The sequence below is a fragment of the Nematolebias whitei genome, chromosome 4 (genome assembly GCF_014905685.2).
Source record: "Nematolebias whitei isolate Nwh7 chromosome 4, NemWhi1, whole genome shotgun sequence".
NCBI classification, from domain to species: Eukaryota; Metazoa; Chordata; class Actinopteri; order Cyprinodontiformes; family Rivulidae; genus Nematolebias; species Nematolebias whitei.
The window spans coordinates 16,308,656-16,425,429 of record NC_056501.1 but is presented as its reverse complement, the minus strand read 5'-3'; the positions used below and the strand labels follow the sequence as shown (position 1 = coordinate 16,425,429).

At 39.0% G+C, this 116,774-nt stretch overlaps 9 protein-coding genes and 2 long non-coding RNA genes across 11 annotated transcripts; 4 read left to right on the top strand and 7 right to left on the bottom strand.

Moving 5' to 3' along the window:
• The first annotated feature begins 15,059 nt into the window (after positions 1-15,059).
• On the top strand, positions 15,060-18,168 carry LOC119408917 (serine protease 23). Its single transcript, XM_037675775.1, has 2 exons — positions 15,060-15,294; positions 16,732-18,168. The coding sequence occupies exon 2, from the start codon at positions 16,745-16,747 to the stop codon at positions 17,879-17,881; it is 1,137 nt and encodes a 378-aa protein (XP_037531703.1). The 5' UTR covers positions 15,060-15,294; positions 16,732-16,744; the 3' UTR covers positions 17,882-18,168.
• A 1,014-nt stretch (positions 18,169-19,182) lies between these two features.
• Positions 19,183-25,194, bottom strand: cfl1 (cofilin 1). Its single transcript, XM_037675774.1, has 4 exons — positions 25,121-25,194; positions 21,806-22,116; positions 21,651-21,727; positions 19,183-20,096 (listed from the first exon to the last, which is right to left on the bottom strand). The coding sequence occupies exons 1-4, from the start codon at positions 25,121-25,123 to the stop codon at positions 19,990-19,992; spliced, it is 498 nt and encodes a 165-aa protein (XP_037531702.1). The 5' UTR covers positions 25,124-25,194; the 3' UTR covers positions 19,183-19,989.
• A 5,116-nt stretch (positions 25,195-30,310) lies between these two features.
• atl3 (atlastin 3) lies at positions 30,311-40,499 on the bottom strand. Its single transcript, XM_037675237.1, has 14 exons — positions 40,380-40,499; positions 38,643-38,859; positions 37,889-38,023; positions 35,760-35,864; positions 35,612-35,662; positions 34,180-34,236; positions 33,979-34,071; positions 33,735-33,873; positions 33,519-33,646; positions 33,390-33,446; positions 33,235-33,306; positions 32,890-33,081; positions 32,542-32,781; positions 30,311-30,691 (listed from the first exon to the last, which is right to left on the bottom strand). Exons 2-14 carry the CDS (start codon positions 38,844-38,846, stop codon positions 30,629-30,631), a joined length of 1,536 nt encoding a protein of 511 aa, XP_037531165.1. The 5' UTR covers positions 38,847-38,859; positions 40,380-40,499; the 3' UTR covers positions 30,311-30,628.
• Positions 40,500-42,315: 1,816 nt separating this feature from the next.
• si:ch211-145o7.3 (forkhead box protein N2) lies at positions 42,316-45,027 on the bottom strand. The gene is made up of 4 exons (XM_037675523.1): positions 44,413-45,027; positions 44,092-44,213; positions 43,076-43,131; positions 42,316-42,668 (listed from the first exon to the last, which is right to left on the bottom strand). The coding sequence occupies exons 1-4, from the start codon at positions 45,025-45,027 to the stop codon at positions 42,316-42,318; spliced, it is 1,146 nt and encodes a 381-aa protein (XP_037531451.1).
• Positions 45,028-48,598: 3,571 nt separating this feature from the next.
• On the bottom strand, positions 48,599-49,306 carry LOC119408915. Its single transcript, XR_005186753.1, has 3 exons — positions 49,191-49,306; positions 48,771-48,960; positions 48,599-48,677 (listed from the first exon to the last, which is right to left on the bottom strand). It is a non-coding gene; the product is annotated as an uncharacterized LOC119408915 (long non-coding RNA).
• Positions 49,307-50,098: 792 nt separating this feature from the next.
• LOC119408914 lies at positions 50,099-52,719 on the bottom strand. The gene is made up of 3 exons (XR_005186752.1): positions 52,615-52,719; positions 51,225-51,295; positions 50,099-50,186 (listed from the first exon to the last, which is right to left on the bottom strand). It is a non-coding gene; the product is annotated as an uncharacterized LOC119408914 (long non-coding RNA).
• Positions 52,720-55,104: 2,385 nt separating this feature from the next.
• yif1a (Yip1 interacting factor homolog A (S. cerevisiae)) lies at positions 55,105-60,962 on the bottom strand. The gene is made up of 9 exons (XM_037675773.1): positions 60,929-60,962; positions 60,570-60,605; positions 59,220-59,464; positions 58,756-58,860; positions 57,535-57,613; positions 57,380-57,437; positions 57,133-57,288; positions 56,636-56,729; positions 55,105-55,618 (listed from the first exon to the last, which is right to left on the bottom strand). Exons 2-9 carry the CDS (start codon positions 60,598-60,600, stop codon positions 55,460-55,462), a joined length of 927 nt encoding a protein of 308 aa, XP_037531701.1. The 5' UTR covers positions 60,601-60,605; positions 60,929-60,962; the 3' UTR covers positions 55,105-55,459.
• A 7,846-nt stretch (positions 60,963-68,808) lies between these two features.
• fosl1a (FOS like 1, AP-1 transcription factor subunit a) lies at positions 68,809-71,191 on the top strand. The gene is made up of 4 exons (XM_037675772.1): positions 68,809-68,913; positions 69,424-69,669; positions 70,452-70,559; positions 70,643-71,191. The coding sequence occupies exons 1-4, from the start codon at positions 68,809-68,811 to the stop codon at positions 71,189-71,191; spliced, it is 1,008 nt and encodes a 335-aa protein (XP_037531700.1).
• A 4,501-nt stretch (positions 71,192-75,692) lies between these two features.
• Positions 75,693-77,317, bottom strand: ccdc85b (coiled-coil domain containing 85B). The gene has a single exon (XM_037675771.1). The coding sequence runs from the start codon at positions 76,665-76,667 to the stop codon at positions 76,065-76,067; it is 603 nt and encodes a 200-aa protein (XP_037531699.1). The 5' UTR covers positions 76,668-77,317; the 3' UTR covers positions 75,693-76,064.
• A 4,749-nt stretch (positions 77,318-82,066) lies between these two features.
• Positions 82,067-86,624, top strand: fibpa (fibroblast growth factor (acidic) intracellular binding protein a). Its single transcript, XM_037675769.1, has 11 exons — positions 82,067-82,262; positions 82,354-82,438; positions 83,514-83,712; positions 83,926-84,052; positions 84,314-84,414; positions 84,792-84,925; positions 85,417-85,525; positions 85,612-85,675; positions 85,790-85,876; positions 85,974-86,071; positions 86,555-86,624. Exons 2-11 carry the CDS (start codon positions 82,354-82,356, stop codon positions 86,622-86,624), a joined length of 1,074 nt encoding a protein of 357 aa, XP_037531697.1. The 5' UTR covers positions 82,067-82,262.
• A 1,514-nt stretch (positions 86,625-88,138) lies between these two features.
• efemp2a (EGF containing fibulin extracellular matrix protein 2a) lies at positions 88,139-113,393 on the top strand (the record flags this gene model as incomplete). The annotated part of the gene is given in 10 exon segments (XM_037675768.1): positions 88,139-88,275; positions 103,543-103,779; positions 107,742-107,790; positions 107,871-108,050; positions 109,372-109,494; positions 109,602-109,718; positions 110,929-111,048; positions 111,156-111,275; positions 112,636-112,762; positions 113,198-113,393. Coding segments are annotated over 9 exon segments (1,134 nt in total), but the record flags the coding sequence as incomplete, so codon positions are not given.
• Positions 113,394-116,774: the final 3,381 nt, after the last annotated feature.

The window sequence follows — 116,774 nt, the reverse complement described above, 5'->3', positions numbered from 1 at the left end:
TAGATGTAGCAGCAGCTTGAAGCAATTACCTTTAGCTAGTAGTAGCTCACAACAATTTGCTGTAGGTGTCAATAGCAACAGCTTGAAGTTAAGCTTTAGCTCTAGCTATCAGCAGTTCACAGCTGTTAGCTGCTCTACTTTCATTGCAGCCTGGGGTCACTTCCAGCAATAGTACGGTATTTATTTCTGCTGCAACAACACTGTAATTAGAAACTAACGGCAGCATAGATGCTAATACAATAGTGTTTGCATGAAGCTCTGTGGAACTTGTTTTAGATTAAAACTTTTTTATTTTGACTGCAGTAATCCATTTGGTTTGGCCCAACTCAGATTACCCATTAAATAGTATTTAAATAATTAATATTTATTTAATATTTAAATTATTTAATTTATTTAAATTAATTAAACTTTATTTTCCCAAAAGGTCGTTCAAAGAGCTATCTACAATGTGATTTTTCATATCCTTTGCACAGTGCCCCTCTCTAAAAGATTTTATGATTCAAGTTACTTTGAGCAAAGCTTTTATCACAGAAGCTGCATGGTTAGTAACAGGCTGATGCAAACATGTTTATTTAAGACTGTTAGCTGTACATTTGTTGTTGTTGTTTAAAGTAAAGTCAAGATAGAAAATGAAAAGCAACAGTGAGTTTAATGTCAGCAGAGCTGATAGTACAACCTCTGTGGTTTTCCTTGTGTCCTCGGGGCGTTCATTGTGAGTTACTTGGCAGCTAAATTGAGCTGCTTTGCTTCTCGTGCGCTTTAATTTGACATTTATTCAGCAGCCTGCCAAGTAAGTGGCTCACAATCCAACAACACCCTGAGGCTCTACGAAAACCAATAAAAGAAATGAGGAGAGGGCTGACAACACAAAAACACCGTTTGAATCCATCTCTCCCAATGCTCCTGACAAATGTGACATCACAGTGAAACATTTAAATATGAATTATAATCACTTCATCTGGATAATCTGACACTTGTGTAACATTTGATCATAATTTGTGTAAATTCAGGAAATGCCACAGGGGGAAAAACAACCAAAAACAAGAAAATACAACGTTTCTGTTCCAACTTCTTATTTAGTGTTACATGAACACAAATTACTTTATATATATATATATATATATATATATATATATTTCCACACTTAGAGAATATTTTTTCTTCACTAAAGTGCCTTTTTTTCTGAGTTTGATTTGTATTTTTTTTTTATCAGCTACATCAAAACATTTCAAACCAGGTTCCCATCCTAATACTTCACTTGAAATTTACCAAGTGATGTAAAAAAAAAGCATTTAATATACTTAATTGTCATACAAATATTTTCTTCTTATATAATACAATAATTTTTTTTATAGTTAAACTTTTTAAGATTGATTATTTTTGGAGTTTTCTCCCTGAGGTTCGTCACAAGAAGACCTGAATAAAATCCACAGAAGGACGACAAAAACAAAACTTTTAGTTTTAAATTTAAAAGTGAATATTTAACTTCTTTTATCAAGTTTTTTTTGTATGCATGTTGCCTTTTTATAGCTTTTTTCTTCCATAAGTTTGAAAACCTGCTCTATAGTTTAGTATGATGTGCTATAATGATTATTCAGATTAAAACCCATGTGCTGCTTATAGTTTATTTATTTTTGACACATGTAATGGTGATTACTGTTTTATTAGCTGTCAGGATGTGTAATAAAATCTGCAAGTAATCTTGTTTAATTACATACAGAGCATGACTGCAATGTGCGTCTGCCATATTAAAGCTAAAACAGGATTAAAAAAAAAAAATCAACCCTTGTGATTAAAACCTCAGCAGAGGATGAACTGAATTCACAAACAGAGGTTGTAAATCTGAAGCGTCTGCAGGAGCAGATCTTGGTTGAGTTATGGTTTTGCTGATCTGGATCTAAGTGCGAGTTGAATTTCAGGACACAGCTGCAGCCCAGCTTTGTGTTTGCTGAGTCTAGGCCTCGGCCACCGTGCCTACCTCTTTAATTGTTTTCTGTTTCAGACGTGTGCCAGCAGTCCTGCTGCCTGGTATACGCTCTCAGACCTGTGAGCTGCCTGACAGGACTCGGTGAAGAGCAGAAACACCCACAGCAATGAGTCAAGATTTAAAGTGATCATAACAAGAGCTGTAGTTTGTTTCTGGTTTATGCTGCTTCCCCCTGTTCAGTGTGACGTAAACGCCGCTAAGTTAATCATTCTTTGTTACCGTTGCTGTTTTTTGGTCTCCTGTTAACATTCCTCTTCCTGGATTTCTGATCTTCCCTCCAAGATTTCTTGGCTTCGTAAATTTTTATTATTTTTTTCCCCTGCTGGTTATGATCAACAAACGTGCTCTGGCAAATCTTTAGCGATGATCACAAACTTAGACATTTGTTCATTTAGTTGTGGCTAACCTTTAGGTTAGTGTACAATGAAGCACTTGCCACTGGAATGCATCGTCATGGCTCTGATGTCTATTTGAAGCTATAAATCTTCGTTGCATCTCCTGTCTGTTGGATTTATAGACTTCAATCAGTTGTGGATTAGATGGTGATCAGAAACAATAAGCTCCAGCTGTACGCCGAGCATAAACGTGCCATGCTGGAATCTAATTATGAGCTTCATCAATCTGTCTGCAGCTGAACGCAGAACCAGTCGTGGGACAAAACCTCAAACTCAAGCCTTAGAGCATTTTTTATTTTCAGTCAAATGAGCTTCCAGAGCTTCGCAGAGATTCAGGGTTTTGTTTGGGTCTCTGTGATGTGCAGGTTTTAAAGGATTAAACTGTGGATGTGGAGCTGCCCTGAACACTTGGACAGCCGTGAAGCCAAATCCGTGGCTACTCCACGCTCAAAGCTCACAAACACAAGAAATGTACAACCTTTTATTTTTTTTATTCCCCTGGAGAACATGAAAAGGCTCCAGTAAAAAAGAAAAACACGGCCTAACCTCAGTGAATTCCTGATGAGGGAAAGAATGCAGAAAAAGAAGCCACGTTCTTGTCCTTTACGGGAGTTTTCCAGAGCACTGTTTTGGCTCGGTCTGCTCCACGTTCTCTTGCAGAGCTCTGAAACGAGGGGCCTGTGAGAGCTCTCAGACTGAGAGACGCAAGCAGAGGAAACATGCTTAAACACTCACACAGATTTATCTTCATTTCTTTATTGCAGAGGGTGCCTGTCGGGAGATAAAAGACGGCCTTGTTTGTCTGTACTCCTGAACAAGTTGTTTAGAAAATTGCCCCGGAAATGTCAGTTTACTCAGTCTGTCTGTGATTATGTGCGCTGACGATGTGTTTTGTAGGCAACAAAGTCACCAGATGAAAATGACATGATCGGAACAAAGTGAGCAGATCTGGCAGGTTCGTGGCTCGGTTCATTACAGCTGCATCTGGTTCGCAGAGCGCCGGGAACAGCAGCCACAAGCTTTGGGCTTGATTTGAGAAATAAAATGTGAAAACGAGAAACAAATGTGCACGTTAAAATTACACCCACCATAGAAACAAGTCACTTTGGTTGTTTGTGAGCTCATACTTTGTTGTGATAATGAGCATGACTTGCATGTTCATGAAATTTGATATGGTCAAAAAAGTTCAAGCAAAAACAAGGTTTTTAATATATGATATTATATATGATTAATGGTAATAAGACTTATATAATGCCTTTCTAGCCAACTAGGCTAGGGCTTTATAACACCGTTTGTGCCCTCACTTACCCGTCGGCGCTCACACAACACTCTACTGTATCTCTACAAACCTAATCTGCAAAAATACGGAGCTTTTAGAGTCTAATCAGTGCTTTAGATCCCATTCATACGCCGATGAGGCACACATCGGATGCAGTGAAGAGTTCAGTGTCGGGGGTCACTTCTACATGTGAACGCATGCTGATGGAATCAAACCTCCGAGTGTCTCGTTAGAGGACAACTGTTCCAACCGCTGATCCACAGCTACCCCCAAAAAGTATAATTTACCTAAATAAAATGCAAAAAACTGGAGCATTTGCAAATGTTTGGAGCATTTATTCTGTTTCAATATATTAAATGACAGTAAATTTGTTCAAGACATTGAACTGTCACAGTTTGAGAAGATTTGGACCCAAGACAGACTGACACAAGTAGCACAAATAATAACTAAAAGATTTTTAAAGAAACAAAACAATGAAACGCCCGGCGTGGCAAAAATAACTATAAAACAAACTCAAGGAGAAAAACACAATGTACAACAATGCCAGAGTGCAGATGGAAGAGAGCTGAGGGACTGTATGGACAGGAGCCGATGAGCGAAGTGAAGACACCTGGTGTAATGATAACTGGGAGCAGGTGAGAGTGGGCGGGGCATGTGAGAGTGGGCGGGGCAGGAGCTGAAGGAGCAGAAACAGACTGAGAAGTAAGGAACTGTTGACCAGGAAAAAACTGGAACATAAAAAAACAAGAAACTAATAACAAAAGAAAGTAAATCTATAAATAATTAACACAAAAAGTGACCTGAAACAATCTGAATCACAAATCCTGACATCAACTACACAAAACAACCTTTTAAATAAAAATAAAAAGTCTGCACAGTTATGAGATGGCAACGGGAATTTAAAAATGTGAAACTAAACAAACAAAACAGCAAACATCAGTCAGGAAGATAAACTATAAAACTGATTCAAGCCTTTAAAAAGACAGCTCTGACATTACTTGAAGAAATGCATATCACCCTTTCATTCTGTGCTTGTTAACCAAGTTCTTGCACAAGCTGTTGGAGCTCGGAGTACGTGAGGGGGGTGGCTCTCAGCTACTACCACACCAACTTTTACTTCAATATTTATTTAATTGATTATCTAAGAGCCTTTTTTGTGTTTGTTTAAACCCATATGGCTGAAATGTCCAAAACGTCTTGAAACGTTTGCAGATGTTCTCAGTTCATGAGTCAACGGGTCACGCTTTGGCTCATGATGGAGACAGTAGTTGGTTTAGTGCCTCACTTTATGAAAACTGGAGCTATTGGGACTTGAACCCAGCAAAGGTTTGAGACTGGGCTTGTGGCTGTTTGTCAAATGAATGTGCTGGCGTGAGTCTGGGATTCAAAAACGAGGATTTTTCATTTAATGGAAGAAATTTCATGAACTTCCAAAATGTCCAAGAGGCAGAACATCAGCAGGATGGCGGCTGAACTCCAAGACGTTCAGCGGCTCAAAATTTGCTTTAATTTGTGCTTTTAAATTTTTTTTAAAGATGCTTATTTAAGGGGTTTATTAAAAATAATGTCTGACTTCGTTAAAAAAAAAAACAACCGGCTTCTCTTTTTATATTTATATATATATATATATATTTTTTTTTTTACAGAAATTAGGCATATTGGAAAAACACTTTCTCCCAAAAGATGAATACTGAAACACATATAAATGAATCAATTGCATCTCTGTGATTTAGTTGCTGGTTGCTTGTTTTTACATCAGCTTTATCGTGCTGGTTAAACATTAGTTGAGGTCAGGAGTATTGTCTCAGAGCTGAACCTGTAACTCATGCTTCAGGGGTGACGTGAGGATAGAGACGCTCACACAGAGGAGTGTCATCAGGAATGTTCGTTCCCAGGTTGTAAATATTTGCTGAGATTTTACAACACGTTTGTTCCTCTGCTCTAAGGACCCCTGCACAGAAACATCATGCTCCGTTCTCATCACAGCCTCTTTTTGTCAGGATTTGTGTTTGGTCGTCTTTTGTGCTTATGGTTCGGTTATCATACTTTTTATGGATTTAATTCTGTTCCACTGTTGGCTTCTGCTCTGCTGTCCTTCTCCTCCCACTCACACCTGTTCACCATTTTTATCAGTCCCACCTTCAGCCACCTTGTTGGCTAGTTAGGAGGCTGAGATGTGGTAGAGGCAGGGCAGCTGACTCAGGACCCGAAAGTCCCAGGTTTGATCCCCAGCCATTCCCACATGTCTTGGTGTCTCTGAGCAAAACACCTAATCCCTAAATGCTCCCTGGGCAGTTTACATAGCTGCTCCACCTGGGTATATCCCAGGTGAGATGAGTTAAATGCAGGGAACCAATTTCGCCATTATGGGAACATGCGATGACAACACAAAGCACTTTGTGTTATTTAACTCCTGTTCCTTGTGTCAGTCTGCATTCCTTGATCCAACCTCTGCAAACCGTGAAACTTCTGGTGATTTTTCAACATTTTGAAGTACCAATCAAAGCTTTGCCGTGATTCAGATTGAACCGTTTGTATTTCTCCACCATATGTGGCAGCTGTCTCTAATCCAGACTTTTCCACTGTTGGTAACGTCTGCAGGGACATTTCTGAAGTGTTTCTGTCTCCTCACACGTCTCTTGAGATCCCAGCATTCCCTGAAGGATTTCTCCCTTCTGGTATCATTTATTCTCTCCCAAATATTCAGACCACATTCTGGTGCTTCTTCAGCTCTCAGCAAATATTTTGACATTTTCATCCTGCAGGGAGGTTGTGTGGAAAATAATTTTTATGAGAAACAGAATATATTGGTTCTACTATCCCCCGCTGCACAAAGGTGACGGTAGATGATAAGGATTTTGCTTATGTCTGTTAGCAAAACATCCCATGAGCCACTGGAAGAGTTTTCATAAATTAGTCATTGGATGTGCATCTACAACTGATTAACTTTTGCTATCAATCCAATTCAAGATGCATGCCACAGCTAATAGATATTAAGACACTGAAATAATTGAATGTTAGTAGCTGATATTAATTCAGAACATATTGAGACTGACATCTCACAATAGTTCATCAAATGTTGTCATCTCAACAGATAATCTTAGTCTAAAACTCCTGCATAAATGGCTTGGGGTGATGTGCATTCCTCACAAGAAATATTAAGTCTTTTATTATTAACGTTTTTGTTTGTTTTCAGGGTCGACATTTGTTCAGTCGGGATTAATAACACCAGCAATCAAAATATAAAGTTAAAGGGTTTTGCAGACAAAATGATCAGATAAAAATGAACCGTTTCGCCTAAAATCATGTCACTGTGCAACAGTATTGCTGTTATCTCGTCAAGACGTTGTTTCTGGTGAATATTTTTTCTGCTAAAATCTGACACCTTGAAGAATAATGTAACGGGCTTCTCTTTTCAAATCCAGGACAACAAAAGAGGCCCACCATTTGGGGTGATTTCCAGTTTCACTTCTTTCCAGACTGGTTGAAGATATGAGTCTTCACCTCCCTTCTGATGGATCTCATCGTAGTCGGTTTGCATTCCTTACATGTTTTTTACTGACTGCACTTGCAGCCAAACTTGCATGACGTCATGCTGAAGTTGTGCTGAATACGTACCCTCGAGGCCCTGCAGGAGAACCAGGGATCCACGGAGTACCAGGTAACCACTCACCAGAAGAAAGTGTTCGTTTTTAAAGAGTGGGGGTAAATTCCTGGCTTTGCCATGTGCTGCAGCAACACAAGAACTGAAATGTGGAAAATACTCTTCCTGTTTTGACTCGATGAGGAGAGATTGAGCACAGACAGATGGGAAAGGAGGGCTTTGAGGAGAAAGGCAATAAATACATCTCGATGGGAAAACGGGGACATAAAATACAGAGCTGGAGGAGAAAAGAGACATTCTGTCCTCAAAGAGCCGCTCTTTTAAAGGACTAGTGTCTGGAGTGACAAAGGGATTCCAGTCGAGAGCGGGTCAAGACCTACAGGGCTGTTGTTGGAGGCTCAGGCCTCTGTTTTGAAGCTCATACGGCTTGCTTGAATCTCAAGCCAATTATCAGATTAAAGAGTCCAGAGGAAGCGCTGCAATCCTGTGAATAAATCCCTAGATTGATCTGAGAAACTGTCGTGGGGCCCTCGCAGCAGGTCGGGTCAGAGCAGAGTTTATCCCTGATGTGGGCATGGAAATGACCAGTGAGGCCACATAGTTATTGTTTTTTATTCCAGTCTTTTATTTACATGTAGACACAGTCAGGTGAAATGCATATTCTATTTTATTATTAAAGATTTACCAAAACTAAAGTACAAATTGTGATTTGTTTTTATCAGCCTTACTGCTTTCATAGGATTAAGAGCTGATAATTAAATTGACCGATTATCTGATCATCTACAGGCGTGTTTTAATAAAAACTAGATTTCCTGCAGCGTTTTGTCTGGATTACTACGATACCAGGGAGGAAGGACATCAGCAATAAAGAAGCAATTGTTGCTGCTCAATCTGGGAAGGAGAAGTTGTAAAGAATGATGTGCTCCATCGTTCTTTAAGCGGGAAAGATTACTTAGGAGTGGAAAAGTTCACCCCGAGGTCAGGCTCAGAAAAAACGACAAGAACTTCACCACACACTCAGAAACTTTAAACTTCGGTTGGATCCAAGAATGCAGATGAGCACGAGGAGTTTGAATGAAATAAATCATAATTTTATTTTGTAAACAAAAAAGGCCGTTGTGGGAGCAAACACAACAAACAAGAATCAGACACGGGATGACGAGGAGGCCCAAGAGTACTGACGTAGTGTAGGAGCACACAGTGCTCATCTGGAGGTGAATGAGAATAACGGAGAATAAAAAGGCTGGGGCCACTGACTAACATCTGGTCCAGCTCCCACCTTGAAGGGGTTCGACTTACTTTGCCAACAATGCACACCAAACTCCTGAATTTTTAGAGCTGAACTAGAAGTGTTGTTTCATTTTGGCTGCAGGGGATGAACTGCGTTGGTAGAAATGATCTGTTTTAACTTGTTTTAACTTCACCCTCTGGGGGTAAACTTGCCCACAGAGCAAACTTGTCCCTCTGGAATCCAGTTAACCAGTAATGAGAGTCATTAAAAACAATTCAATCAAGCCCAGAAGAAGTTTAATGAAAGTCGAACACTTTGAGCTTCCTTAATTAGTCCCCCCCCCCCCCCCCCCCATCATCATCCGCTGACAGAATAATGGCTTCTCTGAGAAGTGGTCAGATGTTAATGAACATGGCAGCTTCTTCTCCAGAGGGAACAAAGTGGGTCTGTTGTTTTACGACATGAATCATCTTGGAAAGTGTGAGCGTGGGACAGAGAAGGTGTGGAGGAATGGGGGTGGTGGCCTTCAGGACTTTGTAGTGACGATGCAGAAACAGTCGTGACTCACTGTGCTCAGCTGTGGACGGCTGTTCACCACCAACGATGGTACTTTCTGTTTTTTCATACTGGTGGAAACTAATTTAACTGGCATTCCATTCATACCCTGCAATATGTGCTGATGTCATTTGTGTAAATAAAGCAGCAGCAGAAGACGATGGGATCCTTCTTGTGGTTGCACCGTCAACCTTTGGCCTTATTCCATCTTAAAGCACCGCCTGTTTGTGAGGATGGAAGGTTGGTGCAACGTTTGGTGAGAGTTGAACAGTAGCCGGGCTGTTTCTGCGAGCTTAGGTTTAGTTCTTGTGTCTGCGATGTGGACCTTTTCTGTTTCCCATTCACACAAATCAAATATAAATGAAAAAATGAAGAAAAAAAAAAACATTTTGTTTTATGGAGAGTTCGATAAGATGAAAACTAGCTAAATGAGCTGAAAGGTATCTACTGTAGATGAGCTGAAGGTTGGCTAGACAAGGTGATGGCTAGCTAGATGACAAAAGGGCTACTTCAATTACATGAGACTAGCTAGATCAGCTGAAGGCTCTCTAAATGAGCTGAAGGCTAGTTCTATAAACTAAAGGCTACTTTGATGTTAATCTAGCTAGCTAGATTATATGAAGGCTAGTTTTATGAGCTGCAGGCTATACAGATGAGATGAAGGTTATCTATTTGAACTGAAGGCTAGTTAGATTAGATTAATACTAACTATTTGAACTGAAGGCTTGATAGATGAGATAAAGACTACATAGATTAGCTAAAGGCAAGCTAGATGAGCTGAAGGCTATTCAAATGAACTGTAGTCTAACTAGAAGAGTATAAAACTAGATGAGCTAAAGACAAGCTGAATGTCAGAAAGATGAGCTGAAAACTAGTAAAAGTGTATGTTTAGATGCACTTGATCAACACAACAAAAAAGGTATTTCTGAGTTAGCGTTGTGCTAACCAAATTAACTATGAACGTAAAAATGTAAACAAACCGTGAAGTGGCAGAGAAATACTTGTACCATCATACAGTACATGTGAAAGGACCATTTTAATTTGTGCTAACGAGGCCAGGTCGCTGTGGGTCCTTCTCATTCCCACGTCCACACCGCTGAAGCATTCTGGGAGCTTGTTTTTGCTGCGACCCTTCACCTCACTGAGCAGGTAAAGCCTGAACTATTGAATTAATGCTGACAAGCAGAACAAATGGGTTCGAAAGTAAAAGATATATTACAACCTGATGTTTGTTTTACAGCCTCCAGCTGGTGGTTGATCCGAGAGTGAGCCCGTCAAACAGGAGACAGGTGGGATCAAAACCAGTTTAAGGATAACAATTTGAGAAATTGTGCCGGAAAGTTTTTGTCTTATGTCAGAAACTTAGTTTTTCTTTTATTAAACGGTTTTTAAAAATTCTTAAGGCAATTATTCATCGTCATAACTGCATTATGTTGCAATATTTTATCATAAATATTAGCGATTACTTCAGATTTCACCACAAGGTTTGACAAAAAGAAGGTTTAACTTGTTTCATTGCTTTAATTATGAAAGTAGCATTCCTTGAAGGAATACATGATGCTCACTGCTTTACATACTAAAGTTTTAAAAAGGACCTTTATCTGTGCGTTGGGATGACTCTCAGCTGTTACAGCACCAAAAACAGAGCCAAATATCTGTTGAAGCCATTGAGTTACAGCCATTTATGTGTTCTCGAAGTTAGATTATCTGTGGCGGCCATTTTAAATCAAGCAGACTCCAAACATTAATAGATGTAGTCGTACATCCAGTAATTATTCTCTGAAAGTTTCATCAAAATCCATCCATGTCTTCTTGAGATATTTTGCTAACAGACAGGGTTGATTCCAACAGGTAATAATCAAGTTCTAAGCATGAACTTTACAGGATTTGTCAGTGCTCAGGATATGATTTGGAGACGACTCTCAGCTACTACTGCGCCAAATATGAACTCAACATTTGTAAAACTGACTGAGTTCTACTCGTGTTTGCAAACACCGATTAGCTGTGGCAGCCATTTTGAGTCGGGTTAACTTCAGCAGCTGTAGACGTCCATCCTATGAACGTTTTCTGAGAGTTTCATTAAAGTCCATCTGGTTGAGATATTTTGCTAACAGGCACAAAGACAAATAACCACGCATGTGCTTACATCATCACCCGCCTGTTCTGAGAGCAGGTCATAAATATATGTGTGGATTATTATTATTATTTTTTTAAGATCCAGCTTGATATTCTGGATCACATTAATCTGCTTATCCATGGACAGAACTAAGCAACAACTTTTTATGTTTCCACTCTTTGTGTGTTTGACTCATCAGCTGTGCTTTTAAAAAAGTCTTGTAGTTCCAGTTGCTCATTTTGTGAAAAAAACACACACCGTAACCAAGGAAACTACTAATAGCGGAAATATTTAGATAATTTACTTTAAGTTAAACTCAACTGAAGCGTCTTTGGCTCGAGTTTTGTACTTTTTGTGCCAACTTAAGTGGGTGTAATTCCTCTTATCTCCCTCCCTGCAGGAGAACAAATATTTGTAAAAATGTCGAGGTGACTCTTATCACATGGGAACCTTCTGTCCTGTTTAACCTGATTCTAACCTTTCGTCAGGAAAATTGACAGTAAGTAATGGACGCATACTGGAGAGGACAGAGGAGCTCAGCTCACAGACAGGCAGCGATGGAGCAAAGACACATTTCTCCAGAACCCCACAGCATCTCCAGTGATTTTCCTCCTTATCTCGGGGAGAATATCCCTCACACTTAATCTGTCAGCTCCGCGGGGTTTTATTAGAGGCGGAGGAGCAGGTTGAGGAGGTGCTCCCTCTCCGCTGACAGTGCCCACATTGTGCCGACAGCCCGACTTGTCTTCTTGTTGGGACATTCCTGAAAGCTCTGTCGCTCTGACTGGGAGCTCTGTGTTTTTAAGCTCTCCCCTCTGCCCCAGCAGAGTGTCAACCCACACCTCCCCCCCAACCCCATGATCAGGTAAGACCTGAACCCCGCAGGTCGACAGATCTGAAAGACTTCAGCTGAATGGAGGTCAAAGGGCGAGGCCAAGGCGTGCTGCAGCACTCCTCTGCCTGCAGGCTTCAATCTGAGCTGTTAAAGGTGGGTTTTATTTTAATTTGAGATTTTTTTTTCTTGGCATAGATGATAATTGGAGAGCAGTTGTGCCAGAAACAAGATTTTTCTTGCTCAGGCGTAGCTGTTGGCTACCAAAGTAAATGCCAAAGGCCTGTTATCATACGAGCACGTGATCTGTTGGCGAGTCGTGAAGGTCTAACTGCTGCAGTGAAGCTGAAATAAACTTTAAACAGTAACGAACTGCACGTCTTTAATTCAGACTGGCAGAGATACATCGATAATGTGATCAAATCAGTGGGTTGTTGTTAAAAATGGGCGTTATCTTGTTTGGTTGCTTAAAGTTGAACCAAGTGGGTGAAAGTGTGACTGTGGCTTCAGTGAAGAACAATCTTGGTTTGAACTTAAAAGTAGAGGTTTTAATTTCTGTTTCACTCCAATAAAGTCATATTTAAATTTAAAAAACTAAATTAAACACTTATTATTTAGGTTGTTTTATTTTAAAAGTCAACCGTGAGCTTTTAAAAGTTGTGTAGACGAGTGGCTCCCAAACTTTTCAGCTTCTTCTCCACATAATTACAGTTGTGAAAGTTTGTGACACCAAATCTGGCTGGTTTAATTCTTCAACTTTGATAATAAGTTGTTCAAGAAGAGAATAGCAAACAGTCTGAACAAATTTGCTGTAATATTTATTTATTTATTTATTTATAATTTTTGAATTTGTTCTTCTTAATTAAAAAAAATTGTGATTTTCTGTAAAAGCATTTAGAGTTGAATGACTGATCTGTTTATGAAGTTTAGCCAAAGTGGAAAAAGTTAAAACAATCAGAACAAAAGCAGAACAGCAGCTAAAACATAAAGCTATCAGAAAAGTACCTAAAAGTTAAATTGAGCAAAACAGTAGCTAAACGCAGAGATCAGCCAAACAAAAGCTAAATCCTGAAAACTATAGCTAAAACCTTAAAGTAGATAAACAATGACTAAAAGCTAAATTTAGCTAAGCTATAGATAATAGCCAAAACTTGCAAACAATAGCTAAAAGCTTAAACTTTCAAAACTTTATCAAAAAGCTATACAAGTCAGCATATAAAAGCTAAAACTAGCAAATCAATAGTTACAAGATAAAACTACCAAAACAGTAGCTAAAAGCTAAAACTATTAAGGCCAAAGCTAAAACTAGCACAACAATATGTTAAAAGTTAAAACATCCAAAACAGTAGATAAAAGCTAAAACTTGCAAAACAGTATATTAAAGTTAAAACTAACAAATCAGTGACTAAGAGCTAAAACTGCCAAAACAGTAGCTAAAAACTACAACTGTCAAGGCTAAAGCTAAAAGGTAAAACTAGCAAAACAGTATATTAAAGCTAAAACTAACAAATCGATAACTAAGAGCTAAAACTGCCAAAACAGTAGCTAAAAGCTACAACTATCAAGGCCAAAGATAAAAGGTAAAACTATCAAAACAGTACATTAAAGCTAAAACTAGCAAATCAATAACTAAGAGCTAAAACTGCCAAAACAGTAGCTAAAAGCTACAGCTATCAAGGCCAAAGATAAAAGCTAAAACTAGAAAAACTGTATGGTAAAGCTAAAACTACCAAAACATTATATTAAAGCTAAAACTATCAAATTAATAACTAAGAGCTAAAACTGCCAAAATAGTAGCTAAAAGCTACAACCATCAATGCCAAAGCTAAAAGCTAAAACTAGCAAAACATTATATTAATGCTAAAACTAGCAAATCAATAACTAAGAGCTGAAACTGCCAAAACAGTAGCTAAAAGCTACAGCTATCAACGCCAAAACTAAAAGCTAAAACTACCAAAACATTATATTAAAGCTAAAACTATCAAATTAATTACCAAGAGCTAAAACTGCCAAAACAGTAGCTAAAAGCTACAACCATCAACGCCAAAGCTAAAACTAGCAAAACAGTATATTAAAGCTAAAACTAGGAAATCGATAACTAAGAGCTAAAACTGCCAAAACAGTAGCTAAAAGCTACAGCTATCAAGGCCAAAGCTAAAACTAGAAAAACTGTATATTAAAGCTAAAACTATCAAATTAATAACTAAGAGCTAAAACTGCCAAAAAAGTAGCTAAAAGCTACAACTATCCATCCATCCATTATCTTTTACCCGCTTCTTCCATTTTGGGTCACGGGGGTCGCCAGTGACTAGCAAAACAATAAGAGAAAAACTGCCAAAACAGTAGCTAAAAGCTAAAACTATCTAGGCCAAAGCCAAAAGATAAAACTAGCAAAACAATATATAAAGTAAAATGAACAAAACAAAACCTAAAACTAGCCAATTACTAAAAGCTTTTCAAATTTCTGAAGAAATCTCCATCCATTTATGAGAACATTTTAAATAAATTTGAATAATTTGAAAAATATAAACATTACAAATACAGAAAGTCATAGGTATTGTGGCCTGAATGATCTGAAGGTTTTATTTCCCGATCAGCCGAATCAACTGAGAGCACGCCGAAGTCCAAAAAGTGGAGGAAACCATAAACAACAAATGTTGCGAACGCATTTAGCTGAGGTAAAACCAATATTTTAATAATTTGATTACATTTAATTTGATTTTTGGAAATTATTTTGGGACCTCATTTGATATTTCATGACCTTCGGGGGAGTCCTGACCCTGACTTTGGGAATCACTGATCAATAACGTGAATTGTGATGTTTTAAAGTGTGAACATTAGTCTTGCTTTAGAAATAAATATTTTATGATCACACAATGAGCTACTGTACTTAGTCTTACAAAAATCAGCAGGAAAAGAGTTTTTATTCTGAACATAAAAAATGAAATGGTGTTTCCTCTCAGCAGGTGGACTGACAGAGGAACATGGCGGGCGCTAGGACCCAGAGGAGGAGCTCCACGTGAAGAGAAAAGTCCTCCTCTGAGCAGAACCTGGTTTATTTGAGTCTGTGTTTGAACTGGACAAGTTTACAGAGATCTGGATCTCACTCCACACCTGTCCTTTCATTTCAACAAAAAGAGAAAACAGAACCTCCACTCCAGAGAGAGAGAAACCCCAGAGATTAAAGGAGGAGGTAAAAATAAAATGTAAAAAACCTGTCAGCTGAGATCATGAGGGAAACCTGGAGGACTGACCCTGACTGGGATGTAAACACAGACTAACCTGCAACCACCAGGTAAGATGTTTACTTACATCAGTTTGTGTTGTATTTAACATGTTTACAGACTCAACAGTTTTTGTTGTGCTCACAAGTCTATGAAAAAGTGATGATAAATAAAACGTGCTTGTACATGATGTTATGTGTAATTTTAATGGACTCAGCTCCAAACAAAGTGAAGATCAGTTTCATGCAATTTTAGGGATAAAGAAAATAAATTTAAACATCTTGTTAATATAGTCTTTTGGGCCCCAAAGCTAAAACACCTCACCTCATTTTCTCCTGCGTCTTTAATGAGAATGAGCCTATTTTGTCTAAAACCTCAGCAGAACCCACTTTATTTTGTCGACTCAACATTAAACCAGGTTCCTAACAGAGCAATTTAATTTTAGACTTTTTTTCTTTACTCGTATCCCTAAAGACCTGCATTATCGGTTCAGCCTTTTTGCCACTTAAAGTGTAATTCTGTCTTCTTCTTGTTTCTAACATGAAGTCAAGTTATTGTGTTTGTTGCAGCCCATAGATGTGTGGACGTGCCCCACCCTGTGTTTTGTCAGGAATAATGATCTGTGTTCCTAATCTGCCTCAACTTGCTGCCTTTTCACTTTTCCACACACCTGCTCTGCTGAGCCACGAGAGCCTGGGGATCCACACTTCCACAAACATGAGTGGAATAAGGGGATCGGGGTCTGCATTTGATGGAAAGCCCCTTCTTACTGATGTTTGATCAGTCTCATTAATAAATATCCATAGCTCTTTGACTCGGAGCATCAGTTTGGATTTAAACACAACTTTTCCCAGGCTTTTTCCCTGTGATCGTTTTGTGCAGAACGACCATTAAAATGCTCGTTTTCCTGCATGGGGCTGAAATCTTATTATCCTGGTAATCTATAGCTCAGGAACAAAAGGGTCGTTGTTTCCTCGCCACACCGGTCGGAGTTCAGACCTGCACAGGAACGCTGGGGTTGGTAAGCTGAACCTGCTTCCAAAGGCGCTTCAGTTTCTTATAAAACTGTGAGAACGTTCAGGTTTACAAATTGTTTTCGCCCACTGCCATGAAAGACGGGTGATGATGTAATTGTGTATCAGTTAGTGAAATATCTCTAAGACCAACTCAGATGGTAATCACTGGAAATGTACGACCATAACTGATTAACATTTTGTTGTGTCCGATTCACCCACAGCTAAGAGGACTTCATCTCGGTCAACTTGACATATATTCAGCTAAAGTTTTGTGTGGTAGTAGCTGAGAGTCAGCCACAACACACATTATGAGTGCTAACTGATGCGTGCTGTTGAGGTCAACATTCTTTTGAAGATGTGTCTAAAACAACCATAACTCCATCATGTTGACATCAGGTGATCTTAGGTCAGAGTTCTGACATGAATGTGGGGCGTTAAACCGAAGTTTCACAGTTTTTACTCTTTTCCTGATCGTTTTCTGTTTTCTTTCAGTTTTGTTTCCGTGATGGCGCCGTGTGTCGTCTCCCTTCTCACTCACCTGCTCCTGCTCATACATCACTTCCTGCCCCTCACCCTGTCCTTACTCCACCCGCCCGTGCACGGGCCCACGCTGGTCCCCCGCACCCCGACGCCCCTCGGCCGCTCCCGCTTCAGCGCCCAGACTCAGCTGGACCTCACGACCCACTGCAACTCCAGCTGCTTCCACCGAGGAGGTCAGGAGGAGCTGAGGGAGCAGCTCACCGACAAACTGGCCTTCGAGACTCTCTACTCAAACGGTTTCCGCACTCTCACCACAGTGGATGTGGAGGACGATGAGGAGGTCGATGGTGATGTGGGTCACTTTGATCACCCGTCTCCATGGAGACTGAAGCCGAGGCGAGTGAAGCGGCAGATCTACGGTGCTGATGGGCGCTTTAACATCAAAGGTGACAACTTCCTGTTGGATTACCCTTTCTCCACAGCTGTCCGCATCTCCACCGGCTGCACCGGCGTTCTCGTGTCCCAGCAGCACGTCCTCACTGCCGCCCACTGCGTGCATGATGGGAAAGATTATGTGCATGGAGCGCGGAAGCTCAAGGTGGGGTTCTTGATCCCCCCATCCATCAACGGCACAAAACCCCGCTTGGTTTCCAACAAGAAGCCTCTGGTTCGTTGGGTGCGAGTGAAACGAACCCGCGTACCAAAAGGCTGGATCCAGGGCCCTCAGGAGGTCAGCATGGACTTTGACTATGCCCTGCTGGAGTTGCGCTGGCCCCACCGGCGGCCCTTCATGCGCCTTTCTGTGGCTCCCTCCTCAGATGACCTGGCAGGGAATCGCATCCACTTCTCTGGGTTTGACAGCGACCGGCCCGGGGAACTGGTGTACCGATTCTGTCCTGTGGAGGAAGAGTCCAGCGACCTGATCTACCAGCACTGTGATGCTCGGCCTGGGGCCAGTGGCTCCGGGGTCTATGGACGAGTGTGGGACAATGATCTGGAGCGCTGGGATAGGAAGGTTATTGGGATTTTCTCTGGCCACCAGTGGCTGGAGATCGATGGGGAGAACAGGGATTACAACGTGGCCGTGCGCATCACTCCTCTGAAGTTTGCTCAGATCTGTTATTGGGTCCATGGAAACCGAATGGACTGCACTCAGGACTAAGGAACATCATTAGCCTAAAGATACACAAGAGCTAGGGGTGTAACGAGATCTTGTGCCACAAGATCTCAAGTGTTCTCATTGGGTACAAGATGGACTTGGGACTCTTGAACACCTGCCTTACATTGTTTGTGTTTTTCCATCATTTTAATAAGTTTGTAGCTTCTTGAATTTTTATTGAGGCTTTTTTTTAAAACTGTTTTGCTGCGATAACACATCTTCACTAAAAATTAAGTTTAAAAAAATTAAATATAAGGAATACATAAACAAAAAATCCAATACATTCTGTTCTGACAGATATAAAAAAGGTACCTATACTGTTAAATTCACATTTGTTTTCTTACACTTGATTGGGTTTTTGATTCTGGCTCCTTATGAGTTGGGCCCTACAGAGTTCAAAGGTCAAGAGCTTTAAGTCAGAAGGTCGTTCATAAACAAAGCATTGTTCAGAAGTCTGAAGAGACTCGTGACAAATCAGACACGAGGAGCCAGTCAGCTGAGTCTGTGACAAAAGTCTAAATGTTATTAAACTCTCAGCTCGTTCCCAGGATCCTGTGAGACGAGTGTCTCGTTACACCCTAAGAGCAGCGTCTTGAACAAAACAGGCTTATTTCTGTGCAGATCTCTCACTAAAGCCACTAAAACATTTTTAGGTCAATTCAGTGATTGTTAAATAGGCACTACATATGAGACTATCACCACTGCATCTTCATTAACGTCAGCGTTTCCAAAATAACTAGTCACTTCTTGCAAGAACAATTTTACTCAAGTTAGAAACAGATCGTTCTGCACTGGGGATAAAAATAATCTATGGACATTTTCATGTCTCAAAACACAGAACTGTTTTAACATTTCAACAGAGAATCTATCCTTTTTCTGGTAAACCAGTAACAGAATTTATTTTTTGTAAAAATGCTTGATATATTTTAATAAAGAGATTTAAGCGCGTGTCGTGTTTTGTACAGTAGCATTAGGCTGCCCTCTTGTGGACTTCATGTTTATTACAGCTTTGTTAACGTATTCATGTTTTTGTTGCAAATTATTTTACAGGAAATAATGTAGAAACCTTTACCTTAGTAAGCATGTCTAAAGTTTCTAAATGATTATCTTTTTAGCATTTTAGAAACAACTGAAGCTGATCTTAAACTGGATGAAAATCTTAATTTTTTTTGTGATCCAGTGTACCATAATTCTTTTACACAATTAAAATCCCTTGTGGGTAAGTTTATTTCACATAAAAACAAATGGCCAAAAAGCTCAGAGCACTGAATTTAAGTGATAAAAAGGTCAAAGTAGAAGAAGTCAGTAGTTTAGCGCTTTTTATTAGAGATAAGGAGACGATACAAAACATCCATTCAGTTTTGAGTCACTGATTACTCATCCTTCACATCACATCGCTCCCCAACAAAACAACACCGGAGGCTTCAAAACGAGGAAATCTTGGTTTTAACGAGCACGAGGAATGTGTTTTATCTACATCAAATATGGTGTTCTGATGCAACCGGAAATAAAAAGGAATCACTCAAGTTTTTTTTAAATTGCATGTTTAAAAAAATAAAATAAAATTTGACCTCATTCCCCCAGAAGGTTTTGATACTTGTTTTGTGCAATCAAGAATGAATTGGTTCTACTACTAAACCCATTTTAAAATTACACACGCACACTATATAATGAGAAGTTTGGCAAAAAGAAAAAAAGAATAAAAGAAGCTGGAATAATTGTCAGGATTCAGTGATTGGAAAAGAAAAAGGTAAATTTCTGTCCCTTTCTCTGCAGTCTTTCAAGTGGAACCCGTAAAGAACAAAACCCTGTTGTTAAACATGAACAAGTGTATTTTAAACTTTTATCATCCTTCCTCAGTTGCATCTTAACAGTTTTCTTCATGCGTAATTTCTTCATAAACTTTTATGTTGCGAGAACTAGAGCCTGCCATATTTTTTTTAATCGAGTCCCTGAAACCCCAAACCCACCTGCTGCACCCCTCCCAGAGTCCCACAAATGATGCTAGTTCTGCTTATGCCCTTCTCCAAACCCAAACTGGAATGAACAGCTAAACCCGACAGATGTGTCTGAAAGGATTCGATCGAAGCCGGAGAAGAAGGGAGGAGTAATTATATAGGGCATCCTTCCAGGCTGACTACTGCGCCGAGCTTCTCTGCCAGAGCGTGCCGGTCCTTCAGGTCCTCCAAACCGTTCACCTGCCACTCGTGTTTGATACCTGTGGCACAGAAAGCACCAGTCAGAAACGCCATGACGGTCACCAGGTACTAAAACGTATCACGTCTTTTCACAGCAGTTTGACAAAACCATCTCATGTTGAGAAATGACAGTTTATGACCTTATGTCACCTGCACAGTGTGTGTTGCAAATGATTCTCAGCTACTACCACAAGTTTTCTCTGAAAATCTTTGAAACTGGCTGAATTACAGCTATTTTTGTTGGCTGATGGTGACTAGCCATGACATCCATCCTGAGATGGACTGACTCCTAAAACCAATCCAGTGATTTGTTAAGATATTTTACACACACAAGCAAAAACAAATCTCCCGCCTTCGCAGGCGTACAATAAATATTCAGTTATCCTTCAAATATCACCTGAAGAAAACATCACCTTCCTGATTCAAAACTCAATAATTTACCATTAAACCCTTTTTCTGACGCAGTTTAAAACCTAAAGTCACAATAAACAAATAGTTTCCAATTACTTACCTATAGTAACTAAATTATTTAATCAAAGTACCGGTGTGTTTTTATTCTAACAAACAAATCATCTGATTTTGAAAAAAGCAGGCAAAGCAAGAACTTGTTCACTGTATCGACTACAGGTCGACCTTTATTTATAACCGATGCCAGGGATGGACAGCATATTAAGGTCAATAGAAAAAACACATTTAACAAAAAGATTTACCAACAAAATAAGAACTTGTTCACCTTAAATAAGATGTAGAAGAGCATTGTAACTTAAAAACAACTTCATTGACCTTTTTAGTTAATATTTAGGCCCCACGTGGCCAAATACATTCATAAATACACAGGTGTGGCTGTTGTTGTTAAATGTGTCTTTAATGTAAACCACAATTTATTTATGGCTTTCTGCCCAAAAGTAACTAGTCTTTAGTGCTTCTTTTAAATGCTGATGACTCAGGAAAGTGAAAAGTGTTCAACAAGTCATTTATTTCCTGGTCGCACAGGAGTTCTTCCAACAGGTTCTTAGAGGAAGACTGATAGAAAACGTCTGCTGCATTTATACGTTATGAGCGATGAAAGGGATTTCCACAGAAAGTTGTTTATTGAAAAGCCCTAACAGCTTACTGAGAATGGTGTATCGAGTGAAAAGTGTCATGTAATCATTCTCTGTGGGTTTGATGCACACCATCTGACTCCATATGTGACCCAGCACATCAAACAGAGGATTATTTGTTCAAAATGAACGGTGCAAATGTTCAGACTCCTAACTTTTCAGGTTACATTTTGATACCTACCATAGATCATCCTATTATGACCTGTTCCAGACTTGATTTTGTCTTGATAATTTGGATAGTGGTGAGAAAATTGGTCTGAAATTATATTTTTGGGGGGATTCTAATGAGGATTTCTTGAATGCAGCACAGGGTAAGTAGCACAAATGTATCAATTTGTGCTTAAAATCCCTGTTAGTTGATGGCACAAAGCAAACTGCTTCAAAACATTCTTTAGGGTTATATCTTGGACACAAAGGAAACTATAGATAATTAAAAAAGTGAAATTGTTGTAAGTTTTTCAAGCTTTTTACCTTCAAATTTCCTCTTAATAGCATCTTTTGAGCTGGCATAGATCATCTTGCTCTTCAGTGGAGCACTGTCTGGAGCCCTGTGAAAGTAGGACAAATATCTCAGTCCGATGTAATTCAAACATCATACATCATCATGTGATAACTCCTGTCCTCACCAGAAGATAAAGACTAGGTCCTCCTTCTTTGTTTCTTTGGTCTCATACGTGGCGTCATACAGAGCGTAGCGGCAGTCGTTGGGAGGGAGCATCTTCACAAAATCTTGGTAAGGGTCCTGAACGGTGACCCCCAAGTCACCCTGCAGGATCTCATTGCCTTCATCCAGAACAATGTTCTTGAGATCTTTGCTCAGGCAGAACAGGACAGCCTTCTTCCTTTTCCTCTTCTCGTCCTCATTGGCCTGAGCTTTACGCACCTTCATGTCGTTGAAGATCGCGATAACTTCATCTGTGACTTTCACACCGGAGGCCTACACGGACAACAAATCATTCATGGATTGTTGAAATGCAAAAAAAAAAAAAAAATAGTAAATTATTTCTCACTTTATGCTAAATCTGTTTTTTTTTTGATAAAATGAAAATAAATTTAATAATTTGCACAAAAATTCTGCCTTCAGGAAATTTAGAAATTTGTTTAAGTTCTAACAAATGTCAGAATATTAGTTTAATCCTGAAGATAGTCTGCAGTTTTACAGTAATGATGTGGCCTTTAATTTTAACAGGGGCAACTTTTGTCAGAAACAAAACAAAAGACCTGTTCTTGAGCATTAACAAGCTACACACGACTGCTCCAGAACACTGAAACGATGGAGCCAAGGAGGAGCCAAGAGGATGTTGTGTGACTCAAGAACCCTCCTCCATAGTAGGAAGACTGATAAAAATGCACTGAAACACAAAAAAGTGCGGCCATTACACACTGGAAGTGTTCAGCTGTGTGAAGCAACGTTAAAATAATCTGCGATACAAATAAAACTGTGATAATTCAGTCAACTGAGCCATTTACTACATTTAAGGTGAAGCAGGGGGGCAGTGTAAAGAAAGATAGGTCCTCCTCATATAAAGTCCACTTTTATTATTAATACTAAATGAGTTAAGGCGTGTGCACACTTTGTAGTCAGTAGGTCTAAAACACAAGTTCCTTTTGGGAAACCGTTGTGCATCTCAGCGAGGACCATGTGGGCGAGACTCAGAAACAATGAAGCCTCTGTTTAAATACAGAATATAAATGAGTACTCCCTCAATCAGGTCTTCTGACTCTGTTTAGGCACTCTCACAAGAAAACCTAGTCTCTGGAAAATAAAACTGTTATCTACCATCAGTATGTCACTGGGGTAGAAAACAAACACAATGCAAAGGAAATCCCCAAACAGAAAACCAGCTTGAGTGGACACTGTTTGTTCAGGAGGTCGGTAGTAGATAAAGTTTCAGACTAATAATTAACCAGTAAACCATAGTCTCCCCCATCCATAAAGTAAACATGATGATTGAATATTTATTACAGGTTCTGATTGCAGTTACGCACTCCTCCCCACAAAATACTAACATTTATAATTTTCTGAACTGTCTATTAAAGCACTAGGCACATCCTGATTATGTTTAAAAAAAAACTGACTGAAGGCACACAAACTATATCAAGTTTAAAGGATTATTTTTATATTTTCATTTCCTGCTGTCCATCATGACAATGTCTGCCACAACACTGTTTGTATTTAGTTTGTTTTTGCAGCAGAAATCCTTCTGGTGAACTTCCCAAGCTACCACCTTATCTAATCTTAACCATTTATATTGTTCTTTATAGGATTCAAGGTTCAGCTGACATAAGAAGTCACAGTCCAAGTCTTTTAGAGCTCACACCTTCAACATGGAGGGAAGGTTCATCAGCAAACATCAGCTTAAAGGGCTCTTATTCACAATGAGTGAAAACTGTGCACTCGGCAAAGAGAGGCAAAAATACAATGAAAGGCCTCTCTCTCGTAAATGAGTCCTCCAGGCTCAATGGGATTTATCTGTCTAAATAAGGGTTGAATGCATGTCGCCTACTGCCTTTTTCACATCAGTTTAAACTAAGATCATCTTATGATGAAGAGCTGACAAAGTTGTAGCCTTGAAAATAACATTACGCACAATCGACTCTCAGCTACTACACCAAACTTTAGCTCAATATCCGTTAAACCAGCTTGTGTTGGCTATGTCCACTAGCTGTGGCAGCCATCTTGAGTTGGAGGTGGCTCAAAAAGAAATTAATGTATTGTAGAGGTACATCCATCCAGTGGGTTATGAGTTATTTTACTAACATTAGACAAACACAGAAACAAACAAAATATACATTTGCTTGTATTTGTTTCACGACTATGAATGAGTTTAGATTTAATTAATAGGTAATAATGTCTGTTCACTGGTTGTGACGGCCATCCTGCGCATAATAATGCGCAAATAGATGAAACAAAATGCGCAGCAGCAACCATGAGCTATTCTAGCCTCAGCTATTCACTCAAAGCTGCCAAACCGCAATTACATAATGCTACTAATGTTTGTTTACTGCACCACAAAATTTATCCATTTTAAGCCCCCCATTCCTATACAACTGGTTTTGGTGTCGTCGCCACACGACACAAAACAGTGTCCCTTGCACCAAATTCAGGGTGGGGTCGTGAATGCAGCAGAGCTGGAAAATCCGGTTCATTCGAGTCACTTGGTGTAAAAATAAATAAATAAAATAAAAACTGCACAAAATGAGACCGTCCGTCAAATCACGCGTTTAGTTTCACTGAGGTTTATATGAGAATCTGCTCATTTATTATAAAGTCCAAACGGGGAGTTTAAATCGAGCTGATCCGCAGTGGACGAAGGAAGCCAGGCAGGCAGACAAAGAGACGGGAGCTGCTAAATCTCCGCTAGCGCCAGTCGTAAAAAAAAAGGGAGTCATTCCGCTATTTCCTTCCCATTCAGGTACCGCTATCCGCAGCACCTGCTGCCGGCGACGTGCTCCCATAACACGGAGGTGAAATCAGAAACACGACGCAGTGAAACCGCAGGAGCGGCGTCATGGCAACGCAGAGCCCAAGAGACGAGAAGCGGTGCCTTTTTGTCCTCCCCCGACACGAAGACATGAACGAAATGGCGCCAGTTGTTTTGAATGATTCTGGTGCATCTCCTCTTATCACAAACTTGTAGGAAACACACAGCACGGCGTTGTTGACTGTACGCTACATTTCCATAAAACGATTACATTGTGTCATGTTACGGTGTTATTAGCTGCCTAGCTTCCCCGCCAGCAGAGCCATTCACTGCGGCTAGCCTCGGAGTTAGCCGTGGCTCCGCCTGCGGCATTCCAACCAGCTTGCTTTGATGTTTTAACAGAAATGTCCGCAAAATAAACGAAAAGTTGACTTGAATAAGCTCTACACGTCGAGGATTTAATAATAAAACGAGGATAATTAAATAAAAACGTGGTGTAAAATCCATTAAACCTACCATTGTTGGAGCTCTGAATAGTTCAACGTCTGCGAGGAATTGAATGAACGGATGACGGTTCTGCTCGCGCAGTCGCGCTCTACGGGAGCGCGCGTCCGTTATAACCCTATTGTACTGCTGCTTTTAACGATTGGCTGAGTGCGGCTGATGCCCCGCCCACGTCAAAAATTTCAGTAAATAACAATGAATGGTTAGTGCTGGTTTGGTTTCTGAGATATTAATAATTATTTTTAGGGTCATCCAGAGGTCACCATCCCCCCATCTTGCTCCAGAACAAACAAAACTGGTCGACTTTTTTAGTGCTTCGTTGGTGCCGTTAAAACCGTCATTTGGACATCCCACACCCACAGCTGAGTTTTGGTGTTTACTGCCAGACGGTCCCAAAATCGCGAGGGTGGGCCGTAAATTTGCCTGAGTTTTATTATTACTATTTTTTTTTTATCATGACGCAAATAAAACAAAATTATAAATAAACAAAACGTTAATTCACTGTTATTGATCTTCATATGTTCTTAAGCTCTTCTTTTTCATATATTAGCACTTTTCTTTACTTGGGCCACGAAGATAAGCGTGAATCCCTGCTAATAGAGTAATTAAACCTTAAACACATATTTGTATGATTTAAAATCTGTTAATCCCAGATGGCATAAGTTATTAAATTGCCACATATATTTTTGCTAGGTGTCCATTTTTAAAAGAAAGGGAGGAAATCGAAATTTTCCACCATCCATGCCTCCTTTCTCCTCCCCTCCATCCCGTTTTTGTTGAACTCACTTCCAAATATGGAAGTGAACTGCGAACAGCGGCGGTCAGTGCACGCGCCTCCTCGCTCCCGGCGCGATGAGGGTCGGACCAGGATGCTCGGACAGCTACGCTGATCACCATATAAGGACACGAGGGGACGCGACTGTTGAAAGATTATTCTGTTCAGACAGCGTCGCTTTGTGGGGAGAGAAGTGGGGCAGCCAGTGCAGAGGTGGGAGGCAGATGTCTTGGAGGAAGATGAGGGACAAGAATGACGAAACACGATATTTTTAAACACACACCTCTAGGACCAGGGTAAAGTGATGCAAACCTACGGTATGGCAGACCGTTGTAACCTATAAAAACACTTTTCACACACCAAAAACTGCTGAGTTAAAAAAAAAAAATACCCACTTTGAATTATGTTCTAAAACAGAGCTGGATCAAATTTGATCCAACTCAACCCTGGATTAATTTATGTCTACAGGGTTGACCTAAAATACTGGGATGTGTTTTCTACCCAATAAATGTGACCTGTTCAGGCAAAGTCATTGAATTTTTCCACCATCCAAGTTGTTATCTTCAAATCCTCCACCTCAGAAGATTCAAAATGATATGCAGTTTGTTGGATTTTAGTGGTTTATCACCTAGCATGGGAGCTAGTATTGCTTGAAAACTTAGTCTGGAACATGGGATGTCAGCCCTATATTTGAAAAGAAGGGAATCCCCAGTCTTCACAATAATGTCAAACGTTATAGGAAGGGCTTTTCCAGCTCTACTGTAGCCAGAAGAGAACAATGGATCATGTCTGATAATCCATTGCTTCAGCTTTTTCTTCGTTTTATTTTCCCTCTTCATGGGTTGCCACAGCAAGTCGTCTTTCTCCATCTCATTGTCCTCTGGATCCTTTGTTCTTGCTCCATCTACCTCCATATCCTCCCTAACTACATCTTTTTATCTCCTCTTTGGCCTTTCTCTTTTTTTTCTTCCTGGCAGCTGCATTTCTGACATCCTTCTACCAATATACCCACTCTCCCTTCTCTGGACATGTCCAAACCATCTCAGTCTGGTCTCTCAAACTTTATCTTCCAGTTGTTCAACCTGTGTTGTACCTCTGAAGACCTTGTTCCTAATCTTATCCATCCTTGTTACTCTTTGAGAACCTGGTCCCCAACATCTTCATTTCTGCCACTTCGTTTTCTCCTGTCTTTTTTGTCAGTGCCACTGTCTCCAGACCATACAACGTAGCTGGTCTCACCACTGTCTTGTAAACTTTTTCTTTGACCTTTGCTGACACCCTTTTGTCACAAATCTCTCCTGAAACTTTTTTCCATCCACTCCGTCCTGCCTGGACTCTCTTTTTCACCTCTTTACCACATTCCCCATTTTCCTGGACAGTGGACCCCAAGTACTTGAAATCCTGCACCTTTGTGACCCCTGCTCCTTGTAGCCTCACTGTTGACCTCCACCTCTCCAAGTTCTCTTCCACCTGTTCCGTTCTCACCACAGATCACAATGTCATCTGCAAACATCATAGTCCACAGGGATTCCTGCCTGACCTCATTTGTTAGTTGGTCCATCAGAGCAAACAAGAAGGGGCTAAGTGCTAATCCTTGATGCAGTGTCTCCACCTTAAAGCTAAGAAGAAATTGGTTATTCTGGTGAAAAATAAAGTTAAATTTTAAATATTCTGTGGCAATACAGCCACTTCAGATTCACACCTAATTGTTTTAGTGGTGGTAATTGATGCAGAGTTCCTGTGTTTTGGCCCCGCTTTCTACTGTTGTTGAGAATCGAAGCCAAGAAATCCCAGTTTCAGGGAGTTGCCACTTGTATTTTTGTAACCAGTCTGTGCCTGGGGTCCAGCTTACAACCAAGGTGTCACATGACCTTTCTTTTAGGAATAACTCATCACACACATATACATTAATGTTTGAACATACAACAGCAAGGTAAGAACCAAAAAAAAAAAAAAAAATCAACTTGCACCTAAAAATACACTTTTCCCCCCTAGGGCAACAATATATTAGTTTACATGGAGGCAGGGCTTAAAACTTGAACTGGAACCAGAATATAGAGTAATTGGTCTCATTTTGGTTTTTGATCGAAGATATATACATAACAATTTACTATCTGGATATAAAACTCCAATACATAAAAAAATGAAACAAATGACAAATTGTACTTGGAAGAATATAATAATATTTCAGATATCTGAAAAGTTAATTGCAGACCAGTATTTTCTGGATAACCAAAATGTTCATTTTGTTTGCCAAGGAAGACTTGAATTTGAATATCTGCTTTGAAGAAATTGTCCAAATATTAAGATGATACAGCTGAACTCATATTTAACACATTTGCTGACAGTATAAGATGTTCACGTGACTGAAAGCGACATTATCCTTCATTTTATACATTTTACTTAAGCAGAATATTCAACAGGTCTTGTATTCATTATCAAAGGGGGGAAAATGGGTCTCAGGCTCACAAGTCTTGTCCCAAAAGTTTATGTTCAACAATTAATACAAAAATGAAGTTACAAAACATGTGAACAAAGAGACAATTTTGACACAAACCATCTTTAAGACTTAACTAATTGCAATGAAATGTAAACGCCTGTCACTTAAATTTACTTGGGTTTTAACTTGCTGGATATACTGACTTTTGTGATGGTCAAACTGACAATTTCAAATACATAAAAAATAAGTAAATCAATTAAAAAAACAAAAAACAGACTGGAGCCGTACAGTAACTGTGTCAAGCTCCGTTTATTCTTAAAAAACAAACAAACAAAAAAAAAACCAACAGCATTTTGTCACATTGAGGCCATTGAACCACTGCAAGAGATGATTACACTGGTTATTACAATAATGCATGCATTTATTTTTAAATGTTTGGAACAAGCTGTGAGCAAAAAGCACCAAAGAGAAGAAGTGCAAAAGTAACTGCTCGTAAGACATCCTGGTCTCCTGCTCTGCTGGGAAAGGACAGACATACAAAAGTGCAGCATGGTGGTAAAAAAATATGATTCTTTCATGCTTTTAGTCACTTTTTACCCTGGATTCTCAAGATTTGCATATCTAGTTTACTATATACTATCAAGCTGCATTTATAAGCTTTTTTCAGTTGTTTTCATTGTATGTTGGGGTGCCATAAATTTAAAGTTGTTAAAGTGCACATTGAGGCAATATTACACCACAAGGAGCACACTTCTCTTATTTTCAAATTAAACTGTGGCTATTTTAAAAACATTTCCCATTTCACTTCTCCAAACAAAGAATGACTTTAAAATGCATTATCACATTCAGAGGGGGGATCGTTGCAAATAAGCACAGCGCTTTAATCCACAAACAAATTTATTGAGCTGGCCCAAGACGCTCCGCTTGACCCCCAAAACAGAAAGCGACATAAATCCTTTGTAAAACCTGAACACAACAGGAAAAATATGGCTAAATTTGAGCATTTTTACTTTTTCTTTTGTGTTGTGCAACTGTCATATGTAAGATATTTGGAATAAAATCTGGAATGAAAGCTTTATTTTGTATATTTGTCAACCAAGAAAGTAACAAATATTGAAAATGCTTAAATATCTTATTTACTTGCAGGCACGGAGCAGCAATATAAGCTTTTTATAACGGTGAAAAATCAGTGCTGCATCTGAGTAGCACTGATAGTTTGCTAATGTAACACTGGAAGTTAATATTTTGAGATGAGTGCACAAGTTAAATGACTACATTAGCATTATTTTTTACCCTGTCTTGTCCATTTTTTACACATGTTCAACATCACATGGGGCAGCTACAGTCGTCACTGCTGGTTCCTCAAGTTTTGTTTTTGGTCTGTTTGAACATCGTTGTGTGTTCGTTGCACGGGAATTAAGTGTTTTCTCGCTGACATCAGTGTCTTTTTAAAAGTTCAAGACTAAGTGTTTTTGTTTACTCCCTTGTGTGTATTTTTGCTAATATTCTCTTACACATGCAGATAATGGAGTAAAGAGTATAATTTAAACATTTAAAGCTATCTCTTTGGTTGACTGATCTTTATGTCATAAAATAGCCTTTCTGAAAGAGCTCAAAGCTTTTATAGACTATATTTCACAATAAAATGCATTCTCTAGCTTTGTGTCTATTGTTTAGCACTAAGAAGGTATAATATTGTTCCACCAAGGAGTGAATGGAAAACTATTGAAAGTACATGTAGCATTTTAAATCTGCAGCATTACTATGCATAGAAAGTGCATTTAATTTCTTCCTCCAAAAGAAAGAATGACCACCCTACAAGAAATGCTAATTTTTTTTTACTATTTTAAAGCAAATATACAAAAAGAATGGAATGTTTTAAGGTGGAGAGTAAAAACCAGAGCTGTAGAAAGACGTTTAAATGAATAAACTGTTTTATGAAGTATCTGAAAAGCTCAGAACTACCAATGTCTCAGATATATTCCGCCTAGTGAGACGCTGCAGGTAATAAAAACTGGATTGTAATGACATTTAAAGGTAAACAGAGACTTGTCTGTTAAGTTCAGCTTGTAAACTCGTTAAATACCGGCAGTGTTTTATGGAAATAAGACCGATCAGAGGGTATTGAAGTGGCTGCCTTTGAGCCTGGACTTTACCAGGCTGAGTGATCTGCAGGACAGAGATGCTGGTGAACCGACCCGGTGTGGTGACCCAGAGTCACTGTGGATGATAAGGCTTCAGAACGTGTGCTTGTGGTGTGTGGCATTCGCTTTCAATTGGGAGATTGTGAGGGTTCAGAGGTCCTTTAGCTGGATTTCTTCTGGTAATTGACGTCTGTCCCTCTTGACTTATTTAACATCACGGTGGCCTGAAAACAGAAGAAGAGCCGGTTAAATCGAGCGCATGCTGACTCAAGAACGTTACACAATATTCACTAACTTCACAGATTTTATTTTTAACTTTGACAACAAACGGAGTCTGAAATCTTGGCTTCTGAAGGCATTTTTAGACTCACTGTTGGTACTTTCACTTTTACAATTTGTCCTTGTTTATACCCAATCAGCTCATCATTTATTCATTTTGTAGTTTTATTTAATCAACATGTTAAATTATTTGTGTGACCGCTGAGTCTGCCATTCAGGCATCAAAACGTTCAGCTCGTTCAGGACTTTACAGCTATACAGTTTGTTTTCTTTGTAACTTTTGTACTTTTTAAAATATTTAACTTTACCGTATTTTTAGCTGTATGTGGTTTTTTGCATAATTTGCATACCCTGCAACTTAAGACGCCGAAGCAACATATTTATATTATTTTCCCCATATTTATAAACCAATTTTTGGCTGAGATATGACGGTTTTCATTCATTTTCACTGAAAATATTGAAGACATTTTTCAGTAGCTAGATGGCACCAGAGTGGTATAGCATGTCGTCAAGTCATGTAATAGGGAAACGTGGCTATTAATGACACAATTGGCTTACCACAGTTAGACTGAGACACACCTTTACTATAATGTTGAGCAAACAAATAATTGTTTTTAAGTGTTAATCTTGTTAAATTCTTGTTAAAGCCCTCCTGTGCACGCTCCCGCAGCCGCCATTTGGCAGCCCATCGATTTTTGGCACAACACCGGCCCACATTTCTGGGTTGTCAGCGGTGACGTGTAACAAACGCAACACGTCAGTGGTGATTTATAATAGATGCGACTTATACGGCGAAGCAATGTATTTATGGATTTTTCCACTTTATTAGACATATTTGGACTGATGCGACTTATAGAGCAGTGCGACATGTACAACGGAAAATACGGTACTTACATTTTTGTTTCTCATAGAAATGCATTGAAATCTTTCATAATCCAACTTGGTGCCCAAAATCTACTTCAGCACATTTGCTTTATTTGTGTTTCTGCTCCCTTTTAGCTCCTTATGGATTGTCTCCTTATGAGTTACTTTTGCTTTTTATATCTTTTAGGTGTTGTTCTTTTTCCATCTTTCTGTATTTTCTGTCTATCCAACTCTTGTGTCTCTTCTTCTTTAAATATTTTAACTAACATTGAACGTTCAATTATTATTCAGTTGACCTTTTCCCCCCACCCCTGTAAATTTCAGCTAAACCATTTAGCATTCACAGCACATTTTAGCAGAAAATGCTAATTTTCTTAGCTGCAGTTGTATTTATTTCAAAACTAGAATTTACCTAAAAGGGACTGAAACAACGCACAGAAAACTGCTCTTGAAATGACACCAAAAAGAGAAAGGAGAAACTTCAGCAATATTTACCATAATCTACAAAAAGTTAAGAGATAACAAACCTGTTCATTCAACCTTTATCTATACAGGTTAGTCTCATTTAGCCACGAGGACTCATTACAAGAGATCTGTTGCAAAATATATCAAATTTAAATCCTAATTACTCAAACTGTGTACATTTTTAGAAGGTCCTGACACAAAAAAGCTCTATTGATGTAATTTTCTTTACATAAACAACAGGTTACCAAAATATTATGCTTAATTCTAATATCTAATTCTAATATTAAAAGAGATTTTTAATCTCAATGGGACTTTCCTGGTGAAATAAAGGTCAAATAAAATATTGGTGCATCTCTTTATGTCCCCCATCAATTGCTCCCTCTAGTGGCAACAACAAGTACATCAGTTGGAAACAAATGTTCATAATGTGTGGCTTAAACAAAAACTGTTATTTCTTTCTTCTCACCTGCTCCAGGACGACACCTGCGGCCTGGTCGATGGTCCCGCCCACATTCTGGTAACGGCCAGTGTAGCGGATGAAGGCCCACGTCAGCATGGCCACCATGACCAAGCCCAGAGTGCAGTCGCTCACCACGGCGAAGGTGGACAGGCCGATAAAAAACAACAAGCCAGACAGAATGTAGAGGAAGCAGATCAGCACAAAGAGCACGGCGGGGGTTCGGAAGGCGCTGAAGAGGTTTTTAGCCTTTCAAAAAAAAAAAAAAAAGACAAACAGATGATTAACAGATCAACCAATGCGACCACGAGTTCCACAAATTCTAAACGAAAACAGTTAAAAGCAAACGAGCCACACCTCATTCTGTTTGCCATAAGACAGCCACATGTCCTCCAGCTCCTGCTCTAGCTGCCGCTGGTATCGGTCACAAAACTCCTGCCCGCCCATTTTCTTGGTGGACGCAAACGTGTGGATAGCTTCTCTGTAGAAAAAACGGTGTTTCTCCTCCAGCGAGTTGGGATCCATATAAGGCAGGTCTCCTCCACAAATCTAAATGGGAGGATACAAAAAGACAGAGCAGTTGAAAGTTATATCAGCTATTATTCTTTTTGACACAAATACACTGCATGTTTGCGTCAAACAGCTAGTAAAGGATTAGCATACGGCATAAAGACACGTGAGGTTGTGATTGAACAAACTCACCTTCTCCATATGCTTGTTATACTGATCTTTAGCTGTTGCCACAGCTGCCAGGTTGTTGGCCTCGGCTGTAGCCTGGTGAATCAAAGGCATACATCTTGATTATATCACACCTAAAACAATATTTTCATAATGAAGCGTAAAAATTCTGCACATACCATGAGCATAGTCTTTGGCTCTGGCAAATCTTCTCCTTGGTATATTTTAATATAGGCCTGAAAACAAAAATAAAGTTGTGACAAGCTGTTTTGGGTGCAGCAGAGGCACTAAGAGGATGTACATTTTACCTTAAAGAACTCAAGCAAGCCTCTGCATGTGACTTTGTTTCCGTTTATTTCTTTCTCAGCCAGGTAGTTGGGATGCAGCAGTTTAGGAATCAAAATCTCCAGCTGCTCTTTGAATTCTGGGGCCACGTCTGACAAGACACCAAAACTCAGTTAGCGATTAGCATTGTGCTGAATGGGATCCTTTAATGACTTAAACCTTAACCATCCAAGTCTTACCATGAAGTTGTCCTTTAAAAAAAGGACTGGTGGCAACCTTCAATCCAGGATGAGGCAGCAAGAAGCAGGAGATCTTGGTGAAGCAAGAACGGATGTGTTCCCTCACTGTCTGCAGCTCTTGATGCTGAGCTTCTTTCACCTTTAACCACAAAACCCCATTCAAGTTGGTCTTTAAAATCAGCTGCATGCATTGTAACTGTGGTGTGTTTATTATATTTGATCAAGCCAAAAGACAAACTGGTACCTGTAACCGTTTTTCCAGGAAAGCATTCCCGCCTTTAAACCCGTAGGAGTATTCGTAGGGAAAGCTCCAGTCCCGGACTAAAAACATCAAGGACTGCGGGATGAGAAAAAGTCTCAGTATTAAACAAAGAAAGAAATCTTTGGTGTAAACATAAATAAGCTTAAGATGAGAGACAAAAATCAGAAAATGGAGTTCTTGTACCTGAAAAGGCTTCTGAAAGATCTCATCCATGGCGAGACGACCATACTCTGTGAACAGCTGGACGGAAAAGGCACAAAATCATAAAAAAATTATTGCAGAAATGTAAAATCCATGAGTCTAACTAATAACAGGTAGTAAAATTATTAACAGAACCATCTGTAAACTGCAGAAAAGTTTATACTGTGTGCTTTATAACATATATAGATTCACAGTTAAACTCTTTATTTTTACTGATTTATTCACATTTAAAGTATAAAAACACAACTAGATGATGTAGCAAACAAAAAAACCCTCTGAGGTAGTTTTATTGCTACATTTAAACACGTTACAATTTTTGATGTTAATATTTAACGTGGTAAACTTTTAAAATGAGGAAAACCTAGTTATAAACCTGTTATAAGGCTTTTCTCTACGTTTTGAGACAAACTGACACGAGTTTGCCATTAATTTATTTACACCGTCAAGGGAATTAAGAGCAGAACGCCAAATGTAACCATGTATAATAAAACCTAGGAACTTCAATGCGCTCTAAAAATTCTAGGGGGCTAAAACAGGATGTGTCCTTTTCATTTTGCCCCCGTTTTCATCTAAATACAGTCAGCTGACAGGCGTGGTCTGGTTTTCTTATTTTCTGAACACAAAAATCAACGTTGAGTCATGAAAAGCGGCAAAATGGAGCTCGTCAGCAGTTTTTTTAGGAGTTAGACATTGACAGAGAGAATCAATGACTCCCACAGAGCTCATAGTTCTTTGTTATTTATTTAGGTTTACCCTCAAATGTTCAAATCTCAACAATCAAAGTCCAAATAAGAAAATAAATGTAACAATTAGAGCTTCAGTTTTACTAATAAAAGGTTGATGTTACAAACCCTACGTTGTCTTACGTCATCCTCTCATGTTTTTACTGACCACAGCCTGGATCTAACAGTAACGCATCATCGTAACTTGTGATGAAATGGTTTTAGCTGAGGGTACAGACTAAAGAAAGCTGGCTAGCGTGTTAACCTCTGTAGTAAATTCCTCAATAAAAAAAAAAGAAATGTCTTTGAATTTACACATGTACTGTTGTTTACATATATTCTGTTGATGAGCTCAGTTAATTTTTATTATTTCAACCAGTTTCTATAGAAAAATTAACAAAAATGCAAGTTTAATCAGACTGGTTTCAACATAATATGACAAAAAAAAATTAAAATGCTAAGTTTTATTTAATTGTCAGTTATGCAAACCTGTCTGGTGCAGGCCCACAATAAGACGAAGTGAGTGGAAATGACCAAGACAGACATTAATGAAAAGTTCTGGTTTTGTTTGAGGCATAAAAAATCATCTGGACTAACTCCTACAAGTTTAAAAATCATTCCTCTTTTAAATAACTTTAAAACACATTCTTAACTTCTTAACACAACAGGCCGTCGTTGCAACGCAAACAGACCTGCAGCTGCTGCAGATCATCCTCTTGAACGTTCTGCGAGATATTGTAGATCTGCAAAAGAGAAATCATGAAAACACTGCCAAAAAAAAAAAAAAAAAAAAAACGCAACGAGAAACTTTTAATCCAGAGGCAATCGGAGATGAGTCACCTGAACTGAACTGGTCATGGTGCTGAGGGCAAAGATGGTGGCACAGTCCTTCACTGTGGACTGGTCATCAAACGCTCCCTGAGTGTCCATCAGGACCACGGCCACCTACAAAGAGATGGACGGACAGTCAACAAGAAATCCATCGTAATAGGTTAATAACACACAGCCAAGTCACTGAGCACAGAGGTGGGCAAACACTTCTTGTTTTCTGATTTGCATCTAGAACATAGTCGAGTCGGGTCTGTCATCATTCTGTGTTCTGACTTCTGAGGTAAATGGAGCGCAGCATTAGACACAAACCGAGACTGTAAAAAACAAATTAAGAAAATATTCAGGGCTCAGCTTAAAAAGAACAGATTTCTATTACAGTAGCCCCTCGTTACTTTGTGGCTTGACTTTTGCGGACTCGCTCTTCCGCGGTTTTTCAAAGTAAGATTGTACATGAGAAAAAAAATAAAAAAAGATTGTACACGACACATGACTGTCAACTTTGACATTACTCACGTGACTGGGACAGTACGGGATACAGTAAAAGTTAACAAAAAAAAATAACACTTCGGACAGGCGTCGCCATTTTGTAGTTTTCTCTCAATAAGCCTACACCGTATCACCGCTCAAAAGGACTACATTTCCCAGAAGCCTACAGTGAAACACCCAGAATTCCCAACAGTGCTTCCAGCCATTGCTTTCTACTGAAATGGAGGGAAAGTTTTGATCCGATCCGAAAAAGTTCAGTGCTTATAGTGACTTCGGCACCCAGCGGATGCAGAGAGCTGTATGGAACCAACTGGGAATTGGATCAGAACTGGACTTCCAGCACAATCGAACAATCTGAGTGCTGCTTGCCAACCCAGGGAGCCTCTCTGGCTGGGAGGTGTCGCTTGTTTTCTCCAGCGCTCACCAGGACTTTTTTCATCCTGATTTGGACTCGACTGGGCCCATTGTGTGGTTTGGTTTGCAGTAAGTAGCTACTGTGCAGTACATATACGTATATTGTTAAAATTACTTGGGTTTAAGAGTTTAGATTGCAAGAGTGTGGGATGGGTTTATAAGGCCAAAAAATATATATAAATACTAAAATAAATATAGCGTTCCTACTTCGTGGTTTTTCACTTAATATGGGGGACTCCAGAACGTAACCCCTGCAATAAACGAGGGACTACTGTGCTAATCTGGGATGAACGGATGCAAAACAATCAGAAATCTTTCACTACATCTTTTGTTTCCAAGAAAACAAGCTCAGAGGAAAAACACAAGTACAGACCAACAACCAACTGGAGCAACAAGACTAAATAAAAAACTGCTGGAAGTTGAAGCAGCAAAAACAAGGGAAAACAATCTTCTACGTACATTTATCTATTTTCCAGATTACTTTTATAATAATCTGTTACATTTCTCAATGTTTGTGTCTTTATCCAAACATTGAGAACGTAAATCTACAATAAGTGCATGCAGAGGAAAAGCTGACCAATTTAGCTCTTCCTTCTGCACCCACTGAGGTCAATCTAATTTATTTATTTTTACAATAACCTACTCGGTGTCGGTCACTGTGGTCGCTCCCCTCTTTAAGCCGGGGACACACTACACAGCTTTCAGGGTTTACAAATTTAAATAGACTTGGGAGTACACACCAGCAGACTCGTTTTGATAGATGATTGCGAGACAAATGAAAGTCTGGGAATTACATTTAACATCTGCACCTTAAAAGTGATCAGACTACATGATTTATCAAACCAACTAAAACCAGCCGCGGTTTCTGTCATCCACATTTGCTTCGTCAACACTCTCCCCCTCTAGCTGTTCGTTACAAATACCAACTGTCCCTGAAGGAAGGCCAGCAGGAACTGTTTTACAGTCTATGGTTCACCACCATTGTTTTGATAGTTGCTTCTTCTCATCTTCTGACATTACATCCTGTGTCCCACCCTTTCTTTAACGCTGGCTGTTTGACCGACTGTGACTCAGTAAAAAAAAAAGTGTTTATCTTCAGCTTTAAGCATGTGGAGTAACTGTGAGCACCTCTCAAACCTCTTAGACGAAACGTTTCTACATTTTTTTGGTTGTTTTACTTTCTTTTTTTTTTTTTGAATGTCCAGAGGACCAGATTTAACTTTTTTAGATGCGAGCACCTCTGTTCCATCGCTTTTTTGGACAGAGAAAACTTCACTCCACAGCTGGATGCCTGTCGTCTCTGGCTCCGAACCGCCTCTCCAAGAAAACCCAGTCAGTTCCTCGTCGTCCTTACCCAGCCAGTTCTCATCACCCTGAAGAAACGTAAATTACACAATGAAAACACAAACCTCCGGCGAACTGAACACAGCTGGCTCAGGTTGTCTGACAGAACTTCAGCTTTGTTCAAGAAATGAAAGAGGTCTTGTTGCGTCATGTAAATGGACTCTTTTGCCATTTTGCATAATTTAAAACACAAGCAGTTGTCTAAGAGTGCAAAGCTTTCAGGTCATGGCTACCATCTCGCTTCTAGTTTTACTCGACTGAGCAAAAGATTTAATGGAAGTCGTAATTTAAGACTTGATGTTGGAGCAACAGGAAATGTTTTAATGGAGATAAGAAAAATCTATAAAGATCATCAGTGAGTACAGCAAGTGTAATCTCTGACATGATGTAAAAACCATTAAACAGATGGAACCTTCTTAAGAAAGACAAGAGCTAAACTCTTCATTTGTAGTTTTCACTAAACAAGTTTGTTCACATGTTACAACAGGGACAGGCATGCATGTTGCATGACTGGATGCTTGTTTTCATTTTGGACCAAGCTTTAAATGCGTTCCCATGGTTGATACCATCAGAACTAGCATTCATTTCTACAAAAGGGGCTCTGATACAGAGGGAAATAAAGTGAGATACTGTCACTTTGCTTCTTACCTTTCTGTGCATGTAACGAATCATGAAATCAAGGAGGAAGCTTTTCCCCTTCCTAAACGCCCCGGCCACCGACAGCACCACCACATTTTTTTCCCGCACCTCTGGAGCTAACAAAATTTGAGCCAAAGCCTCCGTGTTCAACGTAAAGGAGTGGTTATCCTTGGACACCTCGACGATCTGAACTGGGCCCGGCTCACTCCCCATTCTGCAGAAGTCCCTGTGAAAGTCAAAGTAACAGAAAAGTTATACCACGTGGGTTCAAAAACCGAGACACTCGCAACACTGCAACCAGGAATTTACTACCTCAACTTATTTATTCTCAATTTCTACAATTTTATAGGTGTTCGTCCATTCTGTTGTCTTTACTCTCTTTACTCTCCTTGCAGTTATTGCTGCCAAATTGTGTTTCTTATCCCTCGGAACCACACCTGGACTAGTTGCCGTTAGTCTCTTTCCTGTCTTCCTGTTTGAACAGGGTGTAGGATTGACAGATGGATCAGTTCAGCTTCTGCAGACTCTGTACCAGTTTGTTATGGTGAAGCAGTAGCTGAGCTGCAAGGCAAAGCTCTCAGTTTACTGGCTGATCTATGTTCCTACCCTCACCTACGATTGCAGACTTTGTGTAGTGACCAAAAGCAACAACATCGCAGACACAAGCGATCAAATTAGTTTTCTCCACAGGGTAGCTGGATTCGGACAGGGTGAGAAGTTGTTGTCCAGGAGTGACGTGGACTAGAGCCACTGCTCCTCCTCATCGAAAGGAGCTAACTGAGGTGGTTTGGGCATCTGGTAAGGATGCCACCTGGATGCCTCCCTAGGTTGGAGATGCTGAAGAGACTATCTCTCTACTGGCCTGGGCATGCCTTGGAATTGTCCCAGAAGAGCTGGAAGAGGCTGTAAAAAGAGATATCTGGGTCTCCTTGCACAAGCTGCTGTCCCCGCCACCTGACAAAGCGGAAGATGATGTATGGGGCAACAATTCTTCAGAAGGCTAACAGTTTATATGAAAAGGTACAGAGAAACGTATCTGCATTGCACAAGGTCCTCTGGCGTCACATAGACATAAAATATGAATGATAATAACACGTTTAATTGGTGGAAAACAGTTTTGCCTGCAGGATCCTTCCATCAGAGACAATGTTTATCTCTGTGTGAGGCTGCTCTTATCGGGTGTCATGCTGCTCTGCCTGCAGCTTATGGATTCAACATGCACTCCAATAACTTGACCATTTTAGCTGCTTGAATGGATCTCATTGTGGATCATTTCTCAGGATTATGTATTTGGTGTCCAGCACGACGAGGACAAGACGATGAGTCATTCCATCAAAAGAGCTCACGCTTTGTTTTCTCTAAAACTCACCACCTCAAGGTGTGGCATCGAGGAGCCGCATGCCTGCATTTCTCTGCTGTGAATGTGCTGAAGTGTTCACGGGACAGCTGATACACATCATTATTATCCCTTTGCACAGAAACACTAAAGCCCGAGAGAAACTCGACTGCGAAAGTCCCAAACAACTCAACAACTGTGAATAGCAGTTTGCGACGGTAAAATTGAACATAATCTTAAAGCGGAGGTCCTAATAACCGAGCTAGCGTACAGGCAGTTGTTTTTAACGGCCCGTGGCAACGTGTGATTAAACTAAAACGCGTTCGTAACTCGTTGTTGTGAACTAGGGAGTGGGAAAAACGAACAAAAATGCAACACGTAATTCTAAACCGCTTCTAAAACTAACTTACCTGCTAGCTTTAGCTGCGGTTTCACGACGTAGTTTTGTTTTTGGGTCCTTTAAAAAGCTACACTAGTCTCATATGTGCCGAGAAACGAGCAACTTTCCACACGGACACGAAAAAAAAAATCACGAGAACTTTTTTCCACAACCAATCGAGGCACTTCCGCCTTCACCTTAAGAAAAGCCTCATGGCAAATGTAGTTTTTAAGCGTTCATTTTCCATTGCCTAAGCTCGTCAGCAAACTACATGCCCCATCGAGCCAATCATCAGATGTGGGAAATGTAGTTTTTAACAGCTATGACGAGGGCGGAACTATCAGATGTGATGTAAAACAGGAGTTTGAAGTTTTGCGTTTATACAAATCACATTTGTAAAAAAAAATAATAATAATAATATCACATGGATGCAATTTGTTTCACTATTTCTTAGCAACTGGGCTGTGTTTGAAGTAAATCAGTGTAGATCCTGTTGCCTGTTTACTGTGGATAGTCCCTCTAACTGTGTTTGTCAACATTTCTGGAAATGCTAAAAAGAAAAGACAGACGAAAACTATGTCAAAAGAAAAGTATTTTAATTCGCAAGAACAGCATCATAGTTTTTAATTTGTCACATTACAAAACCTAAAACTTGGAGGAAAAAAAATACATAAAATTTACAAAGTTAGTGTAACCTGAAAAGTAAGACTGTTAATGGCAGTAAGTTAAATTTACAATCTTAACTTTTTTTTAAATTTAAGACTTAAGAATATTATATCAAAGGTGTCACATACACAGAAAACCAAGAAATTTTGAATTACAAAACACACAATAATACAATAAATATATAAAATCAGCTCTACCTTACATAATCTGAAAAAAAGATATGTAAAATAAATACAGAAATTAAAGAGATTACCAGCAAAAAACAAAAACCAACAACAACTGGAAGTGATGGTATACTACTTTTTGACTAGTGCTGCTATGTCCTACCTACAATTCTAACAACACAATAATTTAAACATCTTCTAATTAGGCAGCACGGTGATGCAGTTAATAGAGGTGCTGCCTCTCAGCGAGCAGGTCACCCCAGTTCAAATCCCGGCCGGGGGTCTTTCTGGGAGTTTGCATGTTATCTCTGTGCATGCGTGGGTTTTCCCCAGGTACCCCAGTTTCCTCCCACAGACCAAAAACATGCATGTTAGGCTGATTGGTAACTAAATTGTCCCGAGGTGCGAGTGAGAGTGAATGGTTGTTTGCCTCTGTGTGTCCCTGTGATGGACTGGAGACCTGTCCAGGGTGTCCCCTGCCTCTCGCACAGTGATGGCTGGACCTGGGCACCTGTGACCCCTGCGACCCGAAAAGCAAAAACTGGGTATAATGGATGGATGGATAATTACACAGATGAATGACTTTAAGAAAAGGCCACATAAACTGTTTCATAAAACAAAACAAAACTGTGGGTTCTATATTTAAATCTAATAACACTTCAGATGTGAGTCTATTTGCTAATAATTTTCCACATTATTTATGCTGGTTTCAAAAGTATATAAATAACTTTCACCTGATTTTGAGATACTTAATCCAGAAACAGAATTTCTACTTGAACTGGAAGCACTCCGTCCGCCCCTGAGTATGAGTTTAATCTGATAGACACCATAAGAATAAAGTGAATTAATACTTTTTCCTCAGTTTTAAATATAATTGTTCTGATATTGTTCTGTGAGGTAAAAGGACCAGTTCAATCTGTGCATTCAAAGAGCATTAATACAAGTGGCGTAATGTGATCCACAGTCCATCTATGGATTTATACTGACATCTAACAACACATTAATACATATTTTATAGGGCAGTGTCAACATCTGAACGAGAAGCATCATGAATCTGTTTGTGTCGGTTTGTTGAACTATTTCTTTAACAATGATTGAAGAACTGTCTTTGCTTTGGGACTTAAATTAGGATATGAGTTAATATCCACCTCCTGCCAGGTCCAGCAGTGACCCGGCAGCCTCCTGAGCCTCGACATCGAGCTGCAGGATCTCCACAGTCTCCAGGTCCAGCTCGGTGTCGCTCGGCAGCACCAGGTACTGATACTGATCGGACTGATAATAGTGTAACTCAATGTACCCACTGTCTGACAGCGGGTCTTTCTCCATGTCTTCACTGACCCCGTCCTGCAGGTATTCAGTCGATTCCATGGTGACCAGTTCCTCGTGGTCTGGCGTCAAAGGGCACAGTGCATTTTCAGAGAAAGCTGGATTATCAGTGGTCAGGATTTCGGGATAGGAAGTGGAGAGGAGCATGGTGTGAGAAAGAGGATCTGCAGAAGGGCAAGAAGCATAAACAGAAAAACAAATAAATTAATAACAAGCACATTAATATTAATATCTGCTTTACAGACGGGGTGATTAAACAAACAAAATACAGAATCTTAAACAAGCATGTGGGAGTGTAGAGTGCAGGTTTGGTTCTAAAACGAAGGGATGTTTGACAGAGTCCAAGCTGGGCTATTGCTGTGTTACCACGGTAACGGAGGTCAGTTGCCATGCCAACAGAACACAAACACAGGAACAATGCTGGAAGAAAAGGCTCGAGCAGAGAAAGCCTGCAGGTGATAAAATTGTCTCAGAGAGCTGCTTTTCACTGACGAGGGAAGAGACTCACGCCGGGTCAAACATCCAGGTTTATGTCCTGTTTAGGAGACATGAGTCCGGTTTGTGGACTAACCTGAAAAGTCCATGGAATCGCACACTGTAGGCGCCTCGTAGCCAGTTCCTTCTAACCTGCATGCAACACAAGACAGACGACTTCTTCAATATACTGTATTGTTTTAATAAATGTTCATGCAGAGTTACTCAGAAACTTCACAGCCATTACAGGTAATTGATGCTTTACAGGTATAACTCAGTACAGTTAACGTATTGATGTATTACCATAAATATTCATCTAGTGTAGACGTTTTAGACCTAGCAAACAACAGTTTTCAGTAAATCCATCCTTTTGGTAATAACTTGTTTTCTAAACAAACAAATGTAGGATTTATTGATTCTAATTGGCAGCTTCACAGTTTACCTTTGTATTTTCCCGTCCTGTTTCTTTATTAGTTTAACATTTGAATTGCTGTCAGCTGCTCACACTTGTGCAGAGAAAAATAATAATAAATCATGATGTTTTATCGTATTGTGGCAAAGTCTGAATGATGTAGACTTTTGCACAGCACTGAACACTTTAATAGTTTACTAAAGCTGAGTGGCTAATACTCGGCATATGGAGTTTATCCTAAAGCATCAGCTATTTTTATACTCTTAAATGACTTTTTTTTCGTGAATACTAACTCCATTATTAACCATGCTCCGAGGACTGGTGTAAAATGCTTTTACTGGGCTTAAAACCACTGTCACCTGCAACTTTGAATAACTTTCCATTTAGGTAAAAGCTTTATTTATAATGGAATGTTTACTGAAATTTTTAATTATTATTATTTTTACTTCATATCCAGCAGTTCTTGCTTTATTTTCCTTATCTGCTTTTAAATTAAATTATCAAACCCAATTTGAGTTTTGCTTGAATTAATTCAGATATTTCATATGTTTGAATCAGTGCGTCTATGGGCTTGGTGTTAAACGTGGGCTCAACTCTAATATATTCCCAGTTTAAATAAACATTTATTAACTCATTCAAACTACAGACAATAAAACTGGCTGATATATTTTGATGCAGCGTTAATATGTTACTTTACTCACAGTGCAGGCTTGTCGATCAGATTACTGTTGGTGCTGTGATAACTATGAGTCTTTCTCAGCACCTCCAGGAGCGCCGGTCGATACTCTGGACACACACACCACAGCGACCCCTTCCCCACTGACTGCAACAAACACACAAATCCACCCGTTACTATGAAATAACACTGACACATCAGAAAAACTGACCTGAAACATGAAAAGCAGATAATAGCTGAGGTCTAACTGCTGTTCTCAATACAAATCATCTGGATTTATTGTGTTAAGGATAACTCATTAGTGCAGATTCTGTGCTATTATTTACACACATTGTGTGAAAACCACAAGTTGTGTGCCCACCTGGCTCTTATCCCTCTGAATGCGGCGGAAGCTCTTGCTCAGGGACAGGTTGTGTCTCACAGAGTTCCTCCAGCCCCCTGTAGCTGTCCTGTAATAGGAGAAATTATTCACAATCCAGTTGTAGATCTCCTTCACTGGAAGCCTTTTGTGTGGAGAATCTTCTATTGCCATGAAAATCAAACTGCTGAAGGAGTATGGAGGTTTGGAGGACGCAGGAGGGTGAAGAACCTGTGCAGGTGTGCAGGGCTCCTGCTGTGGCAGTGAAGTCATTTTGGCAAGAGGCTGCAGAGGAAGAAGGTTGCCTCTCTGGTGCAGCCAGCTGAGACAGGTCAGGTCATTCTGGTCAGGTATACTTTCCTGCCCAACGCTTTGTCCTTCAGTGAGACAATGAGATGCAGCCCAGTGTGAAAGGGGAGAGGACGAGTGAAGAGACTCCGCTGTTGCTGGAGAAAGTGAGATGGGGGACAGGGGGAAGGAGATGGGTGATAGAGGGAGTGAGACATTTGAGGAGGTCTGCTGAGGTGAGGAGGAGAATGGCAGGGACCCTCCGAGAGTAGTGGGTTGTGAGAAGGGTGGCAGTGATTGACAGCTGTTCTCCATCTCTGTCAGGAGGAAAACGTCGAGCTCATCCAGGTGTGTCGCTCCTTAAAGATATAAAATGGAAAGAATCACAGTTGGAGAAAATTCTTTATGTATTTTTGTTTTATTGCTAATTTATTTGAAACAGTGGTATATTATCTACATAAAAACAAGCGGGTCAAACAAATATTCTTTACCGTTTCCCCACCGTTGAGGGTAAAAGCACATGCGACCTTACAAAACACAAAAATGTAGTTTTTAAAGATAAGGAGCTAAAAATTTGTTGAAGCAGCTGAAAAATTAGCTCCAACTTATCACACGAGATTTGTGTTTAAAACGTTGCCTTTTTTAAATTGGACTCATTCAACTCTGTTAGCAAAATATTTCACGAGCCACTGGATGTAGTACTCAACACATTGATGTTCTCATAAAATAACATGACATCATCAGGAAGAAACTCTTTTAAGGAGTTTGCTAAAATGCATTAGCAGTTGTGGATTAACACAGAATAAATTTAAAATTTAACAAGTTTAACATCTAACATTTAGCCAAAGGAAAAATAATCCTGTTTGCCAGTCGTTCCACTCTGATGAGCATCTTTTCTGTTCAAAGTCCAACTCTCATTTCTCCATCTCCTGGCTTGAATGTATTCAGTGCACAGGTGTTAGTCCATTTTGTAAAAGATAAAAACTTTAATCAAAAGTGATTGTGAGACCAAATGCAGGCTTTTGATAAACCACGGCTAAAGTAAAAACCACATTTTTAATGTCCCTAAAGTTTGAACGAGTTGTCACATGGCTCTACAAAACAATACAGCAGGAAAATGGCGGAACAATATAAAGTTTCATAAGCCACCTTTCTTCCCTCCTCACAGGTAACCAGCTAACAGCAGACGGCTTTAGCTTTTAGCTTAATTAACTTGCTACTCACCGGTTTCCCAAAAAGGTAACTCCAGAGGAAACTAGCTTAACTTAAATGTCCGGAACGGCTCGTCGAAGAAGGAAAGGTGCAATCCTTGCGTTCAAAAAGTAAAGTCTCAGTCGGACAGTTCTCCCTCCGCGCTCGTTACGGTCCACGGTTTCCATGGAAACCAAAAGGACGCTTCGGAAGGGTGCGCGCTCCCGGGCTCGCTCCCGACAGACAAACGTCTCGATCACAGAGCTATGGTAGCTGAGTGAAGCTGACACCCCACCCACTTCCAAAATTAAAGCAAATAGTCTGAATGGTTAGTGCTCCGTTAGTGCTGGTTTGTGCCGTTAAAATTTTCGTTAGTGCTGCTTTGCTTTCTGAGATATTAAAGATTAATTTTTAGGTCATCCAAAGGTCACCATCCCCCCATGTTGCTCCAAAACAGACGGGAGTGGTCTATTTTTTTAGTGCTTCGTTAGTGCTCGTTTGTTCCGGTGAAAGTAGCGTTTGTGCAGCTTTAGTTTATGAGATATTAAGCATTATAATTTTGCCCGATGACGTCACCATCCCCCCATGTTGCTCCAAAACAGACGGGAGTGGTCTACTTTTTTAGTGCTTCGTTAGTGCTCGTTTGTTCCGGTGAAACTAGCGGAAACTTTATTTTTACAAGGTAAGTAAACTACTAATGTTGAGGTTTTAGATAAAACACTGAATAACTGTTGGGACTGCAATCCAGCCCCCGATTAGCAGAGAAGGACGCATGGTTGTGTCCCTTACATATATATTTCTGTATATCCACAATTTCATTACGTTTTAAGTCCAGAGTTTTTAAACAGATTTAAACAAAGATTCTTCAAGGCTTAATCTTGCAGCTTTTACATTCATATTCAGTCATGGATGTTAAGGAACATCAATAGCCCAGACAGGACAATTTTTAGAACAGATACTTCAATTGAAATTAATTGAAATTTCACATCAGTGATTTAAAAAAAAAATGCAATGTTGAACAGAAAAAAAATGTGTAATCACAATTCAGCATAAATGTCACACAGATGTAAGAGAGAATACTAATTTAAACATAAATTGAGTTGTGAAAGAATGCTGGAATAAAGCTTGTGCAATTATACAGGCCAGAATACTTTTGTTAATGCTAACCAAAGCCTTTTTATTCTTTAACTAGATGCCTCGACAGCCAGCAATACACAGGGATTCCCTTTTTTGCATTTCTCTGCAAATCAAAACAGGCTATCTTTCAAAATAGCAAAATAGCCACTCCATCTTCCACTATTTGGACAGAATTAAGTCAGCAGCTGGAAAACAAGATGTCTCCAAAAGCTCTGTACACTTTTGTAAAAACAAACAGACACAACATCTGGTCATGTTTAGAGATCAATGAGCAGGGAAGTGATTCTGACAGCAGTGTGGACACAGAGTGTGACTCAGGCTCTATTTCTCCTGGACAAGACGACTGCTCAGTGTTTCAGCTTGAAGTTCCTTTTGAGGAATGGATCAAATTTGTACCTGAAAAAGTGGCATATAATGACAAGTTTTCATCTTCTGGTAAAAGGGAATATATGATTTTGAAGGCTCGTACTTGGACTCATGTCATTAATCATCTGATCTGGAAAAAGATCAAAAGCACATGCACATTTGTATTCCAGAGAGCAAAGGTTTATCCAACTGTCACAAGCAACTACATGGATATCAAAGGCTTCTGTAAAGAGTGTCAAGGCCATGTTAAATTGACATGTGACAGAGAGCCAACAGTCAACAGCCCAATGGTGCTCCAGTGTTCCATCGAGGACACCAATATCTCCCTGCACACTAGGCAGTCCAAGAGGTTCATGTCTGGAAACCTTCGTGCACAGATTTCAAAAGACCTGTGTGAGGGCAGGATGGAGCCAGCCGTATGGAGGTCAGCGAAGGCATCCGATTTGATGGATATTGGAGATCCTGAGCCAAGTCACCTGCCAAATTTGGCCACCCTACGAAAAGCTAAGCAGGAGAGAAGAGATCAGGAATTAGGTGACAAAGATCCCATTTTGTCTTTGCAGTTATTAAAACATAGCACACCTCACAGTGGTAGTATAAGAGACATTGGTCTGGACAAGTTCTTCTGCCACTATTGGAGTCCAACACAGCTACATGTATATAACACATTGTCCAAAAAATGTCCCTCTGTAGTTTGCTTTGATGCAACAGGCTCAGTTGTGAGAAGACTGGTGAGACCAAATGGAACATCTGGCCACATCTTCTTATATCAAGGTGTTCTGACAGGGGACAACTGCTCGGTCCCAGTTGTGCAAATGCTGTCAGAGAGACACGACATAAATGCAATTGCAACATGGCTTACAGAATGGCTTCGTACAGGTGCTGCTGTACCAAAGGAAGCCGTGAGTGACTTCTCCCTGGCTATTCTCGGTGCTCTGGTGAGGGCCTTCACTCCTTACCCTGATCTGAAGGCATACATTAACGAATGTTTCCGTCTGCTACTTGGAAACAAGTCAGCAAACTGTCCTCCATGTTTTATCAGAGTTGATGTGGCACACTGCATAAAGATGATCTGCCAGTGGGACTGCCTGAAAAACAAGTCACACCGTGTCAAAGACTTCTTTGTCAGAGCAATAGCCAAGCTTCTACAATCACAGTGTTTGGACCATGCAAAACAGCTGATACATGCGATCACTGTTGTGGCCCTCAGTGAGGCAGAGGGTGATGATAGCTCTGGAGTTCCTCTGGAATCAGAGAGGTGCAAAAAATATCTAAAAACACAGATAACAGAAGACTCCATCATTCCAGCCGAAGACACGAAGGAAGTGCATCAAATGGAACCTTTAGACGAGATCCAGACTGACCTTCGAGACTGGGTATCAAACATATGCGAGAAGAGCAGGTCACTCGCTGCAGCCAATGGGGACGGGGATAACATCCATTTCCTCCCTGAGATTGTTCCACACATTATAAGACTTGCAAGTTACTTGCCACTTTGGACAGGAGTAATGGTCCCCCTCTTCAGAAGCACTAGCCTCACTGCAAGCTCAGCCACTGTGGAAGCAGAATTCAAAAATGTAAAACATGGCCTTTTTAAACATGAGAACTTGCCCATTAGACTTGATCGATTTATTTCTCGTCATCTTTCCTTCATCGAAGGAAAAATGAGGATTTGTTCTGGAAAAGTAAAACATGAAATAGCTGGATTAACAAAAGTTTCAGAAACAAACTCTGCTTCCATGAGCACCCACAGTGCTGAAGCCAAGAGAAGAATAGATTCTCACCATTCTCCAGAACTTGATGAAACAAACACTCCGCCAACAGATGAAGATGTGGTAGAAAACTGGAGGGGACTAATTCTTCCACCCAAAAAAAGGAAGAGGACTTCATATCTTGCTTCCTGCACTGAATGGCTCCATGCAGATCCATCTGTTTGGGGAAAAAAAGAGTGAAAGTGGGACTATTAAAAAATGGAAACCTGCATCAACCTATTAAAGTTGGAAAATTAACAATATCTGTCCAGAACACATGTGCATTTGATGCTTTCTGTCAGTGCTTATGCTGTGCTTTCTGTGACAGCTCAGCATTTCAAAATGTTGTCAGGAATGACAGTGACAACCCCATCTTGCAGCTTGTGAAAGCCATTACTGCAGATAGTGTGACCCCAAAGATATACTCACAGAGGGCAGAGCTGCTTAGTGCAATGTTTCAAAAAAATCGAGTTGAAGTCTGGAGCCCACCAAATCGATGCCCAGTGCAATATCTCCACTGTCATTGGTAAAACAATGAGAAATGTATCAAACATTTACCTGTCTAAACACTGCTCTTCTCAGTACTGCCAGCTAAACAAAGGAACAACTAGGGAAGTACCATTCGTTTCTCCTGACATTTCTGTCCTGATGAAGTCTGGCTTGGCTCAGCTTGGTACTTCAGTCGAAAATGGACTCTTACTTCCAGAGTCTACCTGCCTTCGCCAACTACAGAAAGAATCAGAATGTCCAGTTGCATTCAAAACAGGAGACAGCACGTCAGGGAAAATACTCTGTGCAGGAACTCTAACTCACAGCTACCAAAATGGAGAAATAGCATGGATTGTCACTGACCTCTTACAAACTACTCAGTTTACTTTGAGTGAATTTCCCTCCGTTGTGGCTCTCCAAGGAAAGACATTCACTTTGAGAGGAGTCATCGTTTTCAAGGGAAGCTTGACCAAAGATGTTATGGGACATTACACTGCATACTGCCGTAGAGCTCCATGTGTGTGGGAGCTTTATGATGACCTGGCAAAAGCAGTGAAGACGGTGTCAGAGAAGGAAAAAATTCAACCACATGCAGCATTATACACAGCAGACTGAATGCTGTGAATGAACACATTCCACTTGGAAGTTTTCAGAAGCCCAGGTCAAAAGCAAATAGTTTGTTATTGTTTGATATTATAATTTATTTACAGTCAGACCATAAACAGGTTGTGTTTTATGTTTTTTGTGACCAATTATTACATGGCAAAGTATGTTTAAGTGTACCAATGGTGGTTTATTGAAATGTTTTAGTTTGTAATTCTTTTCCTATTACATCTCTCAAAAATATTTTTTTTTCAAAGAGTTTGTATACCTGTTATATACAAAAGATATTAATTTACAATTATCAACAAGTCCCTTTTTCGTTTTGTTGTGACCATGTCTCAGTGTGAAAAAAAGATGTTCAATCTTTAAACATCAGAATGTTCAATTGTTAAAAAAAAAATCATTTTCCAAAAGAAAAGTGTTTGTTATTCTTTGAAAGTATAATGTATATTACATTTTCAAACATTACATTGGATATATGTGATCTTAGAAGTCATGGTTCATTACTTTTTTCAATTAATTATAATCGAAAACCTTTACTGCTCCACAATAAGGAAATTTTGGTGTCTGCAACAAACCATAAAGAAATGAAAGTATACAGGTTCATGTCATTAAAAAGGTAGAAGATGTTCCAGGCTAAAAGTTATAACGAACAAAATGCAAAAACAAAAAGGCTGAATATGAGTTACAGTGAAGGACTGGAGAAATACAATACTGAGCGGGTAACAGAACGTTATTAATGTGCCCACCTAATGTGGATTTACCTTATTGTAAAACCCAAGTATGAAATGTTAAAGATTCCAATAAGGACACAGGTAAGTTTTGCTTGAAATGAGACAAGATTCAGAAAATTCTACATAATTTATTAAGCTTCAATAACGTCTTTAATTGCTGATAACCTGAATTTCATTAGTGAATACATTTAACGAAAATTTTTAGAAAAATAGCTACATTTCAAATGAAAATGAGACTTACCAATGGGGTAAGTACTGTAGTGAGGGAAGGGACAACATCCAGCGCAGAGAAGAAAGGGATCACCCTGGACTCTTCAACAACAAAACAAAAAATAAAAAAAGGTAAAAAGAAAATGGTGCTTGCACAAAACACACAAGCCCGGACAGTACCACGAGGTGTCACCACTGCCACCACAGAAGCATTAGTCTCTAAAAGAAATGAAAGAAACAATATGCGTAAACAATGGTGCAATGGCACTACAATGTTACACTTTATCCCCTTAGTATCTTCCCTGAAAGAGATGACGTCTAGATGGGAACATATGTTGTTCTAGAACCTGAACATAGTTCTCTGCATTAATGGTGCCTTTCCAGACATGCAAGCTGCCCATGCCACAAGCGCTCATGCAACCCCATACCATCAGTGATGCAGGCTTCTGAACGGAGCGTTGATAACAACTTGGGCTATCCTTGTCCTCTCTGGTCCGGATGACATGGCGTCCCAGTGTTCCATAAAGAACTTCAAATCGTGACTCATCTGACCACAGAACAGTCTTCCATTTTGCCACACTCCATTTTAAATGACCCCTGGCCCAGTGCAAACGTCTGAGCTTGTGGAGCTTGCTTAGAAATGGCTTCCTCTTTGCACTGTAGAGTTTCAGCTGGCAACGGCGGATGGCACGGTGGATTGTGTTCACTGACAATGCTTTCTGGAAGTATTCCTGAGCCCATTCTGTTATTTCCTTGACAGTGGCATTCCTGTTTGAGGTGCAGTGACGTTTAAGGGCCTGGAGATCACGAGCATCCAGTAGAGTTTTACGGCCTTGACCCTTACGCACAGCGATTGTTCCAGATTCTCTGAATCTTTTGATGATGTTATGCACGGTTGATGATGATAACTTAAAAGTCTTTGCTATTTTACACTGGGTAACACCATTCTGGTATTGCTGCACTATCTTTCTGTGCAACAATGGTGGAATTGGTGATCCTCTTACCATCTTGGCTTCTGAGAGACACTGACACTCTGGGAAGCTCTTTTTATACCCAATCATGTCGTCAATTGACCTAATTAGTGCTAATTAGTCTTCCAGCTGTTCGTTATATGCTCAATTTACGTTTTCCTGCCACTTAGTGCTACTTGTCCCAACTGTTGTGGGATTTGTTGACACTGAAATTTTGAATCAACACATTTTTCCTTTAAAATGTTACATTTACTCAGATTAAACTTTTGATCTGTCATCGATGTGCTATTCCAAATAAAATATTGACATTTGTTATCTCCACATCATCGCATTCAGTTTTAATTCACAATTTGTTTAGTGTCCCAACTTTTTTGGAATCCGGTTTGTAAAAATAAAACAAATTATTAATACAACTGCTGACGAGAAATACAATTTACAGCAACTGCTTACCTGAGACATGGTCAGTTACCCCACTGACAAGCAAACGGATCCCAAATTCCACCTATGCAGTACAGCTGTAACAAAAACCTATTTGAAGGCTTTGTTTACATGGGGCGAACCTGGCCACAATAGCCCTTCACTTCCTGTCAGTAAACAAACAAACGGACAGATCGGTCTATACGTTGGAGATGCAGCAGAGGAGGCTGAACAAATAGACCAGTTAACATTAATATCTGGTATTAAAGCCGACAAACATTGAAACAGCCACGCTTACCCAGCACGGTGAAAAGAAAGCAAATGGAGTTGATGTCACGACGCAAGAAGCCTCACAACAGGTGAGGGCTTGCTTATATGCAGCAGCCAAAATTGGCCTTAAAGTGGCAACGTCATCGGGCGAAATTATAATTCTTAATATCTCATAAACTAAAGCTGCACAAACGCTAGTTTCACCGGAACAAACGAGCACTAACGAAGCACTAAAAAAGTAGACCACTCCCGTCTGTTTTGGAGCAACATGGGGGGATGGTGACGTCATCGGGCGAAATTATAATTCTTAATATCTCATAAACTAAAGCTGCACAAACGCTAGTTTCACCGGAACAAACGAGCACTAACGAAGCACTAAAAAAGTAGATCACTCCCGTCTGTTTTGGAGCAACATGGGGGGATGGTGACGTCATCGGGGCGAAATTATAATGCTTAATATCTCATAAACTAAAGCTGCACAAACGCTAGTTTCACCGGAACAAACGAGCACTAACGAAGCACTAAAAAAGTAGACCACTCCCGTCTGTTTTGGAGCAACATGGGGGGATGGTGACGTCATCGGGGCGAAATTATAATGCTTAATATCTCATAAACTAAAGCTGCACAAACGCTAGTTTCACCGGAACAAACGAGCACTAACGAAGCACTAAAAAAATAGACCACTCCCGTCTGTTTTGGAGCAACATGGGGGGATGGTGACCTTTGGATGACCTAAAAATTAATCTTTAATATCTCATAAAGCAAAGCAGCACTAACGAAAATTTTAACGGCACAAACCAGCACTAACGGAGCACTAACCATTCAGACTATTTGCTTTAATTTTGGAAGTGGGTGGGGTGTCGAAGCTTCTACTGTGTGTGTATTCATGTATGATCAAACAAAGTAGAAAATCATCAGTTTCTGTGAAAACGTGACGCTAATTAGCTGAAAAAAACTTTTGAACTGAAAACTAAAACTGGCAGAATATTAGCAACAAACAACAGAACTATAGCTAAAAGATGCAGCTTGAACTGAATGTAGCAAAAAATAAAACGCTACACGTTTAAACAAGAATAAAACACCAGAAAAGCCAAAAGATGCCGAATGCTAGCTAAAAAGGTTCAGAACGCCAATAAAAACAAAACTAGCTAAAAGCTACAGAATGTTAGCTCAAACATCCATAACGCTTCCCAAGAGGTGCAAAACATTACTTAAAAAATGAAAGTAGCCAAAAACTGAACACTAACTAAAAGCTAAATGGAAGAAAATATTTAGGAAAGTCAAAAGAAGCAGAACACTAGCTAAAAAACAAAACCAGAAAAACTAGTAAACCAGCAGCTATAAAGTAGCCAAAGTAGCAAAAGGCTAGCTATAAGCTAAAAGCAGAAAAGTAGCTGAAAACTAAAAGTACCAAGACATAATTGGAGCAAGATGCTGAAGCTGATTTCAAAGAAAATGTTTTCAAAGAAACTGAAGAATACATTTCTATTACCCAAATGAGCTGAACGTTTTGATACATGAATAGCTAAAACAGCACAAAGTAAAGTTGAATGCAAAAATGTTTATAATAAAAGTATTATCATTTAAACAATAATTACTTTATTACCTAAATATATTTAAACTTAAACATATTTAAAAGTTTGATGGCACTTTAAGCAAAAGAAAAAAGTTAACATTCTTGTTTTGACATTTTAAGCTGAATTGAGCTAATATGTAACAACAGGTGGAGAGAGAGGCACTTCAAGATTTGCAGCATTTGAATTTTAAATACTGTGATAGACCGGCGATATGTCCAGGGTCTGTCAGCTTTCGCTAATGACTGCTGGAGGTAGAGGCACCAGCTTTCTGCACCTCTGAATAGAAGCAACAGGAAAATTGACAGAGGGATGGATTTTAAATACACCTATAGTAATATATGTCATGCACACACACACAAGTAAAAAAAATAAATGTATTGGGTTTGACTTACAAGTTTGAGTTAATGTATGTGTAACTTGATAAATCATAACATACATCTTTAAAATTTATTGTCACTAAAGGCAACTATACAGAAACAGTACACATAGGAAAAAGTGAAAACACGTTTTTTTTCCTACAAAAGTTCAAACATTGTCATGCTTTGTCAAACATCCTGTAGATAAATAAAATTCAGATCGAAAACAGACAGGGAGAAGACCCAGCAACACTTTCATTCCACAAAAACAAAACTAGAAACTTGAGTGTAATTTAATGTGGATTTCTGTCCTTGTGGGGTGTACTTTGTGGGTTAATACTTCAAAACACATCCAATAATTGAAGACTGTTTTACACAGAACCAGTTCTGAATATGCAAAACTGTCAATAAAAGCCATTTTTTAGGTGTTTAAGCTTAGACAGCAATAAAGCATTGATTAGTTATAATTTAGTCACAACAAACAAAATAATGTTTAGTTTCACACCTTTTGGTTATAATAATAAAACTTTTTCATGAAAACACGTGCTGCAGCTCAACACTTCCCACTAACGTTATGAGAAAACTGAGAGAAGAGGGCGAGTGTACAAACTCTCAGAAAACACCACATTTTTTGGGTCCAGTCCTTTTTGGACTTTAGATTGTTGAATGCCTCAGTCACCTGACCAAGTGAGACGTTAACCAGTAAATAATGATGGGCTGAAAGACTGCAGTTGCCACGGTGATATAAAGGCGGAGTTGGGGTTTGGCACTTGATCCCATTCCCATCGAGTCCGGGGAGAGAGAGGGGAGAATCTTCATTTTCAGAGATCGAACCTGTGAAGGGAGCAGCAGCTTTAATCTGACAATCGTCCAGACAAAATAAGTAACAAGAAGCAAAACTGAGAAACTCGAAGCCTGAAAGGTGGAGGGGTCAACTGTTGACCCGGTTTTCTGTAGATAAACTGTTACAGAGTGCAGTTTTTGCTTTCAGCAAGCCTTTTTTTTGTTTTTCAGTAGACAGGATTAGGGCATGCACCATCATGAGAGACAGCAGTGGCAGGGCAAACATGCGGCCATTGAGCAACATAAAGGTAGTATCTCACTGAGCTGCGACTGCTGGAGATCAGTTGACAACTCAACTTTGTGAGAAAATCACAAAAAATAGACTATTTTTTTCCGTTGCAGTCTCATTGATTTCAGTGTTTGTGACCAAGAGACCAGGCAGTCACACGGCTGTGTTTTGAGCGGCTAATCTTTGAAAATCACAGCCTAGTTTTATGTTCGTGGCTTGCACACCTGTTCCAGATTGTGTAAATAATTCATGATTTTGTTGCCCACCACCTCTCACTCTGCCCAATATATACCCACCTTGGCAGTGCCCACTCAGTTATGATTTATTGTACCGAAGTACACTTTTGAAATAAAAATCAGCAGATTTGGACAAGATTTTAAATAATTATTATTTATCATCAATGTGTTTATTTTAATGTGGATATTAGCCTCAGATGATTTTTTTTGGTTTCAAAATACATCTCCAGCACTCTTGAGACCAACTGAGATGTCCCAAGTTTGAGATGCCTGCAATAAATCTGTGACTTTGTTGGAAGAAATTTTGTGGCACCAATGTTTTAAACAGCTTTTATATTTAGGCGACACGAATGCAAGCTTCTCCGAAACAGTGAACCTCCCTCAAACATTTCAAGGCTTCTGGAGACTCTTTCACAAAAAACATTCACCAACTAGTGTCCAACATTGAGACACATTACAACATTATAATAGTGTACACAATCCTGAGTAAGTCTTATCAATAATTGTAGTAAATGGTGTGAATAAAAGACATAAAATACTTACAATAAAGAACATAACGGCGCAGGAGGACCAGGCGAGGGCCACAAAATAACCATCACTGCCAAACAGCAAGCCGCACAACACCGTGAAGATCATTCTAAATGAAAATAAAAATGTACACAATCATTCTATAAATCTTAACCAAACCACATTTTTAAATAAAGCTGGCATTCCTTGAAGAAATGCATATCACCCGCCCATCGCATTGCATGCCAAAGTTAAAAGCTATCATTTTAATGTTGCTCGGAGTATGTGTTAAGACGCCTCTCTGCTACTATTTATACAAACTTTTTCATCATGCCTGTATCAATTATTAAATAAAAAGAGGTCCGACAAAAGAGCTGAAAATAAAATATAACAGTTGAAGTCTTGAAAATATTAATAAATTAACATTTTAAGCACTTACAGTAGTTATAATAATTGGTAGATCACATTTATAAGTCTTTGAGTGATAATTGATTCATTAACTGAAAAGATAAACATAAAAAATATCAGTTTACCCAACATATTTGTATCCGCTGTAAGCGATAAGATCAAACGTAGAGAGGTCGGTGTGTACCGTCAGCAGATACAAACTCAGCAACAGGACCAGGACCTCGATGATGATCCACACGATGGCAGTGCTGGCACACAGTCCAAGGACCTCTGGGCTGAATCTGCACACAAAGATCAACACACTCTTAAATAAGCTTTTCTGATACACTATTGTGAATCATAAAAAGTAATAAATGAGGAATAATTGCCCACCTTTTTTGAATGCCAAGAGCCATTCCAGCAAGTAAAATGTAGGTAATGAATGCCATGGCTAAAATAAGAAGAAAAATATATTATTATGCATCCAACAAGAGTCCAAAATCACACTGCTAGTAAAAAAAAAAGTGTTTCCCCAACGTGCAACCTACTTGGTATGTAAAGATCAGGTGCATTCACATCCTGTCTGGGAGTCAGTGGAGTGTCTCGATGGTAACGGACCTCCCAGTCCTACACAGATCACACAGGAAATTTTCAAAATTGTAGAAGATAAGTTTGCAAGGAGAAATTTAACCTGTGTGCTACAGCATCAATACATTCAACTCAGTAAATATAATAAAAATTGACTTTAAAATCAACTGTTAATATACTTTTATAGTAAAAAACAAACAACAAAAGACCACGAGTGCATTTTTTTTGCATCATTATTAACGCTACTATAATCAGGTCTTTTTTTTCTTCTTCTTTCGGCTGCTCCTTTCTTCAGGGGTCGCCACAGTGAACTAAGTCGCACAAAGACTTGGCAATTGTTTTTACAACAGATGCCATTCCTGACACAACCACAGACCACCGAGCTACCACAGCCCTCTGTGTGGAGCAGAGAGCTGCTATCCAGGGCACCTGGGGGAGCAGATGGTGGGGGTTAAGGGCCTTGCTCAAGGACCCAGAGTGGGGCAAATGAGGGTGGAGGCAGGTGTGAGTGTTTCACATTTCCCACCCACATTTTGATATTGTCGGTAAAGGGAGTTGAACCGACAACCTTCCGATCACAGGCCCACCTTCTCTAACCTCTGCGCCACCACTCTCAGACCAATAATGTATTTTTTAGACTATTATCAAAGCTAATATAAACAGGTCTAGTCATGGAAAAATAGGCAATCCTTTTGTAAAGGTGTCAGTAATGTTTTTATATTAATTTATAAGAAGAGGGGGTTTATTGCACAAAAATAGGTTATATTTTATAAAACAGACCATTTTGTTTCAGTTCACAGTAGACTGGATATGACTTTGTAGACAATTTAACAATCAACGAAAGACCAGACTCAGTCTTAACTAAATGAAATAGTCATGTTTGTAATAACTTTGTACAAGTCACAGTAACTACTGTATGATACTCATCTTGTAAACAGAATTTATGAAACAACTGAGCTCAGATGGTTGTTTTAAATATTGTACATGCTGGCAATCACAGCCGAGGACTGTTCAGAAACAAAACCGGAGAGCTGATAGAAAGGCTGATTATCTCGTGTGCAGTTTCAATGTAATAAATGTTCAAATATGAGATAACAGATAAATTCACACAGTAATTAGGTCCTAAATGTTTTGTGTCGTCACATACTGACTGGGAACAAAGTCTGATGGACTCAGATTACCTGATGTGTATACGGGAACATGAGGATCATGAGTTTCTTCAGTACATATCTAGTGTCGACTGCAAAGAAGTATTTCAGCTTGTTCACAGACATGAATCTGTTAATCTGAAAAATAAAGCGTAAACATCAGGTTTACCAGATGGGAAGGGAGAGTTTGACAAAATAACACATACAGTTGACCGATTATGCTGCTTTTCAAAATAATCAATCCAGTAAAACTTTATTTTTTTCACTAGTCAATGGCAGAGAGATGTCTTTTTCTAATGTTCCGGTTTTCTTTTCCAAGTAAAAATTCATATAAAAAAAGGAAACATTTTTACTTTAATTAAATACCTTTCATATGAAATTGACATAAATCAAAGGCATTTTAAAGTCTGCTGTCAGAAGTTATGCAGGAAGCAGACCACTATAGTGCTCTATTTTATATTAAGAGGAGAAGAATGTGCAGCGCTGTTACTCCTCACCTCTTTGTTTACCATATCTTTCCCTTGGTTGGCTAAAGATGAGCCGTACATCATGGCAGCACTAGCCATTGGATCAGTGAACAGGTTGTTTACCCCTACACCTCCTTGCATGTCATTTGAGGGTCCACCCATGTTATAACCAGGTGTGTAAAAGTCCTGGTTGTTCACTCCAGTTGCTGCTGAGCTGGTGTCTTCAAACAAGACCGGGTCTCCTGCGGGGGGAGCTCCACGAGCTCTCTGTTTAGCTGTGAATAAAAAGGACACAACACTTTATGTATTGTGTCTTGTTAGCTATTTATCACAAGTGTTAATGCTTGTCTAACAATAAAAGTTTTTACAAAAACAAGAGAAATGCTCACTTAAAACAAGGTATCATCATAAGCTCTAAACAAAACATATTTAAGTTATTTCTGTAGAAAATTCAATTTCACTATTTACTACAGTTACTTAGAATTTCAGCCCAATTTAGTTTTAAAAAGTATTGCATCCAAAATAGCCTAAAACATTCCAAATGCTGTATGAACTGCAAATTAAAACCCGCTGCAGTGATTTATAATCATTTAAAACACTACATGCATTTGTAAAGATTTCAAACAAATTTAAAAATATTTACTTTAAAATTTTGTATTTAAAAACTTATTTTATTGTTTTGGACTTTTTAAGCATTTCTTTTTAAGTGAGACATCTGTGGGGATCATAGAGATTGGACTAACATGTTTTAGCCCACGTGTAATAGATAATCTGCACACTTTCAAAGGCACCATTAACGTTCAATATTGGTAAACATTCCTAAACAACAAAACAAAGAAGGCCTAATTACCTGGCTTTTATATACAAAAGGTAATCTGTTTATTTCTTCATTTAGTCCCGCATCAACTGACTGCAGTGGATTCAGGCTTTTATTACAACACAACACCTGGGTGCACACACTAATTTTTGATAAGGTTGATGCTCTCTGGGCTGCAAAAGTGGGCACAGTTTATATTTTCTTTAGACAAATGCACTTCTACAGACTGTAATATTCAGCCTTATCCCAAAATCTTTGGGACAAAATATTCACAGTAACCGGATTTAACTGCAGTTGTATCCCTTAAGCCCTTAAACCATAAGCATGCTGATAGTGGGTGTACTTGAATTTGGATTTCTATTTGAAATAAGACAATAAAAGCAATGTGAACCTGCTGGAGGCGATTTAAATTATACAATATTGCATCGTTTATGGGTAAATTTACGCAAGAACCTGACCAACTTTGTCATGTCATCACATAAAAAAGGAAGTAGGCTATGAGTTTACGTTCTGCACATTTTTGCAAATAGAACAAATCCCTGGTGATTCAGTTTTCCACTTACTTGCTCGGTACCCATGATGTGGCAAGTCCATTGTAGCTGGAAAAAATAAAAAAACGTGTTAGCTTCAACGTCTAACTTTGTGAGTTTTAGGGGGAGCCTTTGCATCAGTCTAATCACACCCCTGTACATTTTAAGACGGTTTGTAGCGTAAAGCTACGAACTTGTTGTTCAACGTTGTTGTTAATGCTAACCAACAAATAAGCTAAGTTATCAACAATATATTTTAGCTTCTTGTCGGAGAACCTGTCCAAGTGACAGGGCGAAACATTATCGGCAGCGTTATAAATATCTTCATTGTTTCTCTCGAGAATAAATTATGTTTAATGAAGAAAATACAGGTGACAGATACGAGCACTTACCTACACGGCTAACGTTAGAAGCTAGCTACGTGGCTAACTCCTTGGGGTTGCCAAATAATAAATTACGAACTGTCGTACTGTCGCTTAAAAACTATGACCAAAATGATCGTATAAATACGAAAACTGCAATAAATTTGGCAACACAGCTCGGGTTGATCCCACCCATCCACGGCTGTTGGTTCTCTTCTGTGTGCCTGCGTGGCAGATAAACAGTGTGGTAAGTCAAAATACTTCACAGCAGGCCCTTTCAGCACTATTTTGTGAGTTTGCAGTGAAAAGTCACTTTCCTATACCAGGTCTTTGCACTAGTTTGTGCATTTAGTTATACTAGTTGGACATTTTGGTTAAATCGTTGAACAGACTTACAAATACATTTTTTTAGGTTAGTGTTATTTTTGTCTAACTATACTTTAGAAGCCATATTTAGCTAAAGTGACAAATTAGTCGACCAAAAGACATATTTTTATTGCACTAGTGCACTTCAGGACCAAACTAGTAGTAAACTGCTGTGTCAGATTAGGTATGCACTCCATATTAAAACTCAGCTTTGCTTATTCAGCTTACTCAGACTACAAATACTAGTTACCAGTAATTAGTGCAGTAACAGTAAAGTCCCAAATACTTACCATTTGAATACCCAATTTGCCTACTATTTAACTAATACTGCTAAAAGGTTAACTAGTTGGCATGAATTATTTACTAGTTGACTACTGGCTAACTTTTATGGTCCAAGAAATCCATCACTAAGACAAACTTTACTCACTGTTTCCAGCATTTTCAACGTTTGTCTTATTATTACCTATTTGACCCTGTTAATTAACTAGTGCAGCTAAAATGTTTACTATATAATAAGTTAATTAATGCTTGACTATACTAGTTAATTAGTGCAGCTAGAATAATGTACTAGTTAACTAGTAAGTAGTAACTAGTAAAGTAGATTTAGTCATTAGTGGCTCCATCATGCTCACTACTTGGCACGATAAAGCCTTTTTTGACCTTACCATTTTTATTTTCTCTCCATTGACTTCCACTTAATTTTAGAATTGATTTTAAACTTTTATTATTCAGTTTTAGCGCTCTGGTCTCACCTCATCTGATTTAGCTCTTAACTTTTTTGTGAGTATAAGGGAACCTGAAGATCAAATAATACTTCTTTACTGTTTGTCCCAAAGTCCAAATAAAATGTTGGTGTAACGGAGCTTTTTTTGGTCGCTGCATCCAGACTGTGGATCCAACTCTATCACTGATCTGGGTCTTTTTAAATCTAATATTAAAACTTTTTTTTTTTCAGGTAGGTTTTTAATACCTGTGGCATTCTGACATTTTGTTTTATTATTTTAGTATTATTTGTTTATACTTTTTGTATTGTAAAGCACCATGTGCACCTTTTGTCTCTATAAATAAATAATTATTGATTGATTGCTTACTAGTTGACATATCTTACAGGTTAACCAAAATTATTTTCTAATAAACTACTTGCTAACTTGTAGGGTCCACAATACATACCATAGAATAGTGGGACATATTTTGACTCTACTTGTTAACTAATTTGATCCAACATGCTCAGTCCATTTTGACCATTATGCATCTGAAAGTGGTGTACTTCTTAACTAGTAAATCCTGAAAAGTTACTAACCAGTAAGGACCAATATATTTACTTGAATACTACTCAGATGAATGTGAAATTTACTAGTTTAATAACAGAGTCCATTATGCTCACAAAATGACTAGTTGGATCCTATTTGATTTTACTAATTAACTGGTCATTCTAAAAATGTTAACTAATTTATTAGTGTGTCTAAATTTTTTGCTAACTAGAAATGTCCAAAATATTTACCGAAATGCTAAATCATACCAGTATGAACATTACAAGTTAATGGGGTTCAAGATGCTCAGGTAATGGCTAATTAAACCCCTGATCTTACTAGTTAACAGTAAAATGTTTTACTGCACTAGGTTATTGGTGCACCTTACATATTTACTACCTAAAAAATTACTGGAACATTAGTCATACCAATGTTAATATTACACATTAGTGGGGCCTAACACGCTCATTAAATCTCTAGTTAAACATTTGCTCTAACTAGTGAACTAGTGCAGCTAAAACATTTTTAGGTAACCACTAAAGTCCAAAATATTTTCCAGTAACTAGTATAGCAAACTTCACATTTCTGACTGACTTATTGGGTCCAACATGATTACTGGTTGGCAAGATAAAGCCTGTTTTCACTGTACTGGTTAAATGGTGAATGTAGAATATGCTTACCTGTTATGTAGTGTGTTTAAAATGTTTACTAAGAATATTAGTGAGAACATTTTAAACAGTAGTGAAGTAGTGGGGTCTCCTGCTTACTAGTTGGCTAACTAAAGCATAAATCTTACCAGTCATTAATGTGTACAGTTTTACAATCTTTAGTGTAAGTTTGTGTTACTGTGAGCGGCCAAATGTCCAACTAGGGTGAAGCCAGAAAGAAAATAATATTTGGTGTTGCTGTTGTTGCCTTAATGCTCAAGCGGCTTGCCATACACTGCTAATACTTCCTGTCCCATCTTTGTGTTCATGCTGTGGGGATCTCGTATCTGCTAACCTGGACTCGTTGGTCATTTTGGATTAAGGTAAATGACAAACACCTTAAAGCAGAGGAGGGACACATGCACGTGTGAGCAATTGGATTTATCTCACTCAAAATCTTGGAACTAAGTGTAGAAATTCTGTTTGAAAGGAACAAGAATGAAAGGCCATAGCGGACATGTGTAACTCGCTTCACACGAGCATGCAATCAGAATAATTTCCACTTTTTCAACGGGACTTTTCCATCAAAACACATAATAAAAATGAAGCCATTTGTTTAACCTGGTTGTTTATAATTTATTCACTTTCAACAGCTGTAAAAGTTGCAATGTGAGGTAATTATGCACACTTTGTTTTCACTGTGCACAGTTTTACTTAGACTCCAACACATTTTAATGGGGGGAATGTTTTTTAAATAGTATTGAAATCTGCCAAATTAAGACTTTGCACAAATAAAATTTCTGTGGTAAGTTTATAAAAATTAAACATTTGGCATTGCTTACTTTTGTGATAGCTACTAGTACATTTGGTTTCTGCACAAAACATTTAATTCACAACTCCTTGGGCTGCTTTGATGTCATTTTGTACTTTTACTGCTATTATCTATGTTTATATTACCAAATACAGAAGGCCAAGCTTGCTTATAAAACAAATATTTTGAAAAAAACTTATGAATCATTAGAGTAATATTTAAAATAACTTAAAACTACTTTATTTCAAACATTTTTATTTTTTAAAGCTCTAGACATGGTGGTTGATCATAATTTGGACAATCAGTACCATCACTGTACAGTGACTGATTGTTTTTGTTCACTGTGTGTAGGCATAAATTGACAAGGCGTGACTTTCAACAAGTACCAAGCCAAATAAGTTCAAGTGTGTGTATGCCTGGGTGAGGAATGTGTGTGTGTGGGATGGATGTGTGGGTGTGTGGTGGGTGAATACATGCTGAGATTTCTAGGATGAGTAAATGACACAGGAATCCAAACTTCCTTCATTCCACGCACCTCAGAAAATGTGGCATTTTCTTTTACCCTGCTCGCACTTTGACAATAAAACACGGCAAAATATTGTATGAAAGTAATCTGAGCTGAGGTTTCCTCAAAGAAAAGAGCCAGCTGGTGTCATACAGGTGTAATCAGAGAAACATGTTGTGGCTTGTCCTCTTTTGAGACATGTCTCATCTTTGAATACCTGAAAGTTTACTCACCTTACACTAAACTTTACCCCAATATATATTTTTTTCATTTGAAGCTATCAAATGCAGGAAAACAAAGTGTGTGTGTCATCCTCATCATAGGGTGTTATAACCCTAACCCTAGCCTGAAACATTTAACTCGAGGCCACATGTTTCAGTGAGTCACATGTACTGACCTTGGAATTTGTCTAAGCACTCGCTTTTTCTTTTACGTTTTGTTCATGGTATATATTGCAACATTTGAAGAAACTCAAGTTTAGTGTCCAGGTTTGTAGGCAAGATAATTACTTGGTTTCTTTAATTTATTGACAACCCAGGAGAGGAGAGGGATTAGTAATTCAAGACATGGGTGCAACAGTCGGCTCTATCAGCCGATGCCGGGAACTCTGTCCTCGGCAGAGTGGGGGTACTGCAAGGTCAGCAGCTGTTGTGACACACTAAGCTTACCAAATCTGCTTGGGCATTTTTTTTTAACCTTCACTAGATAGTAAAATGTGGTCGCAAAAAAAAAATTGAGTAAAATGGGTGACATAACTGAGCATCTTGGTGCCATTTGGCTGACTCATTTCCACAAGCGCGTGTGTTCAGTGAAGTGGTTTACAGAGTGAAAGTGCTGCCAGCGAATCTTCACGTGCTGCCATCTTTGCCATATTTTTTACGTCACGGATCGCTTGTTAGTCAAACAAATTAATTTTATACTGTAGATCAATGTTTGTTGGAGGTGATTGTAGGAGAATAAACAACTTATAGCACCGAAATATATGAACTAATGAGTTGTAGGGTGTCTTTTTTTATGTTAAAATTGTTGTTCATGAAGTATAAATGGGGCAGCACGGTGGCGCAACTGGTAGAGCTGCTGCCTCTCAGCGAGCAGGTCCCTGGTTCAAACCCCGGTCCAGGGGCCCTCTGGGTGGAGTTTGCATGTTCTCTCCGTGCATGCGTGGGTTTTCTCCGGGTGCTCCGGTTTCCTCCCACAGACCAAAAACATGCATGTTAGGCTGATTGGTAACTCTAAATTGTCCCTAGGTGTGAGTGAATGGTTGTTTGTCTCGTTTGTCTCTATGTGTCCCTGTGATGGACTTGCGACCCGTCCAGGGTGTACCCCGCCCCCCGCACAGTGATTGTTGGACATGGGCACCAGCGACCCCCGTGACCCAAAATGGAATAAGCGGGTAAAGATAATGGATGGATGGAAGTATAAATGATCTGAGACCATTGTTCTCAAGATACTGTAAAAGTACCACGAATGGTTTTCAGAATCTGTTTATCAAAGGAAGTTTTGGGAAGGAAATTTGATTCAAGATTTCTCTAAATTTTGTTCAGTTGTGGCACATAGGAAGAGATGAAATGACGTGCGATCTCTGCAGTGACTGCTGAACCTCCACATCTTAAACTGCACCGTTCAACCACGCTCATGGTTAGGGGTTTGGTCAGATTGCTTGTTTTTATGAATATGAACATATACTGCTATTTTTTATGTCTGCAATAAATGTTGGAGAACTTGGTACTTTAATGTGGGGCTCACTATAAGAAATTAAGAAATATTGGACTAAGATATTGTAATTAAAGTAGGAATACTGTATCGTACTGATTATACATTGTTAAGCGAAGGTGGACAGTTTTTTTATGTTTTTTTTCTCAAGTGTGCATGAGTTTGTGAGTCTGTTGCAGAAATATTTCATGAACTGGATGAATTTTAAAGAAACGTGCAGAAACCAATCATTGATTGATCCTCTACGACTGAGTAAACCCAGTTTGAGATTGCCGTCACAGCCAGCTGACCACTAAAAAGGCTTTAATTTTCATATAGATTGTTGTGGTAGTAGCTGAGTGTCATCTCCAACACTCATTCTGAGCAATAACTCAAGATTTATTTTAAATTTTTCCATTACCTATTCAGACACAACTGTTTGTTAGCAAAATACCATATGAGTAATTGAACGTATTTTAATGAAACTTTCACGAAATAATTATTGGATGTATATCTAAATCTGATTATCTTTCGGCGCCAACATCATTTCAGATGGCCACTGCAACTAACTGACCTTAGAAAACATAGTAATGAATACAACTCAGTCAATTTTACAAATGTTGTACTAAAATTCATTCAACCTTTATTTAGACAGGTTTTGTGTGGAAATAGCTAAATGTCATTTACAACACATATTTTAAATTCTGCTTACTGCACAAGACATTTGCCTTAATCTATAACATTAGCTAGAGGAGTCAGCCATGTTTGTCTGTTAGCAAAATATCTTATAAACCACCAGACAGATTTTATTGAAACTTTCAGAATGCAATCATTGGATGTACATCTACAATCGATCAGCGCAATTCAAGACGGCTGCCACAGCTAATCAACATTAGCCAACACAAAATTGCTATAACTAAGGCGATTGTATAGATTTTAACCTACAATTAAATGTGGTAGTAGCTGAGAGTTGTTCACAACACTCCAAGCGGGACATCTTGGGATATTGTACGTTGTTTTCAAGGTTTGACTAAAACATTTACAGCTTTCTCAACACAAGATAATCTTTGTCTAAAACGATGTTATGAAAGGTAGAAGGCGGTATAAATTTCTTAAAGAAATGCTAAGTAATAAAAACTATACACTTGAATACATTTTTAATTTTAATACAACATTAAGTGGAACTTGAAATAATATATTGAGTATATTACACTCACTGATTGAACGGTTACCCTAATGCAGGACTTATTCAATTCAATTTCAATTTCACTTCAGTTTATTTATATAGTGCCAAGTCACAACAAAAGTCATCTCAGGGCAGTGAAAAGAAACGGTCATATATATAAATAAGTTAACACTATTTATCTGAGGAGCAGCCTGCTTTGAACTGCTTTTAAAGACTCTCATCTTGAGCAAGCACAAAGGTGACAGTGGAAAGGAAAAACTCCCTCATGAGGAAGAAACCTTTAGCAGAACCAGGCGCAGGACAAGTGGTCATCTGCTTCGACCGGCTGGGTTTGAGAGGAACAGATACACAATGGCAGGATCACATGTTAAGATAGAAATAGTTTCAAATTAAAACTATTTAATTTTAGCAGTTCATTTAAGGAAATTAGGTCAATTTGTCCTCCAGTAGTCTAATTATTTAATTATTATTTAATTATTCAACTTATATCTAGATTTATTTTAAATGAACTCAGTGGGCCGGATTGAGCTCAACTGAGGGCCAAATATGGCCCCTGGACCACCACTTGAACAGCTCTGCTCTAATGTTAAATTATTCAGATTCAGAGATTCAGCGAGATTTATTTGTCATTCGCATCTCATGTGGTACACGTGGTGGAACGAGATTATGTACGCAGGGTCCCAGTTACATCCAACAATAAAATGTAAAAGAAAAACAGTAATAAGATCTAAGATATGTCTGACAAAGTGAAAGTAGCTCTTCAGAAGTCATTTGGACACAGCTTTTTATTTAAAAGTTCAAGATTAAATCTAATATACCACTAAACCACTTTTGCAAACTCTTAAAAAAATTAGAAATATTAGTTTGTAGATTTCACTTTAACTGCAATAACCAATTCGTATCTTAGCTGGGTCGTGTTCGATATAAAGTTGTAAAATGGAGTAATAATATTTCTTTCTCAGCGTTAGAAAGAAAAAAAAAATGTTTTCACTGAGGAATCCCGGGTGTGACTCTTGGAAGGAAACTCTCACCAAATATGGACAATGACGTCACCACCACGTGCTCTCCTTCGTGAGAGATTCCAGACAACAGCATTTCCCGTAAACACGGAGGGGCGTGGCGAACCGACTGTCTCTTTAAGCGTCTACAACCTGAAAATTACTTCCAGACTTCCGAGCTCAAGTGAGTGAGTACGAAGGACGAGGTGAAGCGGACACATTTTTCTGGGGACTGAGGTTGATTCGAGGAGAAAGTGAAGCGGGTTTTCCTTCCTCGCTCCCCCTTCGAACCCGATTGGACTCTTCGACTTACGGCATCACGGGTGGGTTTGGCCCGGAGTTTGAACGGAGACACGCGACTCATCCCGAAAGCTAAGATCCGAAAGAGGGGTGGTTTTATTTAAAATAAATATAACCAGCGGCCGGATTCAGTTTACTTTCACTCGACTGAAAGGATGTATCGAAACTTTGGGAGTCATGGAAGAGGCAACCCTCCGTACACCGGGTCCAACTCTGGATCTCTGGGAAACACCGGCACTCCAACAACGCAGCAGGAGCAGGTAGGTGTGCTCTCATCCGACCAGGTAACCGGTTCAAAAATTACTCAAACCCACGAGGTAATGGTAAAATATTCTGTTAAAAACATAATAAACGCCGTGTTTTTGTTTTGATAAACTGCATGGAGTATTTTACTATAATTAAACATAATTTCTATCAAGCTTAATATTATAATTACAGTGTTTTCTCATATTATCAGTAAATAATATGTTACAATGACTTTTTTTTTTTTTAATCATTGCACTTTTTAAATTTCTGATACTTTCAAGGATTCGAGGTTCTTTATTGTCATTCACATCACATGTGGTACATGAAGTGGAACGAAACAGGGTCCCAGTGACATCTAACAAAAATATAAATTGTAAAGAAAAACAGTAATAAGATCCAAGACATGAACTAAAAAAATACGCTAAACTATTGGAATAAGAATTACACTATTATACACTACATACTTGTGTTTTGTTGTGCCGATCTTTTTGATCTTTCTGATAATTTTGTTTTGTATTTACTAGAAATTCACAATGGCGGGCAGCAGTCAGTTTGTTCCGAGCCTTAATGCCATCACAACAAACCAGGACCTCCAGTGGTTGGTTCAGCCGGCTCTCATGAACCCTCCAGGCCCTGTACCTCCTTACCCGGCCCTCCTGGGGACACGGCCGGTGGACCCGTCGCCTTCCCAGTCCCATCTCCTCAGACCAGGGGTGATCAGAGCAGCTGCAAATACTCCACCATCCGCAAGGCACAGGAATGAAGAACAGGTGAGGGAAGCATTCTTTTGAAAGGTGATATTCAAAAACCGATGTTTTTATACCTTTTAAAGACTGAAGCTGATGAATAAGAGACTTGGTCCTTTCTGTAGTGTGTAAATATCCTGTAATTCTCAGGGAGATGAGTACAGTACATCTCCTTTTGACAGCCAAACAAGATCAGGGTCTTCTTTATATATAGACACTAATACACAGTTTTATACAAGTTATTTTTTTATTTCAGGCTCTTAGAACAGGGTTGTTTACTCTCAGGAGACATATTTTAGTTATTACTCTGTGATGTTTTTGACAGTAAAGTTACCAAATGTGACACAAAAAAAAAAAATCAAAGCGGTGCTACAAGCAAAAGTGAGTTCTTTTTGAAGCCAAAATAGCCAAGTGTTTGTTCCCGGTGGAGCGTGATTACTTGTTTTTGGGTGCACGTACCCTCGTCAGAGTTGTAATTGCATGGCACAGGAAGTACATTGTCATGTGACTCACAGGGGCAAGTCATGTTCTGTGACTCACACCTGAGTCAGCCCTGGGGTCTGAGGCTGAGTCATCAGCCTAAAAGAGCGGGAACGATTGGTTTTGCAGTAATTATTCAGCAGGGTGGTGGATATAAAATGTCCAACGAGTCATGTTACAAATACACAAAAGATTCAGATGTTGCTAAATAATTCAGCCGTCATGTCATGAATCATTGTGCACACACGGTGGTGGTAATTTTCCTGTTGCATGCTGTGTTGGACTAATGAAAAGTCTCATGCACGATGATCCTTTTCTCGTTAAAGTTATCTCCAGAAGAGCTGGAGAGACGCAGATTAAGAAGGGAGAGGAACAAACTGGCAGCAGCAAAGTGTCGCAATCGTCGCCGAGAGCTGACAGACTCGTTACAAAACGTGAGTGAACGTTGCACAAAGGGTTTATTCTTGAAAAGGAGGCCTTAGTCAGGCTTGAATGAATTTTGATTTTGTCTTTGTAGGAGACTGATGATCTGGAGGATGAGAAGTCACGTTTGCAGAAGGAAATAGCCGAATTAGAAAAGGAGAAAGAGAAGCTCGAGCTGGTCCTGGAAGCCCACCGCCCCATTTGTAAAATAGAGGACTCGGATTCAGATTCTGACCCACATCTATCAATTTCCTCCTTGGGGGCCATCAAATTGGAACCGGAGGAATCCAGCCTGCCTGGACCCTCAACCAGACCACCAGCGAAGATGCAGAAACCCAAACCGAAGATAACGATCCCCACCAGGCCTGTTACAATGTCCGCTTCTCTGGCTGTCTCTGAATCTGAGTCGCTCCACACCCCGGTGCTCACCTCTACACCGTCCCTCCTGTCCTTCGCCACAGCTGGAATGGTTTTCACCTACCCATCTGCATCCTCAGACCCCAGCTCCTCCGTCACGCCTCACGGCACATCCCATCAGCAGGCTCAGGCCCTGCAGCCTTGTGGGATTGCTCACCGCCGCAGCAGCAGCAGCGGTGACCAGTCCGATCACTCCTTGCACTCCCCGACCATCCTCACGCTGTGATCGCCGCACAAAACACAAACACTCATTTCAGGCAAATCAGGGCGACAATAAGGATCTCTGGGAAAAGGGAAAAACAAAGTAGGCATTTCAAGATGATCAGCTGCTTCATTTAAAGCAACTCATTGCAAAGTATGAAATCTACCATGAAAAAGATTCTCCTGAACCGAATCAGGTGGTGCAGTTTGAAACAATTAACTTTATATATATATATATATATATATACATATATATATAATATGTGTGGTACTGTGTATATATGTGGTACTGTATATATCCCGGACGAGCCCCCAATTTGTTATCGCCTGGTTCTAGGACCATAACAAACAAAGGGGAAGCAATGCATGGGATCACTTAAAATTATATTTATTTAACAAAAATCATGGCTGGCTGGAGAAAAGAGGTCAAGAAGAGAGAGAGGGAAGAAATGAGAGCAAGTGGTAAATCTAAAGCTGGATCTGAAGCTCTTCTGGAGACCAGCTGCCTCCACTTCCGATCAACACCAGTTAGGAGCTCTGAAACACAGACATGTTAGAGAGGCCAAGAGGAAAGCCTTGGGCCATAACAATATATTGATATTTGATGTGAAACGCTGGTACGCACTCAGTGTAAACAAAACACTTGGCATGTGGCTGACCTACAGGCTGACTGTGTAGGTGAACAAATATGGCGGAATCTGACAAAACGGCTCTTCCGTGGACACCGCCATTGTTGAGCTATTTTCATTCCCGTCGGCTGCGTTTGCAGGTAAACAAACACACATGGTGGCTGGCAGCAGCCCGCAAATTTTGCTAACAAATTTAAAATGCGAGGACACGTAAATTATTGCTACGAGAAAGTATGTTTAGGTTTTGTTTCTTGCTTTATTTGTGGTATTTTGTCTTCGTGACATTGCAAAGAGTGCCTTTAATCTCTGGAGACAGTTGATTCTCTTCTTAGATGACAGGAACATTTGTGGCATTATCAGGATGTTACACTCTTTAGATTGTTTTTATATAAAGTCTATATATTTCTAGTTTTGAAAGCTATAAGATGACATGAATGTATTAAGAGTTGTTTTGATCACTGCATGCAGAAAATATACGCTAAATAATTAAATAAATACTCTGTTTTTCTAAGAAGTAACTGAATTTTATCAAACTGTTTTTGCTATTGATGCTCCTTTAACACTTAGCAAACGTCCTCAATAAGGAAAACTAAAATATCTTTATTGTTTTGTTTAAATTTATAACGACTAAGGCTGGACCATACAAGTTGATAGAGATTTTATAATCACCTATTTATTTTAACAGAGAGTGTAATATATATTTTTGGTAATGTTTGAATTTCCTGCTTATGTGGGCAGTGCCTTATTATTTTTTTTTTTTTGTGAAATAAATGTACTAGTTCACAAGAAATAAATTAATTTTAAAAAAACATATCTGAGTGGAAACCATCATGGTGTGATTTATTTTTTTTAATTTTTCTTGGAACAAAACAACCAGCAGGAGGAAGTGATTAAAACAAGAGGAATCTGATGATTGTACATGAATCATTTTTAGCGTGCCTTCAAGGATTTTAAAGTTGGAGCACTGAGATATCAGATGAACTAAACTAAACGGTACAATCTGGACTTTAAAAGATAGATAATGTTAATCAGCTGACTCATTCATCAGCAAACATTTTATTTTTAATTGAAACAGAACTTATTCCCGGGCTACAGCTTCTCTAATGTGAGATTGTATTTATTTGTGTTTAGGTTCATTTGTAAACTTTACTTTTTAGGATTTTTGGTTCAGAAAATAATTTTTTTTTTTAAATATATATTGTGCAAAAATCATGTTTCCCCCAATTTCTTTATATTATCTGACTTTTAACCTTTTAAAAGTGATCTTTCTCATTAATATTTAGCCCAGTACATTTTTTTCTATGTCCTACTAACATGCACGGACAGTATTTTAGTATTAAACATGTCACTTTCTGATATTGTTCAACTTCTATAGAGAGTTTTTAAACCTGACACTTTGTCTTTTGTCTTCCACTTTCTTCATTTATTTCTAATAAGCTGTCATGGCTAAGCACAAATATTAAACAGAAAATAAGTGAGTTAAAGGTGTAGCGTTAATTAAGGGAGTGCGTATCGCTTAGCAACCTTTACATTAAAATCATCTAATGTTGACAAATGACAGACTTGTAACTGTTTTAGTCAAACCAATAATATAACGTGAAATATCACAAGATGATTCAGAGTACACGTTGTGAATGACTCTCAGCTGCCACCTTTTTTTTTTTAGATTATAAAATTGCCTGAGTTACAGCCATTTTTTGTGATAGCTAATGCTGATTAGCTGTAGCAGCCATTTTAAATTGGTCTGACTTCAAAAATTAATCAGTTGTAGATTAATGATTATTGAAAACTTTCTGAATGATTCATTAAACTATGTCTGGTATTTCATGAGGTGTTCTGTTATGACTCCAGCAGTTAATGCTAAAATATAAGGCGACTGAAGAAGGCTTTCGGGTGAAAGACGAAACGTTTCTACAATTTTTTTGTTTTGTTTATTGAATGTCCAGAGGACCAGACTTAACTTTTTTTAGATAAGGCGACAATCTTGAGCAATGAGGAGCACTTGGAGTTTGTGTTGGGAATCACCCTCAGCTACTACCGCACCAAATTTTAGCACAATTTCTCTATGACTGACGGAGCTAAAGGTCAGTTGGCTGTCGAAGCTTGAATCAGGTTGACGCCAAAAGTTAATCACAGTTGTAAACCCATTGATCACTTTCTGCACGTTTCATCAAAATGCGTTCAATGGCTCATGAAATAGAGACGGGGGGAAAAACATTATCAATTGCCTTTGCCTTTTGGCAGCATGCAAAAGTGAGGGGTGGTTTAAAACTGTCGCACAGAGCTGTACTTCATGATCTTTGACAGACAATTAGTTAGCCAAGAAAATAAGTGCCAGAATAATCAATAACGCCAATGATCCCTCGTGGCAGTCGGTAAAAGTGTTTGATGACTGCAGCGTTTGTTGGAAAACTCTATTGACTGCTCCCTGCTCTCAACTGGAGAAAAAAAAAGCAAATCTCATGCTAGTTCATCCACAGCTCCGAGGAAGTGTAAAATGGGGCGACAGAGCCATGAGAGCTTTAGAGGAAGGAAAAAAATAGAAAAATCTGCTGCTGTTACATGACGTCTGTGCATCATTAAAAACCATCAGCCCCAAAAATAAAACTGGTGAAAATCTGAAAAGCGAGACGGTGCAGGCGTCGTTACTCAAGTGAGGCTGCTTCAGACATTCGGAGCCAAACGGCAAAAATCCATGTGTCATTTCATACATGTAAAATTGTTTCTGAAACACATGAAGAAAGGTCAGAACAGCGCAGGGTGTCGTAAACTCACTGTATTTAAAGCTCCTCCAATAAACAACTGACCACAAAATAAATCTCCTCTAATCCAGATTTAAACAGAAAAGAGTTAGCAATGCTATATAACACAAATCAAGATAAAGAAGAGCCAAATAAAGTCACAGAATAAATACAAAGTGTGAGTTACAGAAGGAAATGAAAATCAGATTTGGAGACTTAAACATCAAGAACATCATCAAAAGGTCAAAGGAGTGAGTGTGATCAATTGGCTTCAAGAGTGTAAAATGTTTAAGACCAAAAACACTTAAAAAGTGACTGATCTTTTTTGTTTTCAGCTCGGAGTACGGTTTAACAATATCTGTCGCTAAAAATCTCCACTCAGGCTCTGGTTCTGTCAGAACTTTCCAAACCAACAAGCTGTAAAAACGGCAACAATCGCCGTGCATGTATGCCACTCCAATCCCGTCCTGAGGAAGTGAGTGCATAAAATGTTTAACAGTAGGGCATCTTTTGCAAAAACTCTACATCGAATAATCTCATGTTTATCACAACCCCCTTCCAGTGCTGTTTGGAGTTCAGTGGACTAAGTATGGCTCAAAACTGGATTCAAATTCATCTTTGGATCTTTGATTTGAAGGTACTCATTGCAAATCATGGAATAAAATATGAAAAGTTCATCATGATTTTTTTTTTAAATCAAACTGTGCTGTTTGAAAGCGTTTACTCCAGTAGTTTTACTGATATATTAGTGTGCAATTCTGAAATGCGGGTACGCACTCAGTGTAAACAAAGACTGAATTTGCTGAAAGTAACGTGAAAGCTTGAGTCATAGGGTTAGCCTACCTTAGGGCGGGTCACACAAACAAATCTGGTGGAATCCAGCAAGTGTAGAACCGAGAAGACGTTTATGAGAGACAAATAAAACAGCTGTCAAGAATAAACGAAAGGGATCAAACAGGGCAGTGCAGCACCATAAAGACAGCATTCAAAGACCTCAACCTGCAAACTTTACTCAACAAATCTGAGCGTAAATATGTACCAATACATCAAATGTTTTGATCTATTTGAATTTGGCTGTTTCTAAGCAGACGGTTAGAATTTTTGTTTTCACGTTCTTTATTTAAGGACTAAAAAAAGCATAGATTTTTTTTTTTTATTTCTTATTTTTTACTGGCCTTTAGGACTTTGCAGTGAGTACCTTTTAAGATCCAAGACAATGCTCTCCAGTGCAATGTACAAAAGGCTTCAGTGTTGGCTAGTCCAGTGCATGAGATAAATTTATGTGACCCACTTATTGGTCCCCCAGCAGAGCACTGAAAAAGGAGAAAAAGAGTCATCATAGAAAACACTGTAAAATTAAGACTTTCTTCTGGCAACATCGATTTAATGTGTGTAAGGTCCTGAAATGTTTTGTTTTAGTCAAAAACCTAATGTGGCACACATATTTTGCAGCATTCAGAAAGCCCTAATGCGTTTAGTTTCCATCACTAGTCCACGTCCTTCTTCAGGCCTTTCTGCAGACCTGCCGTCAGTCATCAGGTGAGCACACCAGGTGCAGCTGGTCCGGACTCCCCACGCTGCCGGTGCTGGAGCTCCCATCCCCCAGATCCCGGGCCACCATGCAGGGCAGATTGAGCTCCGTGGACCCGCCGGGGCTGGAGTCGCTCCTGCTCACGCACTCCTCCTCTAGGACCAGGCACAGCTCCTTCAGGTCCAGGTTCTCCTTCACCAGCCCGTCCTGCATGCGCTCCAGGTCGGCCAGCTTCTTCAGGTAGCCGCCCAGGTCCTCGCGCATCACCTTGGCCGCGTGGTGCCCGAACAGCTGCCACTCCCGGGCCAGCTTCTTCACTTTGAGCCGGTCGTCGTCCAGGAAGCAGCACAGGTCCCGCAGCTCCACGTTCTCCTCCTGCAGGCGCTGATTGATGACTTTCAGCTCCCTGATTTCCAGGAGGTGCCCCTGCAGCTGTTTGTTCACCTCCTTGATCAGACGGCCGCGCTGGATGAGAGCTGCGATTTTCTCCGACTCCTCTTTGCGCAGCCGGGTCACCAGCTCCTCCTTGGTGCACGCCAGCAGATCCTCGTCAGACACCTTCGACAGCTCTCTGCTGATCATCTCCCCCTCGCTGCCCATTTTAGAGCAGACCAACGCCAAAACTACGAGTCCCTGAGAATGTATAAACCCGTTGAAGCAGAGCTCTCACATCCCCATCTTCGTCCGCCGCGGTCCAGATGTCACGAGCTCCGGGGGAAACAGAAAGGCAGAAACATGTGGAAATCTTTACAATATGCCCTTTAGTGTTTAATGCCCTGCTGAGGTCGTGCGTGAAGATGCAGCGTTAATGTGCGCCTGTCATCCTGTTTTCCAGAGGCCTCCTCCAGCGCATCAGTCCGTCTTTCCCCTCGTCTCCACGAGGCTCATTGTCCATGAAAGCTGCCTCCTGCGCTCCTGTTTCTTTCACAAACTTCGTGGACCCACCGAGCTTTATTCCAGCAGCTTGCAGATGTTTCCTTTTTCTTTTCACGTCGGTGGCGTCGTCTCATCGGGCTGTTCCGCTCGGCTGAGGCTGAATGAAATCAGATCTCCGCTGTGCAGCGCTTTACTCCTGCAGTCGACGCGGCGTGTTATTGTTATTATTGCTATTATTATTTTGGAAACGGGGCCAGACGAACCCGATCCGACCCGTCATCCGATCATCGGTGCCTGGTCTGTGCTCATCCTCCGGAGCTGAACTGTTAACCACAACAATGTCTGCCTCCACCACTTTCACCCCTCCGAGCTGCGCGTCAAGCTGAGAGATGGAGCTCTACCGGAAGTTGTTGGCCTTCAAAATAAAAGCACGGACTTGTGTTTTCAACACGTCTGAACCTAGAATGGTGAACAAAGAGCAACTGGATTTTTTGTTATAACACAAATTGTTACAAAGGGAAACCAGCATGCTTCTCAGCAACGCAGGCCCAACTCCAGTCTGAAGTAAAAATGTCAGATCTCATTTCTTTGAAATTATTTCAAAGACATTAACAATAATCATCGTGAATCTATTAATCAGTGTCGGTGTTTTTGAATAGTGTTACTTTTATTATAGTTTTTGCCTTTTGTGACTGTTTAAATTGTTCACATGTTTGTCTTTTTATTATGTTTGTGACTTGTGTAATCCGTTATGATTCATTCAACCTTTATTTAGACAGGTAACTCCCATTGAGCCTCGAGGACTCATTTACAAGAGAGACCTGATTTCGACAAAGAATGATGACAACAATGGACAACAGCAACAACAATAGACAAATATAAAAAGGCATACAGATTTTTAATTTTTTTTTGTACAAATAAGATGGCAAAAAAGTAACAAAAACAGCTAGATTATAAGGTGAATGTAGAAAACTGAAAACAGGATGATGTGCGCTCTTTGCTTTTGCGCAGGTCCCACTTGCAAATGAGATCTTGATTTCAATGGGGTTTAAAATCTAGTTAGATAAAGGAAATTAAATGTTATAAAACATTTGTCTCAACTTTGACTCCAGCATGTAATGTATATCTTGCAGTGGGGATTATGCAATTCTGTGAACTTTTTCAGACGAGTGAATGTTCCTGAAATAAGACACAAAACATTTTCTAAAACTAAAGGAATGCTTATTGCCCACCACAATTCTTGTCAGGGTGATTATGCTAAGATCTCTTTTTGATGAGAAAGCACAGAGTTGTAGTTGTTTTAGTCGAACTTTGTAAATGACATGCTTGATTTCATGTGATCTTGTGAGATCCAACGTGATTTGTTAGTGCTCAAAGAATGTGGTGAGGATGACTTCCAGCTGCTACCAAATTTACCTTAACATCTGTTGACTCAACAGTTAATGTTGCAGATTTTTGCAGAGATGTTGCACAGTGTGTAGTCATGCTGAGAGTATGTATTGCAACTGACTCTTAGCTACCACCAAACCAAATTTTAACTCACTTGTTGGCTAATGACAGTTAGTTAGGCTGGCTATCCTAAACTGAGGTAATTCCAATTGTGTCAGGAAGTAATAAAACAGCGTAAAACACTTTTGTCGAAACAAACATGCAAGTTTGTCCAAGCGACACCATCCTGGATTGGTTGAGGCCCGGGCTAACAACAACCTCCACCACTGCTGTTGACAAATGGTAATAGATAGTCATTAGTTAGTTGTTAGTGTTAGTCAAAGACAACGAGGAGGGAAACATGCCAGGAGACTGAAAGAGAAAAGGAAAGTCAAGAGCACAACGATAAACGTAGGGACAATGACAGGCAAACGTAGAGAGCTGGCTGATGTATTAATAGGAGCTAAAACTAAAGAGGCCAGACTGAGATGGTTTGGACATGTCCAGAGGAGGGACAGTAGGTATATTGGTAGAAGGATGTTAGAAATGCAGCTGCCAGGAAAAAGACAAAGAGGAGATATATGGATGCAGTTAGAGAGGACATGGAGGTAGTTGGAGTGAGAACAAAGGATGCAGAGGACAGAGTGAGGTGGAGGACCATGACTTCCTGTGGAGACCCCTGAAGAGGAAAATGCGGAAAGAAAAAGAAGCTGTATACCCAGTGATTAAGTTCAAAAACTCTTATTAAAATCCATCCTGTGTTTCTTGGAACATTTTGCTAACAGACTGGCAGAGTTGACAGTAATAGTATTGGCACAGATTTAAAAACAGATCTGTGTAAGATGCTCAGAGGATGTGCTGGTTACTGGGACAGAATTATTTCATACAATGCTTTATTGTATCACATCTCTCATTACCACATTTGTATTGTATCATGCTACATTGTGTCAGCACTTTGAAGTCCTAACTTGTGATCAAATTCCTCAGATTACGCATTGGTATTAAGATGAAAATGAGTTTTCACTCTTCAGCATCTCGAATGAAGTAGCAGACTGTTTTATTTTGACAGATTTTTTCACAGGAAGTTGAGTTTTTGTTGGTGACTGCTACATGACAAATCTCAGAGTGGTAATCTGTAATGTTTGTGGTTTCCTCTAATCTTTTCGATATCTATTTGACATATGTACAAACCTTTAGGGCCTTTAGCGTGGTTGTAAATAGCAACATAAAATAGGTTATTTTTGAGAAGCAAAGACTCGATCTGTCCTCCAGCTGAGCTGAAAAACATTAAGATTAGCACTAGGTGGTTTTGTTCCACATTTGAATTTAAACATGTTTTTTTTAATGCTGTGAAACTTAAATGTGGTAGATAAGCACAATTTACAAAGGAAATAAAAGGGAACAGTATGTGTAACATGACTTCCTCTGAGTCCTTTTGTTCATTTCTATGATCTCATTCTCTGAAATTCAACACTAAAATGTCCTACAGGTTTCTGGACTTCACTACGCGTGTACAGGACATTGAGAGACTACTTGTTTCTTTTCAAAGACCACTGTTGGAAAGTGTGACTCTTTCCCCCTGTCAGTTTATGCTGAGGCATTCGACCACATCCTTCCGCCCTCTGTCCCACCTCCATTGTTTCACTGAGGCCATAACAATGCAGGGTGTTAACCGTGCTGAGGGGACTCAGTGGTTGAAACCAGGGTGTCATATGGAGTTAGAAATGAGAGTGTTGACGTGCACCAAGAGCTCGGACAAAATGACGTACCGACTGGGACGCGTTTCCTCCCCTCGTGTTGTGAATTTGAAGGACACATGCAGAAACACAGAACGGGAGGGTGAGGAGAGGGATTTACTGGGATTTATTTGGATTAATCTCTGTAGGAAAAGAGCAGATTGTGTACAAGCAGGCAGCGAGCAAAGTGGATTCTGCAGGAGGCCCGTGGGGACAGAAGCCTATCTTTGATCTGACTCTTTTCCTAACAACTAATAGCCCAAATAGAAGAACAAAGGTCAACAAGAGGGTGCCACCTAACACTCTGTTGTAATTTTTTTGTAATTTGTGTTTTCATTTATTGTCATGCAGTGTCAGACCTGACCTATACTGAAATCAATTTTTGTGTTGAGTTTAGGTATTGCGCTGTGAATTGATGCCATTTATGAATTTAAAGATTCTGCAAGAATTTAATTTAAAAAAGAATATGCCTAAAGATGAATTTGTTCTGTTACCTCTCATGGATTCTGCAAATGTGATGACATATAAAATATGTTATCAAGTTTTCTATTATAAAGGTTCTCACACATTCTCTGCCTAATATCAGAAAACGCAAGACTAATTATTTCAGCAATTTTGTCTTCACCACCATTTAACATTAACTTTCATTCACAATAAAACCCCATTATGACAGAGACCATTATAAAGGCTGTACTTAAAAGCCAGAGGACAATAGCTGGAATATCTATTGCTATGGCCTATTGTTATTACTGCAGCTAATTTAGGAACATTAATTGAGACAAATCCTACCCACAATAATGGCCTATTTATTCCTGCTTTAACAATTAACAGCAAAGAAAGATACGTTTTATACAAAAGAAAGTCAAATGTTTTACTCATTATTTTGAATAGAATAGAATATAATCTTACTGTCATTGTTGCAGGAAATAAAAAAACACATTTTAGCAGTTGGCAGTGCAAATGTATAACAACAAGGAGTAAAACATGCTCTAAAGCAAAATAAAATAAAAAATAACAAAGTAAAACAGAACAAAGGAAACACATTTAGCAACCAGATAATTGTTCAATTTATGTCTGTTTCTTATTCTTTATACGTTTATAAATATACTTGCAATTTGTGTTTTCATTGTCTGTAATACAAGCTTTGTAAATATTAAACTCATTCAGTATCATAATACAATTTTAATTTTAAAAGTTACTTAAAAATAAGCAAACATAGAGCGTAATTGAAATTCCACAAAGTATTTAAAGTTTTAAAATGTAGATTTTTTTAAACCTGTTGTGCCACACACACTTGTCAAGCTATTTTTAAAAAATAAAGTGTAAGAACAGATGTCAATTATCTGTTTATGTGCCTCTTGAAGCCCATATACCTACACTATTTTATTCTAGAGATAAAATAAAAATTAAAAAAACACCCCGTGCTTCAACACAAATGAAAACCAGACATGTTCCAATATCTATAGTGCAGACAGTTTCAACAGATGTTAATGTTTTTACTTTTTTATTATTGTCACGTGGCGCTGTTCTACCTACTGTCACCATGGCAACCACACTTGCTGCTGCTAGACGCAGTTAGCTCATTAGCCGCTAGTTTTAGCTGCAGTTTCTCCACAAACAAGACGGTGCGCACATTTCAACACGCTGAACACATTATAGTGAATAAAATCACAATTCTGCATATTGCTAGAATGTATATATTGTATTAACGGTTCGTCGTGTCGTCGCTTCTTGTGATTTTTTTTTAAAACTACCCTTCGATTTTGGTGTGTGACGTCACTTCCCCGGAAGTGCTCCTTTCTCCGGGACTGCTGTTGTTGACAGGACCCACACCAACATGAACGCTGCTTTTTGACCAAAAGAAATGTGCTTTAAAGACGAAAGTGTGGATTTGCTTTGATTATTCTTATATTATCGCCATATTTTTTTGTATCTAATTTACGGTTTCGTGGTCTGTTAGTCCTTCTGTCCGCGAACGGCTGCTAACTTTACGACATTGCTAACACAGAGGCTAACCTAATTAAGCTAATGATTAAAGCAACAGAGAAAATGTTCAAACACAGTTAATTGTTTGAACAACTCTCCTTGAAGGCACGTGTTGATTGAAACTAGAAAACTGTTTTGAACAACCCTAAAATCAAGATATATAATAAAGGTAAATATGAGCTCAATGTTGATGGCTTATGGTAATGTTGGCAGTGTTGTTTGAGCCAAACTGAACATTAAACATCTTTTATTTCACACAGATGGCAGTAGAGCTGGATGTGTTTGTAGGTAATACCACTATCATGGACGAGGAGGTGTACCAGCTCTGGTTGGATGGTTACACAGGTAGGAGTAAATCTTGATATGTTCACTGTATTAAAGTGGATATTTGAGAAAACCAGTGTCAGAGCACATTAAAAACCCAACAGAGGCTCACTGTTGTGCTTTACAGTTGAGGCAAACAACACAAGAATAAAATATAAAAAGTACAATATGCAAGGATTAAAAATATATAATGAAAATACACACATGCTATTCTAGTCTAATCCTTTGCTTAAATATACAGGACGAGTCTTGAGCAGAAACTTAAATGTTTCTACAGTTTGAGCTGTGTAAGACTGCTTTAAAGTAAGCAATAAAACCTTAAAATCAACCTGTAAATGGGCATGAAGTCTGTGGAGAGATGCCAAACCTGGAGTTATGTGTTCACATCTCTTTAGTACTAGTTATTGATGAGTGTTGCGTTCTAGACAATTTGTTGTTAATGCAAAGATGGCTGCAAGTAAAAAGATTGACTTCGCTTGGTGACTGGAGACAGCAGAGCTTCCTGTTTTAGCAGACATAGGTGTAATTAAGAGTTAATAGATGAACAATAACATCACAGTGGCACTCAGACTGTACTCTAAAACATATAAATGGGCATATTTATGTAACATCGTACATACAACTTGTATAAATTACATAATTCTAATAGTCTTCAGTGTTTCCCCTAGCTTAGGTGCCTTGGCAGGGTGCTCATCTCTTCCATTTTTATTGACAGGGGGTGGGGGGGTGGTGGTTCTGTTTGGTAGGTATGGCACTTGGTTCTGTTGACTGGGCAGGGCGGCCTTCTTGTATAATGGGAAACACTGATCTTATTTAGAATAAGGTTGGTAATTTGAGGATTACTGTGTTACCGGGAGGAGACCCAGAGAAAGACCCATGACACGCTGGAGGGACTATGTTTCTCGGCTGGCCTGGGAGCGCTTCAGGATTCCCCCGGAGGAACTGGCCCAAGTGGCTGGGGAGAGGGAAGTCTGGGCCTCCCTACTTAAGCTGCTACCCCCGCGACCCGACCCCGGATAAACGGAAGAAAATGGATGGATGTGTATGTGAACTTAGTTATTGATGTTATAAATTAAGCTTGATATTTATCCAACAGTGAATGATGCAGTAAAGGTCCGAATGGAGGGAGGAGTGCTGGATGAGATTGAAGCAACTGCAGATGTTCTGCTCAGTGACACCATGGACCAGTACAGGACATTCCAGATGTGTGAACGTCTGCTGCACACTCCAACCAAACTCGCGAACCAGTTGCTTTTCCAGATCCCCCCTCATCGACAAATCATGCTTATAGAGAGGTGACGCTCTCAAGTAGTTATCTACTTTCTCAAAAGCAGATCAAATACGGATGAAAGTTGATGTGATGTATTTTTTGTATTATTTTTCAACAAGTCTAGTTGTACTTAAACTATTTGCTGTGTTTATTAAGTCCTTATACAATATTTATATGGTATGTGTTGCAAACTTTTTATTTGGTATTTTTCTGATAAATCTATTGTGTTCTTGTTTAGATATTATGCCTTTGATGATGCATTTGTGCGAGAAGTGTTGGGAAAGAAACTCTCCAAAGGAACAAAGAAAGACTTGGATGATATAAGTGCCAAGACAGGTGTGACGCTCAAAAGCTGCAGACGACAAGTAAGAATACCCTAAATTTAAAAAGTAATGTTCAGCTCTGTGCGACTTTATTTTTAATTTTGTGTTGCGATTGTATTAAACTCACCATACTGCAGGTTTTTTATTTTATTTTATTTTGTAAAGCTATTTCAGTTTTTTCACAAGCTGACATTTCAGCTGCTGTTACAGTTTATTAGTTGTTTGAACAACAAATTACTCTCCAGTTTTTGCACAAGTCATATTGTTGCAATTTAGTTAATAAATTGCTTCACTGTGTTGCAGTTTGACAACTTCAAACGCGTTTTCAAAGTTGTGGAAGAGCTAAAGGGACCCCTGGTGGAGAACATACGTCAGCATTTTCTACTCTCCGACAAGCTTGCAAGGTCAGGAGAAAAAAAGCATGCAGCGAGAAGAGATTAAATTTTCATAGTTCTTTTAATTAAAATTTGACAAAATACTGCATGAAAAAAAATCTATTATATGCATATCTGTTCCTGTTTTTAGTATTTTATATCACAATGTATGTTTTTTAACATCATTTTCTTCCATTTATTATTTTTTTCAATTGATATGCTTCTTTTAAGCTTGTCTACTGTTGTCATCATTCTTTGATAAAAACAGGTCTCTCTTATAAATGGGTCCTCGAGGCTCAATGAGACTAATTTGTATGAATAAAGGCTGAATTGAATATCTAAATCCATGAAAAAGACCGTCAAATTGTCCTGTTCTATTTTGTTGCATTCTTTTGTGCTTGTTTCAGGGACTATGCTGCCATTGTTTTCTTTGCCAACAATCGCTTTGAGACGGGGAAAAAAAAGCTGCAGTATCTCAATTTCCAGGACTTTGCTTTTTGTGCTGGGCAGCTTATCAACAACTGGACAGTTGGAGCCATTGGTGAGGGAGTCTGGTTGTTTCCTTTGGCCAATTTACTGACATCAGATATAAGCACCATATTTATCATTTTTAACACTGGTGTAGCTCATTAATCATTTGTCTTAACTTGTCGAGGTTGGCAGTTTACAATGTAGTGCAGCCTTAAATATATATTTTCAAGAAAAACTATAAAATAAACGTTAGAAACTGTGAAAATAATGTCAATAATATGGGTTAAAATAAATATAATATTTGAGAACAAGTGGTATACTGTGTCTATGACATTTTGAGCTGTGATTTTTCAGTGAGGCTCACTGACCACCAGAGGTCCTTCAGGTTTTACACATTGAATATAATTTAAATGTTACTGTTCAGGGAACTGGAAAGCTTGATGCAGTTAGGTAGTATCTGAGAAAAAACTTGATCACAAAACCAATGCAATTTAAAAAAAATGTTTAATGTTAAATAAACAATATCCTCATTTATCTGTTTGCTTTGTTTTGTTGTTGTAGATAACATGGTAGAAGACATGGATGTTGATCTTGATAAAGAGTTTTTACAAGAACTAAAGGAATTAAAAGTTTTAATTACTGACAAAGATCTGCTAGATCAGCACAAAAGGTAATAAAAATACACTCTAAATGCTTTGAATCTGCATATGACACTTGCAAACTCGTATCTAATTTCCTCTTTCATTTTCTCTTCAGTTTGGTTTGTACAGCTCTTAGAGGCAAAACTAAAGCTTTTAATGAGATGGAAGCTAATTTCAAGGTGAGAGAAACAACATCTACTGGTTCAGCATAAACCTCATTTATTATTAATTTATGGGCTGAAAGGAAATAAAAATATTACTAATTACTGGTAATCCTTTTGTTTTTATTGCAGAATCTTTCCAGAAGTCTTGTCAACATTGCCACAAAGTTAACCAACACTAAAGACGTCCGAGATTTCTTTATTGATCTGGTGGAAAAGGTGAGTGCGTCTTTAAAATGTTCAACTTGCAGTCCATAAGTAAAAATATGCATGTTTGCGCCAGCTTCAGTGTGCTGTCCTTCATTTTCTCCTCTAGTTTATTGAGCCGTGCCGTTCAGACCGATGGACAGCCGCCGACGTAAAACTCTACCTTACTCACTACACCAACTCTGCACACATTCTCGACACATTCAAGTAAGTTTATTTTACATTCTGCAAAGCTTATCACATAGACTGCGGCGCCAGGCCTGCCAGACTTATCTGCTATTTGATACATTCTAAAAGAAAATACAACAATAAGTTTAGTTTGTTTTTTTTTACGCTAAAGGATAACCCTAAAAGGGAAAAGACCCTCCTCAGGCATTATGTTCCAAAACTGACATCTATGTTCTGCCAGTGGGTGTCTCCCTATCTTGCCCATAATTTCTAAAACTGTAGTTACCTTGTTTCTCATGAATTCTTAGGAATGTAGTTAAGGGTTTACACAGCCCTCCACCACTACAGGATTAACAAAGAGATATTCATAAAAAGAAGCAAAGACCACATAAACCCAGAGACCAAGATTGCCTCATTTACTTTCTTCACCCAGATTTCACAACCTCAGTGGGTCTAACGTCTTACCGTGCGTCATTTACTCATTGTTTACTCAATTTTCTGTCTTTCCCCTCTGCTCTTCAGACATCAGGTTGTGTGGGACAGATACATGGGCGTCATCAAAAGCTGTATCTTCAAAATGTATCACGACTGAGGCGTTTCCTTGGCTGCCCGCCCCTCTCCTCTCCCTGCTATTTTTTTTTTTTTTTGGTTCGTTTTCCTCTTCATTGAAGTTGTACTTCTCTGCTGTATGTTTTGCTGTTAGAAGGTGATATTGTTTAACTTTTTATGTCCCATTATTGCTCGTATGCACCTTGAGCACCCTTCAGTGTCTGTAAATTTATACGAATAAAAGAAATGTTTTAACGTTGGAACGTCATTCTGTTTTATATTTCCATTTAACACCTCTTTGTGTTTTATGTGCAGTGTTAGATGGAGGAGATGTTCTTGTTAACCCCACACGGAAGCAGGATTTATGATCTCGTGGGCGTTGGGTGGAGATAAGGGACCAGAAGAAAAAGGAGATTTGAATCCGATTTGGCAAAAGAGAGCTTCAAGAAGCGTTTGAGGTTTTAAATAGAATCAGCACATCACATGTGTGATGAACTCAGACTCCAGCCAGTGTGTGGGATGTCTGTGTGTGGCCGTGAAGGACCAACCAGGAGGGGCACAGTTGGTCCTGCTTGGTTGGTGGGGGGTGTCAGCGTGATTTTTAACAACATCCCCCGTAATGACAGCTGCCATTTGTGCCACCACACGTAAACACAAGACAGATGACACTCTGAGAAAACCTAAAACGCTGGAGGTTTATTTAGTGAAAATAAATCAGTCTAAATATTTAGAGTGGCTGAATTGGAATATTTTTGTTTATTTCTTTATGGAAGCCCCCAATTATTCAAATGTTGCTTCTTTATTTAAAAATTGGTTTCTATAACAAAGATAACTTTGCTGCTTTACCTAAAGTTGGTTCAGACTCATACCAGTAAGGACTACCTTGGGTTAAGCAACATTTGGACTTGTTTGCATCAGATCACACCACAGATTTTCTAAAGCAGAAATCTTTCCAAGACTAAATGCTTTTATGCACAAACGAGAAAGCCACATATATATTTAGTTTAGTCAACAAATAACAAAATTTTCAAGCGTGTCTTTTTCATAAAGTCATCCTTTTCCCTTCTACAGTTTTGTTCACATTCTAGTAACTTTTCTTTTTCCCCTGTGCTAAAAATATCCTGCCTGTCAGACTGGACAAGAGCAATAGCTGAAGTTGCTTTATGGTGGTTTGGGGAGGGGGGGGGGGGGGGGGGGGGGGGAGTAGATTGAGGGGGGGTAAATGGGAAAAGAGTGGGAGAGCTCGGGGCTTTTGCGGGGGGCTTAGTTTAAATGAAACCAGGTGTGCTGTGGGACCAGTGAGGTTCTGTGAGCTGTTGTGCCTGCGATTTGGACAGATTTGGAATTTGGGCCGCAGACCAGGAATTTGCGCCCTGGGGGGTCAGGGAGAAGGGGTTTGTAGGGTGGAGGATGGCAGCGCAGGGGGCCAGAGGGGGTGGGGGTGGGGGGGGTGTAAGAATGGGCTGTCCCACTCTCCTCCCTCCCTCTGTCGTCTCCTCTCTCCCTCCCTTTGCATGTGTTCATCTGCTCCAGCTGTCGGTCTCCCCGCTCACTCTCTCAGGGTCACACAGGCAGCAGTTTAAGGGATCACTTGTGAACGCCAGCTCATCCCGGGACGATTTCAGAACCTCAGACGAGCGCACCGGTCCAGTTGGAGGCTTACAGATCCGAGACGCAACGGAAAAGATTCACCTGTGAGTTTTCCTGTTTTGTTAACGTCTTGCACACAAATAAGATGAGGGTCAGGTGACACAGAGACCTTCTGGATGACTTCTGCAGTTTGAAAGCGGGATGTTATAATGGAAGTGAGATGTACCTCTTTCCCCAAACTTAGTCTTTGTTAGAGCAGCTGTCCTCCACTGTGAGAGTTAGGGGTTCGATTCCACCAGCAGTCACATGCTGAAGTGTCTCTGGGCAAGACACTGAACCCCTCATTGCCTCCAATGTGTGTCCCATCGGTTTATGAATGTGATTTAAAGCACTGATTAGTCTTTATACAGATATGGTAGAGTGCTGTATGAATGGGTAAATGAGGGCACAGATTGTGTTGTAAAGTGCTTTGAGTATCTTGATGTGATAGAAAAGCACTATACAAGTACAGTTTACCATTTACAGGCCATACACGTCAGAGCTGCACCACTGCCCTGCTGTCTGCTCTGCTCTCCCAGCTGCACTTGGCTTCCCTCTGGAGCCAAGATAACGTGGCTGTGTAGTTTGGCTCTGACTGTAACAGGGGGTTAGACAGGAAAAGAGGCGGTGAGTCACAAGGCATGTATTATGCTTCTGTAAATTACAAAATCGTTCCATCTCATCCCTGCAGTAAAAAAATAAAGACTCAAAAGTCAGTGTCACAATCTGAAGAATGTTAGGTTGAACTTCTGCCCACAGAAGGTTGAACAACAGACTCACTGCTCATGTAATGAATGTTAATGTGAGACACATCAAAATGAATGTCATGAATCAACAGGGATTTAAAATAACCAGCCTGAGGACAGCTCATCTTTCACATTGTTCTCAAGCAGTGATCTGTGACAGAGCAGCAGCATCACCCTGAGCTCAGATTGTTTGGTGCTCAGTGTGAGTTTTCCTGAACTCCATCCAGCAAGAACACATGAAAGATGGAGAACTCATCGCATTTGTAACTGAGCTGGATCGAACTGGGCCGCCATGTTCTCGAGCTGCTCCTTGCACAGCTGAGCACATCCACACTAAGTAACAAATGATCATCCTGCAGTTTACATGTTCTGTTTGTGTGTGTGTGTGGTCTAGCTGTGTGTTTTACAGGTTGTCCATGTGGTCACTTTGACATATTTGGCTGCAAAGGCAGACTAACTGTGTGCTTCTTATTTAAAGGCTCCAAATGTTTCAAATAACTGATTAAATATACATTTTATTATGATTATTATGTTTATGGACAGCAAAGTTTTACCTGTAATGATCACGTGTCTGAACATCCATCTCTGATGACCCCAAAGGATAAAGCTGGTGTAGAAAATGGATGGTTGGGGTGATATTAAAATATTTCAACACAAATTGCACAAGCCATCCGTTGATTTTATTATTGGCTGATTTTATTCATCACAAGTTTCCTTATTTTGCCTCACCAACCGTTCAAAACGAAAATGTACATAATAGCCTACATTAAAAAAGAAGTGCGGAAAATCTACATCCAAAACAAAATACAACCACAATTCCAAAAATGCTGCAACACTGTAAAATGTAAATAAAAACAAAACAACGATTTGTAAATCTTGTATTTTTCTTCACAATGAAACATTAGATGTGTAAACCTAAAGTTTTTAGTGAGGAAAGTGTTGTTTTTTGCATTTGATGATAGCAACACATTTCAGAAAAGTTTTAAACATGGACAATAAAAGGCTGTACAAGTAAGTGGTATAAATAAGAAACAGCTGGAGGAGCATTTTGTAACTACACTGGTTAGTTGGCAACAAGTCGGTAAGAGATCTGGATATAAAGAGAACCTTTTAGAGGCTTACTCTATCAGCAGTAAAGCTGGGCAGAGGTTCACCAGTCACTGAAAACTTAATCTAAAATAGCAATAACAATTTTCTAAAGACTTTAAATATACCCTCATTTACTGATATTAATATAATGAATAAAAAAAAAAATCAAGAATCTGGAGAAATCTCTGAGCTCAAAGGACAAGACAGAGATCTTCTGGCCCTCAGGGGGCCACTGCATTAAAAACAGGTCCGATTCTGTTCTGCACATCACTTCTTGGGCTCAGGAGCTCTTCTACAAACCATTGTCTGTAAACACAGTTCACTGTGTCATCCACAAATGCAGGTTAAAGCTCTCATCATGCAAAGAAGCCATATGTGAACATCCAGAAACGCTGCTGCCTTCTTTGGGCCAAAACTAATTTAAAATGGACTGAGGCAAAGTGACAGACTGTGGGCAGACTAATTTAAATTTCAAGTTGTTTGTTTTAAATTACGAACAAAGAGGAGAGGGACTATTCACTTTGTTATCAATGCACGGTTGAAAAGTGGTTCTTTGTTAGTATGCCGGTGCACCTTCTTCCACCTGCGTAATATCACTAAAATTAGAAACATCTAAAAATGATGCAGAAAAACTGGTTCATGCATTTGTCACATCTAGACTGGACTATTGCAATTGTTTGTTATCTGGGTGTTCAAATACGTCTTTAAAAAGTCTTCAATTAATCCAAAATTCTGCTGCCAGAGTCTTAACTGGAGTTAATGGGAGAGATCATATCTCCAGTTTTAGCTTCTCTCCTGTGGCTCCCTGTCAAATTCAGAATAGAATTCAAAATCTTACTTCTAACCTACAAAGCTCTCCACAACCTAGCTCCATCTTATATTTGAGATCTTATTGTTCCATATTTTCCCAAGAGAGCACTTTGCTCTCAGACTGCAGGTTTACTCGCAGTTCCTAGGGTTTCCAAAAGCAGAACGGGAGGAAGATCTTTCAGTTATCAGGCTCCTCTCTTGTGGAACCAACTTCCAGTTTCTGACCATGAGGCTGACACATTGTCCAGTTTTAAGACTGGGATTAAGACTTTCCTTTTTGATAAATCCTATAGTTAGGGTTGGCTTGTTATGCTGCTATAGGCTACTGGAGAACAAATTGACCTAATTTCCTTAAAGGATTTCTTAAAATTGTATAGTTTTCATTTGATATTATTTCTATCTTAACGTGATTCTTGACCTGCCATTGTGTATCTGTTCCTCCTTCCTGTTCCTACCAAATCCGGCTGGTTGAAGCAGATGGACACTTGTCCTGAGCCTGGTTCTGCCAAAGGTTTCTTCCTCACAAGGAAGTTTTTCCTTTCCACTGCCGCCTTCATGCTTGCTCAAGATGAGAGTCTGCGATGGAGCAGTCTGCTCCTCACACAAATAATGTTATTAACTTACTTTTTACATATGAGTGTTTCTGTTCAGCGCCCTGAGATGACTTCTGTTGTGACTTGGTGCTATAGAAATAAACTGGATTGAATTGAATTAGTGCCTCTGGCATGGGCAGCCTGTATGTCTGGAAAGGCACCATCAATGCTGTAAAGTGGTTTTAGAACAACGTATGCTCCCATCCAGACAATGTTTAGAGAAGGCCTTGCATATTTCAGCAAGACAATGCTAAATCCCATTAGCATGGCTTTGCAGTAGAAGAGTCTGGGTGTTGAACTGGCCTGCAGTCCAGACGTCTCACCAATTAAAAACATTTGAGTCAGCGTGAAGCGAAAAACCAGACAAAGCAGAGTTTAAGCCAGGAGTGTGGAACAGCTACAATCAGACAAGAACGAGACAACATTCTCCTCCAAAACCTCCAGCAGCTGCCCTCAGTTCTTAGACATTCATAGATTGTTGTCAAAAGAAAAGAGAGTGTTTCACAGTGGGAAACATTTCCCTGTTTTGGCTATTTGAGATGTGTTGCTGCATAAAATTTGTTTGAAATGTTTATGCTCCGTTATGAATAAATATGGGTTTATGTTAATGTTTCGGAGTGATTCAATGTGAGAACTGTTTCATCTCTGGTAAACCTGCGCTTCTTGTCGTCAGAAGTGGGAGCATCCAGACAATGAACTCCCGGGTCAGAGCCACATCCTCTGACATCCTCCTACACATCCTGCAGTGGGATGAGAGTTTAGGGGAACGGTGGGTGGAGGTTTGGCTCCATCTGTCCTCTTTGAACCATGCGGGGAAGGGGGTATTTCCCAGAACCCTATACTCTGGGAACCACTGCAGTAGTAGGACATCCCAGCTAAGAATCGGTGCCCACATCCTTGTCAAGGGCATTCCATTGGTCCACCACCACTTGGATCTCCAGCAGCATCAGGGCGACACCCAAACATCCCTGCTGCCCACAGTCAGTGGTCAGGGAATGTGTGGACCCCGAACTGAGGGTCAGTTTGTTTCTTGGGCGGTTTGAGTTACATTCTTGCTGGTCGTATGTGGCTGTCGGACCCATTCTGTAAAAGCCACGTACTGCGGTTGGATGATGTGTTTCACCATCTGCGTTTTGTGTGTTATCTTTTTTTTTTCACATGAAAATTCAATGGTCAGAAAGGGCCCGTGATGTCATCGCTCGAGCATTTGTGGGTGTCCGAGTCACCCTGTTTGTCTGAACCAGAAATTCAGCAACAAGTAGGGCCTGCAAACGTGGCCACTGGAATTCATGTGCGAGCGTGACTCCATGCATGTAGACAGGCAGTGATTATAACTTTCCTGTCATGCATTTTAGCTGGAGCTCACTCTCTTTGTAAACAGCACTCCAGGAGACTTTTTTTTTTTCAACTTAAATTGGCCTGTTTCTTTTTTTGGTGGTCTGCCAGGGTTGGAAGGGCTGATTTAGTTTATTTTTAGATTCAGTTTAAAAAGCTTCTGTTCAGGAACATTAACTGAGGAGCGCTTGTGTCTCTTCTGCAAGGGAAGCCCAGTTCATCAGAATATTCTACAAATGATATAGACCCAGCAAAATATAAAAGAGTATAAACAAATTGTATAAATAGAAGAAATACAGCCAGAATGAACATTAAAACTTCAACGCTGCAGTTTCAGAATTAATCGTTACAGGTAAAAGTCTTTAACGTGTTTCTAAAGATTTTATTTTATTTTTTACTATAAACTGTCTTTTTCAGTCTTAGAGCAAAATAATAAGAATCATATTGTGTTGAAAAGCACAAAATTAGTTTATAGTATTTTCCAGATATGGAAATGTTTCTGAACATGCAGAATCCAAGCTGCTGTCTGCAGTTTGCCATAAAGGTGATGGGGGTAGTGCAAAAAAACAAACAAAAAAAACACCTTTCCTCCAGGACATTTATGAGCACTCAAACAGGCATGGAACGTTTTGTTGGACCCGTCACACATCTGTCATTCAGAGTATGTGCTCCTGCCTACAGGAGGTAGATATAAAATCTCTACATGCAGGGAAAAAAAACATTTGTTTCCACTAAAATCAAAATGTTAATGTGCTGAATGAGTTATGGTATGAGTTTTCTTTTCATCTTTACATAAATTATTCATATATTTGTATTTTACATCTTATCATTATCACATTGTATTTAAAATAATTGGCCGAAAAGCAGAGTGCTTTTCAGATAGAAGATGGTCACATCTCTATTCTGTCACCTGTTTGTGAAATAAAGCTTAATATGTGCACACACACACACACACACACACACGCACGCACGCACGCACGCACGCACACACACACACACACACAGGTTTGTTTTGATATCTTTATGGGGCCTTTGCATTGACTTCCATTCATTTTTCATTCATTTCTATAGCCTAACCATGACCTTTATCCTTAACCTAACCATTACCAGTACATACCTAACCCTAAACCTAACACATCCTCAATTCACACCTTAGTCCTAAACCTAGCCCCTAACCCACCAACGGGACTTCTTCTTATGGGGCCCGAGCTTTGGGCTCCATAAGGAGCAGTTGGTCCTCACAATGCAGTATAAGTTGGGAAAATGGGCCTCACAAAGTAGCATAAACAAGGACACACACACACACGCTGGGTGTAAGAGGGTAAACTTGATGTTACTAGCTTTACAGTTTTGTTTTTATTACACACTTTTCAGTGATGAATTGAACTAAATTGAGGCAAGAAAATTGAAACGATGGACATTTATATCTTTCTAAACTTGCTTTTTATTTTAATTAAGCAATAGTGTTTTTAAAAAAATGCAATCTTCTCATGAATTTTGACGAGAAGATTTACTGTTTTGGGATGAGTTTCAGCTGTCCAATTTTAATTGTTGATCTCACATCGGTTTCTCAGAACACACCATTGGTTGGTTCTCTTAACTATCTCTCAGATTGGAGGCAATGTGTTCAACATAATGGTACTTCCTCCAGTTATTTAACAGTCAACAATGATGTACCACAAGGCTCAGTCTTAGGACCCACTCTCTTTACAATCTACATAGGTAATGTAGGTCAAAACATCCCTGATGCATCCATACATTTCTATGCTGATGACACAGTTGTTTATTGTCGAGCTAAAACTGTTGATAAGGCTTTCCAGCTTTTGCAATCTGCATTCAACATCATCCAGACAGATTTGTTCCACCTCAAACTTGTCCTAAATGCCGACAAAACCAAAGAGATGCTTTGTTCAAACAGGAAGTCGGTCCCAGCAGTTCTTCCTCTGATTTTATCTTCCAATGGTGTCCCCATTGAGTTTGTTGATTCCTATAAATATTTGGGTATCTTGGTCGACTCACATCTCTCTTTTAAGCTCCATGTGGAAAACTTGGTAAAGAAACTGAAAGTTAAACTGGGTTTCTTTTTCAGAAACAGATCCTGTCTAACTTTGAATGCTAGAAAACGTCTTGTATCTGTGACCTTCCTTCCCTCCATTGATTACGGTGACATTATTTACGTGAACGCTCCTACAAGAACCCTGCAGATGTTGGATGCTGTCTATCATGGTGCACTAAGATTCATAACTGGCTGTGATTATCATACCCACCACTGCACCCTGTATTCACTGGTTAACTGGTCATCATTAACTTCATGCAGACTCTCCCATTGGTACATTTTCATCTTTAAATCACTTCTTGGTCTGCTGCCTTCATACATCTCCTCCTACATGTCTCTGCGTGAGTGCAGCTACAGCGTGCTCTCTCAGGACATTATTACCTGCAGTGTTCCCTCAGTGAGGACTGAACTTGGCAAAAGGGCCTTCTCCTACTCTGCTTCTGTTTCCTGGAATATCTTGTAAAAAGACCTGAAGCTCTCGACCTTGACCTGTCTAAGTGGCTTTAAGAATCTGTTGGACTCCTGGCAGGGACCAATGCAGACATGTTCCTGTTTTTAGTTTTCTACAGTCGCCTTAGAATCTAGCTGTTTTTTGTTACTTTTTTTCTTTTTTGGCCATCTTATTTGTAAAAAAAAAATCTGTATGCCTTTTTGTGGCTGTCCATTGTTGTCGCTGTTGTCCATTGTTGTCATCATTCTTTGTTGAAATCAGGTCTCTCTCGTAAATGAGTCCTTGAGGCTCAATGGGATTTACCTGTCTACATAAAGGTTGAACGAATTAATGGATTTATTCAGTTTGACGTGGTCTAATAATGAAAGACACGTTCCAACTCTCAAATAATCCACGTGGTTATTCAGAAACATTTTTTTTTTTTTTTTTGAACAAGATGTTTATTTTATTTAGTTCTGCTTTCAGATCCAGTATTTGTTACAAAAGGTGACAAACATCAATTTCCGGTACAAGTCAAACAAATCGGTTAACCATGAACAATCGAACAGTTCGGCAGGCTGAAATTCCAGATAGTCTCTGTTCCACTACTTGGTGAAGTTCAGGTAACATGTTACACATAGTGTTCCTCACGTTGCTTTTGTCCTTATCCTAACATAGATATTTGCTAAACATTTACACTGGGTCGATCAGGTTATTTACATAAATGCTATCTGTTTTTATGTCAATTTCAAATATGTTATTAACGGATTCCACCTTTTCTTAAACAACTCCATGGACATGTTTAAACTTGCTGTTATTTTCTCCATTGTATAGACATTCACCATTCTCTCTTTCCATTGACTTACAGTGGGGGGCAAAGCCTTACACCAACATACTGTTATCATTTTTTTTGCTACCAGAACGAGAATTCCAAATAGGTATCTTTTTTCTTTACTCAACACTTCACTTGGGATTATTCCCAGAACAAAGACAAGAGGATTCCATTCAATATAAGTGTGTAGAATATTTGAAATTTCCTCACTAATTCCTACCCAGTATTTTCTAATCTTCGGACAGTCCCAAAAAATATGAGTGTGATCTCCAATTAGTCCGCATTGTCTCCAGCACAGATTTGATTTAGCTTTATCAAATTTTGAAAGAATATATGGTGTTTTGAAGTATCTAACAATTATCTTCCAATTAAATTCTTTCCAAATCGGACTGTTAGTCAGTTTATGTCCATTTTCACACATCCGCTCCCATTCTTGATCATCAATCACGACGTTCATTTCTAGTTCCCATTTTTCCTTTATCCCAGGAGGTCCCCCCGACATGCATGACTGTAGACATTTATATAGATTTGATATGGTTTTGTCAGATTTTTTTTCTTTAGTGACTTTTATAAAGAACATTTCTAACTCAGTGGGACGTGATTTAAGAAGAGACCATTCAGCATGTGACATCAGGTAACTTCTCAGCTGTAAATATCTGTAAAAGTCGGATGGATTCAATCCATATTTCTCCTGAATTTGACCGAATGATTTCAGGATCTCCCCTTCAAATAGGTCATCAATAAAAATTAAATTCTTATCTTGCCACATTCGAAATCTTGAATCAAGTTGTCCCGGTAAGAAGTCTATTATATCTACAATTTTTAAAGCTCTGGATATAGATTGAGGAGCCTTCATCTTTTTTCTAATTGTGTGTAAAGTCTTTTGAGCACTTTTCATCCACGTATTTGTGATCTTGTACTTATTCCAGGTTTCATTCGAGCAAAATGCAAGGGCCTGTAAAGAAAACTTAGGACATGAGCTTTGTTCCAGTGTCAACCAATTTGTTTCTTTGTTCTGTATTAGCCAGTCCACAGTTGCGCACATTTGTGATGCCCAATAATATAGTTGTAAATTTGGCAGATTAAGACCTCCGTAAGGTTTGCCGCTGGTCAGCTGCGTCAATTTTATTCTGGCTTTTCTTTTTTGCCAAATAAAAGTAGAAATCATTTTTTGCATTTTTTTTAACTTTGTTGTTGGAATCCAAACAGGAAGGGACCTAAACAAATACAGCACTCTCGGAAGAACATTCATTTTGACCGTTTCAATCCTTCCAAAAAAGGATAGCGGTAGGATTTCCCATCTTTCTAGGTCCTTTTGGATTTGATCCAATAGTCTCCCATAGTTTACTCTATATAATTTGGAAGTATCTGTAGTAATATTGATCCCCAAATATTTAAATCCCTCCGGTGACCAGTTGAAATTAACTATTTTGGATAATTCTGAGGGCCAGATCCCTCTTATCATCATGGCCTCCGATTTTGAATGATTTACTTGATATCCTGAGACGAGACTATAGTCTTTCAAGCATTTTAAAATGTTCGGTATAGAGGTTACAGGATCTCTAATGTACAATATAACATCATCAGCATATAATGATAATTTATGTGTCCTGTTTTTGTCTGATATACCTAAAATTGACGGGTCTGTTCTAATTAACTCTGCTAACGGTTCTATACTGATCGCAAACAGAATTGGAGAGAGGCAGCATCCTTGGCGAGTTCCTCTTTTTAAGGGAAAATTTTCTGACAGATGACCATTAACACGTACCTTAGAGATTGGATTGGAGTACAATACATCAAACCAACTTATAAATTTATCATCAAAACCCATTTCCACTAAGGTCTGTTTCAGAAATGTCCAGTCCACTCGATCAAAGGCCTTCTCGGCATCCAGGCCGAGGAGCATTGATGTTTGTGGGCTTTGTTGTCCAATCGAAATGATATTTAATGTACGTCTAATATTATTTATTCCGAATCTTTTAGGTATAAAGCCCGTCTGATCAGGATTAATAAGTTTATTTATGATTCTTTGTAGCCTTTTGGCCAAAATGGCACTTAAAATCTTGACATCATTGCACAATAAGCTTATTGGTCTATAAGAGGCACATTGTGTAGGGTCTTTACCTTCTTTGTGTATGACCGAAATAATTGCTTCTGCCCATGTTTTGGGTGGATCTTTGGTTTCCAATGCATGATTAAACACTCTGCATAAGAGTGGGATAAGTTCAGCCTGAAAGCATTTATAGAATTCTCCCGGAAACCCGTCTGCTCCAGGTGATTTATTATTTTTAAGTTTTCCCAAAACTGCCTTAATCTCTTCTTCAGTAATTTTTTCCACCAGTGCTTTAGCCTCATCATCATTGAGTTTGTTGAGATTAATTTGATGGAAAAATTGTTTAATTTTATCTGCTCTATCGGGAGTGATCTCGTTTTCATATAGTTGTTTATAAAATTTTGAAAATGCGTTTGCTATCTCTTTAGGGTGGGAGACAAACTTTTTAGATATTGGGCATGTAATTTTTTGAACAGTTCGGCTTGCTTGTAATTTCCTTGTCTGAAATGCCAAAACTCTACTTGCTTTGTTTCCCTGTTCATAATATTTTTGGTTAGCGAAGCGTAATGCACCCTCTGCCTTGTAGGTTAATAAGTCATTCAGATTTTTTCTATGTTCTTTCAGCTCCTGTAATATAATGTCACTATTTGTTCTTTTATGTTCAGTTTCAAGTTTCCTAATTTGATCTTGTAGTTTTTCATGCTTTTTCTCACGTTCCTTTTTTATTTTTGAGGAAAATGAAATAATTTTTCCCCTCAAAAAAGCTTTGGCTGTGTCCCATAGAATAGAAGGGGAGATCATATCCCTATCATTTGTGTCTAAGAAAAATTTAAGTTCGTCTTTTATATATTGGATTGTCTCTGGGTTATTTAAGAGTGATACATTCAATCTCCATAACTTTAAGGGTTTCTCTAGGTCCACATTTAAAGACATTATCACGGGTCCATGGTCTGAAATAGTTTGGGGTTCAATATGACATTCCACCACTCTGTGAGCCTCTTGTTTGGAAATACAAAAGAAGTCAATTCTAGAGTGGCTCTTATGGACTTTGGAGAAATGTGTATAATCTCTAACCTTTGGATGTTTTGTGCGCCATACTTCAGTAAGCCCAATCTCCTCTAGCAAGTTTTTCAACGCTTTTGTTTTTGATAATTGATGTTTTTGTTCAAATGGGAATTTGTCCATGTAGTGGTTCAAGACACAATTAAAGTCTCCACCCAAAACAATTATTCCTTTCGAATGTCCCGCTAAAATTTGGGCTAACTCTTTAAAGAAACTCGGATTATCTTCATTTGGGGCGTAAATATTCATCATTGTTAGAATAATTCCTCCTACAGAACCAGTTACCATTATCCAGCGGCCTCCTTTATCCTTGAGTACGTGTTTTGCTACAAAGCATAAAGATTTATGACATAGTATAGCTACACCCCTTTTTTTATATGTTTCATATGATGCACTGAATATCTGTCCCACCCACTCTCTTTTTAATTTAGCATGCTCTTCCTCATTTAAATGAGTTTCTTGTAAAAACCCAATTGTACAATTCAGCTTTTTTAATTGAGTTAGGATTTTTTTCCTCTTAATAGCGTGATTTACACCATTAATATTGTAAGTAACAATTTTCAAAGTTGTCATAACTATGTGAAATCCAAAATTAGTTTACCTCTCTTCAATAGTCTATTACTTTTGTGAACATTTTTTACATTCAACATCAGCTTGCCGAAAAACAATGAACTAAGTGAACAAGAAAACAAACTTGCATCTTTATAGAACTTCCAATTGTTCCATGTGCTGCCCCTTTGACTAACACAGGCAGCACATTCCTGATGTAAAAAGGACAGGGAGGGTGATCTCCCTGGGTGGGGTACACATAGTGTGTAGGCAGCAGTCCACATATTCTCCAACTCTTTGCTGCCTTAACTGCCCTGTTGAAGAGAAAACACTCACCCCCAGTACTCCGACCGATGATATAGAAATATTAACAATAAAGAACCTGCGTTGTCTTGTTTCTTACTTTTACTCACTCCACCATTTGAAGGCAGAATCAGTTATATAGTACCCCCTGCGTCCTCCTTATGTTGGTCCGCAGAGTTTATAATAGCTCTGATATATGAAGTTTGATCATCTTTCTCACGTCTTCCCTGGGTCTGCCATCTATCACGTTGTAATTCTTTCTCCAGAATGTCCCGATCCTCCACCTCCACAGGGACCCCAAGCTCCCTCAGAATGGATTGGGCCTCGAGTAAAGAGGGAAAAGTCTTGACACCCTTATCCAGGAAGATCCTAAGTTGGGCCGGATATGGAGATTGTGCCTTGATGTTGCGCTCCTTTAGTTTTTTAATCACTTCACGCACTTGTTTTCGTTTTCTTTGCACCTCGGGGGAGTAGTCCTGGTCGAAGTAAACTTTGTTCCCTTTAAACTCCACGTCCCGTTGCTTCCACGCATGTTGTAGCACCATCTGTTTAACATTGAAATCCAAGAAGCGAACTATGATGGATCTTGGTGGTGCTGCTGGTTTCGGCTTTGGGCCCATAGCTCTGTGAGCTCTCTCAATGCAGATACTCGTGTCTTCAGGCAATTTTAGCACAGATTTGAAAAAATCTATAATAAACGGGATCATCTCCTTTCCCTCTGACTCTTCTTTTATCCCATACACTCTTATATTGTTCCTGCGCAATCTGTTCTCTATGTCGTCTTGTTTAGCAGTCAGTCTGGCGTCTTTTTTAAGCAAGTAAGCTAACGCTTTTTCATGCTGTATAGCTCGATCTTCAGTGCTACTCACTCTCTCCTCCAGTGTGTCAATTTTCTTTTTCATTTCTCCAATTGACGCCTCCATCCGTGCTTGAGATTCCAGAATGTCTTGTTGTGCAATTCTAGACTCTTCCCGAAATTTGCGGAGCTCCGTTAGCAGTAATGTTTCACTCCCGGAGTCGTTCTGAGCTAAGCTAGCATCTAGCGTTAGCTGTTTTTGTGCCATTTTCATATCCTCGCCTTTTCCCGTCTTCGTTTCTCGTCTTGTCGTTTTTTGTGTTGAAGACATTCTAATAATGTTTTCTGGTTGTTTTGGTGGATTCGTATTTTTACCGCAGGCAAATTAAAAGTTATTTCGGTCGGAGCGTAGTCTGCAAGCGTCTCTACTCGGGCATACCGGAAGCGGAAGTCTCCATTCAGAAACATTATAATGGTAAATGGACTGTATATAGCGCCTTTTTAACCCATTAGGATACTCAAACTGTTTTACAATCTGTGCCCTCATTTACCCATCCACACACATTCATACATCACTCTGCTAGATCTCTACAAAGCTAATCAGAAGAAATTGTTTTATATTGCTTTAGATCACATTCTTACATCAATGGAACACACCATGCATAATCTGTGATGTTTTTGTGTAAAATTTAACTACTTACTAACATAAATTGTAAGCTAAATGTATTTATCACTGAAATGTGGTTATCCTGGGTGAGGCCATCCCTGAAAGTCTATTTTTGTTACCACAGAGATAAATAAAGTTTGAAGTGTCTGAGCTAAAGTTGCTGCTGTAAATCATAAACCCAGCAACAGGATTCTGGAGGCCCTGCCCACTCCGTCTGCAGACAGAGAGCTTTCTGTAAGCAGCTAATATGAAAATATTTCTGTCATGTTGACTTGGTTATTTTTAGCTGAGTTAGAGTACGTCACAATGTTTATGTTTTGACCTGGCAGGGGGGATTATTTCCATTTATTTTTGCTGCGATTAAAGAGAGAAAAAAAGAATCTGGCTGACGGATGATGAAGTGAGTTCGTGAAGCTGTTTGCTTTCTGAGTACTGGTAATTTATTTCAAATGAGCTCCTCCAGCACTTTCTGTTTAGGTTTTACATTTTGGTTTCCATCTTCACGTCACAGTTTTGAAAGAGAAGAGAATTGAACTGTGGACGATTCTTGTCTCAGTTTTTAAACCGTTTCAGCAACTCATATAGCGAAACATCTCTTTCAATCCTGCTATGACTTCTGGTAATGGTGCACCTTTAGCTTTTTGAAATATTTAGCCTTTTCTGTCATTTCTTTTTCTCAAAGAAAATGAACTGAGCTCGTTTTACATCCTTCAAATCTTTAGATCTGTTTATAGACTTTTACTGCTCCTTTCACATATTGTTCCTGTTCAGCTTCTTTCAGCTTCCTTGTGCAAATTTAAACATTTTTTCTGCTATTTTCAGCTGTTTTTCAGCTGTTTTGTGCTCCTTTTAGGGTCTTTCTGCTAACTACAACATTTTTGTGCCTCTTCTAACTTCTTTCTGCTCATTTCAGCTTGCAAAGCTCCTTTCAGCTTATTTCTGCAAGTTTCAACTTTTTCTACTTTCATCTGTTTTTATGCTAATTTAAGCATTTTCAACAAATTTTTTGGACTCATTTCAACTTTTTCCAGCCTAATTCATTTATTTTTCTAATTTTTTTCTTTTTCCCAGATGATTTCCACTTTTTGTGCTCATTTCTGCTTCTTTTAGCCTAAGTGGGCAAATGCCTTCTTTCTGTTTTTTTTCTGATACTTTAAGCTTTTTCTACCTTTTCAACTACCTTTAGCATTTTTTTTAGCAAATTTTATCTGTTTTCAAATAAATATATATATTTTTTGTGATAATTTCTGCTACTTTCAGCCAAATTAAAATTTTATGCAAATTTCACCTTATTATGCTCCTTTCAGCTTTTTTTCTGCTGGTTTCATCTTTTTTTTTTTTTTTTTTTGGTTGCTATATCAGCTACTATTTAGCTGTTTTATGCAAAATGTCACTTTTTTTTTTAGCTAATTCTAAAAAAATTTTAGTTCATTTTTATTTAATTAAATAATTAATTATGGGGGAGTGGTGGCGCAGAGGTTAGAAGATGGGTCCGTGATCAGAAAGTTGCAGGTTCAACTCCTGGTACCGTCAACATCAAAATGTGGGTGGAAAATGTGAAACACCCACACCTGCCTCCACCCTCACTCACCCTACCCTGGGCCCCTGTGCAAGGCCCTCAACACCCACCATCCGCTCCCCAAACAGGTCTCTCTTGAAAATGAGTTCTCGTGACTCAATGAGACTACCTGTATAAATAAAGGGTAAATGAAATTTTTTTTAAATTTATTTTTACAAATTTAAGCTTTTTAGCTAATTTTCAAATTTTTGTGCTCATTTGTGCTTATTTAAACCTAGTTCAGCAAATTTGTGCTCGTTATGCTTTCCTCTACTAATTTAGGCTTGTTCTTCCATTTCAGCTACATGTCAATAAGTTTTTTTTTTTCAGCTAATTTCAGCTGTTTTTCAGCAAGTTCTTGTGGAATAAGGAAATGCAATTCCTCTAGTTGATTTTTTAAATAATTAAAAGTTGTCTTTTTTATGTCCCTCCCCCTCTCTTTCTGATTTACAGGTACCACTTCTTGACAGCCCTGCTCATCTCAGTCTGGACTCCACAGCACCGCTACCTGTCTGATAGTTGTGTGTGCGTTTGTGTGCATGTTTTATGTGTGTTTCTGCTTGATTACCCATCAATCAGTGCGTTAGTATGCAGGGTGCTTGTGTGTCAGTTTTGTGTGTGTGCATATGTGTGTCTGTGTTTCTCCGCAGTGCGATTTCACAGTCACACAGAGAAACTGACACCTACACGGTAAGAATGGATGAATCACTATCATTCTTTCTCCTCTCGTATCATTAAAAAAAATAACTGCATTAATTTTCTTTCTTTCATGTTCCTGACCTATAAAAAAAAGTTAGGAGACCACAAGTTTTAATTTGTGTTTCAGTGAAGTCTGAATATTTCAAACAGGTAAAACGTTTTTCACCAAGATATTTCCAAGGACCATTTTTTTGAGGTGGAAAAGGAGAAGAGCCTCGTGCAAAAATAAAAATTCAGCTATCACAACAGTTTTTCAAAAATCAGACTTAAAATAAATGAATTTTAATGATTTTGATGAACAATCAAATCAATCAATCTGCAGCCAAATATATTTATGACACTTTAAAATTATTATTGTTCTTAAAGCAAGAGAAAATTATATATATATAAAAACAGCAAAGCATTTTCAAGTAAATGCTTCATTAGTTGTAAGGTGGCAGAAAAAAAGTGATTGTCAAACAGGTTGAGCTGGAGGAAATGGGTCCAGAGGATGGACAAATTCATGTTTATAGAGAAAAATGTGCAAAATGTGTGAAAAGGATTGTCTTCATTGGTAATTGGGAGGATGAACTGATCTTATAATTTGGCTTTAATCAACAATGTGAGGAATAATTTACTGAAAGAGAGCTGAACTGATACATTCATAGTTTATTAACAAGTTTTGTTAGTAAAAATCACACTGTACCAAACCAAAGTTTTCTAAAGGGTAAATAACTCAAAGGCATATTTTGGGCATTTTGAAACAATATTGTGCAGACAAGTTATGAATAATAATTATCTAACCTGCTTTGAAGGACCTCAGATCTGAGAAGTAGTTTGAGATGAACTAACAGCTATAGTCTGAACGGGCTAGTCTTAAAGCTGCTGCAATATCCAAAATGTTGTAGAGGTTCATGCAAACACAGTTTACCAAACCTTTACTCTGTTGTCTGTTTTACTTTTCCTGCAGAAAAATATATTTCAGCCAGAAATGCTACAGATAGCTGCTGCTGCTATTTGCTCTCTGCAGATAGCCAATAATGTCATGTAAATAACCATGCAAGGTGGTGCAAAGATTTATTAAATGGTATTTGCATGAACCACTGTGGAATTTTATAGATTAAACCAAAGCAGCAACCCACCTGCCTTCAGACTATCCGTTATCTGATCAGACTAAAAATTTATTTTTACAAACCGAGATGTTTCAGAGCTATCTACAACACGTACAATAGTAATTGTTCATTACCTTTCCACGAAGCCACAGTAAAAATTGTCCAAAATTTCCTTTTAATGACACCTCAAAACATTACAAGCCTCATAATGTCCAAACTTTCCCAGTTTTGTTGTGACCCTCATGCTACAAATTAATATCTATTTGTTTATTCAGCGTTTTACAAAAAACAAAGGCTAAAGTGCTGTACAGCAAAATGACTTTACAAAGAAACTTATAAAACTGATAAAAGTAAAAGTCTCAAAAGATAGAAAGTAATAAAAACAAAATAGTAAAATCATTCAATATAATCACTCTAAAAGGACAGATAACAAATCAAGTTAAACTCTGCTTAAGCAGAAATTGGTTTATAGGAGCATCTTAAAATGTTCTAAAGCCTGAGCAGATCTATGGAGAAGTAAATCATTCAGATCAGCAACTGCAAACATGCGATCGCCTCTCAGGTTTAAATCTTGGAACGTCTCAAAGCTTCACGTTATTTAACCCCAGTGTTTTTTTTTTTAAAGAATGATGTGAAAGATCCTGGAGATTAGATGGAGCTAGATCATTTGGGGTCCTAAAATCTAACAATTAAAATAAAATCTATCCTGTAACATATCATTATTATTAAAAATTGTTGAATGGCTTTTTAAAGCACCTCATGCATAATGGACCTGATGTCCTTATAGAACTGCTAGTTTGAAAGCTAGTACTGTATAAAACTAGAGAAATTGCATTTCCTGCAAAAAGGCAGTTTGAATGCGTATTGCTGAAGAACTTGCTGAAAAACAGCTGAAATTAGCTAAGAAAATTCTGAAATGTAGCTGAAATGGAAGAACAAGCCTAAATTAGCAGAAGAAAGCAGAAAGAAAACATATTTGCTGAATTAGGTTTAAATGAGCAGAAAGGAGCACAACAATTAGAGAATTAAAAAAAACTGAAATTAGCAAAAAAAATAGTTGAAAAGTAGCTGAAAAGGAAAATGAATCTTAAACTACCAGAATGAAACAGAAAGAGCTGAAATTAGTTAAAAAAAAATAAAAGTGGAATTAGCTGAAAAAGTGAAAATTTGCATAAAACAGCTAAATAGTAGCTAAACTAACAGAAAAAAGCTGAAACGAGCGTAACAAGCTGAATTTAGCATTAAGAAGTTAATTATTCTGAAAGTAGCAGAAATTACTACGGAAAACTTGTATTTATCTGAAAACAGCTGAAATTAGCTTAAAATGCTAAAAGCTATAGGTGAAAATGTAGAACAAGCTTAAATTAGCATAGCAAAGCTGAAAAAACACGTTTGCCCAATTAGGCTGAAATAAGCAGAAATGAGCCCCAAAATGGAAATTATCTGAAAAAAGCTGAAAAAAAAAAAAAAGCAGAAAAGTAGCTAAAACGGCAGGAAGAGGCTGAAATTACTGGAAAGAAGTGGAGAGAGCACATTTTTGCTGAATTAGGCTGAAAAAAGTTGAAATGAGTGTAAAAAAAAAAAAAAGCTGAATTAGTGGAAAAAGCTTAAATAAGCATACAAACAGCTAAATACTGCAGAAATAGAAGAAAAAGCTGAAACTGACAGAAATAATCTGAAAGGAACTTAACAAACTGAAATTAGCAGAAAGAAGTTAGAAGAAGCACAAAAATATTTTGTAGCTGAAAGAATCTGAAAGGAGCACAAAACATCTGCAACAAATACCCAGCTGAAATTAGCTGAAAGAAGCTGAAGCAGAACAAAATGTGAAAGGAGCAGTAAAAGGGTGTAAACAGATCTAAAAATTGAAGGATCTAAAATGAGCTCAATTAATTTTCTATGAAGAAAAAATGGCATAAAAGGCTAAATATTTCCACAAGCTAAAGTTGCACCAATACCAAAAGTCTTTGTTGAAATAGCTTAAAAACTACGGGACAACAATCGCACTGAAACAAATACGGAAGAAAAATGGATCACAACAGTGTGAATGCTTCATAAACATGCACACAAAATGGACAACAAAACAAAAACAAGGCTCCTGAATGCATTTGAATGCTCTGATTTGCGTCGATAAATAGTTTTGTCTAAAATATTAACAAAATGTGTCATTTTGAACTTTCCCTGCCTCCTAGAAATCAGGTGATTTCTTTTCCTTGTTTAGCTTGTCAAGACAGAAATGTTGCCCAGAGGTACTTTTACATTTGCATGCCGCTGCAGCACACCTGTCAGGTGATTCTGGTGTTTCTGGGTGGAAATATTAGCCTCAACTCTTTTCCTTTCATTTAATGTTCCACAAAAACGTTCCTCCTCTGTACTTCTTAGTGCTCTTTGCTGGGGTTCATTTAGTTTTTTATTACCGCGTTTCGTCACTCCTCGGTTTTTCCTTCCACACAGGTCATAGTGGAACATCCCCCCGCACGCACGCACGCACACACACATGCACGCACGCACGCACGCTCTGAATGATCCTGCCTTTCCCCAACATTGCTCTGATTTGATTTTGAAGTGACATTTGGCTTCAAGGCTTAGGTTTAAAATATCACAAACCCTTTCACAGAAGCACTCTCTTTTTGGATCAGCACTCTGACATAAACTCAGAGCAAACAAACTTTTCTACCGCCTGCTTGTTTTTTTTTTTTTTTTTCATGCTCCACTACTGGAGATTTATTATGTATGATGAATATATTATGCAATGCCTTGGCTCAGAGTGTTCCCTCACATCTTTTTTTCCATCATTTTCTCACACAGTGTTTCTCTCTGGTGCTTTTATTTATTCTGTTTTTTTTTTGTTTTTTTTTGTAGGAATGCACTGATGGGTATAAGTGGGACTCTCAAACTGAGCACTGCAAAGGTGACTCGCTTTTTTACCCACAATTCTTTACAGTCTTTCTCATTTGAGTCCTAAATTTTTAATATAATATCTCATGTCAGACATAAACGAGTGCGAGACCATCCCAGACGCCTGCAAAGGGGAGATGAAGTGCTTCAACCACTATGGAGGCTACCTGTGCCTTCCCCGCTCTGCATCGGTTATTCCTGCCCCGGAGCCCCAAAACACACCCACCGAGACCTGTCCCCAGGGCTACGAGCCACATGGAGACAGCTGTGCGGGTGGGTGTCTGTTTTTTTTTTCATCTGGGCGGGGGTTGGAGGTGGACAGGTGGCCACAGGATGAGTGATCATTAGGGTTGTGTGTGTAAGTTTTATTGTTGGCAGCCACAGATTGTGAGGGACAGGTGGTTGAGGCTGGAGGCAGCATGTTGGTGCAATCTGTGTGGGTGGGAGTGAGTATGAGCCCACAGGAGGCAGGACAGGACAGGATTTCACACGAAGACAGCTGCTGCGTTTTTGAAAGCTGACTTTCAGCAAGAAACCTACTTGCACTGGAAGACGACGAGGTGTTCAACTAGCATGACACAGCAAACATGACTCAGCACGATATTCTCAGCTGTCGGGTGCAAGTGAGGAGAACATTGTGGCCGTCGCTTCAGTTAGCCACACTGGCATCTGTCAGTCAGGCTGAAAGATGCTGTTTTCTCACTATATAACATTTTGCATCTATTCAGTTCAGTTTATTTATAAAGCGCCAAGTCACAACAGAAGTCATCTCAGGGCACTGATCAGAAACATTCATATATAAAAATAATTTAACATTATTCATCTGAGGAGCAGACCGCTTTGAATTTAACTTCATCGCATCTCATCTTGAGCAAGCACGAAGGTGACAGTGGGAAGGAAAAACTCCCTCATGAGGAGGAAACCTTTAGCAGAACCAAGCTCAGGACAAGCGGCCATCTGCTTCGACCGGCTGGGTTTGAGAGGAACAGATACACAATGGCAGGTCAAGAATCACATGTTAAGATAGAAATAGCATCAAATGAAAACTATTCAACTTTAACAATTCATTTAAGGAAATTAGGTCAATTTGTCCTCCAGTAGTCTAATCTTAAGGCAGCGTAACTAGCCAACCCTAACTATAGGATTTATCAAAAAGGAAAGTCTTAATCCCAGTCTTAAAACTGGACAATGTGTCAGCCTCATGGACAGAAACTGGAAGTTGGTTCCACAAGAGAGGAGCCTGAGAACTGAAAGATCTTCCTCCAATTCTGCTTTTGGAAACTAGGAACCGCAAGTGAGCCTGCAGTCTGAGAGTGAAGTGCTCTGTTAGGAAAATATGGAACAATAAGATCTCAAATATAAGATGGAGCTAGGTTGTTGAGGGCTTTGTAGGTTAGAAGTAAGATTTTGAATTAAATGCTGGACTTGACAGGGAGCCATTGGAGAGAAGCTAAAACTGAAGCGATATGATCTCTCCTACTAACTCCAGTTAAGACTCTGGCAGCAGCATTTTGGATTAACTGAAGACTTTTTAAAGAAATATGTTTATTTATTTACATCAATCTCCTGCACACTCACACATCCACTCATACAGATGTCAATGAGTGCGAGCGGGAGGAGCACGACTGCCAGCCAAGCCAGGACTGCATCAACACACTGGGGGCCTTCACCTGTCAGTGCCCCGATGGTTACCGCAAGGTGGGCACAGAGTGTATCGGTAAGATCATCTCCATTTATGAGCCTAAGCCAGACAGTTCAGAAAGTTTTGTTTCAATGCTGCTGGAGTAATCTAACCAACCTTCTGCGTCTGCCTCTCTGTGTCAGACATCGATGAGTGCAGGTACAGGTACTGCCAGCATCGCTGCGTTAACGTCCCCGGTTCCTTCTCCTGTCAGTGTGAACCTGGTTTCCAGCTGGCCGGAAACAACCGATCGTGCATCGGTGAGATTACACATAATTTACTTTTTCATCAGCTCAACCACACCTGACTACCAGCCACCTGTGCTGAAAAATACTGCCAGGTACAAATAATTATTCCCATCAACAGACCAATGTTTCTTCTGCTTTGCCTGTTTTGTGTCTGTAAGAAGCATTTTTCATAATGTCACCAATTTAAACTAGTTTTTTTATCATTTTAAAGTTCCATCTGTATTAACGAAAACGTTTTATACTTTGATTATAAAAGTTCAAACAGCACAAAGCACTAAGTTAAAGCAGTAATCATTTCTAAGATGCTTCAAAATGTTTCCTTGGGGGGAAAAGTTTCTTAATTATTTTAGAAATACTCATTGCAGACTATAAAATAAATAAAATATGATAAGATAAGTCTTTGTTTGTCCCCCAAGGGGGAAATTAACAATGTTACGACAGCATTGTTAACAACACACTTCTATTTACACTGTTACTAAAATAGATTTGATCAAAATAAAATATAATAAAATGCAATAAAATAAAATGTCATAACAGCACATTAAGTCGTGGGTGCTCATTTATCAAGTTCAAGTTAACTTGAACTATATCAGATGGTGCAGTTGAAGAGTTTACTCCAGTAGTTTTCTAGATATGTTGATAAGCAGTTCTGAAGTGCAGGTATGCACTCAATGTAAACAAAGGATGTCGCCAATGTTGAACTATTTTCTGTCACTTCAGATTAAAAAGATGTGAAATTTATTACTTTATGTGCGTTTTTTAAACCATTTTTTGTCTTTGAACTATGTACATTTAATGAATTTTGTTAATTATCTTTATGACCGCTGATTGATGATATTAGTTTGTTCTTCTGAAGATGACCTGTAATTTGTCTGGAAAGTTTTAATCTGAATTATTAAAAATACCCACGGTCATAAAAATAAACAATAAAATTAGTTTTTTGTTCAACTAGTAGAGTGGAAAGTTGACTTTCTGTTGAACAAAATTCACACTGTTTTGCTTTTTTAAAGTCCCCTCAGAGTTTATATCAAGCAAAACTACAAGTGACTTTCCAAACGACCATTTTTATTTTCTCACAGTTTTGACCTTACCAGCTGAAAACTGAGACAGATCTGCAGATCAGCCGTTCATTTTGTTTTAAACAAAAATGAATGCTGGGTGAAGCGAACAGCCCGTATGTTCGGAAACGTCAGCGATGTGAAATTATTTTGACGTCTTTCAGATGTGAATGAATGTGAGATGGGTGCACCGTGCTCTCAGAGGTGTTACAACACGTACGGCACGTTTCTGTGTCGCTGTGATCAGGGCTACGAGCTCGGGCCAGATGGCTTTACCTGCAACGGTAAGAGACGCGCTCTTTTCTGTTTGTAATTATTGCTCCATGTGTCTGAGTTTTGATTCCCATCCTTACTGTGAACAAATAAAAAAAAACAACCATGATGGTTTCAGACATCGACGAGTGCAGTTACTCCAGTTACCTGTGCCAGTTCCAGTGTGTCAACGAGCCTGGGAAGTTCTCCTGTATGTGCCCTGAGGGATACCAGCTGCAGGGCAGCAGACTGTGTCAGGGTGAGCCTTTCAGTGTGTGGCTGCTGACAGTATCACACTGTTTTTTATGTTTCTCATTGTTCTTTTTCAATCTATCTACTGTACTTCTTTGTGCTATTTTAACATTCACATGCTGTAAACAATCAGCTTACCTAGGAGATGGGGGCTTGACTTTTGAATTTTCAAAATATTTAGTCTACCTGTATTTAAAATATTTCCCCATAAACGTATGAAAGGAGATTAGGACCACAGTGGGAAAAGGTATACAGTATATGTATATTTTGTTTATTTGGCCCTTATCCTTTTCTTTAGAGATGCTACAGCTCATTTAAAAACATTGTTCACTAAATTCACTTTAGCAAACTTGCTGTATATTTTAGCTACTTTTAGTTTTTAGCTAACTTTTTGCTGTATTAGCTTTAAGCTAGCTTTGGGCTACATTTAAGTAACAATTTTCCAGTTTTAGCTTTTAACTAACCATACTTCTACTTCAAGTTTTAGCTAAGCTTTTGCTGCATTCACTACCTTTTTGCTACTTTTAGTTAACACTTTGCTTCTTTTAGCTTCTAGCTGACCAGACAAACCTCACTGAGATCACAGATCTCTTTTGCAAGGGAGGCCTGGGCCCTAAAGGCAGTGTAACATGCATGGGACTGGGGGAGGAAACTCACGCAAACACGAGAAGAACATGCAAACTGCACCCAGAAAGACCCAGGTCCAAACTGGGGATTGAACCCAGGACCTTTTTGTTGTGAGGCAACAGTGCTAACCACTAATCCAACATGCTGGAATAGCTGTTTGATACTTTTAGCTTCTAGCTACTGGTTTGCTATTTAGCTTTTTGCTAGCATTTTTGCTGCATTTAACTAGCGTTTTGCTCCTTTGAGCTTTTAGGTGGCGTTGTAAATGATAAAGGGTAAATGGACTGTATTTATATATCACCTTTCTGTCTTATCAAGACACTCAAAGTGCTTTATACTACAATCTGTGCCCCGATTTACCCATTCATACAGCACTACTATATCAGTACAAAGACTAATCAGTGCTTTTAAATCACATTCGTACACTGATGGGACACACATCGGAGGCAATGAGGGGTTCAGTGTCTTGCCCAGGGACACGTCGGCACTTGTGGAATCGAACCCCCAACTCTTGCATTTGAGGATGACTGCTCTAACCACTCAGCCACAGCCGCCCCATAAAGTCAGCTTAAGAAAATTTCAGCACTTAGGGATCACACTACAGTTGCTTTTATTTCCCTTTCACAACAAACACCTCTGTGTCCCCCTGAACCCTGAATATGACTCTGAGTTGGCGCCTGCTCGTGCTCTCGTGCTCTGTGCCACGCGGCCCAACATCACGTGCTGTTTGTCGTCTGCAGATGTAAACGAATGTGAAACAGGTGAACATCAGTGCACCGAGACGCAGACTTGTGTGAACATCCACGGACGGTACCAGTGTGTGGACAACAACCGCTGCCAAGATCCTTACATCCAAGTGTCTGACAAGTGAGTGACGCTCCATGAAAGAGTGTGTTGTACACACACCCACACACACACCTTGCTTTAATTACCCAAATATGTGCTGGCCATCAGCTCAGAATATAATCACCCCCCTGTGCTGAGTTTGGCCCAGGCTGAAAAATTACCCCAATTACTTTTTCCACATATGAGTCCAAGTTTACAGCCTTTTCCTCTGAATGTGCTCCAGTGCAGTAAGATAAGTTTTACAGCTGTGAACAAGCTGGAACAGGTGTAGGTCACTATTAAACACAACCCCCATGATTTGGAAATATAAAATGTTCGTTAGAAACACATGAGGGAGAAAGGCTACTGTTGTGTTTCAGATTTCAGAGCTGTATCCTTTAGGTTGTGTTATGCCCTCTGCCGGCGGATTCAGGAACTGCACTGATTCATGTTATTCCTCCTGTGTGTTCGGACCAGCCGCTGCGTGTGTCCGGTCAGCAAGCCTGGCTGCAGAGATCTGCCCTTCTCCGTGGTCCACCGGTACATGAGCATCACCTCGGAGCGCTCCGTCCCCTCAGACATCTTCCAGATCCAGGCCACCAGCGTGTCGGCGGGGGCTTACAACACCTTCCGCATCCGCTCAGGGGACGACAATGGAGACTTTTACATCAGGGTGAGAATGGTCAGAGGGCAGGAGGAGGGTGGTGTGATCGGATGTGATGACCCAACTCAGATGTGACCCAGCCAGCCAGAAATATCAGAACACACTCACGAGGACAAGAACGTTGTTGCTGTTGAGTGCCTCTTTGTTAGCAAAATATCTCATGAACCACTGATTTCAACAAAACATTCAGGAAACACTCCTTGAATTTACATCTACATCTCATTAAGTTCTTGAATCAGTCCAATTTAAAATGGGTGCCACAGTTAATCAACATTAGTAGATGCAAAAATGGCTACAACTCAGTTATTTTATTTTTTATTAAACCTTTATTTAACCAGGTTAAAAACCCACTGAGATCAAGACCTCTTTCACAAGGTTGACCTGGCGAAGAACAGGCAGCAGTGCACATCATAAAAACAAAACAAGTAACAATATTAGAATAAGACTTCAGAAATATATATAAAACATACAATATAACAGTAAAGGGCAGTAATTGTAATAATCATTTAAAACAATGGCAATTTAAGATCTAAAACACAAGCACTGTTGACAAGATATCCATTGTCGGTTTTTTAAAAGTTTGCAAAAAGCACTTAAAGTAAGAAGTTCTGACAGTTTTAATTCAGCATGCAAGGCATTCCAAGCTGAAGGGGCAGAAAGGCTAAAAGCTTTCTTGCCCTTTTCTATTCGCACACGAGGAACATAAAGGTGCAAACAGTCCTTAGAGCATAAGGCATAACTACTGTCCATTCTTCGAATAAAAGTACATAAATAATGTGGAAGCATGCCAGTAAGAAACTTGTACACCAAAGTCATCCAATGCACATGTTGCCTGTTATACAGTGAAGACATACTGGTTTTAAGATGGAGATCACAGTGCTACAACCAGTTGTAAATCTTAATGCATAATGGTACACTGGATTCAAGGGCAGTTGTTTGAAGCACACATATAGACAACATCGCCATAGTCAAGTAGTGGCAAAAAGTAGCTGTGATCAAAAGCTTCCTAGCTCAAAGGGAGAAACACGATTTGTTTCTGACGTAGAACCTGAGCTTCACCCTTAATTTGGAGATTAGGTGTTTCACATGAGATTTACAAGAAAGCTCCTCGTCGATAATTAAGCCCAGGTGCTTATAACTGGAGACCCTCTTGAGAGCTTTACCTTGGGCAGTTTTTATTAGAGGGGTATCCTTCAATGGGACAGACAAATTTATCAGCATTTAAAACCAATTTTAGTTGTTTAAGACAAATCTGCACCTCATCAAAAGCAGCCTGTAAAAATTTAAGTGCCTGAGAAATTGAATTTGAACAACAGTAAATTACACAATCATCAGCATAAAAGTGGTAGGAGGCATTTTGCACATTTTCACACAGTGCAATAATGTAAATTGTAGATAAGATGGGCCCCAAGACAGAGCCCTGGGGTACACCCTTTTTTACTTTAAGAAAACTTGAGCTTTCTCCAGCTGCATTGTGTCCTATTAGTCAAATAATCTACAAACCAATAATATGCTTCTTAAGAGATGCTCACTTTGAGAAGAATATTTACCAGGATGCTGTTATCCACCTTATTTAGGTTTAAATATGCAAAAATTAGCACAAAAATGAATAAATAAAAAAAAAGCTGAAATTAGCAACAACAAAAGAAAAAAAGCTGAAAATTAGCTGAAAAGGCAGAAAGAAGCATAAACTGCATGCAGGAAGCAGAAAAAACTGAAATTACCAAAAAAATGTGGAATTAGCTGAAAAAGCTAAAATTAGAATAAAAAGAGCTAAGTAGCAGCAGAAAATGCTGAAACTAGCAGAAAAAAGCTGAAAGGAGCATAACAAGCTGAAATTAGCATAAAGACATTAATTAGGCTGAAAGAAGCAGACATGAACATAAAAACTTGAATTTATCAGAAAACAGCTAAAATTAGATTAAAATAATGCAAAAAAAAGTTAGCTGAAAGGGTAGAACAAGCTTAAATGAGCAGAGCAAAGCAGAAATAACACGTTTGCCCAGTTAGGCTTAAAGAAGCCGAAATGAGCACAAAGAAGTGACATAAAATGCTGAAATTAGTACAAAAAACAGCTGGAAAGTAGCTAAAACAGCAAAAAGAAGCTAAAGTTACCAGAAGGAAGTGGAGAGAGCACATTTTCACTGAATTAGACTGACAAAGTTGAGATGAGTGCAAAAATGTGGAATTAGCAGAAAAAGTTAAAATTAGCATAAAACAGCTAAATAGTACATGAAATAGTAGAAAAAGCTGAAACTTGCAGAAATAAGCTGAAAGGAGCATAACAAGTTGAAATTGGCAGAAATAAGTTAGAAGAAGCACAAAAATGTTGTAATTAGCAGAAAGATTCTAAAAGGATCACAAAACAGCTGAAAAAACTGCTGAAATTAGCTGAAAATAGTTTAAATTTGCACAAGGAAGCTGAAAGAAGCTGAAGCAGAACAAAATGTGAACAGAGCAGTGAAAGGTTGTGAACTGATCTAAAGATTTGAAGGATGTAAAATGAGCTCAATTCATTTTCTATGAGGAAAAAAAAGTGTCAGAAAAGGCTAAATATTTCAAAAAGCTAAAGTTGCACCAATACCAAAAGTCATAGCACTCTTCTCCTGAATGGGCTGAACGTTTTGATATATGACTTGTTGAAATAGCACAAAAATTGTGGAATGAGAAAGATGCTGAAAAACCTATGGAAGAAAAATGGACCACAATAGTGTGAATGCTTCATAAACGTTCACACTAATCCTCTGAAACCTTTTTTTAAACTAATTTACAACTAAATAAATCTATATGCTTAAAAATGAGCTGAATATGAGTCATCTAAATCAAATTACATTAAATTATTATTTATTTGCAGTGACAAAATGTTTCTTTGAGTTTGAAATGCCTCCGTAGATACAACACTTTCATGAGCTGTGACCCCCCCATAACTGCTGCTATTGAATGTGTGTGTTTCTCTGTAAGCAAAATATCTTATATCTTAAATATCTTAATTGTATGTAACTTAATGAAACTCTCTGAAAGTAATCTTTGGATGTGCATCTACAATTCATTAACTTTCAGAGTCAGCCTACTTGAAGATGGCCACTACAGCCAGTCAGCCTTACCAAACTCTATAATTGATCAAACTCAGTCCATTTTACAAATATGGAGCTATAATTTGGTGTGGTAGTAGTTGAGGGTCATCCCCATCGTGCCGATTGAGGACAAATGGAACATGCAAGATGATCTCTGTTTAAAACTTGAACATGTATGGTGGAGGCAGATGTGCATTCCTTCGAGGAATACTAATATCATTTTAAAATAGCAGTCAATGTTCAAATTTAAACTTTTAAGAGTCAGAGTCAGAGTCAGAGTCAGAGTTTCTTTATTGTCATTCGCACCTCATGTGGT

Bases quoted from the DNA above. Each gene is read 5' to 3' on its own strand.
- fosl1a (XM_037675772.1), top strand. From the start codon at position 68,809: ATGTATCGAAACTTTGGGAGTCATGGAAGAGGCAACCCTCCGTACACC. The intron at 68,914-69,423 runs GTAGGTGTGCTC...TGTATTTACTAG, and splicing joins CAACAACGCAGCAGGAGCAG to AAATTCACAATGGCGGGCAG. The intron at 70,560-70,642 runs GTGAGTGAACGT...TTGTCTTTGTAG, and splicing joins TGACAGACTCGTTACAAAAC to GAGACTGATGATCTGGAGGA.
- LOC119408917 (XM_037675775.1), top strand. From the start codon at position 16,745: ATGGCGCCGTGTGTCGTCTCCCTTCTCACTCACCTGCTCCTGCTCATA.
- yif1a (XM_037675773.1), bottom strand. From the start codon at position 60,600: ATGGACTTGCCACATCATGGGTACCGAGCAA. The intron at 57,289-57,379 runs GTGGGCAATTAT...CTTTGTGTGCAG, and splicing joins GCTCTTGGCATTCAAAAAAG to ATTCAGCCCAGAGGTCCTTG. The intron at 55,619-56,635 runs GTAAGTATTTTA...CTCCCTTCACAG, and splicing joins GCGCCGTTATGTTCTTTATT to GTTCGATCTCTGAAAATGAA.
- si:ch211-145o7.3 (XM_037675523.1), bottom strand. From the start codon at position 45,027: ATGGAGAACAGCTGTCAATCACTGCCACCCTTCTCACAACCCACTACT. The intron at 44,214-44,412 runs GTGGTTTTCACA...TGTTTGTTGCAG, and splicing joins GCCAGGTGGGCACACAACTT to TCAGTGGGGAAGGGGTCGCT. The intron at 42,669-43,075 runs GTTAGTCCACAA...GCCCTTCTGCAG, and splicing joins CGATTCCATGGACTTTTCAG to ATCCTCTTTCTCACACCATG.
- cfl1 (XM_037675774.1), bottom strand. The intron at 21,728-21,805 runs GTGAGGACAGGA...CTACTTTCACAG, and splicing joins GACCTAGTCTTTATCTTCTG to GGCTCCAGACAGTGCTCCAC. The intron at 20,097-21,650 runs GTAAAAAGCTTG...TCTGTGCCACAG, and splicing joins TATTAAGAGGAAATTTGAAG to GTATCAAACACGAGTGGCAG.
- atl3 (XM_037675237.1), bottom strand. From the start codon at position 38,846: ATGGGGAGTGAGCCGGGCCCAGTTCAGATCGTCGAGGTGTCCAAGGAT. The intron at 34,237-35,611 runs GTCTGTTTGCGT...TTTTCCGTCCAG, and splicing joins ATGATCTGCAGCAGCTGCAG to CTGTTCACAGAGTATGGTCG. The intron at 32,782-32,889 runs GTGTGGCTCGTT...TTTTTTTGAAAG, and splicing joins CTTATGGCAAACAGAATGAG to GCTAAAAACCTCTTCAGCGC.
- ccdc85b (XM_037675771.1), bottom strand. From the start codon at position 76,667: ATGGGCAGCGAGGGGGAGATGATCAGCAGAGAGCTGTCGAAGGTGTCT.
- fibpa (XM_037675769.1), top strand. From the start codon at position 82,354: ATGGCAGTAGAGCTGGATGTGTTTGTAGGTAATACCACTATCATGGAC. The intron at 82,439-83,513 runs GTAGGAGTAAAT...TTTATCCAACAG, and splicing joins CTGGTTGGATGGTTACACAG to TGAATGATGCAGTAAAGGTC. The intron at 84,415-84,791 runs GTCAGGAGAAAA...TGCTTGTTTCAG, and splicing joins CTCTCCGACAAGCTTGCAAG to GGACTATGCTGCCATTGTTT.